The sequence below is a fragment of the Mercenaria mercenaria genome, chromosome 17 (assembly GCF_021730395.1).
Source record: "Mercenaria mercenaria strain notata chromosome 17, MADL_Memer_1, whole genome shotgun sequence".
Classification (NCBI taxonomy): Eukaryota; Metazoa; Mollusca; class Bivalvia; order Venerida; family Veneridae; genus Mercenaria; species Mercenaria mercenaria.
Genome location: NC_069377.1, coordinates 68,252,525 through 68,382,176, shown reverse-complemented (window position 1 = coordinate 68,382,176; position 129,652 = coordinate 68,252,525). Strand labels below are relative to the sequence as shown.

Genomic DNA, 129,652 nt, shown 5'->3' with positions numbered 1-129,652 from the left:
TTACATACTTCTTCGATTTAGAAATTAAATATTTTAAAGAGAGCTAATAATAATGATAATAATGAAATACATGTGCAATCACTGCAATTCAATTTCTTTAACACCAATTGTGCTGTTATTGTGTGAGAATACAATAATTTTAGTGATTTTATATGCCATATTTAAAACTATTTTAGGACAAGTTCCCACACAAGCAAACATAAATATATCTAAAATTAAAACTGTATTTCAAATAAACAGATTACAATACATTCTTCAAGCTATAATCACTACGGTTTTAACTCACCAAAATGGCCGCAGATTTTCTAAGTCCGAAAAACTGAGGAAATGATTTCAGCAATTTGACAGAAAGTTGGAAGAATTTCCTAATAAAATATCTTTTTCAAAATAGCATTGTCTAAAACATCGGAAAATGTAGATACAGAATAAAGGTTATAAAATGTTGGCATTTTATTATTAAAAGTAGAAATAGACGTTTTAACTTTGACAAAGTCGCAATTCTGTTTTTAATCCTAATATATTCTATATGAGCGATAGTAACTGAAAGTTAAAAGGAAGCAATTTCCTCTTTAAATATTTTCATATTTTTACATGAAATGAAAGATAAAGAAATGTAAATTGGGAATATAGGTTATAAAATTATGACAAATGAATAATTATTGGTGTTTTAAACGTTTAAAAACAATTTCTTTATATGATTCAACGCTTGTTTTGCAAGCGAGTCCGCTTTTCTATCACGGTATTACAGGTGTTAACAAGGGAGATACTTTTATCAATAAACCGGAGCAATGTATGCAAAAGTCCGGTATGTTTTAGTTTAAGAAAAGTTGCTGTTGTTGTTGTTGTTGTTGATGCTGCTTTACCAATTTGTGTTTCTTTTCTCCCAGTAATTTTGCTTCAAGTGCTTCTTATTTCTACGAAAATGATATTGCAAATAACAACAACATCTTTATCAGTTACTAAGCAATCAACTGAAATTCAATGTGAAAAGATCATATGGCTCAGATGGCAGCCATTTTGGATTTCTATAAATAGAAAAATGCCCAAGGATCTTCGAGCGAAAGTCGTGACATACTGTATATGCTCCATCTAATGAACAACATAAAGCAATAGAACCTTGAATAAACCCAGCTACAAAGTTTCTCATTATTTTTTTTTCAAGGAAAACAACATTGAAATTTGACGATGGCGGCCATTTTGAATTTTCTTAAATAAAAAAAAATCCCCAAAGATGACAAGATATCATCCAGTGGATTCTCATTTACTGGAGTCTAAAGAAGAGGAAACTGCAAAAAAATACTTTGTATATATCCTTTTGCAAGGTTCATTGCAAGTTCTACTGGACTACTGTGTTATGTCAGTTGAACAACATGCATATGATAAATTGATATTTTATTTCTTATATAAATACGTAATGTATCATGTTAATGGATAATATAATGAAATATAATTAAAACACGAATATGGCATGCTAACGAATTAAAGAAAAACAAATACGTTGGGCCTCAAGGCTTTCCAACATTAATGACGGCCCTACCCTGAACGAATAATGATAGATGCTAATATTAAACAGGGCCACTCCAGTCGGCGTTGCGAGCCTAATTGCTAAGGTAATCATCAGTACACCAGATGTAGAGGAGACATGTAGGAAACTAGGACTGTACTTTGTGACAGTAATGGCTGGCCTGGTGATCTGGGGTTTTATGATTGTTCCAGCAATATTCTTCGCCGTGCGACGGACCTATCCATTTCTGAAACTGAACTGAAACTGAAACTGAAACTGCTTTATTTGATTAAACGCCTAATTTTACACATAGTATATTCACTGGCGTTGTACATTAAATTAAAAAAAGAGAAAGTATACTCAGCGTCTCTACAATATTCAGTCCACCAACAGAGAAACAATCAGAACATGATTCAAAGCTTTTAAAAAACAGTATTTTGAGCTTTTTCTTAAAAGTGTCCACCGAATCAGAATTTCTCACTTCTACTGGTAGTTTATTCCATAGTTTCGGCCCTACAGTTTGAAAACTTCTATCGCCAAATGTTTTACGTTTGTTAAATGGTACCTCGTAACAACCTGTAACAGAGTATGAAGACCTTAAACTACGTTTTGATGCTTGTTCCGACAATAATTCAGTCAAGTAAGATGGAGCTTGGCCGATTGAACAATTAAACATGACAGTTAAAATCTTAAATTCAATTCTAGCTTTGATAGGAAGCCAATGTAGTCGGAACAAAGCTTGTTTTGAACTGTCGTACTTGCTGAGTCTTAAAACGAGTTTGGCACACATGTTTTGTATCCTTTGCATTTCGCTTCATCGCAACGATAATGCCTTCAATTATGATTGTCTCTGCAACAGGAAGCACGTAAGTGTCACGATGACGACTTTTCTTGCTTGAAATTTGTTCATTTTGCATAATACTGTTTTTGTATTATTTGCCTACTGCTGATTTCTGTGACGGGACCGGAGTATTGTTTGCGACAATACTCCTCTTTGGATGTGTTAGCACTTCCTGTTTATTTCATTTTTGTTGCATTATGTGTTTTCTCTGACTCTAACGCAAAAAGTCTGCTTTTTGTTACAAGAAGAGATGATCAATTTGTAATAGGTTAGTGTCTACGTGCTGATTGAAAAGAGATTTCGCATACTTGCGATTTCACTTTAAACTGGGAATTAATATTGAACCCTTTCATCCCCCACCACCCTCAAACAATGTTATATCATCTTTTCACATGAAGGTGTTAAGTTTTACTTATGGACTACACATACATTGTGAACTAGAGTAGTCTTATGATTTTGTGCTAAAAGTAAGCAAGTTACATAGGAAAGGACTAAAAAGAAAAAAAAAATTTAAAAAGGACAACACTTCCAGTTCTATAATGCTTAAATTCATTATTTGCATGTACTTTGTAAACATTTTTGCTAGATAATATACCACAAGCTCTCACGCTCGTTCTTCTAACAGGTTTTATCTGCTGTGTTGTATGGAAAAATAATATTAAAATTTTGTGAAAGAAAAAAATGCCGCTTCATCTCTGATATAGGGGGTTAGGAGATAAAAATATAAAAGCTTTTGCCTAATCTTATTGCAACCACATTATTTAAAGTGTCAGAAAGCAGATATAACACCTCCTGTAGAACAAGCACTGAAGTTATATCTATTAAAAAATCGTTGTAAAAATGTAATGTATACATAAATACAAGAATGAGATATCATGAAAAAAGAAAGCATTTCAAGAACTATTTAAGTGTAATAGCTCTTCCAGAGAGTTTCCACAGCCTTGAGAACAAGAATAATGTCGACAGTCGGATCTCCCGTTTTTGGCCCCACTGGCAGCTACAATAGGACGTGCCGGTAGCGCCCTCTATATCTCATGATCCTCTTGCATCTTCATCATTCAGATGCTTGGACGAGACGCCAATGCAGCTGACATTGTTTCAATCATGTATGTAATACTCAAGTTTTATCTCGTTGTATTTCATTCTGGAAACACTTAAATGACATATTTGCAATAGAACAGTGTCTACGAGATATTCCATGACCATACAGATCGAAGCTTGTGTCAGTGATATTTTTACTTTTTTTAGTGAGGACTTGGCATTTGGCATTCCCTGTATAAGAGTTATCATTTATCATTTGACATATATCATCTGCCCGTCTGAATTTGGTATTAGTGTTTAAGTGCATCGGCCTTCCATTCTGAACACTGCGAAATTAAGGCTTTGCACACACTTAAAGATTTTTTCTAATTATTTAAGAAATAATTTATAGCAAAAGAGTGCTTTAAATAACACTATTTATGCACGATAGGCGGTTATACGTCGGGCGTAATAATTTCACGAGGGCGCAGCGGTTTTGCTATAAATTATTTCAATTCTAATATGCCTTTAATCTAAAACAGTAGATAAAATATAGTAGCGTTCTTTCTTGATCTCAACAAAAACTTTGACGTCACCGCACGTTAACGTGACGTCATTCTAGCGTAAGTGTGTTTTAACAGAGACAAGCATATTAGAATTTACCGTATATACTTCACCTAACAAGATGTTTCCTTTGAAAGAAATCTCAGAGTTACAGAAATGTGATAACCATTTTGCAGATTGCTGACATGGATTTCAGCTCTAGCAATTCCCTCGGTGACAGGTGCGATTCTTGTAACTGTGCTCATACTTCTTACAGCACTGAACATACCGGGCGAGGCCGCCGCCATGCTTTTCGCTATAGAGTTCTTCCTGTACGTATAACTATAATAATGGGTGTTTGCCAAATAAAAAAAGAATCGAAACAATTAAACACATTTGTACAGATTTGTACATTTATCGATTCAGAAGTTTATTTCAAATGAAAACTCAGACCTGTGCTCCGCTTAGAATGGTTTAGGTCTTAATGTAACACAGTGTTCAAACTTTGAGCAAAGTAAATGTTTATCTGTTTATATGCAGCGGATCTAAACACTTTCTATATTGTTTGACAGCACTGATCACGGAAACAACTACTGTCACTATGTTTTCAGGGACCCATCTCGCAGTGTTGTCAATCTGAACACTCAGCTAACTGGAGCCATAGTAACAGATAAATTTTTCGGGGATCTTTCATCACTTTAACCAGAGGTTTTAGAACCGACAGAACACAACCATCTTATGAAGGAAACTGCTGCTAACAAAGAAACTACAAACATATAATTACTTCTTCGTAACCAGTGAAATGCTACAGACATTTAATAATGTATCTGCCACGAGGACAATCTTTCATTGAATGTATTACCTTATCTATATAAACCTCATGAATACACTGGAAAACTAAATGCATAATATTATAATTTATAAAATGTTACTTTCTCCCTTTGAGTCTAATGAAGAAAGTTTATAAAAACTGATTAGATCAACGAGTCGTACATACTAAATTTCTTAAAGTGTAAATAATTTTACTACATAACATACACAATGTAAACATTTTACTGGTTTGTATTCGCGGGTTTCAGTCCTGCTATTAGGTACTATTTTCATCAGATATTTATATTGGAATGCTCTAAGCTTAGTGTCAATTGTACAAAATATAGAGTTAGTAAACATTTTCTTCCAATTAACAGTATTTGTGTGAAATAATATTTCTCACTTTTCCTTTTGATTTATTGGTTGTATTTTGTTTTTAAGTTCCAATTTATACAGCATTTTATTTACTTTTGTAACTTCATAAATTTTTTCGATATGGTAATTTGATTCTTTTGCTTCATTTAAATTTTCTAATATAAGCTTGTTTTTCCGACTCTACTATTTGATAGTATTGTAAATAATCGCCATTAGGAATATCATAAACAAATTGCAAGAAATCAATCGTACAGAATTCTTTTGATCTATAGTCAAAAATATGTTTTAAATACATAACCCCTTTCTCAAGCCAGTTTTTATAGAAAAATGTGCTGCCATTATTATCAAATATATAACTATTGTACTATAATATGTGTGTTGAAATACAATTAATATCCTCTTTATAATTAACCTTGCACCATGCTTTTAACATTTCTTCAAGAAAAGTATACTTCAAATCAGGAACTTGTTTTTGGTCACAATTGAATTTGAAAAAGGAAAGACCTTCATGTTTTTGGAGTTCCTGTCTAGACATCTGTTGCCATTTTGCATTATTTTCCTGTACTAATCTTTTTATTCAACTAGCTTTTAAGGCGGTTAGAAATGCATCTATATCTATCATTTTTAAGCCCCCATTTTCATATTCTTGAATAATTACATTTCATGCTATTTTATCTGGTTTTGACTCCCACAAGAAATCGAACATACAGTTTTTTATTTTCTTGATAACATTTTGTGACGGGTTTGACAGAACCGTCAATGGATATACTAAGTTTGGAAATGCAAACGTTTTCAGTACTGTTATTTTTCCTATTAATGACAAATTCCATTTACTCCATGTAAGAAGTGTATGCTTAAATTCTGTTAATTTTGGTTCCAAGTTTAGTTCATGAATTTGTTGTTGATCATTTGTGAAAGTTATACCTAGAGTTGATGCTTGTTCCGAGGACCATTTGAAGTTTTTACTTCTACGATTACTTGCGATCTTATCGTAGAATTAAAATTGTTACAAGTGATCTTACATCTCAATGTGGTTGTGGCTTAAAATCAAGTTATAACCGATATAATAAATAGGGTTAAAATAGAACAAGTGGAAACTTCACAGGTCGCTCAAAAAACGAAAATGTTGCAGGTTCGGTTTGATTGAGCCTGTTCATGGACGGTAGTGGAAATGCATTTTACCGTCCACGCCCTCTAGCCCCGGGTTGAGCAGAACTCAACATTTACACATGCTAAAAGCACAAAAAGCAATTCAGAGACATCCGCAGATGTATTCAAACGGCGGTGAATAAGCCAATATTATAATTACTACAGATTACAAGAATATGTGTTGTGTTGACAGTTTGTACGCAGATAAAGAAGTATGTTTTTCCCGAGCAGATGTAGAAAACATGTTGCACTAAATAAGTTTACAGAAATTATAATATAGCATGCAATATATATAATATAGTATGGGTAATTTGTTTGAGCGCAACAAGGCGACCATACTTCCGGCAGTATGATCGTACAATTCAAGTCGTAACAACATGACATTTTTTTTCATAATGCTGACGCGAGCAGGTGCAACTGATCACATTTAGTGTGTGGATGTCTGACGTTCTGACCTTACGTCATGTTATGTCTAAGCACTATCCAAGTGGCTATTTATTTTAACATAATGGATAGCACGACTTGAAGAGTTTGAAGCGTGTAACTTAGTAACATAACACGTGCATTGTCGATTGCCTTGTTTTCAGGTCGTTTTGGCTATCAGCTCCAGGAACATTTTCTTGATCAATCGCGATATAAATTGTCCCTCACATGCAATTTGTGATACATATTATTTTTCATAAAAAGTTTTCATTCTTCCGGCACAATTCCCTTTTTAATCTCCTAGTACTAGAATGGAAGGAACTTCTAGTGGCAAAATTTTTCATTTAAGGTCCTTTTTATCTCAAGTGTTTTTTTAATATTGAAAACAGCAACAAACATGATATATTCTGTATACCATTTATGATGTATCATGATATCTATCGGACGACTTTTACACACTTAAATGAAATTACATATTCAGTAATTAATTGTAGGTAAACTGAGCAGGTCGGCAAGTAAGATATAGCTATTGAGTTTAAAAGACATACCCTATGTTCGTTTCTGTTTTGTTAAGTTGTTTCTCTAAACAGACAAAAAGCGTTATATTTCGGTACTTAGCAATACCTTAGGATTTCGTTGTTTTTTATGTTAATTACATTTGAGACCTAATTTCTTTTGTTAACGAAAATTCCATAAATTTTCGGAAGAAATCCATGTTTCCTTTTATTAATTATGACTATACAGATATTAGAAACTCATGTGTTCAAATCGTCACCTCAGCGCAAGAAGTGGATAACTGCACTGACTTACAGAAGGACTTACTCACTTTTTGCGCTAAGGTGACGAAATGTAGTTTTCACAAAACGCTTGATATACTTACCAAAAGCTGTATTTATAACGAGGCGTTTAAGATTTTTACATTTTTCAATAGACGTAGTTAAACTGAAGGGGTATTTTGAACTTTTAAGGTATTCATCAGAGCATTGATGCATCATCTCGTTCAAGTACAACAATGTTTTTAAAAAGTACGGATTGACTAGCCAGGTAAGTTTTTTTTTCTATAAGATTTGACAATAAAAACGTACATCTTTTGTTTATAGAATTGAGCTTAAACTTTGATGTATTTTAAATTACATAAATTATACTAGTGAGAAATATGCATCATCCTTCTCTTTTTCAATGAATCTTGTAACTAGGACATGCTATATTTCATTCGAACAGTTCCAGTTCATTATTCATTTAAGTAGTTAGCTTCATCTGTGAGCTTGCATTTTTTATCGCTCTCGGCGTAAAACATAAACACAAAATGTATGAGTTAGTGTCCGAGCTTAGTGTGAGACGCAATTAGCTACATTTCAGTGTAAAAAGGCCTTTTCCCCAAGGAACTGCTTTTTTTATAAATACGATTTCTGCAAAATTTTTGCTCGTTTTGTATTTGATTTGAATTTAAGTTTGTGTATAATACATGTATACAAAGAAAAAAATCCAATGAAAATATGCAACGTTAATAGTTACATCATATCGTTTGTTTAGAGATCGCAACCATGTTGTGGCAAAATACAGGATAGATAACATAGCTACCATGTTGCGGCAAAATACAGGATAGATAACATAGCTACCATGTGGCGGCAAAATACAGGATAGATAACATAGCTACCATGTGGCAGCAAAATGGGGGGTAGGGTATACAGCTACCACTTAGCGGCAAAATGTAGGATAGAGTTTACAGCTATCATGATGTTGTAAAATTTGGGTTAGGTTACATACACTATCAAGTTGAATGTAAGATCAGCAATCAGACAGAAACGTTGCGTTAGAATGTACACCGACTTATACGATAGACTTTGGCGTCTTAATGTTAGGTGAGATCTCCAGCGATTATAACTGTTAAATGCAATTTCAGCAAAACAATGACTAAGTTCTTATTTCTAAGTCCAGAGAGTAAGAACAGAAAATTCGAAGGACTTACAACACGTATAAAGTTACGTTACTTTTAGGAAGGAATGGACAACAACGAGAATAACGCCTGCAAACAAAAATGTCTCTGGTGGTTACGGCAGAACTTGTTGGTGATACTCACGTTTATTGCTTGTGGTATTGGGTTCCTGATTGGCTTTCTGGTAGCCCACGAAGACCCTTCTCCAAGCGCTATTATGTGGATTGGTAAGTATTTTCCTTCCCGAACTCTCTTACGTGGATTCATTTGTACATATCCACTTCTAATTATGCGGATTGGTACTTGTCCACTGGGCGTTATTATGTGGATAATTGCTATCACCTCCTAGTCCTATCATGTGATTTTTTTTATACAAATCCCCTTCTCCAAATGCTGTTATATGTATATTCCCTTCTTCGAGTGGTAGTTTATAGATCGGTATGTATCCAAATCTCTGAATGCTATTATGTGGATCGGAACGTACCTCTTATCCCAGGCTTTTCTCTAAGCGCGACTATGCGGACTGGCACCTATTTTATCATTACTGGCAAGAAAGTAGTGAATTTTTTTATATCTTCTATATAATTATCATTTTGTCGTTTTAATGCAACCGTTCTTTTGAAAGGTAATTATATTGACGTATAACTATTAAATGTTTCATATTGACGTATAACTATGAAATGTATTATATTGACGTATAACTATGAAATGTATCATATTGACGTATAACTATGAAATACATTATATTGACGTATAACTATGAAGTGTATTATATTGACGTATAACTATGAAATATATTATATTGACCTTAAACGTGAAATGTATCATATTGACGTATAACTATGAAATACATTATATTGATGTATAGCTATGAAATGTATCATATTGACGTATAACTATGAAATGCATTATATTGACGTATAACTATGAAAAACATTATATTGACGTATAACTATGAAATGAATTATATTGAAGTAAAACTATGAAATACATAATTTTATTTGACGTATAACTATGAAATGTATCATATTGACGTATAACTATGAAATACATTATATTGACGTATAAATATGAAAGGTATAGTATTGACGTATAACTGTAAAATGCATTATATTGACGTATTACTATGACATGTATTATATTTGAAGGTATGCCAGGAGAGCTTTACATCCGAACGATAAATATGATGATTGTCCCGTTAGTTGTCTGCAGTGTCATTGCTGGTATATCTCTACATTTTAACATATAGATATCAATGTGATTAATCCTTAAAATATATAACTTAACCTAAAGTACAGCACACCTATAGCTTATTAAACTTTTATTCAAGGTTTTGGCTTGAATCAAATATTGTTACCGTAGAACTCAAATACTAGTGCAAGGAAACTCAATCTTTAATTGCTTTTAATTTCCTTAAACGGTAACACAACAAGAACAGCAATATTAATAATACCTACAGTATAGTTTTTATTCCCGTCTTAGATAAACGTAAAATGTATAACCATACATAACTTCAATAATACAGGGAATGCTTTTTCAAATGCTGTTTCTAGGTACAGCGAAGATGGACCCCCGTACCAATGGTAAAGTCAGTGGGATTTCTATGGCTTACATTATGCTCACTAACTGTGTTACACCTTTACTTGCTGCAGCTCTTAGCTACACCATCAAACCAGGTAGGATTTACCTGTTTAAACGTTAGAATATACTTTAGTTTATCTTGCCTTCAAATACTAATTTCTGTAAGGAATACATCTACTTTCGAAGAATGAAGCTTTAATTTTATCAGTATTATTATTCGTTCTTGTCTACATATCAGTGACACTTGCTTTGTAGAGTAATTTACATGTTTATCATGCTGTTCATTTTCATGTGAAACAACTCTTTCTATGATTTGGTGTTGTCTATTTTCTTTCCTCAAAATGTAAGGCTTTTGGTGTTAACAGAATTATTTAATAAAAGTTTGCACACAATTGAAACTTTTTGCACACTTGTATTGCAAACGGGTTGTGTATTTTTTTAACAGGAGAAGGCATAGAAACAGATGTTGATACATCGAAACAAATTGAAAATGTGATGCAAACTGAGGACATCTTTGCTGACCTTCTGAGGTGATCATATTGATGGAATTATTTCATCAATTTTATAATGACTAAGAATTTTTGCATTGTTTTGGTACATTTATAACTTTGAAAAATGCATGCTAAATCGATAAAGCTGTGTTCCAAGTAGTTACAACGCAAATTTGAATTTCGAGCTGGCACGTATTTAGTATTTGACAAATTCGAATGCCGAGTTGGCACGGCGTCCGAGTAATTCGTCAAGATTCAATGTGGGTCTGGCACGATATCGGACATTGTCGAGCTAGCACGACATTCGAAAATATCCTGGCGATATTTGGCTCAAAAGTATATCACATATTCCGTATTAATGAGACACGTTACTGGCTCATTAACCATCTTTATACAGCCCAAGTTCGTGTTCGAATAAACTGTATATTATGCAAAGTAGAGGATTGACTCCAGGCAGCCCATATGAATTTTGCAAAGGCGTCATGATTGTTAGGTTGTAGATTTTTTTTGTTTGTTTATTTATTGCTTTATTGTATTGCATGCCAGAATGCTTTGTGTCTAACAAATTTTGGTAGTGACTAGCACGATTCGGCCGAAATTTGGAACCAAGTACCAAGTCGGCTACAGGTACAAACAAAAAATTGCATCACTTTGTGGTATAACACAGCTGTATTATACATAAAACATGTGGATATTATTCCCCATTTTTATAGAAATAAAAAAAAATTGTTTATCAAAACTATAGCAGGATTTTAACAATAGAAATGGAAATCTAAACCACTAAAGTGTTTTATTGCGCACCACTTTGCTGTCAAACTTTGCAATGAATTTTGTTAGTAAACGACAGTACTGAATAGCTATAGAAAATGTCAAAATTATAGACACTGTTAACTTTCAATTTATGTAAGAGCTATATCTTTTAAATCATTTTGAGACGTTTTAATTGCTACGTTTTGTATCAATTCAGGAACATTGTTCCAGACAACATAATAGCCTCGTGTTTCCAACAGGTGGGTTCTTACATACATTAGAATGTCTTTGAGTGCATGTTTATATGTAAACAAAAGCAAAAAGTAGTTCTGTTTACAAGCCCGCCCGCTTAGCTCAGTAGGGAGAGCGTTGGTCTATGGATCGCGGGGTCGCGAGTTCGATCCCCGGGCGGGGCGTATGTTCTCCGTGACGATTTGATAAAAGACATTGTGTCTGAAAGCATTCGTCCTCCACCTCTGATAATTCATGTGGGGAAGTTGGCAGTTACTTGCGGAGAACAGGTTTGTACTGGTACAGAATCCAGGAACACTGGTTAGGTTATCTGCCCGCCGTTACATGACTGAAATACTGTTGAAAAACGGCGTTAAACCCAAAACAAACAAACAAAGTTCTGTTTACATGTCATGCCTTTCATTTTCCTGCAAACATACGTTAGTAAAGTATAAGAGTAAAGGCACGTCACAACAGGTTGCATAAAGGCAATATTGTGTGGAAGCGCCGGTGGCCTTCATATTTCTTTAAATAAACTGAATTGTAGTTTGAAAAAAAAATCATATTCCAGTTTAGTAAAGAGTTATAAATCTTATTTAACTATGTAATTTCATTCAGGCGCAGACAAAGTACGAATATAAAAATAAAACTATCATTACCAACAATGGGACACATGATATAACAGAAACAACGAAAGAACTGAAGAGAAAGTATGTTGGATCTGCAGGATCTACCAATGTCCTTGGTAATAGTTTTGTAACATCTTTAAATACATGCGTACTTTTCAATATTTCAAAATATGATCCACTAATCCTTAATGCTTTACCAGAATGTATTTTACGGAGGGCACGATTGTTCACGGTATTGGGCACACATGTCATGTGATTTGTATTCTAGAAGGAAATCTAGGTTTGTGTATGGACGTTGATGTATGTAACAATAAAAGAGAAAAGATACTGTGAGAATCCAATAAGTAAAGCTTGATTTAAAGATAAGCGATAAAAGATCTGATTTTGTCCCGACAATTTGTAAAAGTCTCTTGAAATACAGCTTTTATTTACAAAAGTTTCCTAATTTCCGCGACAGTTGAAACACAATAAATGATAATACAAATCGTAATGGAAGCAGACGCTGTTATTATTTTAGGCTTGATCATTGTAAGCGTTTTGTTCGGTGTTGGTGCGGCAGCTATGAAGGAAGAAGGGAAACCATTTCTACTTTTCTTCAAGTCCGCTACAGATATTATACTGAGAATACTCCAAGTCCTTATTTGGTAAATAACTCGTTTTGTAGATCGTCATAGGCTGAACGTAGAGAAGAAATCCAGACGAAGCTCCCATATCGTCCACATTGTCATTATGAAGATATAGAAGAAAAAATTGCACAATTTTAGCTTTAACATAGTAGGAATGTCTAAATGGAAAAATGCATGTCCTAAAAGCTCGGGTTTTTCTTTCATTTTATATCATAGTAAGAGGTTATTATACAGAGTTTGGTATATTTTAGTGCGATTTGGCATACAAGGAGAGGTATTGACCCTGATATTTAGTAACCTATTCAATAACACTATATACATGTATTAGTATTTATTATAGGACAACGCCTGTTGGTGTTGCCAGCCTGATTGCAAAAACGATAGTTACAACGAAAGATGTGGAAGACACTTTCCGGAAACTTGGCATGTATGCGCTCACAGTGGAAGTTGGCCTCGTGTTCTGGGGTTTCATTGTTTTACCACTTTTGTTCCTCATTGTGAGACGTGCCAACCCATTTAGATTCTACGGCACCATCATACCGTCGATTATGATTGTTGTAGTTACCGCCAGCACGTAAGCATGTTCTATGTACTTTTTTTAATATAAGTTAGAAACATAATATACCAATTCATGTAACCATTTGTATTTGAAATTGAAATTTCATTTTATACAATCGTATATAATTAGGATGATAGCACTCCCAGAGAGTTTCCGTAGTTTGGAGTACAAGAACAATTGCGATCCACGGATATCCCGCTTGGTGGCGCCGCTGTCAGCAACCATTGGAAGAGCCGGGAGTGTTCTCTACATCACATGTTCGTGCTTCTTTATCATACAAACTCTTGGCCGTGACGTTAATGCTGCAGATATCATCCTAGTTGTGTAAATATTTATATTTACTTCTTTTACCACGTGACATTTCGGTCAGAATATATTTTTTTCACCAAGTAATTTAATAAGGTCAATGAAGTTTTACATTCTACTAAATAACAAGATTACAAAAACATTGACAAAATATATGAAAAAAAGAAAACGACAAATTTCAGGTATGTTTCGTTTATTTATGTAGACAATATTTCGTCACAGTCAGAAATACAATTACAATGTGCCTAAGCAGCGCACTTTCAGTTCGAAGTCAAATTGTCTCACATTGCCACCAAGTGCACCTATTACTTAGAATTACTTACAGAGTTAATTTGAAAGAATATAACGATCCCACGAAGTTCTGTGAAACTGACGCTTCTTCTAAACTAACAGGTTGCTAGCATGGATATCAGCGTTAGCCATACCAGATGTAGCAGGTGCGAGTCTTGTAACTGTCCTCATATTACTGACCACATTAAACATACCAGGAGAAGCCGCGGCTATGCTGTTTGCACTGGAATTCTTCCTGTTAGTACACATTTCTTATCCATGACAACAAGATAGTCGGCTGAAGAAATGAAATTAAGTATATCAACGTCCGTTATTTTGTTTAATGTGCTTATATAAAGGGTTAAAACACCCGGTTTTCTAACATTGGACATGTTAAAAGTCATTTGTTTTGTTTTGTTTTAATAATTTCAAGCGGGATTCCACAAAAATGATTGTGGCTGTAAGGGGCACAATCTTAACGACTCGACAAGCTGCAAGTGAAAAGCTCTCTGTTGAGCTTACAGAGGCGGTCAGCATTCTGAGACATCATGACATTTCTCCAAAATATCTTATGAAATGTCACTTGATGAAAGAAGAATGCGTGGAGTGTATACTATACATCCATGTTATGTGATGGCGCTTGCGTCTGTCTGGCCGTCCGTTAAAAGGCCAAGGTTGTAACAAGGTCAAGGCAGACTGTCCATCAAATTTCATATCCAGAGCACAATTTGATAACCACCTAAGGCATTGAATCAAATTTGGCCTATCGGTTGGTGGCAATGAGATGACATGCAGGTCCGACGAAATGGATTGCTACATCAAAGGCCAATGGTTACAAACAGATAAAATGTTAAGACTGTCCGTCATATTTTGTGTCCGGTACACAACTTAAAACTATTTAAGATATTGACTTGAAATTTGGAATGTAGTTAGGCGGTGATGAGATGTGCATAGTACAACAATTAACATTATTCCCCGATCCCCATATAACACCCCACCTACAAAAAACTTTAGTCCCCGATCCCCATATTTATAACCCCTTTACCTACTAAAAACGTTAGTTCCCGATCTCCATACAACCCCATCACCTACTAAAAACATTAGTCCCCGACCTCCATATAACCCCCTAACCTACTAAAAGCATTAGTCCCCGATCTCCATATAACCCCCTAACCTACTAAAAACATTAGTCCCCGATCTCCATATAATTTCCTCACCTACTAGAAAGAAAGTATGTAAGAAAGAAAATACTTTTAATTTCTTATGCCACAGGCTGAGTATTCCGTCACCATCAAAGTACAACACCCCGTCAGAAAAATCCTCTCCTCCTCTGATCTGTGGGTATGCTTTGCGGAACTCTTGTGCTATATTTTAGTAATTTATGTAACAACCTTGAAAGTAACGGCAGGCATTTTTGTGATAGTGGAAGAGCACATTCTTTTTATCATACTGATATTTTTCAGGGACAGATCTCGGAGCGTCGTAAATTTACTAACCCAGCTTACTGGAGTCATGCTTATCGACAAATTCTGTGCAGCTTCTCTACCTAAACTAACAGAATACAGCGAGCCCAAAGATAAAGAAAAGCTTACATTACAATATGATGAACAGACAGAGGTTAATGTCAAACAGGGGTTCGAAAAGGATGCCTGTTACCCACCAAACTTTAACAATACAAAACTGTAACATTGCTTACACTTCTCTCTGATCCACCTTTACCGTGAAATGATTATACAATATAGACCATTCATATCATGCATCATTTTAAAGAACTCCAAGAGTGGGAGACGGAAAACTTATATCGCCTCCATCTTTCCCTATGTCCATTATAGAGAATTACTTTCTTTCAGATGTCTTTCGCAACTGACACGGCTTTTTTTTTAAATATTTTCATCAGTTTCGACCTTAAAATTATGTGCTAATCATAATCTGCGTTCATCGCGTGGTTGTATTCCTTTTTCCGCCATAAACTTACTACTATTTCTTGATTTGCCTTTGAATAAAACTGAATTTCATTAAGATCAGTTGTATACTAAGGTACTAAAATAAACGGAGAGGATTCGTCATTTTAAAATTTGCTGGCGACAACTCCCTATTTTTATGACTAGTAATGTGCGGACCGCTCTTGTTTCATTCTTGTGACAAGAGCATTTGTTTATGGTTTCAAGTTATCTGTATGTATCACCTACGAGATTGTAATACTAACATTAAACAGGGTCTTTCAAAAACGAATATTAAATGGTGACTTGGCAGTTGAGCTTTCAGTTGAATGGATTTTAGAAGCAGCTGCTGTATGGTAGTCTGAAGCTAGAAATAAAAGTCAGTTTTAGTTTTCAGAATAAAAGTAAGGGTTATAGTTAGGTATTATGTTGATTAATTTTACGGGCATTCTTTGTAGCAAGCATTTAAAATTTGATGGTGTCTCTAATGCCGAAATGTCTGTAAATACTTACATCAGTTACATGGGAAATAATGAAAGTTCCATAAACTGAAAAAAAATCTGTTCTGCATAAACTTGCATGTAAACAGAATAGACGGAATTGAATGGAATAGAATAGAATAGAGTAGAGTTTATTAAAGTGACATTGTGTTTTGCATAATCAAAATACATTAATATCATAATACATGTAACACTGGGCCCATTGGTCCTATAAGTCACCTATTGTGAATAATTATTTTGTGATTTTATGTGCTGGTGATATCCGATAAGTCTAAAAGTGTAAATATGTTTGATATCAACTTATGTAGTTATTTATAATGTCATTATTACCAATCAGAGCATCAAATTTTGCACTTACATTTTCTACATAACTGACACATTTATCCCATTTGACAGCTAATTATCATTTCTGATGATGTCATAGCAGAAAAACAACACTTCACTCTGTAGGAAGAAAATTTTATAGGGGATTTAAGTGTGACATTCGTAGTCATCTCCATATTACTTAGCTGCGCCATGAGAAAACAAACATAGTGCATTTGCAACCTTCACGGATCAAGACCAGTCTGCGCATCTGTGCAGTCTGGTCAGGATCCATGCTGTTATCTTCCAAAGCCAATATTGCAATTAGTGAAGCCATTAGCGAACAGTATGGATCCTGATCATACTGCGCATGCTGGTCAAAAATGCACTGTGTTGGTTTTCTCATGGCGCAGCTCATATCTGTTCTGTACAGAAATAGTTATTTATTTTCTCAACTAAGTCGTTAACATGACTTATCCTTGAAATGATGCAATTCCATAAGCAAATCTGCCTTTTTACAAAACTCTCAATTTCCTTGATTTCATAAACATCATCATCCCTGATTTTTTTTAATGTTAAATAAAATGATATTGGCCTTCAGTTGAACTCAGTTTTTGTTATCCTGTTGTAATATGAGCGGTACCATGAGAAAACCAACATAGTGGGTTTGCGACCAGCATGCATCGGCACAGTCTGGTCAGGATCCATACTGTTCACTTTCAAAGCCTATTGCAATTAGAGAAACCATTAGCAAACAGCACAGATTCTGACCAGACTGCGCGAATGTTGGTTTTCCCATTTTTAAAATGAGTGAAATGTTGTGAATGAAACTTTGTAAGTAAATCTTGTTCATTGTGCCTTTTGTATATTTTCTTTTTACTTTCTTTGGCTTATGTGCTTAACACATGAGAAAGCTAAAACCGTTATATTAGGTCATATTGATCATGTTGATATTGTTTCATGATAACTCTTGACATTTCTACTGGGGTAGTAAAGAAAAAAAATAAGTACATTTTGTGTCTGAAAAAGTGTGACTACACAATATGTTTATTTCCATCATATACCCAGCATGATTACTATAAATTGCAATGCATTTGTGAATGTGATTTGCATTATATGAATTTCAAATACTTTGTGAAATTACTTTTAATTGTATTTGTACATGAATTTACATTTTCATATGTATATATAACATATTATTATTAGTGCTTTGTGTAATAAGAATATGATTGAATCTGAATACCACTTTATGTTATGTTGTACAAAATATCATGATATTAGAAAGAAATATCTAGGTAATGTATCATGGCCTAGTAGACAGAAATACTATTCTTTGATGTCAACTAATAATAAAACTAAACTAGTTAACATAGCCAAATATATAAAAGAAGCTATGAATATCCGTATTAATACCCTTGAACAATGAACTGTTTCTGTGATTATTACATGTATATATTGCAAATGAAATGTTTTTGTATTTGTACCTGTCTTTGCCATAATGTATTATGTTTTGTAAATGGCCAAAGGCAATTTTATATTGCTGAATTTTGCCAATAAACTTGATTGATTGATTATATTTAGACAGGATAATAAAGTTTTCATTACATTAACATGAAAGTGTTCTTGCTAATTCTTTTCTTTAACCCTTTTAACACTGCTAAATTTCTATCATGAACTACTCCATCTTTCAATTTCAAAATTACCATTAACTGTTAAAAGGGGTGGTTGTCAATAAGACCCTGACTGAATGATGAACAGTGCAGATCTTGATCAGACTGCATGGAAGGCAGAATCAATCATGTTTAGCATGATGAGGGTTAATGTGGTACATAATGCTGAATGAAATTTTATTCATTATAACATCATATTATTAGAAATGAAATAAACCTATGCTTACAACAAAATATAAGTTATAACGGGTCATCCAGGAACTCTGTAGTTTTGAACATGGTAACATTTACAGGTAAGCCCCTACACGGATCTCTTGGTGCATTTAAGAAATGTATACTTATCCCTGCACGTAGACCGATTTTTACAAATTAAACGCCATATCATACTTTCATTTATAAAGTTGCGTCGGATCAAACCGAGTTACTCAAAGACCCTGGCTCAAAGGAACACTGAATAAATGTGCTGTGGTACTTTTAGAACGAGATTAACACGCAAGATGGTGTTTCAAAGCAGTTCAGGTTTCCTATTTAAATACATAGTAATAAGTATGTACGTAGGAACCCAGTTCCGGGAAAAAATGAAAATACATTCAATAATAACACTGTTGATGTGGTGTACGATTCATATGTAGACAAATTGAGGAGGAACGAGTATGTATGCTCTGTTTAGTTACTTTTGAATAAGTCTAGAGATCTTAATCACGAAAACGATGAAAATTTGTTACCTTTCACGTGCGTAAATCCATGTTTTGAGGTCATGTGACCTCTAATCCCAGAAATTGATTTGTATGACTTCTCACATTCCGAACACTGGTACAAATAATCGTTTTTTGTTTTTTGCGGCACAGTTTTATTTTCAATAGTGTCTTCTTCACTACTGCATGTGTAATCGCCGAGAATATCGTCTAAGTTCAGATCGTCATCCCAGTGAAAAAAGTCCGTTTTTGAATAAGCCATTTTTATAACATGCACGCATCAACGTTTAGATTATGAATAGAAATGAAATAAAATTGTAACGAGGCGAATAACGAGTCACATTAAATACCCATATTAATGTTCAAATATTTTTCGCACCAGAATTACTCAAAATCGTGTGATCCGTATGCATTAAAAATGCCGAAGCATTTGTTTTTAACGGGATTCATTAAAATCGATCTTTTCAATCTAATTATTTTGTTTGTTTGTTTAATTAATCTTTGACAAAATTTACATAATTATTAATAATGAGACGATGGAATGATAACCGTTTTTCACGGCAACCTTTTTTGGTCTTGTTTTGTTTTCTTTCTTCGTTGCAAACTTAAAACTACGGACAAACTGACAGATGAAAAACATTTTTTTTAAATGGCCCGTTTAAAATACAGACAGACAGATGAAAAGCATTTCTTGTTAATTTCACTGTTTAAGATAATCATTTTTTCTTGATGAAAACATTTCAGACTTAAGATATACCGTATTATCGGTACCGCATGAATAATGTACCGCATTTAAGGACCGGAATCCGTAACGACGTATTATCTACACGCGTGATAACAGCTCTCAGGTAAAATTCGATAACGCAACAGGATAAATAGCAGAGATAAGCATTTATATAGCGCGATTCCAGACCCTTCATTTTGAGTGACCCTGCATTAAATGAACAGCAGCCGTCGTGAAATATGCCCTTCTCAAACAGAATCGGCTTTTATTCCGTTTATTTTTCATTTTTAAACAGAAGCGAGAACCAGCCTAGTGGGGCCAAATAGTATAATTTACTTTGGGTAATGAAACCAGATCGTTGAAACGATAAAAACAATTACCCCAAATCAACAACGCCCAAGTTCGGGTTCGAACCGGGGTCGCAGAGTTCAAAGTCCAGAGCGTTAACCTCTCGGCCACGGCAGATATTCTATAAATAGATTTCGTGCGAACAAATGTCCAGTAGATCTATATATAATTTTCAAAATATAAAGAATATGAAGTGTTACTTTTCTAGGGACCCAGAGTGGTCTAAAGGTAAATTTAATTCAAACAGATGAGGGCGTGGGTTCGAACCTCACTGGAGTGCTGATATAGCATGCACTTTTTTGTTACTGCAATTTCTGTTTTTATAATTATCTATTAGTATTCCAGTGAACAACAGGGAAAAAAAACGAAAATGGTATTAAACTGTCTCTTTTACATATGAATGAAATATTTCACAGTAGATATTGTTACATCGGAATCATATTGTTGCAGTACCCTTACAGAAGAAAAAGGCCTGCTGCGTACTCTTGCTGTGTACTATTTTCTTGTACAAGTCCCTCCTGCGTACATGCAGTGTACTCCTTAAATTTTCAGAGTCTGTGCTGCGTACTTGAAGTGTACTAGTGACCTCCCGCGTACATGCTGTGTACTCGTCGAAATAGTACGCGGCATGTACACGGCATGCGGTGTATGTAAAATGTACTCCTCTGGCGTACTATTGTGTTCGCGGCATATAGATCTACACAGCAAATACGCAGCATGTACGCCACAGAGGCTTGCTTCTGTAAGGGTAACTGTGATTGACCACCTTTAAACAGGTCTAAAGATACCAGCTTTAGTAGCATCTTCAGTTTATAATCATTTAATATTAAGTTCTTTTTTATCAATTTTGCTTTAATTTTAGAAAATTAAAACTGACGCTAATGCTAATGAGAGTACCTGATTTATTTTTGAAACTGCTTAAATACATACGAAGGCATTCGACAAAGTCGTCTATGAAAGTCTTTCAGTAAATCTACACCACTTATATCAAAGACAAGACACTGGGATAAAATAAGTAGGAGCCTTCTTGCTGACAGACAAAAACAGGTGGTATTAGAGGGAAGAACTTCATCCCCAGCTCCAGTTACATAAGGTGTTCCACAAGGAACTGTCCTAGCCCCCCTCCTGTTTTTGGTATACATTAATGATCGGCCAGAAAGAATCAAATCCACTGCACTTCAGAAAAAGACAGTATGGCACTTCAATAGGACCTTAACCAACAATAGGAGTGTGAGCAGACTGGCAACCTGACAAATGTGAGACGATCAATGGCCACACTTTGCAACAAACAAAGTAACATACCGTGCCGTCACCATAGACACTACTCTATCCTGGACCAGTCACATTGTTGCGACAGCCAAAATGGCAAACAACACCGCTGCCTGTCTACGACGCAAGCTGTCAGCGTGTCCAAAAAGTGTTGCGGCAACTTGTTTCAAGTTCGAAGTCAGACCTCACCTAGAATATTGTGCCATTGTTTAGGATCTCAAAACAAGAAATAACATCAACAAGCTGGAAAATGTTCAATGGAGAGCAGCACGCTTCTGTAACAGCGACTATTGCCGTACCACATTGTAACAACTACTATACAGGAGCTGGATTGGGAACTGTTTCAATCTCGACGCCAACAAGCAAGAGCGGTCATTATGTTCCGGATTTTCAAGCAGCTTGTTGACATGCAACGCCAACCATATTTCCATCTGATTCCAGCTGGAGTCCCTACAAGAGGTAATGCGAACAGGTTCCTTCCTTGTACCATTTACCAGCACCAACACGTACAAACAGCCTGTCGTCTGAGGTCATTACCACCCCTATCCCTGGAACTCTTAAAGATCTGGGTTTGGAGCACCCAAGACAGCTTGTTTTTATCCTGTTTTTAACTGCACTATGAACTTTCCATCAAGTATGTATATATTTACCCCTGTGCGAGTATGTTCCAGAGGAGCACTACTCAGTATTGGGAGAAGAAGATGCACATGTCACTATAAATTTATAACGATAAAGTAGCCGTGCTACAACTCAGTAAGTTGGGGATTTCGCGCCCGGGGGATCCTTGGTGTAATCCGCTGGTGGTTTCATATTCTTTTGTTCATAAAATGGCCAAACTTCAATTTTAAATATTTTTCCCCAAATTCTGGAGACCAGCCACATTGTATACACATAAACAGTGTGATACTATACAATGGAATAAGAATTTGAGGGGCATTGATTTCCGGGAATACTGCATTAATGTTTCAAGTAATGGAAGACAAGAGGGAAAATATGTAACACTAGTTACAAGTCCTGCACTTCTTCCTGAAGCCAAAATCCTCAGGAGATTTCTCAATTTTATAGAACTTAAGATAGATTTGTTGAAAATTTCCAACGGTCTTTGCATCATTTACGTGGAAAGACTAAGCTATATTTCCAATGATAAGCGCAGTCGCTTAATTAACACTCTTTTAAAAGAAAAAATATGTAACAGCTATGGTGGCATATTTCTGCCACGGGATACGGCTAGAAACTAAGCACTAGACTGGTAATTACAGAGTTTATTACAAATTTTCAGTTTTATTTTATTCTATGTAATAGTGACAATGCCGGTCTAAATTAGAGATTTTCGCAGAGAAGTGATGGGGATATCGATCACACGAAGAAATCATTTTGACCAATTGTAAGCAATTTTAGTGTCGCGGATTTTGGACAAATTCTTTCCTAAAATGAAACAGAGTTCAATATCTAACTTATTTTTATTTTGCATCATCGTTGAACAGATTAGGTAAAGAGCAAAATCATTTCCTTAAATGTCACAGATTTAATGGAGACCATTTTTTTCCGTCTACAATGTGACAGATTTATCACAACATTGTTTGATTTATACCTATGGCTAATAGAGTTATTTTTCTTTATTGAAAATTCGTTTGTGATGTATGGCACAGGCATTTCTTGTATCAGTAAATAAGTGAGTTTCGGTTACCTACAGGACGTTTTCCGTTTTTTCAGTTGACGACATTTCATACTCGAACAAAATCTCTCGCTGATTTACTAAATTATGTTGTTGTCTTTTTACTGGCATCTGTACAAAATTATACGATTTGGGAATTGCCAGTGTTGCGATGCTCTCAGTAATTAAGCAGCCTTTTCTCTTATATCTGGACAAAGTTGACAGATTCTGTTTCTTGTTTCAGAGCCGTATGCATTTAATTTGTTCCCTTACTGCAGCTGTCGAACCGCCCATTGTATCAAATGAATCTGATAAATTTGTATGAAATAGGCCTACCACCCCAGGACTCAAACGCACAACGCCGCTTTAGTAAACGATACCGGTAGAGCAGTGCAACTACTACTACTAGAAATTACAGCAGTAACAACAGTACATGTATTATAGCTGCTACTGTTGGTAGTTATAGCCGTAACAACAGTAGTTGCAAGTTGTACGAGATACATTATTAAATGCAGATGTGCCGTCGAAAAATGTTCAAATCTGCTTAAAATAGTAGTTTTGTTTTTATATGTCAGGAAATGGGCTCGAACCCCTTTTTACCGCTGTTCACAATGTTCAGGAGGGTCTGAGGATGCACTGCACAATGTCGATGTATTGCTGGCATTATTGTTATCAAATAGTACTGTTACAACGCCGATGGATTTTCTGAACGCCGGCGGCATGCGTTCAAGGAAGGCCTCATTACGACAATTGAACATATTTTAGTGCTCAGATACTTCTGTTATCTGCACCGAAACGGTTTATTTAAGCAAGTATTTTGTCCACTTAAGTTATCGTCGGGAAATATGAAACATAAGAAATAATGCGTAATCATGGTAATGTGATAAGGAAAAACGTTTAAAAATGGTCATTTTTCAAGCACCAGGAAATAAGACTGGAATCCTTGATACTGCTGTAATTCACAACAGTCAGGACGGCTTGAGAATGCATTGAACCATATCTTTGGTATGTTTGTTCAATAAATAGCACATTAAATAGCCGACAGATTTTCTAGATGCCGACGTCATACATCAAAAGAAGGCAACGTTACGAAATTTTAACGTGTTTATGTCCTTAGATACATCTGCATTATGCACCGAAACGATGAACTAGAGTCAAAATTCATCGTCTGAGTCGTTACGAGATAAAATATGAAATTAATTTTACTGAGCAATTTATGCATCATATGCAGTCGAAGAACGGTGAAATCTGTTGAAAAACGTAATACATTTTTCAGGTTTCCGAAAATGGGCTTTTCTTGCATTGAACCACTGCTGATATACATGTCCAAATCATTATACATATTACATACCCGACTGATTTTCAGGATGCCGACGACGTACGTCCAAAGGCCTCATTTCGAACTTTCAACACGTTTTGGTGCTTAAATACTGCTGTATTCAGCCGAGATTTGGTCATCTTTGGTGGTGTTTTTAAGATACAATTTGAAATCAGTGATAGCAATTTATGCATATGTCGACAAAGAATGGCCTTGATTCAGTTACAGTTGTAATTCACTGTGGTCAAGAGGGTTTGAGGATGCATCAAACCATGTCAATAAATTGCCGATATTATTGTTACAAGTAGTACATATCGAGGGCTAAGCGCGAAACCATTGTCGTTCTTTATTTATATACAGTTACAATAGTTTCGCGCTCAGCCCGCGATATTACATTGCCGGTGGATTGTCATGATGCCAGCGGCATACGTCCAGAGTAGACCTCATTACTTCTGTATTCTGCACAAAACGATGAACCCGAGCCAAGATTTTGTCATCTTGGGTCATTGTCAGTAACTGTAAGAGACACACTATGAATCGAATCATTGCTGCTGTAATTCACAGCGTCAGGAGGGTTTGATGATGCATTGAATCATGTCGAAATATTGCAATATTTTTCCATATTGACGTGGAACGCTTTCATATCGGACGTGGAATATTTTCTTAACGTTGTAATGGAAAGAATCACGTGACGTCCATGGTGTCCACGTGCACGTTGCGACAAGTTGACGTCATTTTCGCGGAAAATATTAATGCGCGTCAGTTTGATTTGTTTATTACATTTTCGGAGAAATTCTTTTCGTATTTTTCCTGTCTTTCGTTACAGAACGATAATTTAGACATAAATTATTTGATAGCGGGTATGTAGTAAAAACAGTTATCAACTTTGTATTTGGATATATGCACTCGTTCTTTCGCGGATAATATTGTGCTCCTAAAGTCGCGCAATATTACCGCTACAGAACTCGTGCATATATCCACATACAAAGTTAATAACCTATAAATGTGACGGCGAAGGAGCTTGCTAGTACAAATAATTTTTGAGAGGGTATGTCAATTTGAAAACTGCAATTGATATTTGCACGTTTGTCGACTAGTTAAAAAAAATTTGTTTGAGGTCCGGTATACATATCCAGAATCTGAACTTAAGAACGGGTGTTCAGTTTCAAGAAAATGCGCTTGAATTGATGTTTAAAGCATATATGTCGGATCCTTTGCATTATTGAAGCACTTGAATATCTATTCACCTTCTAAAAGTTAAAGAATACTTGGAACATTATTGGTTTTCTTATAAGAAGCACGAAGTCAATTTCAGACACTTATAATATAAACAAAGTCAACTGTTCTTGGTCATTAACATTTATTTCAAATTTGGATATGTCATACCACAGGCTACAGTTACAGAAAATAATAAACATCCTGTTCGCTATTTGTAATTACGAGAAACATGTATAATACATTTTGAATATTTGAATGATGTGCAATTATGCATGCATTATAGTACAAAAGTTTTTTATTTTCTTTTTGGTAAGTCTTCTGTTTTACCAAAAGATGAAACAAAATCAGCCACAAAGAAGTGTTGTTCAGTTTCTAACCAAACAAGAGCTGTTTGTAAAACATGTATGCCCCAATACAGTCTCCTGATCACTATGAGCTTGACCTTTAAAAGTTTTTGGTCAAGTGATTCTCAAGTTGCCGTGCAGAAATAGTTTTCAGATGATCAGGTCTTGACCTTTGGCCTTTTGACCCCCAAAACATTAGGGTTCATCTACTTCTTATCCAAAATTACGCTATCAGGTCTAAAGACTCTTAATCAAGTGGTTCTCAAGTTACTGAGGGGAAACCGTTTACAAGTTCAGACCCCTGTGACATTGACTTTTACTTACTAACCTTAAAACTGGTAGATATCACCTGCTTTATAAGCTCAATCATGCTACCAAGTTAAATGGTACTGGATCAAGTTATTGGGAGGAGACCATTTTCAAGGTTCACACCCATGACCTTGACCTTTGACCCACAACACTATAGAGGTCATCTACTTCGTAAGCCAGATCATGCTATCTGGTTCAAAACTTATTGAGTGGAAACCATTTTGAAGGTTTAGGCCCCGTGACCTTGACCTTCAACCAACTGACCCCTAAACAACAGAGGGCATTTATTTCATTAGCTCAATCGTGCTACCAAGTTTGAACAATTGAGTTGAATGGTTCTAAGTTATTGGGTGGAAATGGTTTTCAAGTTTCTGGCCCCTGTGCCCTTGATCTACTAACCCCAAAAATAATAAGAATCATCTTCATAACCCCAATCATGATCATAACTGAAGGTTCTGGATCAAGGGGTCTAAAGTTTTTTTTTATCACACACCGTTTTCAACGTTCAGGCCCGTAACCCTGACCATTGACCAAAATACAATAGGACTTATCTATTTCATAAGCCTAATTATGCTACCAAGTTTGAAGATCCTGGATCAAGTGGTTCTCAAGTTAAAGGTTCAGGCCTCTAAGTTCTTGACCTTAGACTTACTGCCACCAAAAACTGAAAGGGTCAACTACTTATCTGTAAAAAAAATATTATAGGTGGTCCAAATCCTTTTGCTGTAGCTTAGAAAACAAGAAAGTAGGTCAGTACGTCACACTGATGGTCACTGAAAGTCTGTTTAAAGATCAGCATGCAAAACTATACATGTCATCCAAATTTCAAAGCTGTATCTTAAAAAACAAGAAAGTAGGTCAGTAGCTCATTTTCAAGGTCACTGAAAATTAGTTTTAAGATCGGTGTTCAAAATTGTACATGTCATCCAAATTTCAAGGCTGTATCTTAAAAAACAAGAAAGTAGGTCACATTCATGGTCACTGAGTCAGTTTTAAGATCTGTGTGCAAAACTGTACGTGTCATCCAAATTTCAAGGCTGTATCTTAAAAAACAAGAAAGTAGGTCAGTAGGTCAAGGTCCCAATGGCCCCTAATTACCTTGGGTCATAAAGTAATTATAATTTAAAAGTCTAGGAAATATAATCAGATAATTTTTGAAGTATTTTTTCTTCTGTAACTCATATAAAAACTGTGTGACCCTCGGGGCGGGGCCTCTTTTCACATCAGGGGCATAATTTGTAAAATCTTGTTAGAGAGCCATTAGGCAATGCTACATACTGTATATCAAAAGTTTAAGCCTGGAACTTTCAGTCAAGTAGATTTTCAAAAATGTAAGTATATGTTAAACTTGGGACCCCCAGGGCAGGGCCTATTTTTACCCCAGAGGCATAATTTGAACAATCTTTATTGAGGACCATTACATGATATCACATGCCAAATATTGAGGATCTTAGTAAAGGACCATTAAGCAATGCAACATACCAAAAATCAAAAGCCTAGGCCTTGCAGTCTCAGAAAAGAAGATTTTTATTTTTTTCCCTATATAAGTCTATGTAAAACTTGGGACCCCCGGGGCGGGGCCTCTTTTCACTCCAGGGGCATAATTTGAACAATCTTGGTAGAGAACCACAAGGCAATGCTACATACCAAACATCAAAGGCCTAAGTGTAGTAGTTCAGACAAGAAAATTTTTTCTTTTTTTTTCCTATTTAAGTCTATGTAAAACTCAACACCCTTGGGGCGGGGCCTCTTTTCACCACATGGGCATAATTTGAACAATCTTTATTGATGTTTGTTTGTTTTGGGTTTAACGCCATTTTTCAACAGTATTTCAGTCATGTAACGGCAGGCAGTTAACCTAACCAGTGTTCCTGGATTCTGTACCAGTACAAACCTGTACTCCGCAAGTAACTGCCAACTTCCCCACATGAATTATCAGAGGTGGAGGACGAATGATTTCAGACACAATGTCTTTTATCAAATCGTCACAGAGAACATACGCCCCGCCTGGGGATCGAACTCGCGATCCGGCGATCCGTAGACCAACGCTCTCCCTACTGAGCTAATCTTTATTGAGGACCATTACATGATGTCACATGCCAACTATTGAGTGTCTTTTATCAAATCGTCACAGAGAACATATGCCCCGCCTGGGGATCGAACTCGCGACCCCGCGTTCCGTAGACCAACGCTCTCCCTACTAAGCTAATCTTTATTGAGGACCATTACATGATGTCACATGCCAACTATTGAGGCTCTATGCTTTGAGCTTTTGGACAAGAAGATTTTCAAAGTTTTCCCTATGTAAGTCTATGTAAACCATGTGACCCCCAGGGCTGGGCCATATTTGATCCTAGGGGAATAATTTGAACAACCTTGGTAGAGGAGCACTAGATGATGCTACATACCAAATATAAAAGCCCTAAGACCTGTGGTTTTGGACAAGAAGATTTTTAAAGTTTTTCCTTTCGGTTGCCGTGGCAACCAGAGTTTTATATGGAATTCAATTCTTTGAACAATTTTTAAAGGAGACCATCCAAGGAACATCCCATTGCCTTTGGTGCATGATATACCAGTCCACAGAAAAATAAGCTATTTATAGTAATAACAAGTATGCCCACGGGCAGAATGTTGAGCCCGCCAGCATCTTTGACCTCTGTGTGACCTTGACCTTGGACCTAGGGACCTGCTTCTTGCGCATGACACTCTTTCTCATAATGGTGAACATTCATGCCAAGTTCCATCAATATCCCACCATGCATGAAGAAGAAATGCTCCGGACAAACTTCAATTTGGCCTTTGAACTCCAACTGTGACCTTGACCTTTGAGATAGGAACATGGGGTTTGCGCAAGCCTTCTCATTGAGGTAAACATTCATGCCAAATATAAACAAGATTGGTCCATGCATGTCAAAGTTATGGTCTGGACAAAATCGGACGCACGCACGCACATACACCGAAAGTGGCGACTATATCGAGCTCACCACAAGCGGGCTCGACAACAAAAGGAAGTAAATCTATAATAAAAGTCCACAAAAAAAGGGATCTGCCAAATAAAAAAAAGATTGATTAATACATGTCAAAGTTATGGCCTACGACCTAATATGACCTTTGACCCCTAAGTGTGATTTTGACCTTTAGATAGGGGCCAGTGGTTTGTGCACGACACTGTCTCAATGACGCAAACATTTATATAAAAATAAGATTGTTCAATGCATATCAAAGTTATGGCAAGAAACCCTTAAATGACCTTTGACTCCTAAGTGTGACCTTGACCTTAGAGGTAGGGGTCTAGGAGTTGAGCACAACACTCCCATCACAATGGGGCAAACATTTGTTCCGAATAAATACAGATTGTTTTATACATGGCAAAGTTACAACCCAGGCAAGCTCTAAAATGACCTTTGAACCCTGTGAAATGACCAAGGTTCAGGTTCCTGTGATCTTGACCTTTGACCTACTTACCCTAAACACTACAGGGTCATCTACTGAATAAATTAAATCATGTTACAAAGATACAAGGTACTAGAGTTAGTGGTATAATGAGCCCCTGTGATCTTGACATTTGACCCCCAAAACAAACTAAAGAGGTCATATACATCATACGCTCAATCAAGTTGCCATGTTTGAAGGTTCTGGGTCAAACGGTTCTTAATTTATAAGGCGGAAACCGTTTGCTTTACCAACTGACGGGAGCAAAGCAATATACCCCCACTTCTTCAAAGGGGGGGTAAAAATGTAATTTTCCCATAGACATGCATTGTGAAAACGTGTGTTGATACCTGTATGTCTGCAATTTGTTCTTATCATGCATAAATAACATCACGGAAACAGAACACACATTTTTGTTTGTCTTTTAAAAAGTTACGACTGCGAAAATAAATATATAGGTTTGTAAATCTAACAAATATTCAGTAAGCACAACATTTTTTGCTTCTTGATCACTACCCCTTACTTGCTTAAAATCATAACAAAAATATTAAGAAACGTACAAACAAGTTATTTGAATAAAATTTTGACACATGTACAGTATCATTCCTGCCAATGTTGGGTTAATTTATCTCCATTGTTTAGGACATACGTACAGACAAAAAAAAATATACAGGACAGTAACAACATGTTGATCCATTATATAAGAAACTGTTCCATAACAACAAACAATGATAATTATAATCACTGGACTAAAAATGAGGAATCATGCTGTCTTCAAAAACTTATCAAAATCTAACATAGTGTGCTGTGGAGAGTAAAGCTAGCATAATATTACACATATTGTTTAAATGTCAGCGGCTTTGAAAATGACTGCAATATTAAAAGTAAGCACAGAACATGAAGTTTCAACAAAAACCAGCAATGTTCTTGGAATAAAAAACCCATTTATATATGGTTTTAAATCGACAAACACTGTGTTGCAAATTCAAAAGAGAAACCTCTCCTTGATCACTTCAAGGGGCAGGGATAAAACTGTCCTAACATCACATACTACATAGGAATAGAAATAAGATATGATCCACATACTAAGTTGTTATAATCAAAAGCAAATATTTCTTTTTCCTGAAAATCTTCATCTGTAGTTCAGTATGGAGAATATTTCATCAGAAAATCCTAAAATATACAACATTTTACATATACAATCATTGCAAGTCAATATTAATGGCTGCCAGTAAAGTCATGAAGTGTGACTGTCAGTATTTCTCTCAAGAAAGACAGTAAAATAAGAATGTAAACAGGTACGATAGCTTTCAAAAATATTCAATATTTCAGCACAGTGTTCTTAAATACTTTGGGCAACTAATACTGAAAAGTTCTATAAAGTAAAATATGCTCTAGGGGTCGCCATTGTTAAACAGCGCTGTTTCTCTTTCAAAAAACCACATTTTGAAGTCCTCGTCACAAAACAAAAACTTGGACATTTTTTAAAGCCAGATAATTCAAAGAATAGGAAGAGCTTCTTCACTCACCCATACACCAGCGTCAGAATTTGGTTAAATTTGTCAAGTCAGCTGATTTTTAGATTTTGCTGGGTTTAGATTCATACCAACACATTTTGATTTAGGTGAAATGGTGACTATTAAAGCTTTTTGGTGGTGGATAAGAACCGAGGTGCTTCTCCAGGCATTATTACATCACAGGTAGAATCACCAACCTACCATAAACCAGCTAGAAGACTTCCTCACATGAAGAGGGCCCACTATCTGTAGAATTTGGTGCCCCTCATCAATACATGGGATCCCTCTAGTTTGAAAGGATGAAAATGTACTCAATCAAAACTGCTAGGTCTTAAACTGTATTTATTTCTATTCTTGTTTCGGGTTTAATTCAGCAACATTCTGTATGCTTATGACTTTACTGGCAGCTATGTTATGTAGCTTGGAATAACAGTACTGTGAGGTGGAAGTTACAATTTAAGTTAACTTGAAATCCAAAACCTCAAGTCCCAAAGAAATAAATGTTTTGCCAAAAACAAAATCTCAGGCCAAAGATACTGAATTATCTCACTTTACGGTTTCTTGATTTCAAACAATTATAAAATTTCCGATTTTGTTGTAAAATTTAAAGTTCTCCATAAAGACTGAAAAGTAATGTTACATGAGTCCATTACCTTATCAAACTGTGCTCCAGTGTGAGACTTGAGAAAGTGAACATATCTTGCAGCAAATTCGAACACAGTGGCTTTGTCTGTTTTATCTGACATGCCGGGTACAAGCTGACGTAATAAGTTACACGCTTCCTTGATTCTTGCTCTGAAAAATAAATATATAACTTGAAGCTGATTTTTGTTTGTAACAAACATTATTAAATTTTATCTGTAGAACACATTTCAAGAAAGACCTCACAATTCAGAAAGAAATTTTCAAATAGAATTAAAAGGTATACATGTACTGGTTATAAAAACATATAACTTACATGTATATTTTCTGTATTACAAATACATTTACTGTGAAATCATTATCATTTGTATGTGTGTGTGTTTGGGTTTAACGCTTAGCCTTACATTTTGAGAAAAAAATTCATACAACACCAAATCATAGAAAGAAGTGGTTGTTTTCATATGAAAGTGGAACAGCATATAAAACATGTACATATTGCTCTACTCAACAACAATTGACAGTGTACTGATTTAATCACTGAATTTTGGAAACGTACTGCATAAAAAAGTCACACTTTTGGACATTCTAGCATAAGACTGCTGTTACTGTCATATTTCGGGGGTGTTTTAACAGGGGAGAAAATATGTGTTAACAGAGAGATTCTTGCGCTCATGTGCTGTTATAACACCTTTTTATATATGCGCGTTCCATGGCAAAGCTTAAACGTATTACGACCCCAAAACAGATAATTCAAAAGGAAATGACGTCAACGTGAAACAAGAGCTGTCACAGGAGGCAGCGTGCTCGACTATTTTGATGCTGGATAGTGAAACTGGGCACATCTGAGGAAACTGGCGCTGTCACTGGAGTGTTTAGTAACTCCAATGGTGGATGAAGTTATTGCACAATAGCTCGAGTCTGTGTCAAAAATATTAAGTAGATAAAGTGTATCAAAACACTAAATAAGTATAATTCTAAGCAAAAAGGGGGCATAATTCATAAAATATTGGTGCAAGAATTATACACCTTGTGTCATATGATGTGGGTGATGATGTGGAACAACTACTTCAAGTTTGAATAAAATCCATTTACTAATTACTAAGATATAGTGAAAATGCATCAAAATTAACCTTAAATCCAAGTAAAAGGGGGCATAATTCAGGAAAAATTGGTGCCAGAGTTATGCACCTTGTGTCATATGATGTAGGTGATAAGGTGGAACAACTATTTTAAGTTAGAATCAAATCTATTTAGTAATTAGGGCGTAAAAAAAAATGTTTGTTTCCGGTATCCCTACCTACCCTAAATTTCTGGCCTGACCCTAAATGTTTTTATGGTCTTGGACAATATTTTTTTCAACTTTTTAACAAAAAGTTGCAAAACAGCATTTATTATGCTTTAAACATCGCCAGTGATGTTAGAAATCAACTTACTGATGCTCTAAGGGCATAACCGCCTTATTTGTATTCATTTTTTGACACAAAAATAATTTCCAAAAAAGTCTCCCTAAATAAAAAAAATCCAAAAAAAAAAAAATTTGTTCCAACCTACCTACCCTAATTTTTTTGAGCATGTTACCGGAAACAAAGGATTTTTTTTTAGGCCTAACTGAGATAGAGTGAAAGTACACCAAAACTTTAACCTGAAATTCTAAGTAAAAAGGGGAGATAATTCATCAAATATTGGTGCAAGGGTTATGGCTCTTGTGTCATATGATGTGAGTGATGATGTTGAACAACTATTTTAAGTTTGAATCAAATCCATTTAGTAATAACTGAAATAGAGTGAAAGTGCATCAAAACTTTAACCTGAACTTGAATTATTCTAAGTATAAGAGGGGGATAATTCATTAAATATTGGTACCACAGTTATGGACCTTGTGTTATATGATGTGGGAGATGATGTGGAACAACTACTTCAAGTTTGAATAAAATCCATTTAGTAATTACTAAGATATAGCGAAAATGCATAAAAATTAACCTTAAATTCTAAGTAAAAGGGGGCATAATTCGGAAAAAATTGGTGCCAGAGTTATGCACCTTGTGTCATATGATGTAGGTGATAATTAAGGTGGAACATCTATTTTAAGTTAGAATCTAATCTATTTAGTAATAATTAAGATAGAGTGAAAGTGCATCAAAACTAAATTAACCTGAAATTCTAAGTAAAAAGGGGTATAATTCATTAAATATTGGTGTGAGAGTTATGGCCCTTGTGCCATATGATGTGGGTGATGGTGAGGAATAACTATTTTAAGTTTCAAACAAATCCATCAAGTAACTACAGAGAAAAGGAGAAAATTAACGAGAGAGAGTGTAAAAAAACTTTAACCAAAGTGGGGACGCGGAAGGACGCAGACACTGGCGCCCGGTTGAGTATGATAGCTCTCCATATATTTCGTATAGTCGAGCTAAAAACAACATAGACTTAACCACGCATTTCTAATGGACTCGGATACCAACAAGTCCCTTGGGATTCTGCAGATGTTATAACACCAAAAAACATGCGTTATCCCTACAGTTCAACGCCTTTAAAAGCTCACCATTTTCAAAGAACTGTTATATATCTTCATTTTGATGCATTTGAAATAATGTCCCAGTGCTGAAATTTCATTTAACTTGGTGGAACTTAGTTTTCAGTAATTGTTTTGAACTATGCAGTATGATGTTATCTCGTGATGCCAAAGATGTTTGTGCAGCTTGAAACATTTGTTTTACTAAATTGTGAAAAAAAATGGCATTCATTTTAAAGGGGGTCACCTTTTTCAGAATATTTTAAGTATCCGAAGTATGGGACAGTACGGCAGAATATGTAATGTTAATGTAGAGTGTTGTTAAAGATGTTGTTTGTTTATCACATATTTCTGTGTTTTGAAGATATACTCCTAAACCTTATTGTCTTTTTCAACAGTTTTTCAGTCATATAAACAACAGTGTCTATACTTGCAGTGAGCACAATGCTCAACGTTATAGTGCTGCCTCACTGTAATATCACGCCTAAGACCACTCTGACTTCTGGAAAGTCGGTCTGACAACATGAACACAAAATTTTTACGCGGTCCACCATTTTTTTAACCCCGATGTGGTCCGACTGACTGGCATTTATCGTGTGTGTGTGTGTGTGTGTGTTCGGGTTTAACGTCTTTTTCAACAATTTTTCAGTCATATAAACGACGTTGTCTACTTGTAGCATTGAGCACAATGCCCAACTTTATAGTGCTGCCTCACTGAAATATCATGCCGCAGACACGTGGCATGATACCCCACCCAGTCACATTATACTGACACCGGGCTGACCAGTCCTAGCACTATCCTCTTAATGCTGAGCGCCAAGCGAGGAAGCTACTAGTACCATTTTTTACGTCTTTGGTATGACGCGGCCGGGGATCGAACCTACAACCTCCCGCACTCAAAGCGGACGCTCTACCACTAGACTACCGAGGCGGTTTGGCATTTATCGTATCCCAAGAACTGCAACATCTTGGACAAAATGGCGTCATTAAAATAATACTGGTGCAGAATCCAGAAATTAATGAAAAAACACGCCTGCCAAATGTACAGGAAGCAAAAAAATGAGTAAGAAATGAAGCGGTTCTAACATAATATAGATTCATGCCTTAATTGCTTGCAAAACAGCATGTTAAAATGGTAGTTTACTGAGGCTGTTTTTGGTTCTGCATTATAAGTTTAATTATTTTCAGTCCAGCTGATTGTTTTTTGGTCTGGCAGATTTCTAGACATTACCGGACTGGAGATCAAGCCATTTTTCCAAACTTTCCGGAAGTCTGTTAGACATGTGACATGATACCCCACCCAGTCACATTATACTGACACTGTTCTGACTAGTCCAAGTATTACCCTCTTAATGTTGAGTGCCAAGCGAGGCAGCTTAGTAACTAGTACCATTTTTTATGTCTTTCGTACGACGTGCCCAGGGATTGAACCCATGATCTCCCACTCGAAGCTGGCACTCTACCACTAGGCAATTGAGGCGGTCATTATCATTTGTAGGAAGCTAACTTAAATTCCCATGGATAAATAAAATTTTCATGTTCTTCATTTTCAAATTTTCAGTCCATGTTTCAAAAAATAGCCGTTTTGGCTGAAATCAACATTGACTTAAACTAGAGATGCTTTTGAGAAAAGCGCATGTCTCCCACAACTGCCTAATCATCTAAATAGTAAGTCAGTCTTTATATACTGTTTACTTAATCCACATGTGCATGCGTTTTCCTGACACCAAAAGGATGCCTATACTACTAGTAGTATAGGCACCGGTTTAGGGGTAAAACTGTGCAAGAAATCTAAGTGTTTTTGGTAAATCAAGGGCCATTATTCTAAAGTGCCTATGCCAATTTGGCTAGTTATCGAACTTGGCCGAGCACTTATTGGCAGACACATTTTGGTGAAGATAGGATGAGAAATGTTCGACTTAGAGTGCAGACAAGCTTTGTGACAGACAGACACACAGACTGGAGTAAATCAATATCTCCCACACCACTGTGTGGTGGAAGACATAATGAGAAACAGTCAAACTTCCTCTTTTTTTTTTCAATACCAAAGAACAACATGTTTATCCTTCTTTTTTAAAAGTCTCACCAGACCAAAGAATTGCTTATCCACTTTTTAATACTGAAAGACCAAAGAATTGCTTATCCTCATTTTTAGCTCATCTGATTTTTGAAACAAACAAAAAACAAAAAACTACCAGGTATTGTCACCACTTGGTCACTGGCGTCGGGTAATTTTTTTGTTTAGGTCCGCCTTTTCTCAAAACCTAAAAGAGCTACAGCTCTGAAACTTTGCACACTTGTTTATCATCATTAGTTGACTGTCAAGAACCATAACTCTGATATGCATGTTGTCAGAATTACGGCCCTTAACTTTCTTGTACTCCTAAAATTTGAATTTAATACTGACCAAAGAATTTCTTGTTCTCTTTTTTTAATATCAACTAGACCACAGAATTTCTTATCCTCCTTTTTTAATACTGACCAGATCAAAGAATTGCTTACTTACTATACCAAAGAATTGCTTTACTGACTAGACCAAAGAATTGTTTATCCTCATTTTTCAATACTTACTAGACCAAACTAGAACTGTCACAGGAGTGACGAATACCCCCACAATACAGTGTTGTCACAGAAGAATGGCAACCATAAGAAAGACATGGCCACAAGAAGGTGCAATTTAAATCAAACTTGACCTGTATTTTATGTTACACAATCATGTGTTCCAAAATTTATCTAAATCTGTCAAGCCTTTTGTGAGTTTAATATTGTCCATCAACCACAAGTTTGACAAAATTTAAGTTGAAAAGGAGCCATAACTTGTAAAATTGGTGGTTTGTAGCCAACGTCGAACTTTACTTGTATTTTATGATGTTACAACTGTTTACCAAAAACATTTAAATCTGTCAAGAACTGTCACTGGAGTGTTTAATGACTCCAATGGTGGATGACTATTGCATAGTAGCTTGAGTCTATGTTAAACAAGAGCTGTCTCCATAGGATGACACATGCCCCCGATGGCACTTTGAATGAATAGTTATGGCCGATGTTAGAGTTTAGGACCTTTGACCTACGGAGCTGGGTCTTGTGCGCAACACGTCGTCTAAATTACTGTGTCACACATTCATGCGTAGTTATTTTAAAATCCATGCATGAATGACAATGATATGGACCGGACACGCCCATCAATGCACTATCATGAAAAATGACCTTTAATGTCTAAGTGTGACCTTGACCTTTGAGCTACGGACCTGGGTCTTGCGCGCGACACGTCGTCTTACTGTGATACACATTCATGCCAAGTTATTTGAAAATCCATCCATCGATGACAAAGATATGGACCGGACACGCCCATCAATGCACTATCCTTTAACATCTAAGTGTGACCTTGACCTTTGAGCTACGGACCTGGGTCTTGCGCGCGACACGTCGTCTTACTGTGGTACACATTCATGCCAAGTTATTTGAAAATCCATCCATCGATGACAAAGATATGGACAGGACACGCCCATCAATGCACTATCCTTTAATGTCTAAGTGTGACCTTGACCTTTGAGCTACGGGCCTGGGTTTGCGCGTGACACGTCGTCTTACTGTTGTACACATTCATGCCAAGTTATTTGAAAATCCATCCATTGATGACAAAGATATGGACCGGACACGAAAATTGCGGACAGACTGACAGACCGACAGACAGACGGTTCAAAAACTATATGCCTCCCTTCGGGGGCATAAAAATATCAAATAATAAGAGATGTACAGATAAAGTGTATCAAAACACTATATAAGTATAATTCTAAGCAAAAAGGGGGCATAATTCAGGAAATATTGGTACAAGAGTTATGCACCTTGTGTCATATGATGTGGGTGATGATGTGGAACAACTACTTCAAGTTTGAAACAAATGCATTGCATATTAGTTTGAATCAAATCCATTTAGTAATAACTGAGATAGAGTGAAAATGCATCAAAATTAACCTTCAATTCTAAGTACAAGGGGGGCATAATTCATGAAAAACTGGTGTCAGAGTTATGTACCTTGTGTCACATGATGTGGGTGATAAGGGGGAACATCTATTTTAAGTTTGAATCAAATCCATTTTGTAATAACTGAGATATAGTGAAAATGCATAAAAATTAACCTTAAATCTAAGTAAAAGGGGGCATAATTCATGAAAAATTGGTGTCAGAGTTATGCACCTTGTGTCACATGATGTGGGTGATAAGGTGGAACATCTATTTTAAGTTTGAATCAAATCCACTTTGTAATAACTGAGATATAGATTTCGGGATGCGACAAAACATGTTTAGTTGGGGTATAACAATTTCTTATTCTCCTTTTTTAATACTGACCAGACCAAAGAATTGTTTATTCTCTTTTTAATACTGACCAGACCAAAGAATGGTTTACAGCTTTCTTCGTTAAAAAATACCTTCTCCTCCTCTCTTTCTGGTTATGTTGCTCTCTGATCTTGCCATTATCATCAATAAACTGATACTGGGGTAGATTGATCAATGACCTCACACGGTTCTGCAGCTGTTGTGATGTTGGGGTATGTATGGGCTCTGTAGGGCTTGTATTTTCTTCTCCACTGCTATTCAATGGTACATTCTGGAGGTAGATGATCAAAGGCTGAGTTTTGTAATTTATTTATAAAAAACTGACAAGACAAAAAGATCAGGAAAAGTACACTTTTGATCCTTAGCATGAACGTTTTGTAAGTATTTAAACAAGAGGACCATGATGGTCCTGAATCGCTCACCTCTTCCCACATGACCCAGTTTTGAGTATGACGTCATTATTTGACATAGTGACCTAGTTTCTGAGCTCATGTGACCCAGCTTTGAACTTGACCTAGATATTATCAAGATAAAAATTCTGACCAATTTTCATAAAGATCCATTGAAAAATATGGTTTCTACAGAGGTCACAAGGTTTTTCTATTATTTGACCTATTGACCTAGTTTTCGAAGGTATGTGACCCTGTTTTGAACTTTACCTAGATATCATCAAGGTGAACATTCTCAGTAATTTTCATGAAGATCTCATGAAAAATATGGCGTCTAGAGAGGTCACAAGGTTTTTCTATTTTTATACCTACTGGCCTAGTTTTTGACCGCATGTGACCCAGTTTCGAAACTCACCTAGATATCATCAAGGTGAACATTCAGATCAATTTTATGAAGATCCTTTGAAAAATATGGCCTTTAGAGAGGTCAAAAGATTTTAATAATTTTAGATCTACTGACCTAGTTTTTGACCGCAGTTGACCCACTTTCGAACTTGACCTAGATATCATCAAGATGAACATTCAGACCAACTTTCATACAGATCCCATGAAAAGTATGGCCTCTAGAGAGGTCACAAGGTTTTTTTATTATTTGACCTACTGACCTAGTTTTTTAAGGCACGTGACCCAGTTTCAAACTTGACCTAGATATCATCAAGGTGAACATTCTGACCAATTTTAATGGAAATCCATTTACAAGTATGGCCTCTAGAGAGGTCACAAGGTTTTTCTATTTTTAGACCTGCTGACCTAGTTTTTGACCGCACATGACCCTGTTTCGAACTTGACCTAGATATCATCAAGATGAACATTCAGACCAATTTTCATACAGATCCCATGAAAAATATGGCCTTTAGAGAGGTCACAAGGTTTTTCTATTATTTGACCTACTGACCTAGTTTTTGATGGCACGTGATCCACTTTTGAACTTGACCTAGATATCATCAAGATATCTCAGTATTCAGACCAACTTTCATACAGATCCCATGAAAAATATGGCGTCAAGAGAGGTCACAAGGGTTTTCTATTATTTGACCTACTGACCTAGTTTTTGAAGACACGTGACCCACTTTCGAACTTGACCTAGATATCATCAAGGTGAACATTCTGACCAATTTTCATGAAGATCTCATGAAATATATGGCCTCTAGAGAGGTCACAAGGTTTTTCTATTTTTAGACCTACTGACCTAGTTTTTGACCGCACGTGACCCAGTTTCGAACTTGACCTTGATATCATCAAGATGAACATTCAGACCAACTTTCATACAGATCCCATGAAAAATATGGCCTCTAGAGAGGTCACAAGTTTTTTCTATTATTTGACCTACTGACCTAGTTTTTGATGGCACGTGACCCAGTTTCGAACTTGACCTAGATATCAACAAGGTGAACGTTCTGACCAATTTTCATGAAGATCTTGTGAAACATATGGCCTCTAGAGGGGTCACAAGGTTTTTCTATTTTTAGACCTACTGACCTAGTTTTTGACCGCATATGACCCAGTTTCGAAGTTGACCTAGATATCATCAAGATGAACATTCAGACCAACTTTCATACAGATCCCATGAAAAATATGGCCTTTAGAGAGGTCACAAGGTTTTTCTATTATTTGACCTACTGACCTAGTTTTTGATGGCACGTGACCCAGTTTCGAACTTGACCTAGATATCATCAAGGTGAACGTTCTGACCAATTTTCATGAAGATCTTGTGAAATATATGGCCTCTAGAGAGGTCACAAGGTTTTTCTATTTTTAGACCTTCTGACCTAGTTTTTGATGGCACGTTACCCAGTTTCGAACTTGACCTTGATATCATCAAGGTGAACATTCTGACCAATTTTCATGAAGATATTGTGAAATATATGGCCTCTAGAGAGGTCACAAGGTTTTTCTATTTTTAGACCTACTGACCTAGTTTTTGAAGGCACGTGACCCAGTTTCGAACTTGACCTAGATATCATCAAGATGAACATTCTGACCAACTTTCATAAAGATCCAATGAAAAATGTGACCTCTAGAGTGGTCACAAGCAAAAGTTTACGGACGGACGGACGACGGACGACGGACACCGCACGATCACAAAAGCTCACCTTGTCACTTTGTGACAGGTGAGCTAAAAAGTGAATGTCTGTCTATGAAAAATAGAAGCTGTCAAATGACAGCCTGTCTGCATGCTATTTGACACCCTTCCCATTACTGTGACTAGCTTACATACATTTAAATCTTTACCAAAATTACCAAAGTTGAGAGAGGGGCATAAATTTTAATGACTGTAAGCCAGAATTATGCATTCAGGTTCGATCAGAGAGGTTATTTCATGGTGCTAGAGAAAAGTTTATTTAGATTTAGAAAGCATTTAGTACACAAGTTCCTGAGAAACCTGTTCACATGCAAAACTTTCACCAAAATTTCTAAGATAAAAAGGGACACAATTTTGCTAGAATATATAATATAAACCAGAGAACTTTTGAAATCTGCAGTATGATGTCATCTCATGATGCCAAAGACGTTTGTGGAGCTTGAAACATTTGGTATACTAAATTGCGAAAAGCATTATTAATTACATGCAAAACTTGCACAAAATTTTTATGTCAAAAATTTCGTATATAGTCAAGCTAAAAACTGTTTAGTTTTGCCACAAACTTCAAAGCCATGCATGCAGGTGTCTGCTCCTGGTCTGACACGCCAGACCAATGTTTCTTGTCGACATTGCGGGGAAAGTATACATTTGTCCCAGCATGCACCAGGGCTAGACATTCCTGTCTTTTAGGTGACGTCACATAGTAATGGCACTATTAAGACGTCATAAACTGTATTAGAATAAGTGAATGAAGTATTGCCATTCTGATTCAATGCAAAGTCCCCTACTGGAAGGCACCTCATTTTCTCTACTGCAGTATAACATAATGAACTGATATCTGTCAATGATGTATAAACAATATTGTACTATATATACAATATGTTATAACAAAACACTTGGATTAAAATTTACATATTATACAAAAACCTACAGTTGTCGATTGTTTCATAACATCTATAAATATAAACAAGAGTGCCAGAATGTCACAATATATGCCCGTCATAGCAAATTTCTTTACAAAAGCACCTGTATTTGCATATGGAATTTTTTTGGCCAATTATAAAAAAGTTCTAATATAAATTATTTATAGTAACATCAAAGGAAAGTTAATCCTAAGAAAGAATAAAAAATTCTATATATAATATTTGTATGTACACATAAAACTCTTTACCAGGTAGAGATACCGTATTTTCCCGAATTAAGGCCCCCCCCTCTAATTAACGCCCCCCCCACCCATTTTGGAGGGAAAAAAAGTCAACAAGAACGGGAAAAAAATCACCTACCTCATTTTTATAAGTCAACATAATAAGTAATTTACAGTACTAAAGTCCAATGTATTAAAAATTAAACACACTTTTAAACAGTCCAAGTACCGTAAGTTCAAAACATTTGCACTAAGTACGGTACGTAACAGAAAATTAAACGGTAAATACATTTTTGATTTGTTTTTACACCACTCGCGCACACGCTTCCTGCCGACTTTAAAAAAACTTGCAGCAATGTGTTTACGATATACCCTTTTCTTCGGCAGTTTTAAGAACTTTTAATTTAAAAGCAGGCACAGCAGCGTGTCAAACCATTGACATTGTGTATTGCGCTATTAGCTACCCGCATGTACTAAGGAAAATGTTATCAGAGTACACAGCTGTTTGGGTCATGACGTAATGTGTAGTGTCGCGAGCGTGTCAAAAAGCCAGACATGGAATACACGAGGTACCGTATTTAAATGCATAAAAGACACACTGCATTAAATTGGATGCCAAATAATTACGTTTTAGAGGGATTATATAAACAACACAGAAACACTTTACAGCTAGTTTGAACGATGTTTTTAAGTTTTGTAAAAATTTTCATATTTTATTTTTTTACCTCAAATAAACGCCCCCTCTTTGGAAAATGTAACGCCCCCGGGGGTGTAATACGGGAAAATACGGTAGGTCACAATTTATTTATTTGGGTTTTTACGGCGCACCAACACAGTATAGGTTATATGGCGCCAAACAGACCTACAAATTTTGGTTTCACATCTCATTTACATCGAAATAAAAACATGAGGTATGGAATCAAAATTTGCATACCTGCTGGAATCACAGAGTTACAGCAAAACCAAGTGTTAAGACCCTATTAGTCGCCTCTTACGATCATGCAAGGGTAAGGCAGTGGTTCCAATTCTTTTCATACATAGATCGTCCCAGAACCACATGGGGCAGATAGGTCAAAATACACCTAAATAGACTTAAAAATTGGATGTAACATGCATGTTGTACCACAGAAAAGTGGTCTCAATTTTTCCCTCCGGCCAGTAATAAAAAAAGTTACAATATAAGCTATTTGTAGTAACAACAAAGGGAAGTAATTCTAAAATCAGGGTGCCTCATGGTGAACATTTGTGCCAAGTTACATCAAAATCCCTCCATGCATGAAGAAGAAATGCTCTGGACAAAGTCATTCTTGTATCTGACCTTTGGCCTCTAAGTGCGACCTAGGGACCTGGTTCTTCTGCATGACACTCTGTCTCATGGTGGTGAACATTTGTGCCAAGTAATATTAAAATCCCTTTAAGGATTGTTGAGTTACAGACTGGACAGGAAAAAAACCCTTTTGGCCTTTGACTTCCAAGTGTGACCTTGACCTTTCAGCTAAGGGCATGGGATTTGCGCACGACACGTCTCATCCAGGGGAATAATATTTGTGCCGACTGATATTTAAATTCTGTTTTGCATGACCAAGTTACAGACCGGACAAGAAAAAAAATCCTATTGACATTTGATCGATTGATTTGGGTTTTACGGCGCACCAACACGGTATAGGTTATATGCCCTTACAGAAGAAAAAGGGCTGTCGCATACTCTTGCTGTATACATACAGCGTATTTGACACGTACATGATGTGTACTGAAATCAAGGGCTTTAAATAGTACGCAGGATATACACCGCACATACACCGATAGTACGTTTGTAGTACACTTTTGACATGCAAATGAGCTCTGCCGCGTACTACTTGCTGCGTACATGCTGTGGACTACATAGTACGGGAAGTACACTGGAGAAATAGTACGTAGCATGTACCCGGCACATACACTTTTCACACGCAAATGAGCCTGCGGTGTACTACTCCTGCGGCGTACATGCTGTGTACTCCTGCTGCATATTACATGCTGTATACTCCTGTGGTGTACATGCTATGTACTCTTGTGGCGAAACTGCTGTGAACAGGTTTTACTGTGCATGTGCAGCCTTTTCTAAATCAAACAAAATTCATAATGCTCAAAAATACCATATTTAGTTTAAAATTAACAGTTTTAAATAGTGACCTAAAATGCACCATAATTCGACTTTGGACATTAAGAGTAACAAGTGCACTTAAAGCATATGGCAAATCTGCGATAAATGCTGAGGAGCATGGGTAAGACACAGCTCACTGCTCAGTATTTCATTATAATTGCATATACAGGTGTTACTTTACATTGCATGCAAGGTGCATGCAGCTCAGAAATCACTTAGATGTAAGCTTCACAAACGAACATTGCAAATAGTTTGGCAAATTTTCATTGTTCAGAATAATCTGAACTATTCTATGCTATTAAGATAAAAGTTACTCGGAAATCAAGTTCTTGCTTCCAAAAAAAAAATGTACAAATCCTTCCTGCATGAAGTGACTACATCAGACTTTTACCTAAAAAAATTCTAAGTATAAACACCAAAAGAAAATGAACAAGTCCCTCCCGCGTATATGAAGTGTACTTCAGACTTTAACTTATAAAAGAAAACTAAGTATAAATGCCAAAAGAAATTGTACAAGTCCTTCCCGCGTATATGAAGTGTACTGCACAAATTTCAAAGTAATCTGCGGTGTACATGCAGTGTACTATTTTCTTGTACAAGTCCCTCTTGTGTACATGCAGTGTACTCCTTAAATTTTCCAAGTCTGTGCTGCATACTTGAAGTGTACTAGTGACCTCCTGCGTACATGCTGTGTACTCGTCGAAATAGTATGCGGCATGTACGCGGCATGCGGTGTATATAAAATGTACTCCTCTGGCGTACTACTGTGTTCGCAGCATAAACACAGCAAATACGGAGCATGCACGCCACAGAGGCTTGCTTCTGTAAGGGTGGCGCCAAACAGAACTACAAATTTTAGTTTCACATCTCATTTACATCGAAATAAAAACATGAGGTATGGAATCAAAATACTGACATTTGATCTCCAAGTGTGACCTGTACTATTTATCCTAGGGAGCTTCAGTTAATTAAAACTAACAATTCGGATACTGATGCTTCATTTTTAGATTTACATCTCTCTATTTATGACAATATTATACATACCAAAATTTATGACAAGAGGGATGATTTTAATTTTAGTATTGTAAATTTTCCCCATTTGGATGCATGGGGATGTACCTCAGGCTACATCTTATGGGGTATATATTTCTCAATTAATTCGGTTTGCCAGAGCATGTAGTCATGTCAAGCATTTCAATGAACGTAATCAATATATTACAAGTAAACTTCTTCAGCCAGGCTACCGTTATTACAAACTGCGTAAATATTTTGCTAATCGCAATTCTGATTTAGTTTTAAAATTCAATAGTAATTTAAAGACACTTCTGCGAGAAGGTATTTCTAAACCCGTTTTTTATGGGGATGTGGTTTACAAATTTCGTAAGATTTTGGGTCATGGTAATTTTCCAAATGTATTTGGTAAAATTATAAAACGTTTTATTAAAAGAGGTTATGACCCAACTGTTTTGAGACATACCGCATGTTTAGTGTTCAACCCATTTACAGTTGGACACTACGCTTCCCTCTTTGATTGGGTCTGACGGAAGAGGGGGAGGACTCTATGATAAGCAGTTTTTAAATCCTACCAGGACTGAACTGTTTTGATATCTGTCTTCTGGCCTGTTTCGTCGGGCCATTAAGGGTGTTTCTCTTGTTGCTCTGTCTTCTGAAAAGGCATTGAGTACATATGTTTTTGGTTCTTAAGGTTTGCTTTTTATATATTTATGCACGAGCTTTTTTGTGTTTTACATGCCATGCCTTTTGTTTCCATTACGCGTGTTAGAGTTTCACCTGAGGGGATTACTTTTATTTACACGGTCCCGTGTCTTTGGAACATGGTGGGGGTAAGAGTGAGGTTGGGTGCGCACCATAGACCGGTTTCAGCTCCCCAGTGGTGTTTTTGCCACTGACCATTCCAAGGCGGTGCCCCACTGTGTTCCTTTGTTTGTTTGTTTTGTCCTCATGTGTCGGCTTTGTGTGTGTGTGTGCGCGCGGTTGTATGTGTGTGTGCGTGCGTGTGTGTGTTTGTGGTGTGCACGTTTGCGTGCTGTGGGTTTCGTTTTGGGGAGGCTGCGTTTTTGGTGCGTGACATTCCCTGTTTGATACACGTTGTCTCACCATGGGGAATATTGATGCCAAGTACCGTCCGTCTGCGCTTATAAGACTATTTGCTTATAAGACGAGACCCTAACTTTGATCCAAAAAAATCATGATTTTTGCCTGCACTCGCATATTAGACGAGGTGAAAAATTGACGGAGATCGATGGTCAGCAGTTTATTAATTTTCACCAGCTAGACTGTAAAATTTACAGGGATCATTGATCGGCAGTTTGTTTCTGCTAGAAATATTTTTGATGAGTGACAAGATGAATGGTAAGTGACAGGGGTCTGTCATCGGCAGTTCAATAATGCTATAAATGCTTTTTAATTACGTTGTTTAAACAAAATAACTTATTAATATCTATTGCTTTAAATATTTCAGGTACCACAGTTCATTAAGTATGAATACAGTTCTGAAGTCACGGACGTTTTACTAAAAGCACGATTGTTATATCTACCATATACTGCCATGTATTTCATGTGTTGATTGAATAAATTGTTTCTGTTTTCGATACGTGAAATATTACAGCAGAAAAAAATAATAGACAGAAAAATGGAGTAACATAGTTGTAGAAGATATACTTTTTGTGTATCGAAGAACTATGCGATTCCGATTACGGACATTATGTACACTGTTGACGGGCTGACAGACAGACAACGACGGATAAAATTTACATATTTGTTGATCAAAACTGCTACAGGCTGACTGGTGTAAATGGAAATATTTACTCTGACGATCTGAAAGACAGAAGGGATCCCTTTTTATAAGCCGATCTGTTTCACAGACGGCACCTGATGGTAAGGTTTCTTGGGAAGGGAGATAATCTATCAATGTATAAACAGGCGTGTAGCTATAAGGGTCTATAGGAGTATCTTCTTGCTTTAAAACGTTAACGGACAAGAAAGAAAGAAACACATAAAATTCAAAAGTTCATACATGTTTATATAATTATATAAATATATATCTATCTTGTATACAGCTGTCTTTACGCTATTTTCATAACAGTACCCATATTGAACAATATTCAGTTTACAGCTGCATATTGAATTTCAACCTTGCTATCTGAACGATAAATGTTAATGTGCATGAAAGCTATTAAAACAGAGAAATACGATATTTCTGAATAAAAATCCATGATTTTTATGACACTTTTACCGTACATCCGCGTAAGCACTGTTGTTAGTCAGATATTCATTTAAAAAAAGTTAATATACGAACAATACAGAATCCACGTCAAGCAAAACGTATAAAAATATACATGGCAACATTAAAATTTTCCTTTTAATTAATCCATATAAGCACTTTCATGATGATTAAATTCATCTGATATTAACAATCACTGTCATTTATCTGACTTAATAGTTTATTCAGAAACCGTCGAATTCATCGTCGTCACTATCGCCGAACAGTTCATGAAATTGAGATTCCGTGATGCAGTCGTCATACACGCCGGCATCCATCTCCTCCTGCACAAAGTCCTCTACATCACTGGATGCATCACGTGCACCACTGACAAATTCACTGAAGATCTCATCGTCCTCCGTGCCGTCAAGTGAATTCGAAATTCCGCATTTGAGAAACGATTTCATTACCATAGCACTAGGAATTTCATTCCATGATTCCACTACCCACTGACACACAAGAGATAACTCGGGGCGTTTCAGGTTTCCGTTTTTTGTTAACTGCTTGGTACCTTCCACCATCCACGTGTTCCACTTTTGCCTCATATTAACTTTGAACAGTTTTTTCAAGCTAACATCCAGGGGCTGCAAAATAGATGTGCAACCCCCTGGAATGACAGCCTGATAAGTCCTTTTTTCCTTAAGTCTCCGTTTAACTGATTCCATCAAGTGAGCACGGAACATATCCCACACCATCACAGACTTTTTGTTCAAAAGTGCGCCCGGGCGTTTAACCCTTTACCACACAGAACAGAAGCCAAAGTAACCTCTTTTACACAACACTGATAAGTGATAATCAATAATCTATAATCAGTATATGGCTGATAAAGGTGACTGTCTTATCTGAACAGAGGTGTTGGCATTATTTTGTGATTACACACACTTATGTTAAAAATGTCATTATTTTAATATTTTCTGTAAGTTTGACATTATTTTTGTCAGTATAAAGTTTATAGCAATTTAAATTCTCTTTCCGATGATACAAAATTTATTGTAGTTTCTCTTTGAGTTTCGAAGATATAAAGTGTTAAAGTACGGGAATATATATTTTTAGGCATAAAATTCTGTTTTGGATTACTTTCACATTGAAATTCATATACAATTTCATTTCAAAATGATGTTTGAAAGTTTGATTTATAGTTAATAGACTTATCTTCCGAATCGGAATCAGTAAGTATTTATATAAAACAACAACCATCAAACTGAATAACACTACAAAAATAACGGATCGTAAAATTTCTGAAAGTGCAAAAAGATCGCTGAGATCGAGACTCGTAACCGACTACAGTATTCTTGTGCTAAAAATTAATATATTTTTAGGATAATATTACGTAATATTTTGATGATCAAACGTCGGTACATCACGGGTGACTTCCGCTGCAATTAACTCTTGGGGTGTCATAAAATATTTGAAAGCTGCGGTCCTTCTGTTTTGATTAACACTTCCCGTTATGTAAGGCCATAAATTCCAAGCCATCTTATACACAAATTGTTGTTTAGGGGAAATCTGCATGTATCACGCGTGACCTTCATGACCTAACACATTTAAAAATACTTTGATGTTAAATGGTTGTTATTTTTAGAACGAGGAAAGCCCGCGAACCGTCCAGTTGCAAGCAGCTTTCTCAGTAATTTTCCATGACGTAGCGTCGTGCACATGTAGGAAATTTCCTTGCAAAGTACTCGATAAATTTAAATAGTAACCACATGATCTTGTACGTAAATAATGATGACGAAATCCCATATTTTGAGTTAGTAAACATCCGGAATTTGTTTCTTTAGGAAAAGAACGAAAATAAAGCGATTGATTATAAGACACGGGATAAAACGATTCTGTTCAAATGGCCGTTAATCGGTATAATACGTTTCTATCGGGGAACCGATAGAGACGGGTCAATACGTTTCTGTTTGGTAATCGATAGATACGGTGATAAACGTTTCGGTGTGGGAAAGGGTTAAACCACACGTCGTTTAACCAGTCCAGTAACACTTTCTCATCTACCCAGCCCTTTTCTTGAACGTACACACAAATTCCACTAGGAAACTTCTCTTTTGGCATGGTTTTCCTTTTGAAAACTATAGCGGGTTTCAGTTTCGTGCCGTCAGCGAGACACGAGAGAATTACTGTGAAGTGGGACTTCTCCGCCCCTGTCGTTTTCACTGATACAGTTTTATTTCCTTTAAAATCCACTGTCCGATTTCCCGGCATATCGAAGAACATAGGGGTTTCATCCATGTTTCCGATGCTACCGAGTTCAAACTCATGTCCCTTTCTTAAGTCCAACACAAATTTCTGGAATGACAACACTTTATCGTCCACATCCTTTGGGAGTTTTTGCGCGATGTGTGTGCGCTGACGCAAAGCTAATCCATGTCGGTTAAGAAAGTTGGAGCACCAACCGCCCGATGCCTTAAACTCTGTATATCCCATCTCTGATGCGAGCTGACGTGCCCGCAACCTAATGGTAGGACGTGTCACTATGTATCCATTACTACGAAGTTCAATAATCCACTCATTCAATTTTGACTCCATTGCCTCGTATGGCGAAAGAACAGTTCGCATTTTTTTAACTGACTTGGAAGCACTGAGTAATTTCTGCTCTTTAATTTTCCAGTCTCTGACCATTTTTTCCGTTACACCGTACTTCCTTTCGGCCGCACAATTATTGTTAGCTTTAGCATATTCTATCACTTCTAGCTTAAATTTCACATCATAAGAGTTTCTCTTTCGTTTTGCAGACATGACGGTATGATAGCGTATTTGCAATGATATTATTTATCTTTGAGACAGATCTACAAGTTTCTTTAGTTTTTATTACCTTCGTATATTACTCAATTTTTATTCCCTGTCAATCCTAATTTGAACACGCCCGAAATTAGTGAAATTAAATTTGCTATGAACCAATCAATTACGAGAAATACACGCTGCAGATGCATTTACTGACCATATAATTTTGACCCACAATTAACACAAATTGACACAATAATCGTCTTCTCAATTACAAACCGTAAAAACACTACCATCAGTGTGGGACATTAACAGTAGCCCTATCGCCAATGGCTACGAAAATTCGGCTCGGGCGACAGAAAATCGGCAGACCGTAGCCCGTCGGGCTATGAAAAATTCTGAGGAATAAATTTACCAAAAAGATCAATGCAAACGTGGGAGCAAAATAGTTGCTTTGAAGCTTCAAACTTCGCTCAAATCCAATCTCAAAGCGAATTCAAGTCGCCCGAATTTTTTTTTTGGATGCGCACCTGCTAATCTTTTGACAATTTGCACCATGTCATAATGTGCATTGAATACACATACACACTCGCCGATAGCATAATTTAAGCTCCGCCTACTTCAGGTACTTGTGAGATTTTCGCGAGAAGTGTGAAAGCAAATCAAATTATCGGTTTCACCACCCTTACAGAAGAAAAAGGCCTGCTGCGTCCTCTTGCTGTGTACATACAGCGTATATGATCCGTACACGATGTGTACTGAAATCAAGGGCTTTAAACAGTACGCAGGATATGCACGGCACATACACCGATAATACATTTGTAGTACACTTTTGACATGCAAATGAGCTCTGCCGCGTACTACTTGCTGTGGACTACATAGTACACAGAATGTACGCTGGAGGAATTTAGTATGCGGGAAATAGTACGCAGCATGTACGCGGCACATACACTTTTCACATGCAAATGAGCCTGCGGTGTACTACCCCTGCGGCGTACATGCTGTGAACTCCTGCGGCAAACATGCTGTGTACACCTGCGGCGTACATGCTGTGTACTCCTGGCCCGAGTCCTGCAGCGTACATGCTGTGTACTCCTGCTGCATACTTGCTGTGTACTCTTGTGGCGAAACTGCTATGATAATGTAAATTCCTTACCCCACCAACTTTTGTATGCAAATGCTGATCATTTGGACAGAAAAAAAAACAGAAACAAGAGCTGTCTCCATAGGATGACATATGCCCCCGATGGCACTTTGAATGAGTAGTTATGGCCGATGTTAGAGTTTAGGACCTTTGACCTACGGAGCTGGGTCTTGCGCGCGACACGTCGTCTTACTGTGTCACACATTCATGCATAGTTATTTTAAAATCCATGCATGAATGACAAAGATATGGACCGGACACGCCCATCAATGCACTATCATGAAAAATGACCTTTAACGTCTAAGTGTGACCTTGACCTTTGAGCTACGGTCCTGGGTCTTGCGCGCGACACGTCGTCTTACTGTGGTACACATTCATGCCAAGTTATTTGAAAATCCATCCATGGTTGACAAAGATATGGACCGGACACGCCCATCAATGCACTATCCTTTAAAGTCTAAGTGTGACCTTGACCTTTGAGCTACGGACCTGGGTCTTGCGCGCGACACATCGTCTTACTGTGGTACACATTCATGCCAAGCTATTTGAAAATCCATCCATCGATGACAAAGATATGGACCAGACACGCCCATCAATGCACTATCCTTTAATGTCTAAGTGTGACCTTGACCTTTGAGCTACGGACCTGGGTCTTGCGCGCGACACGTCGTCTTACTGTGGTACACATTCATGCCAAGTTATTTGAAAATCCATCCATCGATGACAAAGATATGGACCGGACACGCCCATCAATGCACTATCCTTTAATGTCCAAGTGTGACCTTGACCTTTGAGCTACAGACCTGGGTCTTGCGTGCGACATGTCGTCTTACTGTGGTACACATTCATGCCAAGTTATTTGAAAATCCATCCATCGATGACAAAGATATGGACCGGACACAAAAATTGCGGACAGACCGACAGACTGACAGACGGTTCAAAAACTAAATGCCTCCCTTCGGGGGCATAAAAAGATAAGTGACATGCATCAATAAGTATTTACCCTTACCAAAATAATGTAGATTGATGTTACCAAATAAATTAGTATGCTTTTCTTTATCCACTTTTCAATGAAATAAATCAATTTTTGTAGCATGTAATTTGGTAAACATTTGAAGAAAATGGCGTAACTGCATCAAGGGGAAACAACTTTAATGCAACTAAATATAAGTGTTATGATTTATTATAGACGATGTGTGCGTAGTATTTATTTTGATTAAAATCCGTCTGAGAACAATATTCTAGGACTGGAATTATATAAGCATTTATACACTTTTACGTCCGTAAAAAGTAGTGCACCAAAAAATTTTGGATAAATTTTTTCCAATGGGGCGAGCGCAATTAGCCAAAAACGTTCTGAAAATATACGAGCGGCAAATCCGATGAACAACTTTTTAATCTGGTGAGGCCTTAATGAGTTTACATAATGAGCATTAAAGCCTTTATAAAACATGATAGAATGGTGTTTTGCTTAAGAGTATTCAAATAACAGTGTGAGCTATTAATTCTTCTCATTCGGGCGCTGTTGAGGCATTATCTTGGTAATTATTTCATGTATTACAAAATGTAATGCAACGAAGTTTAAATAAGGCTTTTAAATTATCCATGTTAGAAAGCTCCAGGATTAATTCAAAATGAAAAAGAATATATTTTTACATTGCATGCAAGGTGCAGCTCAGAAATCACTAAGATGTAAGCTTCACAAATGAACATTGCAAATAGTAAATGGCAAATTTTCATTGTTCAGAATACCGGTAATCTGAACTATTCTATGCTATTAAGATAAAAGTTACTCGGAAATCAAGTTCTTGCTTCCAAAAAAAAAAAAAAAAAAAATGTACAAATCCTTCCTGCATGAAGTGTACTTCAGACTTTTACCTATGTAAAATGTACTCCTCTGGCGTACTACTGTGTTCGCGGCATATACACAGCAAATACTCAGCATGTACGCCACAGAGGCTTGCTTCTGTAAGGGCAGAGGCAATATGCGAGTCGTTTTCTAAAGAATTGTCAATTACATATGCGATTAATTGGAATTATAGACACAATTATCTAGTATCCATGGTAAAAGAACGACATGTAAAGTATTAACTTCGTAAAACTAACTTTGATGGATGAATTGATTTGAATACCGGTATGTATTTCTAGGTTTGACACTGCTGACTTTCAGTTTTATTCAAATGAGAAACTGTTCACACAAGTGGTGACTCGGTATAAATGTGTATGGTAAAATGATGTAACTAAGAAAATGAATGGTCATTGAATCAATTCACAGCGTCGAGGTAAAAATATAAAAATTAATGGAGCCTTCCAACTTCTCCCTAAAGTCTCCCCACTTCTCCTTAAATTAGTTTGAGGGATAATTGACTTCTCCCAAAACAATAATGGGCCTAGCGAGACCCCTGGTCAGTCTACTGCCAAGCTATTTCTTGTCTACCATGTCTACAAAGCTGTTTAGATCTCTTTTCATGACTCTGTGTCTTTGACTTTCTGCATAATTTTGTGAACACTGTTTCAGATTTTGAAATGGGTGGTTTTCAAAATAATGAAGCAAAAGTGTGACATAGGGGTTAAAAATTCAAACTTATTTCTTATGGTGGTCACCTATTTTTTATTATAGCAAATACTTCAAATTTGAAGGAAATATCTTTGGGGAAGTGTTGAGAAATGCCAATCAGAAAATATTTCAGCCTTTAATTCGAAAGTTCAGTGAATTTCCAGTAAGGTGGGTGATAAATGTTGCATGGTTTTATGACGAGGAAATATGTATAACAGTAATTTTTTCAACATAAATGATAAGTAATGGGTGTATGTGTATGGTTTGAAACTTATTTAATCATATGTTTGTGGACATTGGTTTTTAAAATCACCCTTTCTGCACAAATGTGACATGAAAATAAAACTTTACCTAGAAAAGTTGTTGCTGAATGCAAAATAACTATCATATAATTATAAAACCAACTTTTTTCTGACATGTTGCATGTTTATAAACCACATGCCAAATTTCAAGAATGTCCAGTAATTCTAATTTCTAGAATTGTCTACTCAAAATTGAGTTATTTTAAAGATGCACAGGGACACATACTGAAGATCAGTGTAATATTCACCCATTATTAGTTTTCTATTCATAAAAAGACTACTGGTAATAAACTTTAGACAAATACTATCAAAAAATAGTTTATTCCACAAAATAACTACAAAATTGAAAATTTTCACTTCAAAAACATGAAAATTCAACAAAATGTAATGCTTTAAATGAAAAATAAGTGACTTTATACATAACTAACAAATTGAAATCATTTAATTTACATGAACTGCTTATTCATATAGAAAAATGACAAAATACCATGCATGATAAAATGGAATAGTAAAATTCATACATACTTTATAATGTTACTAAAAAGGGTGCACAGGGACAAATTGTATCAAATATTTATTCATAGAATATGTTTATGGTAAGTAAAATTCTTTTAACTACATAATATTTACTAGTGAACATTTACATATTTAGGTAAACTTAAGAGCTTAAGAAGCAATAAAATTGATATTTCCACTTTTAAACTTGAAAATTGGCAACTTCGGTAAAAAATGCAAACAATGAATTTTTAATTGTCCAGGGTTTCTTATATAATGCTAAATTATCAAGTAATGCCTAAATTTTGCATACACACTGCTAAGAATATAGAAATGCCACCACAAGTTACAGTACTGCTATGATAATTGATATATGTCAAAAAAAAGGGTGCACAGGGGACATCACTTTTGGCCTTGTGAATGTTTAACAGTCAGTAATATGTGAAGTTGAAGGCTGCTTTTGTATCTGTTGTAACTCCCTTTCAAGGAAAATAAAGTAAAATCCCATTTTATTTAAAGAATAAAAGAAATCTGACACTTAACAACTGAAAAGGTGCACAGGGGACATTTTTAGGTGTATAGACATTCATCAAGTATCTGAGAAAGTCGATTTATTAAAGAAAAAAATCATACTGTGTCTTCACAGCTGAAAGGATAAAGATCTTAGAAAAACATTAAGACTTTAGAAAAGTATAGGGTTATGAAATTGTAGTGTTCAACATTTAAATTTAGTATTTTTTTCACTATTTTCGTGAAAAGGGTGCCATCACAAGATGTGAAATATTGGTAACAATAAGATGTAGGTAATGAAAAGAAGTATTTTATTTAAATGTGCAGAGTTTAAGTTACATTAAAAAGCCAAAGCTGTAACAATAAATCATGGTTTTAAAAAGTAAACCTCAGTTGCAAACTATACTTCATGTAAAATGTCACACTTTTTTGGGTGCACAGGGGACAAAATTAGCTATATAATTTAATATAACTTTAAAACTGCTTGAGCCATCAAGATAAAATTGCACACATTTATTGAGTACATTGATTTGGATATATTTTGCTCCAAAACACATTCTAAAACTGAACTGAATTAAAGTAAGGTGAGAGAGAAGAAAAAGCTTCATTATTTTGAAAACCACCCAAATCAATTCTGAAAACCTCATACAAATTTCTAAAATATATCAATATTCACCAACCTACAGCAGTATATTGAAAGAAATTAAATATTACTAGAATGAAAGTCTTGTTCATTCTTGAGCGAAAAATTAGTGGGGCTACGAAAGATTCTGTCGGGCTACAAAAAATTGGAAGTCCGTAGCCCCATTGGTGTTAAAAAGTTAATGTCGCACACTGCTACCATGCGGCACCCTTTAATATCATAAAATGTCAAACAGTTGCCAAACAAAGTGTCGCTAATTGCCTACACCCTCTTTAGAGAGGTAAAGCAAACAACCCGTAGGGCATATATCAAACCGACTAAATGTTCTGTGATGTACTTTATAAAATGCGTCTTTGATGATAACCGACCGGCTTTGTTGACAAAATATTTCTTAACGTTTCATGATTATAGTAGTATACCGATACATAACTTAATAGACAACAGGTCGTGACGTAATTATCGGAAACACTTTGATTACGTTACGAAAACGTTGGCCGTTATTATGAAGGTCATATCTTCGTCTTTATCCTTACAATATTTATAATTTTCCTCGATCTTTACATATTTACTGATGCAAAATACATATTATTGCTATAGATAAAATTATTACTTATTGAATTTGTATAGCGTAATTAATAAACACGAAATTAATAAACAAAATAATTAGATTCTAATTATAAAGCATCTTAAATGTTACGAAAAAATCAAATAAAAAGGGAAGCCACGTGGATAAAAAAAAAAACACAAAGCCGTTCGGCGATTTAAGGCCGGACAACTTCGTTTTTAGCACATTGAAGTTTTTGGTCTTGCTTAGTACTCGCATATAAGACGAGTTGGGAATTTAAGGTAACATAATAGGTCTTAAAAGGTTGTCTTATAAGCGCAGACGTACGTTAATTTTGTAATCCCTTGATGGATGACAGAGTTCTGAACCGGACAGGACAGAAACCCTGTTGACCTCCAATTGTGACCTTGACCTTTAAGCTAGGGGTCCGGATTTTGCGCATGAGATGTTTCCTCATCATGGGGATCATTTGTACCAAGTTATATTAAAATCTCTTGAAGAATGACATGGGTTATGGACCGGACACAAAACAGACCCTGTTAATGCCATGTTAACATTTGACTGCCAAATGTGACCTTGACCTTTGAGTTAGGGGTTTGAAAGTTGTGCATGACATATCATCTTATTATGAGGTACATTTGTGCCAAGTAATTTAGCAAGGAATCTGTAAAACCAAATGATGCTCCCGATGCATCCCGTACGAAAAACTAAGGCGGAATCCGCTCAGAATTAAAGCGTATTAAGGGCATAATCCTGCTAAAATTGATATTCAAGGGCGGACTATAGGCGGACACGGATTATTCTAAAAATTATGCATAACAGGAAGGCAGAATTTTTCTTAAATTCTGGTTAATGCTTTTCAAAAACAAGAGTGCCAGATTGTCACAATATACGCCCGTCACAGCAAATTTCTTTACTCTAGCACCTGTATTTGCAAATGGAATTTTAATTTTGTGGTTGTTTAGTAATCATTGTAAGTCATTAGTTTTCTAAGTCCACAAAAAAAACTCCTTACCAGTAGAGATACCTTAAATACACCTAAAATTTGAAAGTAACATCTATGTGTACCACAGAAAAGTGGTCTTGTTTTTTCCCTACGGTCAATTATAAAAAAGTTACAATATAAGTTATTTATAGTAACAACTAAGGGAAGATAATCTTACAAAAAAAAAAAAAAAAAAAAAAAAAAAAAAAAAAAAAAAAAAAAATCCATAAAAAAATTGTAAGTCCACACAAATATCTTTACCAGGTAGAGATTGGTCAAAATACACCTCATAATTGGATGTAGCATGCATGTTGTACTACAGAAAAGTGGTCTCGATTTTTCCCTACGACTAATAATGAAAAAGTTACAATATAAGCTATTTATAGTAACAACAAAGGGAAGTAATTCTAAAGAAAGAAACTGCACATGACACTTCATCTCATGATGGTGTATAATTGTGCCATGTTACATCAAAATCTCTCCATGCATGAAGAAGAAATGCTTCGGACAAAGTCATTCTTGTATCTGACCTTTGGCCTCTAAGTGTGACCTTGACCTTTGACCTAGGGACCTGGTTCTTGCACATGACACTCTGCCTCGTGGTGGTGAACATTTGTGCAAAGTTATATCAAAATCCCTCTATGCATGAAGAAGAAATGCTCCTGACAAGGTTTTCATTCTTGTATCATTTGATCTCTAAGTGTGACCTTGACCTTTGACCTAGGGACCTGGTTCTTGCGCATGACACTCTGCCTGGTGGTGGTGAACATTTGTGCAAAGTTATATCAAAATCCCTCTATGCATGAAAAAGAAATGCTCCGGACAAGGTTTTCATTCTTGTATCCTTTGACCTCTAAGTGTGACCTTGACCTTTGACCTAGGGACCTGGTTCTTGCGCATGACACTCCGCCTCGTGGTGGTGAACATTAGTGCCAAGTTATATCAAAATCCCTCCATGCATGAAGAAGATATGCTCCGGACAAAGTCATTCTTGAATTTGACCTTTGACCTCTAAGTGTGACCTTGACCTTAGACCTAGGGACCTGGTTTTTGCGCATGACACTCCGTCTCATGAAGGTGAACAAGTGTGCCAACTTTCATCAAAATCCCTTCATGCATGTAGAAGATATGCTCCAGACAAAGTCTGTGGACGCCGCCCGCCCGCCAGGGGCATTCCTATAATACGTCCCGTTTTTCAAACGGGCGTATTAAAAAGGCGCATTCTCACTAGGCGGAATTCTCAGATAAAATAAGGGGAAATTTTGAACTTAGAAAAAATGGCTTTACTGAGATAAGGCGGAATTTCGGAAGGTGGTAATTGTATATCAATTAATTTGAAATAGGATCACTGTAAGGGTCCAGTGAGTTTACTACATCCAGATGTTGTTACTTCTGTTTAGAGAGAAAGCACTTTCTGCAGGCATTTATACATGGGATGTTGTTAGTTAGGTACACTAGACTAAGGAGTACATTATATATTTGTGGTATGTTAGAATTTAAATAATTTTCTTTTGTAATCCTTAAGAAATAGCAAATTAAAGTATAGAGAATTTAATGAACATCTTCCTGTTTTAACCAAATCACTATCTGTTAACTACTTACATTTCAAAAGTACATGTATAATGTATAGCATTTACAAAGTAGCAAACAATTTAAATTAGATTTCAATTCTAAGTTAGTATTTAATTGTTATTATCTTAGTATCATAATAATTGCCATAATTATAGACATTTATCACAAAAGTATGGCACTCGCAACACACATTAATGATAATTTCAGTATAATAATCAGTACTTCATGACATGTCCATGCTTATTTAGTGGAGGTTTAATTCTTTTTAAATCTTTCAAGAAATGTCTGTATTGTTGTGCATTTTCTTCAATAATTTTATCATTAAGCCACAGCTGATATATTTGTAAAATCGAAGCTCACAGTCTTATTAATGAATTGTATTTGGCAAAGCAAACTGAATCTAGTGAAATGTGAAAAGCTTCATGCTCAAGATAAATACTAAGGGTACTTTTTTATGTTTTACCTAAGGCGGATTTTATTCCGGTTAAGCTTTTCTGGGTATTTTTTTCCGCCTAAGCAGAGAATATCCTTAGACGGAATTTTTTCCTGCTTAAACATTTTTACGCCAATTTAGGCAGTTTCCGCCTTGCTAACAGGAAAAAATTTGCGTATTTCGAGCCCTATTCTCCCTAAGGTCTCCCTAAGGCTGATATTACACTTAATAGCAACATAAGATGGAAACTGCCTTATTTTTCTGGGCGGTTTCCGCCTAAAGTATGGGCGTACTTTTTCGTACGGGATGTGCTTGTCCCAATATGGGGAATTACTTATTAGAAACCAAAAAAAATCAAAGGCCTGAAGGGCCTGAGAGTCGGCTAATGATTGATGTACTGGTAGTATAGTCTACCAGTTTCAGTTTGGTTTTAGTTTTTTTCCCCAACTGAACAGAGATTTTGTTACAATAGATGAAATGGACATTCAATCGATGCCTAGTAAAACTTTGATTGACATTATACAAGTATTTAAACCCAATATATTTTTCTAAAATTGAAGAGTGGTTCGCAAAAGTAAAAATGTTGAAAGTACAAACTACAATTTGACAGGTGACACTAAGATACTGCCCATGACTATAAATATTTTTCCAGTAAACATTTGCCTCCGGCATTACCAAAACAGGCAATTATCGGCTGGTATATATTAGCACATGATAAAATTTGAATATGAAAAATTATATATTGAAATTTTATAGCGTGGATTGACACATACAATTTGTAACGGATGGACGAAAGAACTGTTCAGATATTTTACAGATAAGGGGCCTGGCAATAACCGTGTCACACGCTAGGTATTGTTCAATCATATTATAAGGGATGTGAATTTAAAGTATACTTACTTTTGCGTTAAAGATATGTAAATGTTGCTGAGTGTCAATATATAGTGTCATGAATGTTTACACTGACAGGAAAATTGCGCATTCGAACTAAGAGAAGTTACTCGGACTAGCTACCAATTTCGGAAAAGATAACCAATATTAATAAATGCAGTTTCTTTTTTAGTTAAAACCATCATTTATTCTATTTCAGACCTGTTAACCCCTTCAAAACCATGTCAGTAGTCCCCAAGTCTATGTACTTTCAATTATCCGTTTTGATTCATGTAGACAGACAGGCCCAGACAGGGCTGAAAAAATGTTTGAGCCATTTTTACGTGGTCGGTAGCAGGGTGGGTGTGGGGAGGGGCGGTCCTTCCCGCTTTGAACTGCAGTCAGATTTTGAAATGGGCATTGTGGCAGGTGGTAAAAGGGCAAATGTATCAAACTGTAAAGTGGCAATATGGGGGAGGGTGTGGGAAGATACCCCTCCTGCAAGTAGGGTTTGTGGTATCACCACAAGGAAATTTTGAAAATGTAGACCCTTGATACAGCCTTTGGTGCGATTTCTAACTGAAAATTTTATGTTTCAATTTCTAAATATTACCTAGATTCTTTTTAGTATTACAATATTCAAAGTATGAATGACTGTCACTTCATATTTTTACTTTCAGGTCATGCCTCAGCACTAGAATATAAGTCTGATATTGATTCTATGTATGTATTATAAAAATAAATTCTAGAATCATTTCTGTTACAATAATATCTATCATGTCTGTTACTTTAATGTTTGAATTTCATAACACAGCTCGATATTTACCCAAAGTATTATATCCTGATATGATTACACTTTCTTTTATACCGCCAAAATCTCCAGTTTCAACAATAAGCGGACATTTAGCAGCAATTGGCAGTATCTAACATTGCAATTTACGGTTAAATTACCTCTTATTTAAATCTTTTCATAAAAAAGTTTGTTTCGTCAAAGCAGCCAAACATAGACGATCTACTTTCGATTTCAAAAACCAGAAGAAATTACAATTTAATGTTTCGCCGATTTGTTTATTTCTCGAAAAATAAGAATTAATATCATTTTTGATATCAGTAGTAACTAAACAAACCAGTAAGAGCTTCTTCTTCCGATAATTTATCCGTTCACTGACTGCAAAATTCAACCCACGCAAAGTCGTAGAAGAATTGTTATAAACAGATCACGCGTGTTCGCCGAGAAGTGTCCAGAATGTAGTTAGGATTCATCCGCGAAGTCTCGCGGAAGAATTAACATACTGCACATATCTTATTCGGGTCATTTAAAATGAAGCTGTCATAATTTAATTTCATCGATGTGGTAAACTCTTTGATAAGAGACATTCCAATGCTTTCAGAGGTACCCACTCAATAAAATACTAGCAGTATGTTCTGGAACTATATTTTGTCTTTCGCTGGATGTTACGCAAGCTTTGTAAGTCTGCGCAATTCATAAAATGCACAGCACAATAAATTTGTTATTTGCGCAATGATTTTAAATATAATTTTTTGAAACGGACAGGGTAACAAATGGATAATTTGGCTAATAAATTAATATGCTGTTTTTATTTGAATTTGTGAACATCATATTTGCTATTTTGTGACAAAAGGGCATAAAATTCGTCACCATAATCATATGCGCAAATGTATTACCAAATCCCGCAGAATCGTTATGCGTGTTTATGCTTAATGAGTTACCGCGGAAGAAAATACGTGGCTTTATCCGAGTATTGCACAATTACAAGTCATAAATATGACAGATTACATCGTATATTGGTCATAGCAAATAGGACTGACATAAATGAACTTCATTCGATCAATGAACTCTTTGAAATTAGAGACAATCCAATGGAACTACATCACTTCGCTGTGTTGTGAGGCCATTTAAGAATGAGAAATCGTGCGATAGCAAGGACTCGTCAAACGCTTGACAGCGTTTAGCCGACTCAAAAATGGAGATAATAACAAGAGCTGTCTCCATAGGATGACATATGCCCCCGATGGCACTTTGAATGAGTAGTTATGGCCGATGTTAGAGTTTAGGACCTTCGACCTACGGAGCTGGGTCTTGCGCGCGACACGTCGTCTTACTGTGCCACACATTCATGCGTAGTTATTTTAAAATCCATGCATGAATGACAAAGATATGGACCGGACACGCCCATCAATGCACTATCATGAAAAATGACCTTTAACGTCTAAGTGTGACCTTGACCTTTGAGCTACGGTCCTGGGTCTTGTGCGCGACACGTCGTCTTAATGTGGTACACATTCATGCCAAGTTATTTGAAAATCCATCCATGGTTGACAAAGATATGGACCGGACACGCCCATCAATGCACTATCCTTTAATGTCTAAGTGTGACCTTGACCTTTGAGCTACGGACCTGGGTCTTGCGCGCGACACGTCGTCTTACTGTGGTACACATTCATGCCAAGTTATTTGAAAATCCATCCATCAATGACAAAGATATGGACCGGACATGCCCATCAATGCACTATCCTTTAACGTCTTAGTGTGACCTTGACCTTTGAGCTACGGACCTGGGTCTTGCGCGCGACACGTCATCTTAATTAGGTACACATTCATGCCAAGTTATTTGAAAATCCATCCATCGATGACAAAGATATGGACCGGACACGCCCATCAATGCACTATCATGAAAAATGACCTTTAACGTCTAAGTGTGACCTTGACCTTTGAGCTACGGTCCTGGGTCTTGTGCGCGACACGTCATCTTAATGTGGTACACATTCATGCCAAGTTATTTGAAAATCCATCCATGGTTGACAAAGATATGGACCGGACACGCCCATCAATGCACTATCCTTTAATGTCTAAGTGTGACCTTGACCTTTGAGCTACGGACCTGGGTCTTCCGCGTGACACGTCGTCTTACTGTGGTACACATTCATGCCAAGTTATTTGAAAATCCATCCATCGATGACAAAGATATGGACCGGACATGAAAATTGCGGACAGACTGACAGACGGACAGACGGTTCAAAAACTATATGCCTCCCTTCGGGGGCATAAAAAGAAGAAAATTGAAGAAAGGGAGATAATTAAACCAAGGGGTATATCAGTAAGTGTAATTTTTGCCTCTATCATTTTGTGAAGTTTCAATGAAATGCTAATAATACTTTTCAAGTAATGCTCCGTACTAGCCTTATTTTGTTAAGGGAGATAATTCAAAAACTAGATAAAGTGGAGTTATGGTTCTTTAATATTGCTCTTTCCGTCAATGACCTCTATCATTTTGTGAAGTTTCAATGAAATGCCATTAGTACTTTTTGAAGTAATGCTCCGGACAAGCCTTATTTTGTATAATAAAGGGAGATAATTAAAAAACTATGTAAGGTAGAGTTATGATTCTTTGACACTGCACTTTGTCTCAATGGCCTGTATGACTATGTGAAGTTTCAATCAAATGCCATTAATACTTTTCAAGTTATACTCCGGACAAAAGTGTGATGGACGGACAAAGCAGCAACTATATGCGCGCCAATTGGAAGGGAGATAATTCAAAAACTATGTAAGGTAGAGTTATGATTATTTGACACTGCTTTTTGTCTCAATGACCTCTATGACGGTGCAGTGTCTCAATGACCTCTATGACTATGTGAAGTTTCAATCAAATGCAATTAATACTTTTCAAGTTATACTCCGGACAAAAGTGTGATGGATGGACAAAGCAGCAACTATATGCTCGCCCTCTGGGAAGCATAAAAATCCCTTCATGGATGGCAGAGTTATGGACCAGACAAGAAAAAAGCCCTGTTGACCTTTGACCTCCAACTGTGACCTTGACCTTTGAGCCAGGGGCCGGGGTTTTGCGCATGACATGTTGTCTCATCATGGGGAACATTTGTGCCAAGTTATATTAAAATCCCTTAATAAATGACAGAGTTATGGACCAGACATGAAATTGCGGATGGACGGACAGAATGACAGAAAAGCTCATTCCTATAGTCCCTGAAACTGGTTTTCAAGCAGTAGGGGACTAATAATGCCAGGAAATACCCAGAAATATTTGTCACCATGATCTCAGTGTTCCCAGAAACCCCCAAATGGTTTTTCACCCCAAGAACAGGCCTTGATTCTTTTTTCAGTGGTGTCCCAGAGGGCCCACTACCTGTAGAATTTGGTGTCCCTCACCAATACATGGGATCCTTCCAGTTTGAAAGGATGAAAATGTACTCTACCAAAACTGCTAGGTCTTAAACTGTATTTATTTCTATTCTTGTTTCGGGTTTAATTCAGCAACATTCTCAGGGCACTAGACAACTTTTGGGGATAGGTACCCATACCCTCAGGAAGGGGAATTTTTCGACATTTTAAGACTAAAAGGGGATGTATATGTAACTACTTTTCACACTTATTAGTACTGTTTTCAATCATTCCTAACTGATGTGACTATATTGCAACAGTAATCTTCCTTAGAGGCACTATATAATATTAAAAGAAAGAATTCATATCTATTTGTGTCAAACAACCTATCATCAGGGGAATTTTCTTCTGAGAAAGGGGAAAAAAAACATTATTTTAGGAGGGGAATGGTACCATGGTTCAAACAGGACTTGGCAAAAAAAATTCAAGGACTTTTCAAGGACTTTTATCGATTTTCAAGGACTATTTTAATCGCCTTAAATCTTAAATTACAAAACCATTTAGGCTCTTCATAAGGCATTATGATAGAAGAAAAGTTACAACAGTTTTATTTTCCATAAGCTACAATAGCATATCTTAACCTTTATGAGATCTTCAATGGGATTACCTTTTATGAGCTATATTTGCCTGTATACATACTTAGTACATGTTTCTTATAAGCTCTCAAGACTAGTTTTCAATTTGTCCTCAAGGGACTTCACTTCTTGTTTTCGCGTCTGACTTCAACGCACTTTCTCCCATAGTTCCGACATCAATGAGTTTATCACATACACTTATGCTTGTCTGACTTAAACTCCTTTAACCACGATGAATAATCATCCTGTGTAAGCCATTTATTGGCGAAACTACATTTATTTTTTGGGCCACTCATTGTTGTTGTTGATAAGCCACGCTATAATGACCTTGCGCATAATATTTTAACGTTGTGAAAATCGCTATTCCGTATCTAACTTCCGTACCGAAACGGTGTTCAACTAGCGTTCCCTCCATGAGTGTGCATGTATTTTTATTTTACACCGTTTTTTCGCTTGTTTTGACTTATTTATTATTTATTTTTTGTATTTTTCCCCTACAATACGATTGCACCCCCATTTTTAGCAAAATTTAAGGACTTTTCTACCTTTTTTTTTAAAATTCAAGTACTTTTTCAGGGGATTTTTTGGAAGAAAAAAATCAAGGACTTTTCAAGGACTTAGGATCAAATTCAAGGACTTTCAAGGACCTGTGCGAACCATGGGTACCCATATTCGGCCCCAAATATGGCCAAACGAGTGCCCTGATTCTGTATGCTTTATTTTGCAACATTTGATACAGGTTGTTGCTGAATTTAAGTTGAAGCAGGAGAAGTGATGAATATGATTTAAGGTTCAGCAGTTTTTGTGAAATAAAAGCAACATCAGTTTCATATTTTTGGCTGAATATTCTGTTAGAATTCAGAAATCTTTGAGTGTAACTCTGTTTTAAATGTGGCTATTACATTGTCGTTACTGACAATAGGTATCCTGGAGGAACACCCAGCTTTGATGAATGGGTGTCCCTTGTTAGAATTTGGGGTCCTCGGGATCCCGGGACACTGTTAGTGTCAAGCTCTGAAGAATGGTAACTTTGTGACAGCTGTTACGTATATATATCTCTAGTGCGGGGATGCAAAAGTGCAAGAAAAACTCTGTTTTCACTCCCAACTTTAAATGCCAGTGGGAACACTGGATCCATTTCGAAATTGATAGGCAAGAAAAATCATCTAACATGTCTGCCTGTATCAGACATCTTTTTTCCCAACCCTCAGGACAATTTAGATAAAAAAACCCTCGCTAATGCTTGGTTTTTCATTCCACACTGTCCCTTGGGTAGGGAAACCCCGTCTTACACAGGCAGGCATGTAAGATCCTTATAGTCTTATTAGAGCATATTAAATGTGCTTACTGTTCTGTTGGAAACAGGTGTCACTCCAAATCCAAAATTCATCTGAGTAGAGGGAGTGGAGGTGTTTGTTGCAGTCTTCCTAAGTTTTGCAGATGCAGTGGACTGGTCAGCTAATGTAGGAGTACCATCATGATTATAGAACATGTAACCATTCCGTGGATGTGGGGTATGATGTAGCATTTGTTTGTCCATCGGTATCCCAGCCATAGCAGCTTCAGACTGGAAAAGTGTACATTCTTACAGTTCAGTTTATCCAAGATAAATATAAGCCATGATTAAAGATTATCAAGACTGAATTCCCCCTTAGGATTCAACATTAATACTTCCTGTAATCAACATTAATATGACTTCTGGGTCATTTATTACAATTTATTTAAAGGTTAAACCAGGTAAAAATCTAAAAAGATGCTGCAAGGATGCTACAAACTAAGTAAAAAAAAAAATTCAATTTAATCAGTATACAAAATGACAATTAATTTAATCATCATACCAATAAAAGTCTGACACTTAACGCTTAGCTTTACGTTTTGAGAAAAAAAAATCAAACAACACCAAATTACAGAAAGAAAGAGTTGTTTCACATGAAAATTGAACAGCATGTAAAACATGTATATTACTCTACGAAACAAGTGTCATTATACTGATATAAACATTGAATTCTGGAAAAGAACTGCATAAAGGGCCACACTTTCGGACAGTTAAATGCCTTTAAAAACTCACCATTTTCAAAGAACTGTTACATATGTTCCTTTTGATGCATTTGCAATAATTGTTTATTTTTATTCCTTTACAAATGGCATTCATTTTCAAAGGGGGACAACTTTTTCAGAATATTTTAAGTATCCGTCGTACGGGGCAGTACGGCAGAACATGTAATGGTCATGCAGGTAAAATATTGGTAAAGATGTTGTTTGTTTATCAAATATTTCTGTGTTTTGATGATATACTCTTAAACCTTAAAACTTCTTTGGGATGGAAACTAGTAATTCAAACATGAGCCAAAGTGTATAGCAAACTACTCATAACAAAAATAAATAAAAACATTACTGTTGGAAGTATCTGTGTAGGGGGACAGAATGTTTGTTCTGATCCCAGGCTACATCCTGGTTGTGATGTGGCGTTTGCAACCCTTTGTTTGTTGCTGAACCTATCAAAAACAAAATTAAACTTTCATACAAAATTAGAATGTGCTATTCCTAAAGCAGTCACAGTGGAATTTACAACAATGTACATGTCTATTTTTTGATCCTGTGAAGAAAACATCGATTATTAAACAGAAACAGATCAATTTGGTCAATTGGGTGTAACATAATTGTTTTAAAGCCCTACTTAACTGACAGATAATTGTACAAGAAGCTAGAAATGTCTCTTGGCATTAATGTTATTTTTAAAGCATGAGAAATTCATGGCGAGATCAGAATTGAACGCTAACTAAATAAATACCTGGGATTATTTTCTTTGTCTGAATCCTCCTCAGAGTCTTCATAAACAATAACTTTGATAAAATCTTCTCCTTCCTGGAACTCCATCACTTTTCCGTTTTTACATAATTTTCTCACAATATCTTCAGCTTCATTTGATACAGAAGTGTTTATATCTGGTACCGGAACAGCAGCAAGAGTCGAAATTGTACTTAGCTGGTTTACACTTGTGTTCAATGGAGAAAATGTCTGGGTACTTATCTGACTTTCTGAATGAATGTCAAAAGCGCCATGAAAATCACCAGGAAATGAGGTATCTGAAACTTCCCTTCTTTCAATTTTTGGAGGACTATGACCAACTGAATTGGAATGTCTATCTAGCTCACTTAAATCATTTATATCTCTTGAAAGTTTTCTCTTTGGTGTGCTCTGATCATTTGTAAAATCATCTTCAATACCTGGCTGCAGTAATGATGAATTACTGGAATCTTCAACTTCACCATGTTCATTGTTCTGTTCATCAACAAGATCTGGCTCTGGACTAATTGGTTTGAAACCTTCTGGTAGGTCAGATATTATATCATGAAAACTATCAATCTTGTCCATTGTAAAGCTGATGATCTGTATTTTAACAGTAACTCAACCTATAAAAGCATTGTAACAAATTAATCAATAAAATCACTGACAAGTGAAAAGTGGAACAAACTTTATGACAATATGAAATTGCAAGTAACTGGTTAATCCTAATAAATTACCAAAGATACTGTGCAGAAAAGAGCAAACCATTGTAAAGCTTTTGAAATAGTGGGGAAAATCAACATTCTTCTGGCTTTTTTCCAATATCTTACACTAATTTTAACTCACTTTGTCATTTTTCAATGTCATATATACATTCTACGCCAAACTTGATGGATATGAACCTGTTGAAAAACTTCACACCATCTGTGAACGTGTAACTAAAAATCATGATGGAATCACTGGAATTAAAACACCCAAAGGAGATTTTTTAAATGTAATAAAATTAATACGCAGATTTAAAGGTCCTTTATCTTAAAAACAGATGAAACAGCTTTCAAAATAGATCTTATGCGTACTTACATGGTTCAAAAAGCACTACTTTTAATATTGCACATGAACTGTTATTGTTAGAGCCGTAAGGGGAGGTAATAAAAACAATAGATTCAATAAAATTTCTATTATATTCAGCAATATTCAAACCTTTGACAAGTGTGTGTGTGTGTGTGTGTGTGTGTGTGTTCGTGTTTAACGTCTTTTTCAACAATTGTCATATAAACGACTGTGTCTACTTGTAGCAGTGAGTACAATGCCCAACTTTATAGTGCCGCTTCACTGGAATATCACCCCATTGACACGTGACATGATACCCCACCTAGTCACATTATACTGACACCGGGCTGACCAGTCCGAGAACTATCCTCTTAATGCTGAGCGCCAAGCGAGGAAGCTACTAGTACCACTTTTTACGTCTTTGGTATGACGCGGCCAGGGATCGAAGCGGACGCTCTACCACTAGGCTACCGAGATAAATGTTAAAGAAAGTAATTATTATGCCCCCCTTTGAAAAAGGAGGGGTATATTGTTTTGCAGATGTCGGTCGGTCGGTCTGTCGGTCGGTTGGTCGGTCGGAATGTAGACCAATCCGTTTCTGGATGATAACTCAAGAACACTTGGGCCTAGGATCATGAAAGTTGATAGGGAGGTTGGTTATGACCAGCAGATGATCCCTATTGATTTTAAGGTCAGTATGTTTAAGGTCAAGGTCACAGTGACCCTGAACAGTAAAACGGTTTCCGGATGATAACTCAAGAACGCTTAGGCCTAGGGTCACGGAAGTTGATAGGGAGGTTGTTGATGACCAGCAGATGACCCCTATTGATTTTGAGGTCAGTATGTCAAAGGTCATGGTCACAGTGACCAGGAACAGTAAAATGGTTTCCAGGCAATAACTCAAGAACGCTTGGGCCAAGTATCAGGAAAAGTGATAGTTAGGTTGGCCATGACCAGCAGATGACCCCTATTGATTTTGAGGTCATTAGGTCAAAGGTCAAGGTTACATTGGCCAGGAACAGTTAAATGGTTTCTGATCTTCTTGTCCAAAACCATAGGGCCTAGGGCTTTGATATTTGGTATGTAGCAAAATCTAGTGGTCCTCTACCAAGATTGTTCAGATTATTTCCCTTGGGTCAAATATGGCCCCACCCCTAGAGTCACATGGTTTATATAGACTTATATAGGAAAAAACTTTGAAAAACCTCTTGTCCAAAACCACAGGGCCTAGGGCTTTGATATTTTGTATATGACATCATCTAGTGGTCCTCTACTAAGATTATTCAAATTATTCCCCTAGGGTCAGATATGGCTCCGCCGTGGGGGTCACATGGTTTACATATACTTATATAGGGAAAAACTTTGAAAATCTTCTTGTCTAAACCACAAAGACTATGGCTTTGGTAATTTGTAATGTAGCATCATTTAGTGGTTCTCTACCAAGTTTGTTCAAGTAATCCCTCTCGGGTCAAATATGGCCCCGCCCCAGAGGTCATATGGTTCATATAGACTTATACAGGGAAAAACTAAGAATCTTCATGTCCATAACTTACATCATTCAAATTTGGACCACATGTATAGTTTTGAGTGGCAAGATGAACCTTGACATGAGTTGACATTGATCTTGACCTAGTGACCTACTTTCACATTTCTGTACCTACAGCCTTCAAATTTGGATCACATGCATAGGTTTGTGTACTGAAAAAAACTTTGACCTTGTTATTGACCTAGTGACCTACTTTCACATTTTTTGAAGGTACAGGCTTCAAATTTGGACCACATGCATAGCTTTTTGTTCCAAAATAAAATTTGACCTTGATTTTGACCTAGTGACCTGTACTTTCACATTTCTCAAGCTACAGCCTTCAAATTTGAACCACAAGCATAGTTTTGTGTTCCAAAATGGAATTTGTGTTTACAGTGAGCATATAATTTCTGTTCCTTGTGCAATTACTGAATGCATCAAGGGGGGCATTTCGTGTTCGACGAGCTCTTGTCAGATTTAGGATTCAACAAGAAATTGATGTATTTTATGTTCATAACTGAAAATGTGGCAGCCACATTTTAAACAAAGGCAGTATGAGCCTTTAAGGTAATGGGCCTATAATGACACTTGGCAATTTGTGTATGAAATTTGTACTGTTGTTGCACAGTCACTGACATTTTTAGACATAAAGATATGTGAACGTTTTCAAAAAAAAATGGAGAACAAGAGCTCGTAGAATACAAAATGGTTCATTCAGTAACTGCACAAGGAACAGAAATTATTTGGTCACGTTTGAAGTACTGACCTCAAATCAATAATTATGGGTCATTTACCAGTCATAAGTGACCTCCTTATCAAATTTGATCATAGACCAAAGCATTCTCTAGTCAACTTATTTCGCAAAAAAAGTTCTGTTCTGGGGCAATGTGATCTTAACCTTTGACCTACTGACCTCAAAATCAATAGGGGTCATCTGCTGGTCATGATCAACCTCCTTATTAAGTTTCGTGATGCTAGGCCCAAGTGTTCTCAAGTTATCGTCCAGAAACTGTTTAACTGTTCTTGGTCACTTGGACCTTGACCTTTGACTTATTGACCTCAAAATCAATAAGGGTCATCTGCTTGTCATGACCAACCTCTTATCAACTTTCTTGATCCTTGGCCTAAGCGTTCTCAAGTTATCATCCAGAAATGGTTTTAACTGTTCCGGGTCACTGTGACCTTGACCTAATCATCTCAAAATCAATAGGGGTCATCTGCTGGTCATGACTAACCTCCTTATCAACTTTCATGATCCTAGGCCCAAGCGTTCTTGAGTTATCATCCAGAAACTGATTGGTCTACGGAACAACAGACCGACTGACAGACATCTGCAAAACAATATACCCTCCTTCTTCGAAGGGGGGCATAATAAAATGGAATGCATCTTTCAGAGTGAACACTATAGATACAATATGTCTTACAGTGGTCACAAAAGACCCTGAAAGTTCACAGGACAGTTGGTCTGGTAAACATGATTTTTTTTCAGGACCGGATAATATTTTACCACACCGAATTCTTTTTAACTAGGCAGTCTAAAAGACAGCTATAAATCCCCCGCCACTGCTATAGATAGTGAAAGGGTAAACCTTTGATTTTAGCAGTGACCTTGACCTTGAACTGACATGGCTGACTCATGAATTCTGCGCAACATCTTGATGAGGTGATCATTTGACCAAAGTTGCATGAAAATCCTTCAAGGGGTTTCGGAGATACAGAGCTGAAACCTTTGACCTTCAGTTGTGACCTTGACCTTGAGTTGACATGGTTGACTCATGAGTTCTTGATGAGGTGATCATTTGACCCAAGTTTGATGAAAATCCTTCAAGGGGTTAAGGAGATACAGAGTGGACACCAAATGGAAGGCTCAAACCTTCGACCCTTAGTTGTGACCTTGACCTTGAGCTGGCATGGTTGACTCATAATTTCTGCACATCGTTCTGATGAGGTAATTATTTGACCCAAGTTTTATAAAATTCCTTCAAGGGGTTTAGGAGATATAGAGCGGACACGAAATGGAAGGCTCAAACCTTTGACCTTCAGTTGTGACCTTGACCTTGAGCCGACATGGCTAACTCATAAGTTCTGCACATCGCCTTGATGAGGTTATCGTTTGACCCAAGTTTGATAAAAATCCTTCAAGGGGTTTAGGAGATATAGAGCGACACAAAATGGAAGGCTCAAACTTTTGACCCTAAGTTGTGACCTTGACCTTGAGCCGGCATGACTGACTCATGGGTTCTGCACATTGTCTTGATGAGGTGATCATTTGACCCAAGTTTTATAAAATTCCTTCAAGGGGTTTAAGAGATATAGAGCGGACACAAAATGGAAGGCTCAAACCTTTGACCTTGAATTGTGACCTTGACCTTGAGCTGGCATGGCTGACTCATGGGTTCTGCACATCGTCTTGATGAGGTGATCATTTGACCCAAGTTTTATAAAATTCCTTCAAGGGGTTTAGGAGATATAAAGCGGACACAAAATGGCAGACTCAAACCTTTGACCTTGAGTTGTGACCTTGACCTTGAACCGACAAGGCTGACTCATGGGTTCTGCACATTGTCTTGATGAGGTGATCATTTGACCCAAGTTTCATGAAAATCCTTCAAGGGGTTTAGGAGATATGGACCGGACACGATTTTGTTACAGACGGAAGGACGGACGGAAGGACGGACGCAGACCATTCCTATAATCCCTCCGCCACGGCGGGGGATTAATAAATTTGATATCTGAATCTTTAAATCTGGTATTTATACAATGTCATATTCTATATAGACAGCATTACACAAATTACATCCCTTAAATTTATTTCCACCTATCAGTTAAAACAGATTTCAGACATTAAGTTTTCATATTCATTTTCTATATCATCGCTGTCTTTTTCCCCACAAAGTTCATTTATGTAGTCTATTGTTCGCTCAAAACACGGAGTCACGTTGATGTTGACATTAAAAGAGAAAGATGACCTCAGAATTTCTGGGAATTCCAGTCTGGTTCCCATGCTATTGGTAGAAAAATTGAATCCGTACATAAATCAAGTACTTTGAACAATGCATCCAATGATATGCACGTTCTTAGAATTGTCATAACATCGTGAGGGGTTTCCACTGTTTCTATTTTAAGGACCAATCAAACAAGCGCTTACTAAAATTTAGTTTGACAACAATTTCTCGGGAGTCCATGTTTCAATAATAATGAAAGTTTTAGCTCACCTAAGCCAAAGGCTCATGGTGAGCTTTTGTGACTGCTCAATGTCCGTCCATCAACAATTTCTAAAAAAATCTTCTTCTTCAAAAAACCACTGGGCAGAATTACTTCAAACTTCACAGGAATGATCCTTGGGTGGCCCCCTTTCAAAATTGTTCAAAGAATTGAATTCCAAGCAGAACTCTGGTTGCCAACCGAAAGGAAAAACTTAAAAAATCTTCTTGTCCAAAACCACAGTTCATAGGGCTTTTATATTTGGTATGTAGCATCACCTAGTGGTCCTCTACCAAGATTGTTCAAAATATCCCCCTGGGGTCAAATATGGCCCCACCATGGGGGTCACATGGTTTTCATACTTATTTAGGGAAAACTTTGAAAATCTTCTTGTCCAAAACCACAGGTCCTAGGGCTTTGATATTTGATGTGTAGCATCATCTAGTGGTCCTCTACCAAGATTGTTCAAATTATGCCCCTGGGGTGAAAAGAGGCCCTGCCCCAGGGGTCCCAAGTTTTACATAGACTTATATAGGAAAAAACTTCAAAAATCTTCTTGTCTTAAACCACAAGACCTAGGCCTTTGATATTTGGTATGTAGCATTGCCTGTTGGTCCTTTACCAAGATTGTTCAAATTATCACCCTGGAGTGAAAAGAGGCCCCATGCACCTGGGGCCCCAATTTTACATAGACTTATATAGGAATTTAAAAAAAAAAAATCTTTTTGTCTGAAACCACAAGACCTAGGCCTTTGATATTTGGTATGTAGCATTGCCTTATGGTCCTCTACCAAGATTGTTAAAATTATTACCCTGGGTTGAAAAATGGTCCCACCCCGGGGGTCCCAAGTTTTACATAGACTTACATAGGAATTTTTTTTTAAAAATCTTGTCTGAAAGTTCAAGGCCTAGGCCTTTGCTACCGTACTTGGTATGTAGCATTACCTAGTGGTTCTCTAACAAGAATCTTCAAATTATGCGCCTGGGGTGAAAAGAGGCCCTGCCCCGGGGGTCACTTGTTATATGAGTTATATAGGAAAAAATACTTTAAAAATTTTCTGATCATATTTCCTAGACTGTTTTATTATAATTACCTGATGACCGCAAGTAATTAGGAGTCACTTGACTTTGACCTTGACCTACTGGTGATCTTAAACTGACTTTCAATGACCATGAATGTGACCTACTGACCTACTTAATATTTTAGCATCAGTTTGACATTTGAAACATGTAGCTCATATTACTCAGGTGAGCGGACCAGGGTCATCATGACCCTCGTTTTGTTTGTTCAAACTTAAGCCAAATGGTGGAGGACTTTCATCTTATTTTATCATATTGACCAGCAATTTTTATTGGACACTCTGTCTTGTGAACTTAATATATCGCGGCGGACAGGATCCATACCCAGAAATCTAAGTCAATTTGCTGGCTTATTGACAAAACTGTCTCCCCTGAAAACAGCTTATTGAGTGTGTCGATTAGCCAGTATCGGTCAATTTACGCCTATTGAAATATAGAAGGGAAAAAGCTTTAACACATCAAATGACATCAAAAGCATTATCAGACAATATTTATTAAGTTATTGAAGTAATCTGCAATATTTGCACTTTCTTTCAATATAATTTTTAATAAAATAAAATATGATCTTCTTGCTTCCCTAAGCGTTTGAAATAAGTTACTATTTTTGATCCCAAGTTCTATTGATTTCTGTAGGAAATGACAGATTTTAAGCTTTACATGGTCTTTTTAAATGATATATTCTCATATTTATACTCATCTCACAACATTTATTAAGTTCTTGAAGTAAACTAGAAAAGTTAATTTTTCTTTCAATGAGTTTATTTTTAAGTTATTTTTATGTCTTCTTGCTTCCCTAAACATTTGAATATCACTGATTTTACTAATTTGGAAAATTTTGCCCGTCTTAGTACATGTGTATTGATGACACAGGATAAACAGGTACACGTCCCTGAATTAGATATCTAATTCCGTGTTTAATGTCATTACTTTGTGAGATTAAATAAAAATGTTATTTTGAATAACATGTTTAAATATAAGATATTTTATTTTTAATCAATTTAATACTAATTTTCACTAACTCTACTAGAACTAGAGCTATCACTAAAAGTGATGAATGTACCCCCCGCATGCACTGACACAGTACATTGCAATTTGACGCACACAAGATTGCATAATTATGTGGACTGTACGTATATAGACTGTATGTATACAGTATAGTAACAAAAAACAAAGTCCCATAACTATGCAGAATATTTATCTAAAAGAATGTAACATGCACCATGCACAACTAGGGTTGGTACTGATCACTTGTGTGAAGTTTCATTAAATTGTGTGTAAGGGTTTGGTAGATTAGGCACGCACAAGATTGCATATGCAGACTGTATGTACATAGTATGTTAACAAGAAACAAAGTCCCATAACTCTGCAATTTTTGTCGCTGAAAGAACCTAACATGCCCCATGCACAACTACTGTTGTTACTGATCACTTGTGTGAAGTTTCACTAAATTGTGTCAAGGGGATGAGGAGAGGTGGTGCGCACAAGATTGTGTCTATGTATATAGTATAGTAACAAAAAAACAAAGTCCCATAACTCTGCAAATTTTTTTTCTGAAAGAACCTAACATGCCCCATGCACAACTACTGTTGTTACTGATCACTTGTGTGAAGTTTCATTAAATTGTGTCAAGGGGATGAGGAGAGATGGTGCGCACAAGAACGAAAAAAAAATCACCTTCCTTATTTTTATAAGTCCACATAATAAGTAATTTACAGTAAGTATCCAATGTATTAAGAATAAAACACACTTGTACCGTAAAATTTAATCCAAAACGTTTATACTAAGTACGGTACGTATCCAATCATCAAATAGAAAATTCAACGGTAAATCCATTTTTGATTTGTTTTTGCACCACCCGCGCACATGCTTCCTGTCGACTTTAAACAAATTTGCGGCAACATGTTAACCTTTTCTTCGACAGTTTTAATAACTTTTAATTTAAATGCCGACACATAAGCAGCGTGTCAAACCACTGACATTGTGTATTGCTACCCTCATGTACTAAGGAAAATATTATCGGAGTACACAGCTGTTTGGGTATGATGACGTAATGTGTAATGTCGCGAGCGTGTCACGGAATACATGAGGTACCGTATTTAAATGCATAATTTTAAGACACACTGCATTAAATTGGATGCCAAATAATTACGTTTTGGGGGAATTAAACAACACAGAAACACTTTACAGTTGGTTTGAACCATGTTTTTTAGTTTTATAAAAATTTTCATTTTTATTTTTTTTTACCTCAAATAAACGCCCCCTCTTTGGAAAATGTAACGTCCCCGGGGGCGTTTATTCGGGAAAATACGGTAGTATAGTAACAAAAAAACAAAGTCCCATCACTCTGCAAAATTTTTTTCTAAAAGAACCTAACATGCCCCATGCACAACTAGAACTGTCACAGAAGTGACTCATACCCCCACCATACGGTCTTGTCACAGAAGAATGGCAACCATAAGGAATCTTAAAAATACTTTGGAGTACTTCATCATATATAAGTAATACTAGTATAATACTAGTATAGTAATACTAGTAAATATATTAAATCTCTAATATTAGAGATACATTAAAAGTGAATACAAAAAAGTGTCTTACCGACCCATGTTACCACGGAAAAATGTTTTTACTTTTTACATAGGACTTATAATAAAAAAGTTAGAAAATACCTAAAATATTGAAAATCTAAAAATAGGATTTCTAAAAATAGACTAATTCCTGGAACTTAAGGGGAAGAAACTCAGTACAAAGGTTAAAAAAAGGTTACTTCCCTTTGGCTCTAAGCCAATCAGAATGAGATATAGTGAAAATACATCAAAATTAACCTTAAATTCTAGGTAAAAGGGGACACAATTCAAGAAAAATAGTGTCAGAGTTATGCACCTTGTGTCACATGATGTGGGTGATGAGGTGGAACATCTATTTTAAGTCTGAATCAAATCCATTCAGTAGTAATTGAGATATAGTGAAAATACATCAAAATTAACCTTAAATTCTAAGTAAAAAGGGGCATAATTCATGAAAAATTGGTGTCAGAGTTATGCACCTTGTGTCACATGATGTGGGTGATGAGGTGGAACATCTATTTTAAGTTTGAATCAAATCCATTTTGTAATAATTGAGATATAGTGAAAATACATCAAAATCAACCTTAAATTTAAAGTAAAAGGGGACATAATTCATAAAAAATTTATGTCAGAGTTAAGCACCTTATGTCACATCATCTGGGTGATGAGGTGGAACAACTATTTTAAGTTTGAATCAAATCCATTTAGTAATAACTGAGATATAGTGAAAATACAACAAAATTAACCTTAAATTCTAAATAAAAGGGGACATAATTCATGAAAACTTGGTGTCAGAGTTATGCACCTTGTGTCACATGATGTGGGTGATGAGGTGGAACATCTGTTTTAAGTTTGAATCAAATCCATTCAGTAGTAACTGAGATAAAGTGAAAATACATCAAAATCAACCTTAAATTCTAAGTAAAAAGGGGCATAATTCATAAAAAAATGGTATCAGAGTTATGCACCTTATGTCACATGATGTGGGTGATGAGGTGGAACATCTATTTTAAGTTTGAATCAAATCCATTTAGTAATAACTGAGATATAGTGAAAATACAACAAAATTAACCTTAAATTCTAAGTAAAAGGGGACATAATTCATGAAAACTTAGTGTCAAGAGTTATGCACCTTGTGTAACATGATGTGGGTGATAAGGTGGAACATGTATTTTAAGTTTGAATCAAATCCATTTGGTAATAACTGAGATAATAGATTTCGAGACGCGACGGGACGGGACGGGACGGGACGCGACGCGACAAAACTGACTCCTATACAAAAAAGTCGACTGGTTACCTACGTGGATAGAAGTTTCAGGGTTGCCGCCGCAAAACTATGGAACTCTCTCCCTGACAATCTCAGAAAAGATTCATCACTTAATTCATTCAAAAGAGCTCTCAAAACACACCTTTTCAAAATTTTCTACAACACATAGATACCAACTGTGACTGTTTCTACTCATTATTTTTGTAATACAGAACTACAGCAATTCATTCGTCGCTGACGAAGGTCTCTTAACTGTACAATTCATCATGTAATTAACTAAATTGACAATCCACCTTTTATTTCATCATGTCACATTTTAAGGGTTATGACGTTCTATGTGTGTGTTTTTCGCAAGACTTGAGTTTCACTTGAAATGTGTGGTATTTCTATCTAAAACAGTACATGATGGCACCATTTACCGGGAGGTTGAACCACTATATGCAGCCCGTCTGGGCGTACCAGATGTTTAAAGCACTGGTATTGGCAATAGGGGTAAAACGACCTTGGGGTGGGGGGTGTGGTCATGGCTGTTTGTTACAATAAGGCTTTAAATATTATCATTGTTCATTTATGATATTGTTGTAATAACTATTGGTTTTTTTTATTATTATGGGTGGTTTTCAAAATAATGAAGCAAAAGTGTGACATAGGGGTTAAAAATTCAAACTCAATTTTTATGGTGGTCACCTATTTTTTGTGATAGCAAATACTTCAAAGTTGAAGGAAATAACTTTAGGAAAGTGTTGAGAAATGCCAATCAGAAATATTTCAGCCTTTAATTCGAAAGTTCAGTGAATTTCCAGTAAGATGGATGAAAAATGTTGCATGGTTTTATGACAAGGAAATATGTATATCGGTATTTTTTTTCAACATAAATGATAAGTAATGGGTGTATGTGTATGGTTTGAAACTTATTTAATCATATGTTTGTGGACATTGGTTTTTAAAATCACCCTTTCTGCACAAATCTGACATGAAAATAAAACTTTACCTAGAAAAGTTGTTGCTGAATGCAATATAACTAACATATAATTATAAAACCTATTTGTTTCTCACATTTTGCATGTTTATAAACCACATGCAAAATTTCAAGAATGTCCAGTAATTCTAATTTCTAGAATTGTCAACTCAAAATTGAGTTATTTTACAGATGCACAGGGGACACATACTGAAGATCAGTGTAATATTCATCCATTATTAGTTTTCTATTCATAAAAAGACTAATGGTAATCAACTTTAGACAAATGCTATTAAAAAATTACTTTATTCCACAAAATAACTACAAAATTGAAAATTTTCACTACAAAAACATGAAAATTCAACAGAATGTAATGCTTTAAATGAAAAATAAGTGACTTTAAACATAACTAACACATTGAAATCATTTAGTTTACATGAACTGCTTATTCAGAGTAGAAAAATGACAAAATGCCATGCATGATAAAACGGAATAGTGAAATTCATACATACTTTTTAATTTTACTAAAAAGGGTGCACAGGGGACAAATTGTGTCAAAATATTTATTCATAGAATATGTTAATGGTAAGTAAAATTCTTTTAACTACACAATATTTACTAGTGAACATTTACATATGTAGGTAAACTTAAGATCTTAAGAAGCAATAAAATTGATGTTTCCACTTTTAAACTTGAAAATTGGCAACTTCAGAAAAAAATGCAAACAATGAATTTTAAATTGTCCAGGGTTTCTTATATAATGCTATATTATCAAGTAATGCCTAAATTTTGCATTCACACTGCTAAGAATATAGAACTGCCACCACAAATTACTGAAATGCTATGATAATTGATATTTGTAAAAAAAGGGTGCACAGGGGACATCAATTTTGGCTTTGTGAATATTTAACAGTCTGTAATATGTGAAGTTGAACCTGCTTTTGTATCTATTGTAACTCCCTTCAAGGAAAATAAAGTAAATCCATTTTATTTAAAGAATAAAGAAATCTGACACTTAACAACTGAAAAGGTGCACAGGGGACATTTTTAGGTGTATAGAAATTCATCAAGTTTCTGAGAAAGTAGATTTATTAAAGAAAAAAATCATACTGTGTCTATACAGCTGAAAGGATAAAGATCTTAGAAAAACATTAAGACTTTAGAAAAGTAATAAGGTTATGAAATTGTAGTGTTCAACATTTTAATTTAGTATTTTTTTCACTATTTTTTGTGAAGGGGGTTCCATCACAAGATGTGAAATCTTGGTAACAATAAGATGTATGTAATGAAAAAGAAGTATTTTATTAAATGTGCAGAGTTTAAGTTACATAAAAAAGTCAAAGCTGTAACAATAAAGCATGATTTTAAAAAGTAAACCACTGTTGAAAACTATACTTCATATAAAATGTCACACTTTTTTGGGTGCACAGGGGACAAAATTGGCTATATAATTTAATATAACTTTAAAACTGCTTGAGCCATCAAGATAAAATTGCACACACTTATTGATTACATTGATTTGGATATAATTTGCTCCAAAACACATTCTAAAACTGAACTGAATTAAAGTAAGGTGAGAGAGAAGAAAAAGCTTCATTATTTTGAAAACCACCCTTATGTACAACGCCATTGAAAATATCTTTTATAAAAAAGGCGTTTAATCAAATTGTTCAGTTTCAGTTTTGTGATTGCATATGTCATGTTTTGTTATTTTCCTACATATCTGCGATGTGTCACATGTTTAACTGTAAAGCGCCTTTGAACGTATATTACAATTTACATATGAAAAGGGCGCTCAACAAATCTGGTATAATAATAATATATACCCCCCTCAAACATGTTTGGTGGGGGTATAACTACTGTTGGTACTGATCACTTGTGTGAAGTTTCATTAAATTGTGTCAAGGGGATGAGGAGAGGTGGTGCGCACAAGATTGTGTCTATGTATATAGTATAGTAACAAAAAAACAAAGTCCCATAACTCTGCAAATTTTTTTTCTAAAAGAACCTAACATGCCCCATGCACAACTACTGTTGGTACTGATCACTTGTGTGAAGTTTCATTAAATTGTGTCAAGGGGATAAGGAGAGATGGTGTGCACAAGACTGCATCTACGGACAGACGGCCAGACAACCTGAAACCAGTATACCCCCCCTTACAACTTTGTTGTCGGGGTGGGGGGGGGGGGGGGGGGGGGTACAATTATTCATTGCATTAAAATGTAACATTCATAGCATGAAGTTGATTAACATATAGAACTACATGTTCATAGTTAAACTTGAATATTGTACGTGTAAAAAGAACACATGGACATTGAAAGTAATATTTAGTTTAAAAGATACATTTGCAGTTTACTCTTTTTTCGAGTCCCTCTTTTTCATATACTTCATTTAAAAGTAATGGGAAAATATGAAAACAGTTATTGTAATTATTGCGTATCTGTACATGATAAAAATCCAATCAAGCATCACTTTCGCACTGTCATATAAAATGCTGACATCTCGTATTTCTGTATATTACGGTAATTAATTGGATTAGTGTCTGATTGTCTGACGTGCCCCGCAGCTAGGGACAATTATTACGGCTCTTGTCTAAACACTTTTAACTTTAAATCTAAATTATGAATATGAAGTTATTTAAATTTTGATAATTCATATTACCGTTCAAAATCGAAATTTACATGAAGTTATAAATTTTGATAATTCATATATATTACCATTCAAAATCGAAATTTACATCATTTTAAAGTAAAATGCATTTCTAGGCCACAGATCCATAATATTAAAATACTTTTTAAATTGAAAAGACACTTCGTTCAAGGATACCCGAAATACACATATAGTTTGCCCTATATGAAAAATACATACCGGTATTTAGAAAATACGCTGAGTAAAGGGAATAACATGCTTCCTGACAATTTTGAAACAAAGAGCTAAAAAAATGGATTTTATACCTCTTGGTTTGAAACAAATACCACATTATCACTCAAAATCACCATTGTGAAGAAATTTCAAATATAAGGCCAGAGTTTTTTTATCTTTCGTTTTACGGGAGATTTTTGAAAAATGAGCAGGGGGAGGAGGGAATAAAAATAAAAATAAAAAGCTTGAAAGTGAGCATCTCGGAAAAAAATAAAAATAAAATAGAATTTTTTAAGATTTTTTTTATTTTGATTAACTTTCGTTTCAAGTTTTGTTAACTTGTGTTTGTGTCCAGTATTTAATATTGTGATGTATTGTTATGTTTTAAGACTATAAAAGCCATTTATACAGGATGAACATTGAATAAAATTTTCATGCATGCTTGTGAATAAACTGCTTCAGGCACTGTAACTCACACTGGCAAGTCTTTAAAATTCAGAAAGCTTGTTTTACTTAATTTAAGTGGAAGACAAAAATTATTTTATCTGTTACAACAGCCACAGTAAATTTCAGTGACAGCAAGTAGAGACTAAACACGTCTGGTATAAAGTGGCCTAGTAGTGTAGTAGTTTTGGTGGTTTGGTTTGCTTGCATCTTCATCTGTGTAACCTCTGCTTTTTATACATAATATTTACTTATTGTATCTTTCACCAATATCATCTTTAACGAGCTAACTTAACAGTTTATGCCAGCTCATAATATACTGGATTTTATCAGCAAAATAAAGTATTTAATAACTTTGAATAACAGTCACAGTGCAGAGGGCAAGATTTTTTTTTCAGTGATGAAAAACGAAAGATAATCTAGCAAAAAGTAATCTGAAAATTTACCTCATTTAACTCTTTAATTTGCACCTTTTTATAATACACTTAGTTCAAGTACTGAAGTTGCTTCTGTAATTTGCACCTTTTTATACTACACTAAGTTCAAGTACTGAAGTTTGCAATCACTTTTTGTCAAAATATTGTCTCCAATAAAAAAGTATTCTTTATTATTCTTTATACACTTATGAATTCTATTGAAGTTACAAAAGAAATGGACCATCTGTCTGAGATTTTGCCAACACTACCAGCTGCTTTATGCCAGACAGTCCCAAGCCTGTGTAAAGTGTGAGGGGTCACCATTGAAATAAAAATGTTAAAAAAAATCTGCTGTTACAAACATTTATTTGTTCTGCAAACAACTAATGTTTTGAATAAAATTTAATGTCAAAGCACCTTTGATATTGTATTACCTTTCTATGGCAAACTTGTAAGTTGAATCTATTGAAAACAAAATGCGAGTAAGACAATCTTTAGACAATTTAATACTTTTATTACTGTCACTTTTATGAAAGGATTATTATGTACAATATTATTATTTCCGGAAAAATATATAGTTTGAAAAGTGTCTAAAAAAATTTGGACACAATCATCGTCCATCCACCCGTGTAGAAAGAGAGAAAAAAAACGTTAAAGATTATCGGTATTTCAGTGATAAACTAAGTAATGTTGACCTTGTTTTCATGATCAATTTACACCCCCTCTAAGAGCTAAAAGAAGTGTGTCAGTATCTTGACATCTGAAGCGGAGATCAAAGCGGTATTTTTGCTCGAGATTGTCATGACATTACGTCATGTTTTCGCGCCATGTGACATATCACTGTCTGATCGTACCGCATCGGTTCTAAAAATTGCTGAGAAATAGAAATCAATAAAAATTTCTTCTTTAATTTGTTATCAAAAGCGAATGTGCTATATCCCGTATAAAAGGTAAATGTCTCAAACGATAGTTACTATAGTGGATATCCTACCTCTGTGACCTATTTGCCCTCAAGGAATTTACAAAACTTTTAAATTGTTGGTCAAAAAATACATGTACAAAGATTCATTTAAAACTTATTAAAAACCGCAGTGACATCACATTGCTTTATTTTAAAATCGCATTTCTACTTACGTTCACGAGGTCACGTAACCTATTCTGCCGCACTAACAGAAATCTGTTTGCCAAAAATCGTCTTAGTCCATGTATTGTAATCGCAGCCGCTCTTTCATTATTTAAGATTTTTTTATTCTGTTTTTTGTACTTTCTGGTCAAAAGTCTGAATTTTAAGCCCTTAGTATTCATCATTTATTTACTTTAAGAAAGAAATAAGTAACTAAGATCGCGCTGTTTGAATTTTTACAAATGATTATCTGAAAATTCGACCGTTTTTATAGAATTTTGCCTACATTTCTGTCGATATCTTATTAAAATCATTATAGAATTCAAAAAGTATTATTTCTCAAGGGGTGTTGAAAACTTGAAGCGAAAATATTAAAAAAATGAATGCACTGCACACGGTTTTTGTGTACGTGTCAATGTAAATTAGATGTTACGATAGGTCACACGTGCTTGTGGAATGGAAAATTACCGGCATGACGTTTTGATATCTTTACGATTCGCGGGTAAATTCCAGTCAATCCAGGTAGCGACTGAACCATCTCAAAGTTTGTTGACGTTTTGTAGATGTAATTTCTGAATTTCGGTAAAGTAAGGACGTAAACAAACCACTCGCCCGATCGGTCGAGTACACAGCGAGGTCCACTCGTCCTACTCAGACTTAACTCGCCGATGCGAGCAGGCGAGTGGAATTTTACACCCTGTTAATGCCGACAAATGTACAGCAAAACACGAGATTTTGCACGCGTTAAACTCCCTTCCTGTGAAATTACGTCCAGGTGAAAATACACTAATTTTATTTTCTTTGCGGCTGTAAACAACCGACCGGCGGAAAAAATAAAATAAAATTCGGGAAAATGAATTTTAATTTTATTCCACTTTTGCAATATTTAGGACCGGCGCTCCCGTAAAACGAAAAATAAAAAAACTCTGGCCTAATGCATATCAGATATATACATGTGCGATGATCTAATTCCGTGTTTATAAAATTAAATAAAAATTTTATTTTAAATTACATGTTTGAATAAAAAATCTTTGAATTTTAAAAAATACACTTTTTTTAATTCATTAACTTTAAATTGATGATTCACATATATTTTTGCCCTTAAAAGATATTATCAAAAGATTAAATACGTATCTAATAGTTACGCTGAGTAATGTTAATAACCTTCCCGACTCTCAATTTTGAAACAAAAACCCGATTATCGTTCAAAATCACCAATTCGAAGAAATTACAATGTTATGTATTCTGCAAATAGCCTCGGGCAGGTATAAATTCCGCTTGTGTAAAAAGTTTCATTCTGTTCATTACTAGAGATATTTGCCTATGATAATATTTTGCTAGTTATTCACATAAAAATGATGGGGTGTGTCACTTAAAACTATTCAAAGTAACAAAGGCCATGCAAAAAACATAACAACACATGCACAGGCTGGGAGATAATTAAATAAACTTACAGAAGATGACACTTACTAAGATCTTAGTGGGGAGTATGTCTATTTAATCCCCACTCAATTAACACTAATAATTTCCAGTCATTGACACTCAGTTGATATTTGCTGATTTCCTCAGATCTGAATTCCTTTTTTATTGTTTTATTTTCCATTTTATCATATCTTACACTTACATTATTTATGCACAATTAAATTCTGATAATGTACAACACTCGCAATACATTAATAATTATATATTAAACACATAAAATATATACTATATGCTGTAAATGAATAAATGTATAATATACATTACAGTTACAATGTTTGTCTATATCCATGACTAAACAATATCTCCCATTAATATTTACATTTTTTTTGTACTTTTTATTAAATTAAAAGAAAAAAAATCACAAAATTAAAACAAATTTTATACATATGCAAATAGTTCAGTTTGATACCTGACCAAATGTTTCTTTGAAAATTTGCTATGAGATTGCCAGCATGAAAACTATAATAAACTAGAAAATGCTTTTGTAAAAAAGCGCATGTCTCCCCCAATGCAAAGTCCTATAGGCAAGAAGTCAATAGGGGTCAGGAGCGAAAAGTCAAAAAAGACACTGATGGTTGGCTGCAATAGGGATATCTACTTGGCATGTCCAGTCATCCCGCTAAATTTCAACACTCTCGGCTATTTGGTTCTCAAGTCACTGTTCAGGTCCTGTGACCTTGACCTTGATCAAGTGACCTCAAAAAAAATTTGGGGTCATCTACTCTGCATGTCCAATCATCCTATTAAGTTTCAACATTGTAGGTCTAGTGGTTCTCAAGTTATTTCCAAAAAATGATTTTACATGAACAGGCCACTGTGACCTTGACCTTTAATAGACTGCCCCCAAAATCAATAGGGGTCATTTTACTCTGCTGTTCAATCATCCTATGAAGTTTCAACATTCTGGGTCAAGGGTTCTCAATTTTATTGATCGGAATGGTTATCAATGTTCAGGCCTCTGTGACCTTGACCTTTAATGGAGTGACCCAAAAAATAATAGGGGCGTTCATTCTGCATTGAACAATCATCCTATGAAGTTTCAACATTCTGGGTCGAGAGATTTTTAAAGTTATTGATTGGAAATGGTTTTCCATGTTCAGGCCCCTGTGGCCTTGACCTTTAACAGAGTGACCCTAAAATCGTTAGGGGTCATCTACTCTGCATGACCAATCATCCTATGAAGTTCATCATTCCGGGGTCAAGTGGTTCTCAAGTTACTGACCGGAAATGGTTTTCAATGTTCAGGCCCCTGTGACCTTGACCTTTCACAGAGTGACCCCAAAATCGTTAGGGTATTACTCTGCATGACCAATAACCCTATTAAGTTTCAACATTCTGGGTCAAGTGGTTTCAAGTTACTGACCGGAAATGGTTTTCAATGTTCGGGCCCCTGTGACCTGACCTTTAATGGGTGACCCCAAAATCGATAGGGGTTATCTACTTTGCATGTACATCATCCTATGAAGTTTCAACATTCTGGGTCAAGTGGTTCTCTAGTTATTGATGGGGAAATGGTTTTCCATGTTCAGGCCCCTGTGACCTTGCCCTTTGATGGAGTGACCCCAAAATCAATAGGGGTATTACTCTTCATGATCAATCATCCTATGAAGTTTCAACATTCTGGGTCAAGTGGTTCTCTAGTTATTGATCGGAAATGGTTTTCAATGTTCAGGCCCTGTGCCCTTGCCCTTTGACGGAGTGACCCCAAAATCAATAGGGGTCTCTACTCTTCATGACCAATCATCCTATGAAGTTTCAACATTCTGGGTCAAGTGGTTCTCTAGTTATTGATTGGAAATGGTTTTCAATGTTCGGGCCCCCTGTGACCTTGCCCTTTGACGGAGTGACCCCAATAACAATAGGGGTCGTCTACTCCAGCAGCCCTACAACCTATGAAGTTTGGGGGTTCTAGGTAAAAAGGGGTTTCCAGTTATTGCTCGGAAATGAAGTGTGACGTACGTACGGACGGACGGACAGGGCAAAAACAATATGTCTCCTGGGGGAGACATAATAAATAAGTAAATAAATATAGAGTCTGCTGACATTCATGATTTGAGTCCCCATTTTGTCGGTTTGTTAGGTATTTACTGTTTCAGCTAAAACCGGCCTTTGAAACCAATCAATGCTTCGTCAACAGACTCTTGAATTTCTGCTACACATGTGTACTTTGTATAACCTGTCGCAATACTGTCAGTCGGATCAGGCTGATCACGGTTATTTGAGATGATTTTTCAACTTAGGCCAACATTGAATAGGCATGATTTTGGTAAAACTTTACAAAAACGCACTACTCGAAGTCGGTCATCGGAGCTCCAGAAATCTTCCACGTGAGGTTATGGATTCCGATGATTTATCATTACCGAGTAAAAAAGTCTGCATTTCATTTGTTGTTTCTTTTTCCTTTAACATCATCCACCTTTCCGTCCCAAATATTATTGTTTATGTTGAATTTCTTGCCCGACCAGTATACTGGCAGTATCAATAAAAATTTGGTTTCTTCAGCAATCATTAAAAAAAAATGGATTGAACATCGTGTCAAAAAATTTATAAAATCTATTTGAAATTTCAGTCAAATTTGGTTCGCTTTCACGAATAAAGTCCTTAACAAACCTCGATGAAATATACGAGTCAAATTTCTATAATTCATCAATGGTCGTAGGTCTTTCAAAGGGGTGTCAATTTCCGAGTCATTTTCTAATTGTCACGCGTATAATTCCTCTATTTCTGACAAATCGGAGTCACTTGATAAATCATCCGACGAAATATCACTATTATCCACATCTAAATCTTGATCCCGACGTGAAATTTCATAAATATCCTCTGGACAAAATCTTTAGAATTCTCTATCGCTATCCGCCATTTTGGTACATGTACAATTTTATTTTCTGAAAATGAGTTGGGGATTTCCAAAATTTGCTGTATAAATAGTAATGTTTCGAAAGCGAAACTCGGGCATGATCGTAAAATGAACTTTTCCCAACCGAATTAAACTTTTAAACCAATAAGTTTTCGTCGTTTTCAATCCGAAAAAGACGAATATTAAACAGCGCATTATCCGGGCGGTTTCAGGCGAATCGTTTGTAGACAGCACGGGCGGATTGAGGCGTTTCATTGGATAAGCTATAAGGGCGGATTGGGGCGATATGATTGGAAAAGGGATAAAACTGTTGATTTTAAACTAAATATGGTATTTTTGAGCATTATGAATTTTGTTTGATTTAGAAAAGGCTGCACATGCACAGTAAAACCTGTTCACAGCAGTTTCGCCACAAGAGTACATAGCATGTACACCACAGGAGTATACAGCATGTAATATGCAGCAGGAGTACACAGCATGTACGCCGCAGGAGTAGTACACCGCAGGCTCATTTGCATGTGAAAAGTGTATGTGCCGGGTACATGCTACGTACTATTTCTCCGGTGTACTTCCCGTACTATGTAGTCCACAGCATGTACGCAGCAAGTAGTACGCGGCAGAGCTCATTTGCATGTCAAAAGTGTACTACAAACGTACTATCGGTGTATGTGGGGTGTATATCCTGCGTACTATTTAAAGCCCTTGATTTCAGTACACATTATGTACGCGTCAAATACGCTGTATGTACACAGCAAGAGTACGCGGCAGCCCTTTTTCTTCTGTAAGGGGGTATCACCTTATGGGGTGGCATTGATAAATAAACTTCAAACAGAAAACAATCGAGAAGGAATGTCAAGCTTCAACATTCTTTGTCTCCAAAACCGTTTACTATCAATACTATGGTTACGCAGGGTCCTGAAATAAGCTGCCTGAGTTGCCCGATTCGTGGATTCCTCGGTCCGGACAAGCAATTTTTAGAAGCTGGCTTGTCCGGGGACAAGTAAAATTTCCGTGGTAAACATTTTATGAAAACGAAACTAATCAGCGCCATCTGTGATTTCCGCATGCCTAAAGGCAATATCTAATCTGTTTGTGATCAGTTATGACTAGGGCTGTCATTGATTGGGTCTTAGGCGTATCGACGATACTGATATATCAGAAGACAAATATAGACGATACATCGATATATCGATTATTAAGTTAGATTAACGACATATTTGTTCATATGATACTATATACCTTCCTGTAAATGCTATTTTAAGTTTTATTGCCTAATTTCCATATTTCTGTTTGATTGTGTTGTATTTGTATTTATGAAGTAAAAGAAATACATAAAAATTAATAACATCTTTCATTTTTATTTTGCTTTCACTCCTTTTTTTGCATTTATCCAAGTTTACAACTTTGTGAACTTTAGTTGTTTTTTAGGGTCTGCGTGTTTATTTGGGTAGTTTTTTTCTCCTTAAAATATCGATTTTTGAAAATGGGAATCGATCATCGATCGACAAAAAAATATCGTTGATACATCGATATCGTTTCTATCGATGACAGCCCTAGTTATGACCCTTAAATTATCAAAACAAAAATGTATGCAGCCATTTATAGACACGTGGATTGGTTTACTACATTTAGACCACGATAATCCGTAAATAGCCAATCGCAAAGCAGACTTGTACCCGTCTATATTTCATATACAACAGTAGCGTTGTATATATATCGGGGGAAACTTGGGCAAAAAACGCGTCAATTTCGTGCCAATTTACCATCTAACAATACAGGCTAATGCCGGAGTTAAATGACCTTGCAATATTCTCACCAGTTATCAATGGGATAAAAAATAAGACTGACTTGGAGGTAAATTCAGTTGACAACGTCTAAATATTAATATTGTAAAAATGACCCCATGTTATTAGATATCAATAAAAATGAATTACAATAAACTACATATTTGTAGTGTAGAACCAACTGGGTAAAAACGTAATTTACACATTCACTGAAACGTTTCCAACAGTTGTAACTTTTTATGTTCACTTGTTATAAAAAAGACATGTCAGCATGATCTTTACATTTGTAATCAACTGGATCCAGTTGTTCGAAACTTTAACAGGCGATTGAGTTAACGGTCGATTGACTTTATCAGTAGATTTCGACAGTTTAGAAAACTTAGAAAATCAAATGCACTTGTTAAGGATTATAAACACTAAACCATCTTTACAGTAAAATTAAAACATCATATTAGTGTTTCCCACCCACCAAGACTAGTATCATAAATAGAAATTTAACAGGCGGTTAGTTTAACAGCTTAATGCAGTGGTCGTGGGTTCGAGCATCATTGGGGTCACGACCATCACTTTTCATATGACCCCAGTACTAGTTTTCATAGGAAACGGACTCGAGAGTGGTTACAATAAGCTTAAACAGTTAAAGCTTTCATCAAAATAGAGCTAAAACAAATTAGTATAAACTAAACTAAACTAAATTACAGTCCATTAAAGTTTCGAACAACTTGGCCCAGTTAGAAAGTAAAACAACTACATCATTCTTACAAGAAGGGCGCGATATATAGTAAAAGGTATTCGTAGTCCTACGAGCATCTACGCACTAACTATATCCTGATAAACAAAGTAAACAAATAAAAAAAGAACTAACTAAATAAATAAATAAATAACCTGGCTATCTTCTTGAATCAACGAATCAACGTATCTGTCATCGTGTTTCGCCAACATGCAAACTCCTCACAAAAACTTATTGTTCAGCATGCAGTCCAATTTTGAGTATTTTTGAGAAATCCATATTTAACTGTTTAGCATTAATTTTGTGATTGCAAATGACTCAAAGTGTTAATGAACGTTAAATCTTAGTAAATCCAGTATTTGAGTAAAACTGAATTTATACAAATAACCTGCATTCTTTCATATGCCCTACTGACAATTAAGCGCTAACGGTACAAAGATGATATTACTCTTATAAAAACACGTTAATCCTAATTTCTATAGAACGCGTAGGAGAGTTTTCAATAATTGCAGTTTTTCTGTCACGTGGTCTAAATCGGATAGACAACTCGTGCCGTTGTCTACGGGATATATACAACTCGCTTTGCTCGTTGTATATATCCCGTAGACAACAGCACTCCTATACTTAATGATCATTATTGGAAAATTATACCGTGAAGTTGAAAATGAGTGCCAGTCTGGGGATTCCTATTATCTACTTTCATTTTTGATTTTCAGAAAATCGATTAGCTAGGTTGGCGCTATGTAAAAAAGTTTAGTAGCCAAAATTTGTGGCTTAATTTTTCGAGTCGATTGTTTTGACATTTAACAACTCGGACAGCTTATTTCAGGACCCTTGAAAGACCAGTGCAGTATTTCAGGGTGAATGTTATGGGACCAGGGTAGAAGTTCTAGGCATACTGAGATTATTTTTGTCAATGGCATGTGTTCAAGTGTTCTTAATTACTCTCTACTCACTAAACTTGCTAGACATAACATATTTTCAAGTGGATGTTCTAGTCACTCAGCTTGCTAGTCATAACACATTTTCAAGTGGATGTTCTAGTCACTTAGCTTGCTAGTTATAACATATTTTCAAATGGATGGTTCTAGTCATAACATAAAAACTTTATACAAGTCAAAATAGAAGTCAACAGAAGTGTATGTTTGTATTATTTGTTTATTTAGTAATGATAATGCTGATCCTTTCCTTTTTAAACTAAAAAGTACGGACAAGTTCTTCTTTGGTACGGACAAGTGGATTTGTGGGCCCAACTTGTCCCTGGACAAGTAGACTCTGAAAATATTTCAGGACCCCTGTTACGTTAAGATTTTTAACACCGTTTTCTTGTCTAAGGAATAAGAAAATTCATCCGGGCTCAGTATTGCACATTCCAATTGTCCAACAGAGCCTGGACATGACAGTATAATCAGTGGTATACAAAGATATACTATCATCATTAGACATGTTCTGTGGTGGCAGAATGGTTTGAGCTGCTTGTTTCTACACTCAGCATTTTTATCATTGCTGCAGGTTTGTTTCACGCTGGAATCTTTCTCCATCATCCATGACTGTTAAACAGCATGCGTTTGTATTTTTCAGTAAATTATTATCCACTTTAAATGTCTGAGGACTTTGTAACTATTTTGATTGTCTTAACATAAAGCTGGATGGCTTCCTCACATGAAGAAATCAACGCTTTGAGTAAGGCTCAAACATTGGTGAGGGGCTAGCCCAACTAGTTTGTTTGTTTTGGGTTTAACGCTGTTTTTCAACAGTATTTCAGTCATGTGACGGCAGGCAGTTAACCTAACCAGTGTTCCTGGATTCTGTACCAGTACAAACCTGTTCTCCGCAAGTAACTGCCAACTTCCCCACATGAATCAGAGATGGAGGACTAATGATTTCAGACACAATGTCGTTTATCAAATAGTCACGAAGAACATACGCCCCGCCATAGGCACCCAATCTTTGGGCTATGCTCCTGCAGCGCAGAGCGCGCCAACATATATTGTACCATGTCATGCACTGTTATTCAACCTACCTATATAAAATTAATAAAAAAGGTGAAAAGTCCACAAATCTCCCGTTTAAGAAATGACAGATTTTCTCCTGTTATCTAGTTTTTTTTAAGTAACAGGAGAAAATCTGTCATATCTTAAACAGGAGATTTGTGGACTTTTCACCTTTTTACTAGTTTTTTTTAAGTAACAGGAGAAAATCTGTCATTTCTTAAATGGGAGATTTGTGGACTTTTCACGTTTTATATAGGTAGGTTGAATTACAGAGCATGACATGGTACAATATATGTTGGCGCGCGCGCGCTCTGCAGTGCAGGAGCTTAGCCCAAAAAATCAAGTGCCTATGTGCAACGCCAGGCATGGTTCAATTCTGATATTCTCTGGTTGTCTTGACCAGGATTGCTGGAAGTCGATTGTGTTCTTGAAGCTGAAGTAAGCAATATTCACTTTTTAAATAATAGGAAATTCTTTGTTGAACTAACACATGCTTTATAACCGAAAACTGTGCCCAGTTTGTGAATTTTGCCCGACATCTGACATGGGCGGAAAAGGAAGGCTCCCACCCCGCCTCCAGTGTCTATGAGTTTTGACAGCTGGAAATTTATTATTTGATTGCATTATTCCTTTTCTTCTACGTTAATATACCAAACCAATTAACTGTACTACGTACATGTTGTGATATCAGAAGGAACCGCCAAATATAACGTGAATCAGCTGATTATTTACGTGCTACTAGCGTGCTGTTCCTTTTTGAACGTGCGTTCGCTTCGAACTTCGTCTGCATAATGACGTCACAGAGAGTACAAGGTATAAAAAACGTCACCCGTATTCCTTCCGCGGTACGCCTATAGTGCGCAATGGAAGTAAAGTGCGCAATGGTGCGAAATGGAGGTAAAGTGCTTTGTCTAAAAATAAACTGCCGACTGATTAAGGTGTATAATTGAATTATCAGGATTATCACACCTATGCTAACTGATTAAATCACTCATCTGGTAAGTACTTCACGCTATTTTTAATTGGTTACATCAAGAAAGAGCGCACGTGTTTATTGATCTAATTATCGCTATATAATGCCTTTTAATGTATAAAAGAGTAATTAAGTAAGCTTTGAGATTAAATATCCTAATGCTACGATTTTTCCAAGTTGTATTATCGCCTTTCTTAGATATACAAGTACAAATTATTCTGAAAAATGTTAACACATTATAGTTTCAGATTTATTGGCATATCGGCATATACAATATACCTTTGGCCATAAATAAAGAGTCATGTGTTTACTGAGCAGTGTGTAAATATTATATTTTTTTTGTTTATATGTACCATACTATTGTTATTAAACATATCATTTTATATTTCTTATCTTATCTGTATAAAGATGTATTAAGATTTACATGTTTTTGCCATTTTTTCCTTTTAAATATGATTCTTCCTATTTACAATTGATATTAAACTAGTAGACTTTTAGCATGTTTTTATAGTGAGTTTCAAATACGCGTGTTTGTATGTTTAAAATATAATTTATAACCTTTTTGGGAAAATTGTTTAGAGAAATAAAACTATTAACGTAGTATTGTATAATACCATAGGCGAAATGAAGTTATCTGTATGTCTGTCTGTCTGTCTATCTATATTTTTTTTCAAAATGTTAAATTATAGGTTCGAATCTTTCTAGAATCAAATGTTTGTATATATTGTTCTAACGTAATTTATTTGTTTAAGTTCAGTTGTTTGTTGTTCTGAACTTTGTCTGTACTCCAGGAAATATTGATATAGAAAAATTATTTTTTGATTGTTATTAAGTTTAAAAAAGACTTAGAGCCGATATGTTTAAAAATGTATGGAATCTAAATGTTTTTGCTATGTTTTCATCGCATTGTTTGTTTTAAATATATTATTTCTGTTTAAGAAAAAATGAAATTAAACTGCATTTACGATTTGCAGCATGTTGTAAATGATTACTTTCAAATCTATTAAATTCATATGTTTGTATATTTTTAACATCATATATATATATCATTCAAATACGTTTAAACTTAGTATAAATATATAAAAAATAACATGTAAAAATATATAATTATTTGATGTTTGTGTTTCCTTTTTAATTATTATTATTTAATTACCCTTCAAATGATATTTCTTTTAAATAAATAATCATTCCTAAAAAAAATTGACTCCATTGCGCACTTTACTTCCATTTCGCACCATTGCGCACTTTATCTCCATTGCGCACTATAGGCATTCCGTATTCGGCATTCAGGATACTCAATATATATATTTTTTGACTTTTTATTCGGGTAGCTATAGTACTATATATATATATATATAAAAACATTAGCACGAATTGATTGACCTACCTCAACCTTTTCTTCTTTTTCTTCTTTTCTTCTTCTTCTTCTTCTTCTCCCAATAAGTGCAAAGATAAATAAAAGATAAAAGGTAAGGGTAGATTTCCCGGAAGCATAGACCACACCAAACACAGCCATAGACATCAAAATCCAGAAATGTGGACAATTTTTGAGAAAATATGTTGAAGTTTTTTTGCTTAAATCAGTTAGTTTTGCTTTTATAGTCTGCAAACTATAGAATGATGAACTACGTTACCAAACATCATTTGTTTTTGTCCCAACGTGTATTGCAGATTTTGCTTCTTCTAAATTCCAATCTTGGATTATCTATAAAGTGAAGTCATTTTACCTGTAATTAAATGTATTGTCCTGTATTGAAACATTATTTTGTCGTCCACAGTTCAACTTCAAAATAAGATATTTAGGAAATGGTGTAAAACAGAGTTGTTTTTTTAAACAGATACGTTTTAAAATGCAAAAAAAAATCTGACAAATATGTATGTCCATGGTAAATATGTACTGTTAAACAGATTTTTATTGTTTCAGTAAAATGTTAGAAAAAAGAATCGTATATTTAATGTTATTCTAGTTGTCTTACAGGTATAATGAATGTATCCACTCACTATATAACATAGTTCACGTAACGATGTATTCTAAAGATTCGAAAGCACTGTTATTAATTGAAGTTAACGCATGGACAAATCCTATATCAGCAAGAATCTGTCTAAAAGCTGAAATTATTTACCTAAAAGACAAAAAAGTTGAATGAAGTAACGAAACTGCTTTAAAACAAAAATTATTTCGGAATTTTTAAGGTTTGGTTTGTGACAAAACATACTTTTTATTGGGAATGTCTTCGTTTTCCTGAGGTAAGGCTAAACTTTTCAAAAAGATGGAGCGAAATAATTTTTTTTCCAGTTTTGTCTTTTTGAGAACCTAGCACATTTTCCATCGAGCGAGCGGGACATTTTTCACATTTTTTATTCTTATTTTAGCTATTTTAATGACACGTTTCCAAATAAAAGCTCTGCATGGCAGAAACAGGTCTATGGAGGTGGTGATTTACAGATAATCTGTAAAATCAATAACTTTACATACATTTCAATGTATAAATCTACAGATCGAGTGTGTGGAATCAGCTACATTTTTCCTCATAGCAGTGGATGAAATTAATGTTTTTACTTAAGGTATCATTTGTGAGTTTCAGTCATTTTGTTTGCTTTGATTTGTTTGCACTTTGTAAATTTATAGGTTTTATCAAGGTCTACAGTAATGACCAACATTCACAAATATGTGTTCCTTTATTTGTGTCACAAATTGACATACGGGCCTTATTTTATCTGTAGTGTAAATGCAGGTATTGCATCATCTTTTTGTAAATTTTTGAGTTATTGAGGAAAATGTCAGATTTCACGCATTAAATACCTCTCATGTTTTTCTGTATTTCATAACTTAAATTTCCATGTGAATTTTATTAAATTCGGTTCAGTAATAAGAAAGTTGATACTTTATAAACTTCAGTAATTTATGTTTTTATCCCCAAAACCACTATAATGGGCCTCAAATTGTCAATTTAAATCCGCGCCAAAGTAGTTAGATTCCCCGGCTATACCGTGAATCCCATGAAATTTAGTATTTGGCGGGACATTACCCTTTAAATAGACTGGACTAGATATGCCTTGCGCACACCACCTTCCGACATTATAGACGAATCTATGTCTGAATTATTTTCTTGCTAGAAATTTATGCTCGATCGAGCTTCTTCCGCCAGACGATTTTACCTGGTGATGTCATAACCCGGAAGTAAAAATCCCCGAGGTTCATTTTGTCTTCACCTCGCCTGGATGTGATTTTTCCCAGCGCAGAGCTTTCGTCCCATGGTTGTGCCGTAAACCGCAAAGACGCTGATTTTTGTTATCCTCTGAAGTCAGCTCAGGGATGCAATCACCTACCACCATAGGGAGCCCAATACGGAATCAACGTATTCACGGTTAAAGGGACTCTATTTCAAGATACGTTTGATTTTGTTTGTGCTACTTAAAGTTCGCAATTAAATTAAAGAACTGTGACACGTCACTTTAGAATGGAACTGTAAGATCTTTTGTATCCGGAGATACTGAACTTTGATTTTTTTTTCTTTCTTATAATCAGTTGTTTTTTTTTTTTGTTGTTTTTTTTTCATATCATCTATGCATTGTCAATAATCATTTTATGTAAATAAATTTGTAAATATGTAAAGGTGTTGATTTGTTCTGATGGTTACTGTCGCCGGTACGGCCTTTCCTGTCACAATGGTGTCAGAAGTGGGATTCGTCGACCAGACACAGTAGCTATTCGAACATTATTAACACCCATTTAACTGCAGCAATAATTTGTAAAGATTCCTCTTGTTTTGTTCTATTGTTACACATAAATAGTTTATTCATTTTCAGAGTGACGGCTTACCTCAGACAAGACAAGACAGATCCGTAGCTTCAGCAAACCCAGGCTTTGTGGTCACAGACTGATAGACAGTTGTTTACGACACTTAGATTCTGGGTAGTTCGTTCCTTTTATTTTTCTTTTGGGTTTATTTTGTGTCACTCTATGATTAAGCCACCATATATCTGTGCTGAGAGTGACCCACCCTTGACAAGGGTGTTATCCTACTCACTCTTAATTGTGCGTCGCCCTACTTCTCCCAGTGATCCTATAAGGTATTAGTGTACTGTATACATACTAGATACAGTATTTTAATTTGTGTGTGTTAGCAAGCTTGTTTACTTGCATATACTTTTAACCTACTCTTATGTTTTAGTGCTACACAGTTGTGTTAAACCTATACTTTATCTTAGGATAAAGCACTTTGGTTTATTTTTGTTTTATTTGTTACACTAAAGTGTTAACACTAGTTACAGATGATTGATATTTGATAAGGCTAGGGTATTGTTGCAGCCTACTATCACTATACATTGTTGATTGTTGCCTATGCAACCTTGATTGACACATAGTACTGTTGCGCAACTTAGTGTATTATTATTTTAGTGAGGACGTTTATTGTAGTATATACGTAGAGTATAGTACTTTGTTTTGGCTTCAGTGGTAACTGTATAGCCTTAGTTTAAACTAGTGTATTGTAGTATTACCTCACGATTGTTTATTTAGTGTCTCAGGTTGTTTTAGTAGCTGTTGTACGTAGTGTTGTATAGTGTTAACGTAGTGTAATCATTTAAACATGACTAGTGTAGTAGAGTTGACGAAGGTAGGACAGGAGTTAGGTTATGAAGGAGAGGAGTTACGTAACTTTGTTAAGGAAGAGCAGGCTAGGGAACGTGAGGAAAGACATAGTAGATTAGAGGCAGAGAAAGATAGGTTAGAAGCAGATAGGGAAAGATTAGAGTTAGAGGCTAGGTTGCAGAAGGAAAAGATAGAATATGAACGACAAAGTAGCTTAGAAGCTGAGAAGGAAAAGTTAGAGTTAGAATCTAGGTTGCAGAAGGAAAAGATAGAATATGAACGACAAAGTAGCTTAGAAGCTGAGAAGGAAAAGTTAGAGTTAGAATCAAGGTTGCAGAAGGAAAAGATGGAATTTGAACTTAAGTTAGGGGTACAGTTAGAAAAGGATAAGTTAGAAATGGAAAAGGAGAAGTTAATGTTAGCTAGGAAGTTAGAAACAGAGAAGGAGGAGGCAGAAAGTAGGAAATTAGAAACAGAGCATAAGTTTAAGACAGACTTAGAAAAGATGAGTAAAAAAAAGGTAAAGGTTAAGATGTCTCCCTTGATGAGAAAATTGATTCCATGGATGCGTACTTGAATTGTACGAAACGTACGCTGTTGCGCAGATTGGATAAAGAGATATGTCACTTAACTTACCGTTCCTTCTAAAGGTACGGCAAGAGAGGGTTTTTTATAGGCTTCCGTTGGAAGATAGGAAGGATTATGATAAACTGAAAGCCGCTTTGCTACGTCAGTTCGAACTCACTGACGATGGCTATAAGAAAAAGTTAAGAACTGAGAGTCCTCGTGATAATGAGACCTTTGTGATGTTTCTAGCCAGAATAAGTAGATATTTAGATGGTTGGCTTAGATTGAGTAAGGTAGAGAAAACGTACGAAGGATTATTAGATTTTATATTTAGGGACCAATTTTTAGATGTATGTAATAGAGAACTATACCAGAATTTGAGTAGTAAGAAGTTAATTAAAGCTAAGGATGTACAGAAGATGCAGATTTGTTTGCAAAGACTCGTGGGGGTCCCAAGTATGTCGTGAATCGAACCAATAAAGGACCGAACCATAAACCATATGAAATACCTCAGAGACAGTATCCTAGTAGTCGTAATGTAGGCACTAGTATAGAGGTAGTAGCAATGTTGCTAATAGAGGTAAAGGTTATCAACCCTTTGGTGTACTGAAGTGTAATAAGTGTGGTCGAATAGGGCATAGCTCATATTACTGTAGGAGTGGAAAGTACGGCGGTAATAGTGCTAATGTAGCAGCAGAGTTAGAAGTAGAGCAGGAACAGGAAAGTAGTAAAGGGGCGAATAGAAATAGTAAGGAAAATAGAAATAGAGGTAGAGGCCGTGACCAATCTAGGAGTAGAGGTAGAGGAAGAAATAGAGACAGAGATAGGAGTAAGTCAAGTAGGTCAGAGAGTGGAAATAGTATTATAGAACTCAGTGATGTAGAGGAGTTAGGTATGCTTAGTGTAAGTACATGTCCTACAAAACCCGGTACTTGTAATGGTAGGGATGTAATCGCTATGCGAGATACAGGTTGTACATGTGTGATAGTGAAACGGGACTTAGTAGAAGCAAGTCAGTTTTTAGAGAAAACACGTAGATGTAAGTACATAGATGGGAGTGAACATAGGCTTGATGTAGCTAGAATAGATATTGATTGTCCGTATTTCAACGGTACAGTAGAGGCGTTGGTTGTAGATAATCCTACCAATGATGTTATAATTGGTAATGTAGAGGGAGCTGTAGAACCTCAGTTTAGTAGTTTAGCGTCAGCAATAGAAACTAGGGCGCAAGCCAAAGTTAAGAAGTAAGTAAAGCTTAAAGTTCCGTCTCAGATTTTAGATGTATCTAGAGAGAAATTCTTAGAAAAGCAACAGAAAGATAGCACTTTAGATTTGTTTAGATAGAAGGCTGAGGAAGGTACGATTAAGCAGTGTAGAGGTAAAGGTTCAGTTAGGTTTGAGATAAGGAATAGATTGTTATATAGAGAGTATACCGCCCAGAATTTAGACAAAGTAGACAGTTGGTTGAACCTAATGTCTTAGAGAAACTGTGATGAAAGTTGCACATGATTCGTTACTGTCAGGCCATTTAGGTGTAAGGAAAACTAGTGATAGGGTATTAGGCGAATTTTACTGGCCAGAGTAATGGCAGAGGGTTTGAAGGTACTGTCAGTCATGTAGTATTTGTCAACGTACTATAGCTAAGGGTAGAGTAAGTAAAGTTCCGTTAGGAAAAATGCCTTTGATTGATACTCCGTTTAAGAGAGTTGCTGTCGACATCGTTGTCCGATCGAACCGATGACTGATAGGAAAAACAGATACATTTTGACTATGGTAGATTATGCTACTAGATATCCAGAAGCTATAGCACTACCTAGTAAATTTAAACTGAGAGAGTAGCAGAGGCATTAGTAGATATGTACAGTAGATTAGGAGTGCCAGAGGAAATGCTTACCGATTGTGGATCGCAGTTTACGTCAGACCTTATGGCAGAAGTTAGTAGTTATTGTCATTAAGGCAGTTAACTATAACACCGCATCACCCTATGTGTAACGGTTTAGTAGAGAAGTTTAACGGTAGTTTGAAGCAAATGTTGAAGCGTATGTGTAGTGAGAGACCTAGAGATTGGGGTAGGTATTTGAATGCTATGTTGTTTGCTTACCGTGAAGTTCCGCAAGAAAGTTTGGGATTTTCTCCCTTTGAGTTACTTTAAGGTAGAACAATCCGTGGACCGATAACTGTGCTAAGAGAGTTATGGGCTGGTAAAACGGAGAATGATGAGGTTAAAACCACTTACCAGTATGTTATGGATTTGCAAGAAAAGTTGGAGGATACGTGTAAGATAGCTCAGCAACAGTTAGCAAAAAGTAGTGCTAGATACAAGAAGTATAACAATAGGAAGGCTAGAGATAGGAGGTTTAAGGTAGTAAGGTACTTGTATTGTTACCTACGAAACATAATAAGTTGTTGTTACATTGGAAGGGTCCTTACGTAGTAGTAGAGGTAGTAAATAGACTAGATTACAGGATAGATGTAGACGGAAAGTTGAAAACGTTTCATGCAAGCATGCTAAAACAGTACTGTGAAAGGAAGGATGATAGTAAGTCTATACCAGATAAGGGTATATTAAGTAAGGTTGGAGCAGCTATTGTAGAGGAGATCAGAGAGATTATGACAGATTAGATCCGAATGAAAGTAGTGATGAGTTTTCGAGTAGAGTAGAAACGGATATAGTTTTGTGTCCTATAAAGCAGGGTACAGAAACGTACAAAGATGTAGAGGTAAATCCAGAGTTACCAGTAGAATGTAAGCAGGAAGTAGTAAATTTTGTTAGAAAATTTCTCAGATGTACTGACAGATATTCCTGGAATACTAACTTAGTTGAACATGATATTCAGTTGTCAACTACAGATCCGATAAGAGTAAAGGGGTTATCCTATTCCTTTTCATTCGCACCAGTAGTGAAAGAGGAAGTAGATAAAATTGTTGGAGTTGGAGTTAATCGAACAATCAAATGCTCCATTTTCCTCCCCTATTGTCCGCATAAGGAAAAAATAAACATTATAAGGTTCTGTATAGATTTTCGCCAGGTCAACAAACTGACGGTTTTCGATGTTTTCAAAGCTATCTAAGTATAGATACTTTTCTAAACTAGACTTGAGCAAAGGTTACTGGCATGTTCCTTTGTCTGAAAAGGCTAAACCCATGACTGCTTTTGAAACCCGAAAGGGTTTATTTCAATTCCGTAAGATGCCCTTTGGATTAGTTAACGCACCTCAACGTTTTGTAGACTGATGCGGAAGTTTTGAAGGACCTAGGGCACTCGGATAGCTTCATAGATGATATCCTGGTGTATAAAAATCACATGGCCAGAACATGTAATAGCTCTTTCTGAGTTGTTAACCAGACTAAGAGAGGCTAAGTTAACCGCAAAACCGACTAAGTGTTTTATAGGTTTTCAGAAGTTAGAATGTTTAGGGCACATGATAGATGTCCAGACCTTTGAACCAGTTCCAAATAAGGTACAGGCTATACAGGATGCCGAGAGACTGAAAACCAAGAAGGCAATACGTTCATTCTTAGGTGTAGTTGGATTTTACAGAAAGTTTATCCCAAATTTTGCCGCCATTGCAGTTCCGCTCACAGATTTGACGAAAAAGGGTCAGCCAAATCTTGTAGAGTGGGGTGAAAGTCAAGAAAAAGCTTTCCAGACTTTGAAGGCTAGCTTAATGGGTCCGCCTACTTTGAAGTTGCCAGATTTAGATCAGACTTTTATATTGAGAGTAGATGCTTCAGATGTAGGTTTAGGCTCAGTATTGCTTCAGGAAAGTGATGGAGAGAAATTACCTGTAGCGTATGCTAGTAGGAAATTGCTACCTAGGGGGCAGAAGTACTCAGTGATAGAGAAGGAGTGTTTAGCGATAGTATGGGCAGTAGCAAGTTTCACCGGTATTTGTTCGGTAAAGACTTTGTATTAGATACAGATCATCAGCCACCCCACTTATTTGAATAAAGCGAAACTTAGCAACTCCACTGATGAGATGGGGATTGGCATTACAGCCATATAGGATCAGTATCAGAGCAATTCCGGTAGAGAAAATGTAGGCGCAGATTATTTGAGTAGAGTGTAAACAGGTGGGTATATTATATGGTGTACAGATAGTGACAGTGTGTTTTTCTTTTGTGTTTGCTATTTTCAGTATGTCAGTTTGTTTTCATTTAAGAAAATTATAAATTTTCTTTTTAAGGGGGGACGTGTGTCACAAATTGACATACGAGCCTTATTTTATCTGTAATGTAAATGCAGGTATTGCATCATCTTTTTGTAAATTTTTGAGTTATTGAGGAAAATGTCAGATTTCACGCATAAAATACCTCTCATGTTTTTCTGTATTTCATAATTTAAATTTCCATGTGAATTTTATTAAATTCGGTTCAGTAATAAGAAAGTTGATATTTTATAAACTTCAGTAATTTATGTTTTTATCCCCAAAACCACTATAATGGGCCTCAAATTGTCAATTTAAATCCGCGCCAAAGTAGTCAGATTCCCCGGCTATACCGTGAATCCCATGAAATTTAGTATTTGGCGGGACATTACCCTTTAAATAGACTGGACTAGATATGCCTTGCGCACACCACCTTCCGACATTATAGACGAATCTATGTCTGAATTATTTTCTTGCTAGAAATTTATGCTCGATCGAGCTTCTTCCGCCAGACGATTTTACCTGGTGATGTCATAACCCGGAAGTACAATGCCCGAGGTTCACTTGTCTTCACTCGCCTGGATGTGATTTTTCCCAGCGCAGAGCTTTCGTCCCATGGTTGTGCCTTAAACCGCAAAGACGCTGATTTTTGTTATCCTCTGAAATCAGCTCAGGGATGCAATCACCTACCACCATAGGGAGCCAATACGGAATCAACGTATTCACGGTTTAAAGGGACTCTATTTCAAGATACGTTTTGATATTGTTTGTGCTACTTAAAGTTCGCAATTAAATTAAAGAACTGTGACACGTCACTTTAGAATGGAACTGTAAGATCTTTTGTATCCGGAGATACTGAACTTTGATTTTTTTTCTTTCTTATAATCAGTTGTTTTTTCATATCATCTATGCATTGTTAATAATCATCTTATGTAAATAAATTTGTAAATATTGCAAAGGGTGTTGATTTGTTCTGATGGTTACTGTCGCCGGTACGGCCTTTCCTGTCACAATTTGTTCGTTTTGTCCTTGTGTGTTTACTTTTTCTTTGGATGTGGATGTGTTTCTCTTGGTATGATAGTCTTTTGCAGGTGCACTTCATTTATCTTATAAAGTTTCAGGCTTTTAAAATGTATATTGTCTGGGATACATATAACACATACGTCAAACAGCTCATTTCACCAGTCAAGGTCTATTGATGGTATCTAAGGGTGAATATTCAGGTCCACTTATTCTTTTCCAACAAATATTTTGATTTAGTTGTTTGTTAATTTAGAGTCCATTAAAACATCTAAACAGAATTATAGTTATTCCAACATCATAAAAGTTGTTTTTCCAAAATCAACAAGTGATGGACAAGTGAAAATCAGCTAATCTAACCAACTGACTATAAAAGGTACTCTATATGGATTTGTACGTCTTGAAAAGTTCAGGAATTTGTCATTTCTATGAAATTACGATAAATCTACTGGACAGTTTGCGCTGAAAGAATGTGAAAGGTGTACATATATTAGGTTATCATGAATTTTGGAGTCTTAGTGAACTGTTCCGAAGTCTTGATACTTTCAACTTCTGAGATAATAGATATGACCCAAACCCAAGTAGAGGACCATATATTTAACGGATTTGGTCATTTTAAGATAAAGATAATATTTAAAGTCCATTTACTAATAATTTTGCCGTTATTGATCAGCCGCACAATCGTTTCTTTTATTTTCTGTACCTGCAAGTGGGTGAATTTTATTTATCTTTTCTGAAACATGAAATTTTGAGGCGGTCGTTCCAAGGAACTACACATCAATTTGGCATTGCCTTTACAGAAAAAAGAGAAATTTTTACTCAGACTACACCCTTTTAGGAATATGAAATTAACCCATGTCCAAGGATATGCTGCATACCGATTGCTTGTCTCGTTAGCATGTTTTCATTTCATTAACAAGTACAAAAGATGTTAAAAGTAAAACAAAAGAATTAGCGCTGCCAAACTTAGTTTGTCTAGATCGGTTTACACTGTCAATCACTGAATCAGCGAAACAAAGGGTAGGTAGGAAAAAAACAATTGTTTCATAACAGAGATCTGCTTCAATATGCACTATTGTTTTTTGTTTTTTTTGTTTTTTTCCACTCCTTCTTATAATCATTTGTCATTGTATCCTGAGCAAGAGATTGCTGTTGGAAAAAAATCTCATGTCTCGGCATATCGCTTCATAGTGTGGCAGGGCAAATGTAAGATTGTATACCTGATAAACCGTCATTTCCAATAAAAGCAAGCCGTATATATATTTCCACCACAATTTCCTTTTTTATGCGGGTCTACTTTGCGATTGATGACTTTCTGGCTGTGTTTAAGGAGTTCTGTGCTTACGGGAAATCTACTATAACCTTTAATTCTTTAGGCGAGATGTATCTTTATGTCATATTATGTAACTTTTCAAGTTAATTTTAACAGATCGGATTCAAAATGATTATTTCAGTTTGATATGTAACATTCAAAAAAGAAATGTTGAAAAATGACACTTTCGAAGTTCAAAATTTTGTTAACTGAAAATATTTATTTTGGTTTGTATATATTCTGAACCAATTCACATGTTTGCAACATAAAAAAAATGAAAGTATATCTTATAATAGAAATGAACTCTTTAACTTTAATCGTATTTATCTGTCTTTTGTGTTGTGTTTTGAATGATTGCCTTTATATTTCCTTTGAAATTATGTTTCAAATAAATGTGTTAGTATGTATTTACAACAAAACAGAATATTATGCAGCTTTTTTTTCAATTGAACTGTCATCTAGCATTTCCCGAATTGTACCCAACAGCTACCCCATCGATTTGTGTTTCATTAACTAATGTATCAAAACTAAAACCAGAAATTTCAAAAATACTAGTATACCTCATAAGTAAAGCATACTTAGTATCACATATTCCAACCAACATATACTATAAATAGAAAAAAAATCAAATGGCATTACAGCAACAGAGTATCTCCTATGGTTACTGAAGGTTGAAATAAGGTTGATAAACGTGATATTTCGTTAATTCCATCTGGTGGTTGCTCAGAAAGAGCGCGGAAAAGATTCAAATCCAACCCATATTGAATTTTCATATTTTTCCCAATAATCGATATTTAGTATAACAGAAATAAATTTCCGCTTAAGCAAGTGCTAGGGGCCGAGGGTGTGTTGCACACTCTTCCACTCTCATGAACACTCTCAGTGAAACAGCGTCTGCTGTTATGTTGATTGGTTGCATTCTATGCTTCAAAGATATCTTTCCACATATTTTATTATAAAAACATATAAGGGGTAAATACCCGACGGTATGCTCAACTATTTTCAATATCAATTACTCATGTGAATAATTGTCCTGCAGTCGGTTTTGAAGGTAATCTCTATGCAGACTCTATGTCGAAAAACCGAAGGGCCAAAACATGCAACAAGGCATCAAACCAATCGTTCAGATGGAGTTTCATTCAAATTCATCCAATAGGTTAGGAGAAGTAGTAAGGACATTTTTTTCTTTCAAAAATACAATGAAAGGGCCATAACATTGCAATAAGTAATCCGACCGGGATGTGCAGATAATATGTGCGTCTTACGTTTTGGTTACATCCCAGTCGGTAGTTGCTGAGGAAAATTGCGAACAAGAATGGTAGGATTGGGCACATATGGACAGACGAAGTGGCGACTATAATATTTCGGGATGCATTTATGATATGATATATAATTAAACAAAGATCCAAGGAAAATCTTCACAATTTCATTACTCTTTCATCTGTCCTTAAATTGATGTTGTTAAATTATATGCATGGCTGTATAGTCACAACAGCGGACATTTAGTGTCGTGTGGTAGCTGTAAAAGGTTACCCCGTACTGTGTCTCAGTGTTGTTATAGATTTACTGATTCCTTGGAATCATTGAGCATTTATTCATGTGTTGCCGACTAGGGCCTACTTTGCTAAGCATGGCTCTATGGCTGTGTACCCTTATCTTGTATAGTCGCAACAGCGGACATTTAGTGCCGTGTGGTAGCTGTAAGAGGTTACTCCGTACTATGTCTCATTGTTGTTATAGATTTACTGATCCTTTGAATCATTGAGCATTTATTCATGTGTTGCCGACAGTGGCCTACTTTGCGATGCATGGCTCTATGGCTGTGTACCCTTGTCTAGCGGACATTTAGTGCCGTGTGGCAGCTGTAAAGGTTATCCCGTACTATGTCTCATTGTTGTTATAGACTTACTGATTCCTTGGAACCACTGAGCATTTATTCATGTGTTGCCGACTGGGGCCTACTTTGCGATGCATGACTCTGTGGCTGTGTACCCTTGTCTAGCGGACATTTAGTGCCGTGTGGTAGCTGTAAAAAATTACCCCGTACTATGTCTCAGTGTTGTTGTAGATTTACTGATTCCTTGGAATCATTGAACATTTATCCATGTGTTGCCGACTGGGGCCTACTTTGCTATGCATGGCTCTATGGCTGTGTACCCATATCTTTTATAGTCACAACAGCGGACATTTAGTGCCGTGTGTTAGCTGTAAAAAATTACCCCGTACTATGTCTCAGTGTTGTTATAGATTTACTGATTCTCTGGAATCATTGAGCATTTATTCATGTGTTGCCGACTGGGGCCTACTTTGCGATGCATGGCTCTATGGCTGTGTACCGTTATCTTTTATAGTCACAACAGCGGACATTTAGTGCCGTGTGGTAGCTGTAAAAGGTTGCCACGTACTATGTCTCAGTGTTGTTATAGATTTACTGATTCCTTGGAATCATTGAGCATTTATTCATGTGTTGCCGACTGGGGCCTACTTTGCGATGCATGGCTCTATGGCTGTGTACCCCTATCTTGTATAGTCACAACAGCGGACATTTAGTGCCGTGTGTTAGCTGTAAAAGATTACCCCGTACTATGTCTCAGTGTTGTTATAGATTTACTGATTCTCTGGAATCATTGAGCATTTATCCATGTGTTGCCGACTTGGGCCTACTTTGCTATGCATGGCTCTATGGCTGTGTACCCTTATCTTGTATTATCACAACAGCGGACATTTAGTGCCGTGTGTTAGCTGTTAAAGATTACCCCGTACTATGTCTCAGTGTTGTTATAGATTTACTGATTCTCTGGAATCATTGAGCATTTATCCATGTGTTGCCGACTGGGGCCGACTTTGCTATGCATGGCTCTATGGCTGTGCTTGGGATGATCTGTGCTTCCGGGAAATCTACCCTTACCTTTTATATTTTATATAACGTACATGCAATTTGACTTAAAAGCTTATGGCTTATGTATTATGTTATTTATTAAATATATATGTCACATTTTTCAGTTAAAAGTTCTAATTTTTTTATACGACACAAAATTACAATAAAAACAAGGATGAATATCCAACAGGGAAAGCCACGTTCTAAAAACGCAGCCTCCCCAAACGTAAACCCAGCACGCGGACGCTAACACGACCAACATACACACGCACACAAAGCAAACACACAAGGATAAAACAAACAAATAAAGGAACACAGTGGAGCACCGCCTTGGAACGATAAAGGCGATAGTCACTCAAAAGGCATTTCTTAATCGTTTGCACCTAGCTGGTACTATTGGATCATAATCATTGATTTTGAAAATTTGTACATTTTAATCACATTTTAGTTCATTTTATACAGAGTTCATAATTGATACACATGACTTATGAATTCAAAATACGACAGAACATAAACAACTGCCTCCAAGTTAAAAACTCTGTTGTTTGGAAAATCATCTTGAAAATTCGCTTCCGCGAACATGCGTCGTTCGAACAGGTTTACCACCTTTTTTACCAACATTTTGTTAAATTTGGGCATACATCTTACAAGGTTACAAATCCACCAGTAGAGCTAGAAAATAATATTTCAAACAGTTTACAATTTCTGTTTTAGATATACGAAATGTAAACCTAGGTCTCATCTAATCTGAAGCAATAGTAATACATTTCAAAACTCTTTTAACTCCACACTTGTTTTTTTTTATCTCTGCTTAAATACTGAAACGTTTACAATGAAAATTGAATACACTGTTTGAAGATTGTTTGCATTTTGATAAAGCATACCAATAATAACAATCGAACGATAAGTTAGTGAGACGTAACAGCTGAAGTAGGGTAACTCTAGTTATTGAGCCGTAACAGCTGCAAAAGGGTAACTCTAGTTAGTGAGCCGTAACAGCTGCAATAGGGTAACTCTAGTTAGTGAGCCGTAACAGCTGCAATAGGGTAACACTAGTTAGTGAGCCGTAACAGTTGCAGTAAGGTAACTCTATAGTTAGTGAGTCGTAACAGCTGCAATAGGGTAACTCTAAGATCAAAGTCGCATACCAGTTAATCCTAAATGACAGCACTACAATTAGAACGTCTGGGTCGATGTTATATTCATACATGTACATTATTATATACTCAGTTTTAAACACTGTTGCAAAGGAACCTCCGCCAGTATTTTCGATATCACTGTAAATTCAATGTTGTTATATTTTCTGGTACTTTTGGTAACACGGAGAGCATTTAAGTTTACTGTAACAGTGTTCCGCGTAAGCCGGGGATTGGGGATGGGAGTGAGGGGTGTTGCACTTTTCATTACTGAAAAATCGAGGTACAAAAAATTGATAATATGCGAATATTTGGCACTAAAGTCCCCGTGATATTTCGTTAAATTCTGCCTGGTGGTTTCTCAGAAATTCAAATCCAACCCATATTGAATTCTAAATATCGATAAATTATTAATTGTATAAGTGTAACATTGCGGACAGACATTATAAATATGCTAACGTTCCGCTCTAGCCGGTGCTAGGAGTCGTGGGGGTGTTGCACATTCCATCACTCTCATGAACAGACTCAATCAAATAGAAAAAGTGGAAAACCACAGGTCGCCCAACACGACATAAATGAAAATGTTGCAGGCTCCGTTTGATTGAGCCTGTTCATGAACGGTGCTACCGTTCACGCCCTCTAGCCCCAGGTTGAGCAGAACTCAACATTTACACATGTTACAAGTACCGAAATAAAATTTAGAGACACCCGTAGGTGTATTCATACGGCGTTGTACATGGAACCTTCAATTACACACACAGTGCATTTCCATGAAGGTAAAGGTAAAGGTAAATTTTATTGAAACAATGAACATAAGCTCTGTAGAGCTTTTGAGTGATCCTGTTTTAAAGTGCCTTGCCCAAAGAAAAACCGCAATGGGAGTAGCCATGCATCGAACCCGGGGCCTTCACCTCGGTAGGAAAGCGTCTAAGCCCTCTCGACTTCTGCTTCTTCTTCTTCGTTCGCGACTACACTGTCAGACCAGTAGCCTCAATGAAGCTTGTGGTTTTCCGCAGATCCTCAATGCCTCCATACAGTTTCTGGTGGTACATGTGAGTATTGAGCTTGTTGTGCCCTGAGCGAAGCCTGACCAGCATCACTTGTTCAGACCGATCAAGGAGATGAAAAGCATCTTCCTAAATCTTTGGTCTCGTTAGTGCCTTGATGATGGTCACTTTCTCTTTGTAGCTCACAGGTGTTGTTGGTTGTTCTGAGCTCCTAGCTTAGCCAATTGGTCTGCCTCTTCATTGCCTGCAAGTCCACAATGGGATGGGATCCACTGAAGTGCTACTTTGCAGGTTATACTCAGGCTCTGCATTCTCCTGGCTAGCTGCGGAGCTTTATTGTTGATCAGAGCTTCCATGACAGACAGTGCATCTTTGAGAAAGACGACTGAGGGGCTTTCTTCTGCCGAGTCTTCAACCATTGAGACGGCCTTCATGAGTGTTTCAGTCTCTGCCTTGTAATTCCTGCAGTGTTTTCCTGTGGCTGCATGTAGTGTGTCTCTCTTGCCAAATGGATTGCCCGACTTTCTGCTCTTGGAAGGCGTCCTCTATCTCTTGCGATAGATATGTGGTCTGGTCCTCAGTGGAGCGGACTTGTCTGAAGCCAGCTTGTTGCGTTGCGAAAAGGTTGTTAGTCTCTATGTACTTCAGGCGTGCATTCACAATCCTCTCCATGGTCTTTCCGACACAGCTGGTTAGGCTGATAGGACGATAGCTTGCAGCCTTCTTTGGATCCTTCCCTTTCTTATGGATGGGGATCATGACTGCCTCTTTCCATATCTGTGGAAGCAGTCCTTGTGTCCAGCCGTAGCTGTAAATTTCCAGGAGTTTGCAAACTGCTGCTGTGCCTAGATGGGTCAGCATTTCATTTGTGACTCCATCTGGTCCAGGAGACTTCTTTGTCGTCAACTGCCTAAAAGCTGTCTGTAGCTCATGTAGTTTAAGACTCTGTTTCATGCATTCTGATGTCATTTGGCTTGTCTGCCTTTCCCTTTTTTCTCTTCGGGCTTCCCTTTGCCGTTCCCTGTTGATGGGTATGTTAGAAACATCTTTGTAGTTGGAGGCAAAAGTGTTTGCCGCTTGTTTACCCGTCAAGAGTTCACCATTCTCTTCCAAAGTTACTAAAAAACACAAAGACAAATATCAAACAGGGAATGCCACGTACCAAAAACGCAGCCTCCCCAAAACGAACCCCCCCACCCACACACACACAGCCAACTCACGAGGACAAAACGAACAAACAAAGGAACACAGTGGGGCACCGCCTTGGAACGGTCAGTGGCAAAAACACTACTGGGGAGCTTAAACCGGTTTATGGTGCGCACCCAACCTCACTCTTATCCCCATCATGTTCCAAAGATACGGGACAGTGTAAATAAAAGTAATCCCCTCCAGGTAAAACTCTAACACATGTAACGGAAACAAAAAGGCAAGGCATGTAAAACACTAAGCCTCTTCCTGTGTCTTCATCGTTCAGCTGTCTCGTCAATCTCCACAGCTTTTGGCCATCTCGCTTCAGGTTGAGCGATGCTGTTTTGTTTCTCCAGCTCTTCCTCTGTGCTTCCAGTTTGTGCCTGAGGAATTTTGCCTCGGCTCGCTGTAGAGAAAGGTTACTTTCTTGTGAGTGATTGTTTTCTGCTTCCTCCCTGGCTTCTGATAGCTTTGCCTGTAGATTCTCCAACTCATCACTCCAGTAGGGCTTATAGTCCTTTCTTGCTCCCCTTGGAATGGCGCTGTAAGCAGCCTTTAGTATACTGGCGTTGAAGTCTTTGACAACCCGGTTGATGTCTCTACCTTTCACTCTGATGTCTTCTGGAGTAAAAAGTTGGGGGATCCTCCGGCCTGTTAATGAGGTTAAGCTTGTTATCATCTTGCCAGTTCTCCACTTCCTCTCCACGTTTATCCAGGTGGTCATATCCCCAGCTTTGTGAGTGACTGTTAAAGTCTCCTACAATGATGAACCTAGTTTCATCAGTTGTAACTTTGTCCAGGGACAGAGCTTTGTCACTTGGAGTGTATATATTCACAAGTTTCAAATTGAACTCGTTCTTTCTTAGGCTCAGAACTTGGAACTCAGAGTCATCCATATGCATGTTGGTCTGGACAGCACTGATGTTGTTCCTGACCAATGATGCCTCCTTTTCGTCTGCCAATTCTGTCACAGCGAAAACACTGGTATCATCTGACTTTGAAGGATTTCTCTGGTTGTAGGTGAGTTTCCTGTATGCAACAGAATTGATGTCTTTCTCAAGGAGGATATGCTCAACTTCAGCTTTTTTGTTGAAGACACCCTCCGCATTCCAATGCATCAACCTGAAAGGCTGATGCGGATTGGTTTTTCTCCTTGGTATGTTCCTCCTTCTTCTCTTTGCATGTTTTAGATTGAAGGAGGGACCCCCAGTAGCTGTGGGTGGACTCTGTCGAGGCTCAGAGTCCGGCACTGAATCTCCCTGGAGGGACCTCACATGTTGAATACCGGATGGCTGTGTAGTCATAGCGCTGTTGCATGGTGCTGTGGTTTGTTAAGAGAGTGACAATGGCCCAGCACCTCTGTCTTCAACTCACTATGTTTCTGTCGGGGTTACCTCACCCTTAGTTCCGAGTTCATACCCTACCCTTGGAACACAGGGGCTATTTGTCCCATAGCTGGGGATCTGTTCATAGGCATCAGGGCTTGTCCACACACCGGTGGGCCTGGCATGCCACATGTCTGGGGGCAGACCTCCTCCGAGTCCCCTGCAGTTCTGCCTAAGACCGCAAGGTGCTCAGTTACCGTGTGGCGCCAACTGGGAAGCACTGCAAAAGGGCTTGTCTGCAGAGAGGCTATGTACTGGCAGGGAAGACTTACGCACTCGGCTTCTTTTTCATCAGAAGGCTATCCAGCGGCGGAGGCTGAAAGCGGAAGGTGACAAGCACACAACACACAGCACACCACACTTGACGCATCAGCAGACCAATGCCACACAGCCCTCTCGACCAATGAGTCCACAAAGCGGCTTAAATAATGAGTCTGCTATTATTTTGCTTGGTTGCGTGATATGCCTCCAAAAGATACTTTCATAAATATTTCGACGTTTATTTTTTATGTCTTTCATTCCTTACAAATGGTTTTACATTACTTTACATTTTTATCAAATTATTCATTTTCTTCAAACCGAGCATGCAACATTTTCATTTTTGTTGTGTTGAGCGACCTGTGGAATTTCCACTTTTTCTTATTAGTTGTGCTTTACATTTATGCTTTGACCTGAAGCCATTTTGGATCTGGCTTAGAATATCATTTCTGTCAAAGTAGGACATAGTATTTGAGACAAGCGTATGTTCCATCAATATAGAGGCTATACAGGATATGTATAAACCAGGAGGATACGCTTGATAGCCTATTACACATACTTGAATACTAGAGGTCTACTATGAGTTAAAACTTTAGCGACTGGGTTAAAGTGTCTACCTACGGATCACGAGGTCCGAGGTAAATGTAAAAGATAAAAATGATAAAGGTAAACTTTATTTACCGTCGCTTTGTGAAACAATGAACATAAGCTCTGCAGAGCTTTTGAGCGACCGTATTTTAAGAACAGAACCAATTAAACGTTACCCTCAGCAATTTGCCAGTACCAATTTCAAGTCAAGTCAAGTGATATTTATTTACAAAGTCGGAGATAATAACAGGTAACATAAGCTCTGGTGAGCTTTTTGCATCGACTTACAAATAAATTACATGAAATTATAAAGCAGCTATATTAAAGGTACAAAATATTCATTAAGTACGGCCATACGGCTATAGAAACATAAAAGCTAAAACAGAAACTAGTCAGCACATATATCTAAAACGTTGAGCACATATATTAAGAAAGTTAAGACAAAGCTTATAACCCCAATACTTAAAGAAAGCATACTATATCTACATTGAAACGTGGTTATAAAGTACACATTGCACAAGTAGTTACACCACACATATATAAGCATATAAAAAAATCAAGCAAAATAAATAGCCACAGAAGCAAAGTTATACACAAGCACAGAAAAGATCTTTAGACATTAAACAGGCAAATAAAACAAAATCAAATATAAAAGTAGTAAAGTAATTTAAGCATTGCAAATATAACATCACAACTAGGACATTAAGCAGTTATAAAATACATGCTGATGACATACATGTTTAGTGTTCAACCCATTTACGGACACTACGCTTCCCTCTTTGATTGTGTCTGACGGAAGAGGGGGAGGACTCTGTGATTAGCAGTTTTTAAATCCCACCAGGACTGAACTGCTTTGATTTCTGTCCTCTGGCCTGTTTCGTCGGGCCCTTACGGGTGTTTCTCTTGATGCTCTGTCTTCTGCAAAGGCATTGAGTACATAACATTTTTGGCTCTTTAGGTTTGCTTTTTTATATAATTATACAGGAGCATTTCCGTGTTTTACATGCCATGCATTTTGTTTCCATTGCATGTGTTAGAGATTCACCTGGCGGGGACTACTCTCGTGACTTTGGAACATGGTGCGGGTATGAGTGGGGTTGGGTGCGCACCATAAACCGGGTTAAAAAAACAAAGACAAATATCAAACAGGGAATGCCACGCACCAAAAACGCAGCCTCCTCAAAACGAAACCCACAGCACGCAGACGCGTGCACCACACACACACACACACACACACACATACACACACACAGCCAACACATTAGGACAAAACGAACAAACAAAGGAACACACACACACACACAAAACCAACACATCAGGACAAAACGAACAAACAAAGGAACACAGTGGGGCACCGCCTTGGAACGGTCAGTGGCAAAAACAGCTCCCCAGTGGTGATTTGCCACTGACCGTTCCAAGGCGGTGCCCCACTGTGTTCCTTTATTTGTTCGTTTTGTCCTCGTGTGTTTGCTTTGTATGTGAGAGTGTGTGTTGGCAGTGTGCACGTCTGCGTGCTGTGAGTTTTGTTTTTGGGAGGCTGCGTTTTTGGAACGTGGCATTCCCTGTTTGATATTTATCCTTGATTTTTAATTAGACACTAGACTAGAAAACCCAGTATGTCGCCACCATGACCATGGAAATCAGATTCTTTATGTCACTCCTCATGATGAGCAGATGCACTTCTCTCCCTGCCAAGTATTAATTAGGTTGCGAAAAAGCGAGGAAGTTTTACGAAACAAACCAGGAAGCTGATTCCATAGCTTGGTGGCAGCATACCGGAACGATTCTGTATGTCTTAAATTGTAATTAACATGTTTATAATTTACAAGATCATGTAAATATTCTGGAGACATTTTATTCAAAAATTTATATATTCAATCAAACCGAGTCTGCAATTTTCACTGTTTGCCTTGTTCTCGGTGCTTCCGATCGAGGGATCTACTTTTCAGGTTTTATTTACTTCACAATAGCGGGTGTTAAGTGCTGTGTGGCGGCCGTAAAAAGTCGCCCCGACTTCATCTCAGTGTTGTTATATTTTCTGGTCCTTCGGGATCATTGATTTCAACGCATTTAGATTTGAAGATTGCATACTGCTTATGCCGGTGCTAGGGGGCGTGGGCAGTGTTGCATTTTCCATTACTGCTCATGAACAGACTCTATCAAACCGAGTCTGCAATTTTCACTGTTTGCCTTGTTCTCGGTGCTTCCGAGGGATCTACTTTTCAGGTTTTATTCATAGATACATCTTAATGTCCATTCTTGTATTTTCTCTATTTTTCTGATGTTACATTCACTAATAAAATGCCAGCTCAGAGGGAAGTAATTGAAATTTGACATTGCAGAGGAATAGTATACAGTTAATTATTTCGAGATGTTTACCTTATCTTTTCAGAACATTTAGCTGTCTAGAGGCTTTTCTACATAAACTAGACACATGTGAATTAAAATTTAACAAAAATCAGGGTGGGGGGAGGACGTATGGTGGATTGCTATAAGGATTAAGTGAGCGAATATCGCAGTCATCATTATTGGTATATAATGTAACAGGATAAAATCAAATAATGTGTTTCATCTATACTGAGGAACTACCTATCTAGTAAAATAAAACTTAAGATGAGAAAATGTTACATTTTTCTTAAATATCAAATTTGTATGCGTGCATATCTCCAGTAAGAACTTGAAAAAAAAATTAACAAATTCCTTTTCTTCCTAAAAATATGGTGAAATTAAATTTTGTAATATATCCCTAAATAAGTTTCTGTTGAACAACAAACGCTTTTCTTTTAATAAAGAAATGCCCAAAAATAGATATAATTATTAAAGTTATCACATTTTTTTTTAAGTTTGACAATAAAATACACTGTTTCCTCTTCTCACTTACTGATACAGATATAAGATCGACTGACCCTGTTTACTGAAACCTGGAACAACTGATACGTATTAGACCTTCCTGTTGAAACCATACTGTGAAAGTTATAAGCCCCCAACTGTGCTAATGAAGACAGAAATCCCTTGGTCAACTGCCAAGATCTATGCCTTTAATAATATTCTGGTTATCAGTACATATACATTGTATTTCCAATTTTCAAACACTGCTTTCTATCAGTTAGGTAACTTTCAATAAGTCTTAATGACTGATCAAAGACAACATAATATTTCACTTTCAATAGCAATAGATCATGATGTAGGCAGTCAAAAGCTTTAAATTTTATAGATCCATCAGAATTGCTGCCAGATACTGATTATTGTGTAGGAAATATTTACAATCCTCAAATTTTCAAAAGAGCTGTATTACATCCATAGCCCCTGGTATAAATGCACTAACGAAAGGGTTTAATATTTTATTATTCAAAGTTGGCTCTCTCAAACACCTTTGACTTCACAGGTAAAACACTGACAGGTCTGTAATAACTTTTGTCTAAAATACTATTTTTTCTTGTGTATAGGAACAACCTGAATCTTTTTTCATATTGTCTAGAAACGTAGACTCCTCAAAGCATGTATTTATCATATCAGTTAATAGTTCAGGCAAATTTTAACATTTTCACTTGATGTAAAGATGATTTAATATGGACATAGTTAAATTTAAGCGGGCGCTTAACCAAAAAAGGTCAGTCAATTTTGCCGAAAATCAGCGGTCGCTGGTCGCGTTAGACAAAAGTCGTTTAGCACAAATATTTTAATAGTAAAATTGTTCGGGGGGAATTCAAAGTGGTCGTTAAAGACAAACGGTCGTTGAGGACACGTGGTCGCATCCACAATATTGACTGTATTTCAGTCACTGTACTCCTATTATTTTACCCATATGGTTCAAATGAGGAATGCGTACTAATAAATGTCCCGTCTAATTGCTTGCGTGTATATTTCATGAATACGCTGATATTTATGTCGACGTTGGGTCTATTTCTTACCCCACCCACCACCAAAATCGCGTGTTTTCATAGATTTTGCACCTTATGCGCCTATCAGACAACTTTAGTTGGCAAGAGTGTAATCAAAACTAAACGAATATATAGCAATAAGTGGTACAGTCAAGAAAATTAATAAATTGAATCTATATATACGTTAAACGGACCCCGGGGAGCAGTCAAAATAAGCACCTGACGTCCAGAAATTGTAGGAATTTGACTGCTGATGCTACATTCTACAGCCTGTATTAGAAAATATGAGGTGCAGAACTTGTTAAAAGTGTAATGTCACTGTTAGATATTTACGTTGTACCAGACTGGCAAAAAAATGACATAAATCCTCATGTAGTCCCGAAGATTAAGGATCAAAGTAGGAAAATTCTCAAATGAACACTATTTTTAATGCCTTTTTCAGTTTCTGTAAAAGAAAAAATGCATTACAAGGGAAGCACCATGCATTTTTGTCAATGTGTTAACACAATCTAACGAAAAATGTCATTTAAGTCACTCAAAATAAACGGGACATCATAAAAATAGGCAAAAAATAAGCATTTTGCTATTAAAGGGAGGTAATTCAGATTCGTATTATCATCTATTGTCAATCGCGATTGATAAATTGTTTCCCTTTATGGTGAAATATCGTTCATTCCGTATTTCTCACTTAATTAGCGATGTGCTAACGCAATTACGTGACTATATTTCAATAAATCAGCAGTTATTTTAACTATAAAGCCCCCTATCTACCGTCCAAATAAACCTTTGAAAGAGATACTTTTTTCATTTTTCGAAAATAGTACAGAAAATAAAATAAAATTGACATCAGCGACTGTTTCAAATACAGATTTGTCTAAATGTTATGCAAATTAACACAAAATGTATGAGAATGATCAAGATCAAGGTCCAGCTGTATTATTTCAGACATTCACTGGGCTTATACTTTTTTATAAAAAAGAACGCTATTTTCATTCTTTTTGCCAAGTAATATTCATTTCTCGGATTTCCGATTTACACAGAGCTATCTGGTTCCAGTTATTGCTTACTGTATTCACAATTGTGCATAAATAAGCTTGAAATTCAATCGAAATCATATAAACATGCATAGAACAGCATATACGCTGCAATATAGCTTTCTGAGGCAGAAAAGTACCTCTCCGTCACACCAGTACCAGTAGTAATCCCATTTTTATGATAAACGTTCATGAAAAATCTATGTGAAGACACGTTTTATGTTTTAAAAGTTTTAAACCAGACACTATCATGCAAATAAAACACATTCATCGTGTATTTCTCTGTTTACAGCAACCCACATGGCATGGCAATATAGCAATTCAGGGTGCCCTTTAGGTCAAAGGGAAGTAACAGTTTTCCCATAGACATACATTGTAATGTTTTGGGTTATAGCCCTTCACTAACATTTAAACTTTTGATGCCACCTACCCAGGGTGAAAGAACTATTCAACACCTAAAAGAAAACAGCCAGAAATATACATGTTGACCATCATTTTTGTGCACTTTTTTCACCCGCAAGTCAGTAACCCCCAGTCCGGCAGTGAATTTTTGTTTACATTTCATGAAAATACCAAATCACTAAAACAAGCAAAATTTTCAAACAAAATACACTTCAAATATTTTTTCCTCTATTAATCATGGCTTAGAACTTCAATTTAAGAAATAAAACAGTTTTCAAACATATTCAACAGATATTTCACCAATGAGAGACCACTTTACATCTTAAATATTTGTCTCGAAATACCATATACTTTTTCAACCAATCTAAGGCCCTGTTAGTTATTTCCCTTTGACCAGACTTGATCACACGTGATCAAATCAACAGACACTTATTAAAGTATTACACTGGCGATACGGCCGGCACGTAATAAACCGAATCGGGTCCAATATTCAAACGACAACTGTTGATTTCTCAGACTTCCAATCATAAATTCATTCCTTTCCCGTGTAGCAAATACTAATAACATTAAAAAACACCGTTATCATTATAATGTTTCATACACCGGTAAAACGAGAGCTCATTCAGTTCCCACGTGATGTTAGCTAGATTTGCTCTATATGCCTTTCAAGTTGCCGATCTATTCATTTTAAATCTATATACGGCATTTTTCAGAAGAAGTAGAAAATACTTTCTATAGAGGTCACCTTGTTCGGTAATATGTATTTTGTCCTACAACACATGTACTTCGACTGTTCACTTTCTATTTTCTTCTTCTTCTTTTTCTTCTTCTTAATGGCCTCGTTCAATTACTGGTACATTTTGACCATGCTAGTACTCCCTGACAGTTGGTGATAAAAAAAGTTGCAAAACCTAACACCTTATAGCCCTAAATGTAAAATCATGTTCTTACATAAGCTGCTGTGCAGGAAAAGAGAAATATTAGTAGGGTTAAAAACAGGATAAAAGCAAGACAGAGGCTGATCATGTAAGGTATAGACAGTATTCACCGGTTTTCTGGACCTAGAAACATGCATGATATGGCATTTGCTTACGTTAAAGGACATCTTCCATTTCTGCTCCCATAATGACAGACTGTTAAGGTCCCGTTGCAGCTGAGCTGAGTCTGCCTGTGACTTAATTGTTCTGTAGATAATATAGTCATCTGCAAAAAGACGCACATTGGAAGATACAGAACCCGGTAGGTCATTTATGTAGAGCAGAAATAGCAGACGTCCCAGGATGGACCCCTGAGGGACGCCTGATATAACAGGAGCCAAGCCAGATTTTGCCCCATCTACCACCACCCTTTGTGTTCTGTGTCCTAGAAAAGCTTTGATCCGGGAATGTGAAGAGCCCCTGATGCCATAATAATCTAATTTTAACATAAAGAGTCGGCCATGGTGAACTACATCAAATGCTTTACTAAAGTCCACGATGGAAACATCAACTTGGCTTCGCTGTACTGATATAGCTAAGTCATTAATAAAACCAACAAGTTGGGTCTCGCAAGACCGCCGGGCACGAAAACCATGCTGGTTGTCCACCAGGATGTTAAATTTGTCTAAGTGATCCAAGATATTACTGACCACAATGTGGTCTAGTAGTTTGTAAGCTATACATGTCAATGAGACTGGTCTATAATTGGAAGCTTGAAATTTTTCACCTTTTTTAAAAATTGGTGTTACATATAAAATAGAAAAAGTGGAAACTCCACAGGTCACTCAACACAACAAAAACGAAAATGTTGCAGGCTCGGTTTGATTGAGCCTGTTTATGGACGGTAGTGGAAATGCATGCTACCGTCCACGCCCTCTAGCCCCGGGTTGAGCAGAACTCAACATTTACACATGCTAAAAGTGCAAAAAACAATTTAAAGACATCCGCAGATGTGTTCATACGGCGGTGCACATGGAACCTTCAAGGCTGAACACCACTAAATCCAGCTGTTCTTTATTTCATATAAAATCCACTCACTTCATAACGGTTTTTCGACATTTTCTAGCATATCAGATTTTCAGAGACTTATATTCCCATAAAGAACTAGATCGCTACTTTAGAAAAACAAAAAGAAAAGCGGGTGTTAACTTTTATATAAGAAAACTACAGTTCGTTAAATACAACCCGCTGAATTTACTACTTTTCGCTTCTTTCAGTTTCTCTTTTCGTGACATTAAATTCTTACGCCGCCATTTTTATCTAGCATGCGATAGGAACATGCCGATTTCAATAGAATGCAAAGTGATACATACTGAAACGCGGTAGGGTAAAAGTAAGCACGTTGCTGCCGAGAAAATGCACTAGGAAAGGAAAAAAGATTAGTACTATTTATATTTGGACTACCTGCGGAGGCTTACATTCTATTTGGTAGTGATTAGCCTATAAGAGAAACTTTTTGTTTGATTTTTCCATGAATTTGCATTCATTCTCAAGGTACACCTATTTTACAATGATTCTGCTTAGTTTTGGTGCAAAATATTGAGAAAATATAGAGAAATGACAATTCATTACAGGTCACCCCCATCCCCAAAAATATGCAAAATTTAGCCCTGTGCAAGCAATATTTCAATTTATTTTACCTTATTCATGGAATTCACATTTAACATCCATTTAATCGTTACGATGTTTGTCATTTTCATTCAGAAACATGCTAATTTCAATATTATTTAGACAACTGAAGTGCTAAAATGCGAGAAAAGACATTTACTAGGTCCTAAAACGAACCAAAATAGTGCCACCTGGTCGAAAATTCGATCTAAATTCCAAAAACACAAGAAATTTAAGCGTTTTCAGCCATTTGTTCCCGTTTTACATCATAAAGAATAGATTAATGGCATTTCCATTCATTTTCGAGGGGTTTCAGAAAATACCATGTATTGCACCTTATAAGAGAAACTTTTTGTTTGATTTTTCCATGAATTTGCATTCATTCTCAAGGTACACCTATTTTACAATGATTCTGCTTAGTTTTGGTGCAAAATATTGAGAAAATATAGACAAATGACAATTCATTACAGGTCATCCCCATCCCCAAAAATATGCAAAATTTAGCCCTGTGCAAGCAATATTTCAATTTATTTTACCTTATACGTGGAATTCACATTTAACATCCATTTAATCGTTACGATGTTTGTCATTTTCATTCAGAAACATGCTAATTTCAATATTATTTAGACAACTGAAGTGCTAAAATGCGAGAAAAGACATTTACTAGGTCCTAAAACGAACCAAAATAGTGCCACCTGGTCGAAAATTCGATCTAAATTCCAAAAACACAAGAAATTTAAGCGTTTTCAGCCATTTGTTCCCGTTTTACATCATAAAGAATAGATTAATGGCATTTCCATTCATTTTCGAGGGGTTTCAGAAAATACCATGTATTGCACCTTATAAGAGAAACTTTTTGTTTGATTTTTCCATGAATTTGCATTCATTCTCAAGGTACACCTATTTTACAATGATTCTACTTAGTTTTGGTGCAAAATATTGAGAAAATATAGAGAAATGACAATTCATTACAGGTCACCCCCATCCCCAAAAATATGCAAAATTTAGCCCTGTGCAAGCAATATTTCAATTTATTTTACCTTATTCGTGGAATTCACATTTAACATCCATTTAATCGTTACGATGTTTGTCATTTTCATTCAGAAACATGCTAATTTCAATATTATTTAGACAACTGAAGTGCTAAAATGCGAGAAAAGACATTTGCTAGGTCCTAAAACGAACCAAAATAGTGCCACCTGGTCGAAAATTCGATCTAAATTCCAAAAACACAAGAAATTTAAGCGTTTTCAGCCATTTGTTCCCGTTTTACATCATAAAGAATAGATTAATGGCATTTCCATTCATTTTCGAGGGGTTTCAGAAAATACCATGTATTGCACCTTATAAGAGAAACTTTTTGTTTGATTTTTCCATGAATTTGCATTCATTCTCAAGGTACACCTATTTTACAATGATTCTGCTTAGTTTTGGTGCAAAATATTGAGAAAATATAGAGAAATGACAATTCATTACAGGTCACCCCCATCCCCAAAAATATGCAAAATTTAGTCCTGTGCAAGCAATATTTCAATTTATTTTACCTTATTCGTGGAATTCACATTTAACATCCATTTAATCGTTACGATGTTTGTCATTTTCATTCAGAAACATGCTAATTTCAATATTATTTAGACAACTGAAGTGCTAAAATGCGAGAAAAGACATTTACTAGGTCCTAAAACGAACCAAAATAGTGCCACCTGGTCGAAAATTCGATCTAAATTCCAAAAACACAAGAAATTTAAGCGTTTTCAGCCATTTGTTCCCGTTTTACATCATAAAGAATAGATTAATGGCATTTCCATTCATTTTCGAGGGGTTTCAGAAAATACCATGTCTTGCACCTTATAAGAGAAACTTTTTGTTTGATTTTTCCATGAATTTGCATTCATTCTCAAGGTACACCTATTTTACAATGATTCTGCTTAGTTTTGGTGCAAAATATTGAGAAAATATAGAGAAATGACAATTCATTACAGGTCACCCCCATCCCCAAAAATATGCAAAATTTAGCCCTGTGCAAGCAATATTTCAATTTATTTTACCTTATACGTGGAATTCACATTTAACATCCATTTAATCGTTACGATGTTTGTCATTTTCATTCAGAAACATGCTAATTTCAATATTATTTAGACAACTGAAGTGCTAAAATGCGAGAAAAGACATTTACTAGGTCCTAAAACGAACCAAAATATTGCCACCTGGTCGAAAATTCGATCTAAATTCCAAAAACACAAGAAATTTAAGCGTTTTCAGCCATTTGTTCCCGTTTTACATCATAAAGAATAGATTAATGGCATTTCCATTCATTTTCGAGGGGTTTCAGAAAATACCATGTATTACACCTTATAAGAGAAACTTTTTGTTTGATTTTTCCATGAATTTGCATTCATTCTCAAGGTACACCTATTTTACAATGATTCTGCTTAGTTTTGGTGCAAAATATTGAGAAAATATAGAGAAATGACAATTCATTACAGGTCACCCCCATCCCCAAAAATATGCAAAATTTAGCCCTGTGCAAGCAATATTTCAATTTATTTTACCTTATTCGTGGAATTCACATTTAACATCCATTTAATCGTTACGATGTTTGTCATTTTCATTCAGAAACATGCTAATTTCAATATTATTAGACAACTGAAGTGCTAAAATGCGAGAAAAGACATTTACTAGGTCCTAAAACGAACCAAAATAGTGCCACCTGGTCGAAAATTCGATCTAAATTCCAAAAACACAAGAAATTTAAGCGTTTTCAGCCATTTGTTCCCGTTTTACATCATAAAGAATAGATTAATGGCATTTCCATTCATTTTCGAGGGGTTTCAGAAAATACCATGTATTGCACCTTATAAGAGAAACTTTTTGTTTGATTTTCCATGAATTTGCATTCATTCTCAAGGTACACCTATTTTACAATGATTCTGCTTAGTTTTGGTGCAAAATATTGAGAAAATATAGAGAAATGACAATTCATTACAGGTCACCCCCATCCCCAAAAAATATGCAAAATTTAGCCCTGTGCAAGCAATATTTCAATTTATTTTACCTTATTCGTGGAATTCACATTTAACATCCATTTAATCGTTACGATGTTTGTCATTTTCATTCAGAAACATGCTAATTTCAATATTATTTAGACAACTGAAGTGCTAAAATGCGAGAAAAGACATTTACTAGGTCCTAAAACGAACCAAAATAGTGCCACCTGGTCGAAAATTCGATCTAAATTCCAAAAACACAAGAAATTTAAGCGTTTTCAGCCATTTGTTTCCGTTTTACATCATAAAGAATAGATTAATGGCATTTCCATTCATTTTCGAGGGGTTTCAGAAAATACCATGTATTGCACCTTATAAGAGAAACTTTTTGTTTGATTTTTCCATGAATTTGCATTCATTCTCAAGGTACACCTATTTTACAATGATTCTGCTTAGTTTTGGTGCAAAATATTGAGAAAATATAGAGAAATGACAATTCATTACAGGTCACCCCCATCCCCAAAAATATGCAAAATTTAGCCCTGTGCAAGCAATATTTCAATTTATTTTACCTTATTCGTGGAATTCACATTTAACATCCATTTAATCGTTACGATGTTTGTCATTTTCATTCAGAAACATGCTAATTTCAATATTATTTAGACAACTGAAGTGCTAAAATGCGAGAAAAGACATTTACTAGGTCCTAAAACGAACCAAAATAGTGCCACCTGGTCGAAAATTCGATCTAAATTCCAAAAACACAAGAAATTTAAGCGTTTTCAGCCATTTGTTCCCGTTTTACATCATAAAGAATAGATTAATGGCATTTCCATTCATTTTCGAGGGGTTTCAGAAAATACCATGTATTGCACCTTATAAGAGAAACTTTTTGTTTGATTTTTCCATGAATTTGCATTCATTCTCAAGGTACACCTATTTTACAATGATTCTGCTTAGTTTTGGTGCAAAATATTGAGAAAATATAGAGAAATGACAATTCATTACAGGTCACCCCCATCCCCAAAAATATGCAAAATTTAGCCCTGTGCAAGCAATATTTCAATTTATTTTACCTTATTCGTGGAATTCACATTTAACATCCATTTAATCGTTACGATGTTTGTCATTTTCATTCAGAAACATGCTAATTTCAATATTATTTAGACAACTGAAGTGCTAAAATGCGAGAAAAGACATTTACTAGGTCCTAAAACGAACCAAAATAGTGCCACCTGGTCGAAAATTCGATCTAAATTCCAAAAACACAAGAAATTTAAGCGTTTTCAGCCATTTGTTCCCGTTTTACATCATAAAGAATAGATTAATGGCATTTCCATTCATTTTCGAGGGGTTTCAGAAAATACCATGTATTGCACCTTATAAGAGAAACTTTTTGTTTGATTTTTCCATGAATTTGCATTCATTCTCAAGGTACACCTATTTTACAATGATTCTGCTTAGTTTTGGTGCAAAATATTGAGAAAATATAGAGAAATGACAATTCATTACAGGTCACCCCATCCCCAAAAATACGCGAAATTTAGCCCTGTGCAAGCAATATTTCAATTTATTTTGCCTTATTCGTGGAATTTTCATTTAAGATCCATTTAATCGTTACGATGTTTGTCATTTTCATTCAGAAACATGCTAATTTCAATATTATTTAGACAACTGAAGTGCTAAAATGCGAGAAAAGACATTTACTAGGTCCTAAAACGAACCAAAATAGTGCCACCTGGTCGAAAATTCGATCTAAATTCCAAAAACACAAGAAATTTAAGCGTTTTCAGCCATTTGTTCCCGTTTTACATCATAAAGAATAGATTAATGGCATTTCCATTCATTTTCGAGGGGTTTCAGAAAATACCATGTATTGCACCTTATAAGAGAAACTTTTTGTTTGATTTTTCCATGAATTTGCATTCATTCTCAAGGTACACCTATTTTACAATGATTCTGCTTAGTTTTGGTGCAAAATATTGAGAAAATATAGAGAAATGACAATTCATTACAGGTCACCCCCATCCCCAAAAATATGCAAAATTTAGCCCTGTGCAAGCAATATTTCAATTTATTTTACCTTATTCGTGGAATTCACATTTAACATCCATTTAATCGTTACGATGTTTGTCATTTTCATTCAGAAACATGCTAATTTCAATATTATTTAGACAACTGAAGTGCTAAAATGCGAGAAAATACATTTACTAGGTCCTAAAACGAACCAAAATAGTGCCACCTGGTCGAAAATTCGATCTAAATTCCAAAAACACAAGAAATTTAAGCGTTTTCAGCCATTTGTTCCCGTTTTACATCATAAAGAATAGATTAATGGCATTTCCATTCATTTTCGAGGGGTTTCAGAAAATACCATGTATTGCACCTTATAGGCTGAACACCACTAAATCCAGCTGTTCTTTATTTCATATAAAATCCACTCACTTCATAACGGTTTTTCGACATTTTCTAGCATATCAGATTTTCAGAGACTTATATTCCCATAAAGAACTAGATCGCTACTTTAGAAAAACAAAAAGAAAAGCGGGTGTTAACTTTTATATAAGAAAACTACAGTTCGTTAAATACAACCCGCTGAATTTACTACTTTTCGCTTCTTTCAGTTTCTCTTTTCGTGACATTAAATTCTTACGCCGCCATTTTTATCTAGCATGCGATAGGAACATGCCGATTTCAATAGAATGCAAAGTGATACATACTGAAACGCGGTAGGGTAAAAGTAAGCACGTTGCTGCCGAGAAAATGCACTAGGAAAGGAAAAAAGATTAGTACTATTTATATTTGGACTACTTGTGACTAGACCTGCGGAGGCTTACATTCTATTTGGTAGTGATCAGCCTTCAATGCTACACTAGTGTGTAATTCCATGAAAAGCGGCGTATGGTCCCCAGTTAAAATAATGGGTTTGCCCTAAACGAGAAAACAATGAGCAGAACTAAACAAACTGGAATTTAGAAAGGGGATCTGAGGTTATGGAGCCTGCATATCACAGGAACTGCCAAAAGACAAATTTAAAAAGCAGGCACCATATCCAAGGGATGATTAAACAATACCCAAAGCTATGAAAGCGGGAGTATTGGAACCACCCAGGCCGAAATGTTCATGCTGAGAAACTAAACAGTACCAGTAACACGACATAAACGTCGTGCCGAACGATCTGAGAAGATCGAAATATAACAGCCCTGATTGACTGTACGGGGAGACTTTTTACGGCCGCCACACGGTACAAACAACGCTGCTGTGATAATAAAATAGAAAAAGTGGAAACTCCACAGGTCGCTCAACACAACAAAAAAGAAAATGTTGCAGGCTCGGTTTGATTGAGCCTGTTCATGGACGGTAGTGGAAATGCATGTTACCGTCCACGCCCTCTAGCCCCGGGTTGAGCAGAACTCAACATTTAGTGTGTAATTCCATGAAAAGCGGCGTATGGTCCCCAGTTAAAATAATAGGTTTGCCTCAGACCAATCTGAGGGAACAGTACGGTGCTTTTTTCATTGTGACAGCTCTACTTTCACTTTCATTTTCTTTTTTTAATGTACATGGTTTGTAACACTTTCAACTCCCGGAGTACCTGGAGAAATATGTTAGGCACACACTAATCATAAAAGTAATGATAAAATACTTTTGAAAAAGATGTTTGATATCTTCTATAAAATAGAACATGAACAGTCAAGGTACATGTGATAATGGACAAAGTGTGTTGTTCAATAAAAAAAATTACCTGTCTTGAAAGTTTTTCCTACTTATAATGAACAGCTTGGTATACTCTTTATGATAAACCAAGGCCTATTTGGCGTAATAAACTAAAACAAAAATTCACCCGAGGGAGTTTCAAAAGGCTTTACAAGAACCTTAAGTATCAAGAAATGCAAGAATTAGTACAATGTAACATATATGTGACCGTAACAGGAAAACATGAACATTCGTAATAAAATATCAACCCTTTTGAGTTAAGTCAAATCTCGTATTATCCCTTATTGCTATGTCCGGTAAATGACTACGGCGTAAATGTGTATTCCTTCATAAACTTGGAGGTCTCGTCACTCACAGCAAACACTCTGCGTGATTTTCCTGTTGCGTTCGGCCCATCGACCACCTTC

At 36.2% G+C, this 129,652-nt stretch overlaps 2 protein-coding genes across 2 annotated transcripts; one reads left to right on the top strand and one right to left on the bottom strand.

Moving 5' to 3' along the window:
* The first annotated feature begins 7,576 nt into the window (after positions 1-7,576).
* LOC123536714 (excitatory amino acid transporter 1-like) lies at positions 7,577-17,984 on the top strand. The gene is made up of 12 exons (XM_045320092.2): positions 7,577-7,709; positions 8,663-8,828; positions 9,750-9,824; positions 10,155-10,277; positions 10,628-10,712; positions 11,641-11,683; positions 12,273-12,399; positions 12,801-12,927; positions 13,250-13,483; positions 13,598-13,792; positions 14,168-14,302; positions 15,508-17,984. The coding sequence occupies exons 2-12, from the start codon at positions 8,669-8,671 to the stop codon at positions 15,728-15,730; spliced, it is 1,527 nt and encodes a 508-aa protein (XP_045176027.2). The 5' UTR covers positions 7,577-7,709; positions 8,663-8,668; the 3' UTR covers positions 15,731-17,984.
* A 10,655-nt stretch (positions 17,985-28,639) lies between these two features.
* Positions 28,640-94,381, bottom strand: LOC123536531 (uncharacterized). The gene is made up of 7 exons (XM_053528520.1): positions 94,262-94,381; positions 68,250-68,871; positions 67,854-67,953; positions 66,807-67,025; positions 38,870-39,048; positions 31,939-32,080; positions 28,640-30,941 (listed from the first exon to the last, which is right to left on the bottom strand). Exons 2-7 carry the CDS (start codon positions 68,831-68,833, stop codon positions 30,912-30,914), a joined length of 1,254 nt encoding a protein of 417 aa, XP_053384495.1. The 5' UTR covers positions 68,834-68,871; positions 94,262-94,381; the 3' UTR covers positions 28,640-30,911.
* Positions 94,382-129,652: the final 35,271 nt, after the last annotated feature.

What these genes read in the sequence shown, in the direction of transcription:
- LOC123536714 (XM_045320092.2), top strand. Translation starts at nt 8,669, where the DNA reads ATGGACAACAACGAGAATAACGCCTGCAAACAAAAATGTCTCTGGTGG. An exon ending in AAGCGCTATTATGTGGATTG is followed by an intron (nt 8,829 to 9,749) that starts GTAAGTATTTTC and finishes TTATATTTGAAG; the next exon opens with GTATGCCAGGAGAGCTTTAC. An exon ending in TTTGCACTGGAATTCTTCCT is followed by an intron (nt 14,303 to 15,507) that starts GTTAGTACACAT and finishes GATATTTTTCAG; the next exon opens with GGACAGATCTCGGAGCGTCG.
- LOC123536531 (XM_053528520.1), bottom strand. Translation starts at nt 68,833, where the DNA reads ATGGACAAGATTGATAGTTTTCATGATATAATATCTGACCTACCAGAA. An exon ending in CAGAAAGAGAGGAGGAGAAG is followed by an intron (nt 32,081 to 38,869) that starts GTATTTTTTAAC and finishes TTTATTTTTCAG; the next exon opens with AGCAAGAATCAAGGAAGCGT. An exon ending in CTGGAGCACAGTTTGATAAG is followed by an intron (nt 30,942 to 31,938) that starts GTAATGGACTCA and finishes TGTATATTTTAG; the next exon opens with GATTTTCTGATGAAATATTC.